The sequence below is a fragment of the Lutra lutra genome, chromosome 6, assembly GCF_902655055.1.
Source record: "Lutra lutra chromosome 6, mLutLut1.2, whole genome shotgun sequence".
Taxonomy (NCBI): domain Eukaryota; kingdom Metazoa; phylum Chordata; class Mammalia; order Carnivora; family Mustelidae; genus Lutra; species Lutra lutra.
Window position 1 is genome coordinate 58,845,834 of NC_062283.1, and position 144,179 is coordinate 58,990,012.

Genomic DNA, 144,179 nt, shown 5'->3' on the forward strand with positions numbered 1-144,179 from the left:
CCCATTTCCAGGTGAGGTGCATATTTCTGGGGAAGCCACTCCTCCTAGTAACAGTCATTCCCCCACTCCCTCAAGCACCCTGTAATCTGAGATCCAACGTCATTTATTGGGATAAAGGCTGCTTATCTCTTGTTCAAGTGCACGATTCCCTTAGGGGTGAGGGCTGTGTCAACACTGGTAATGTATACCTCAGTATGAGTCATTTCCTGAAAGTAGATTATCTGACCTTGAAGGAGTGCGGGGGAAGCAGTGAAAGTATATTGAGGAAGAGCTGGGGGTCACAGCGTTGCCACTTTCAGAAAAGTAGAGGACATGAAGTTGCAGTCGGGTGGGGCCTGGGTGTGCAGGAAACAATACAGTGCAGAGTGAGCATGCCACTGGGGTCCAACCTCCGTGAACTGATCTGGGTTTTAGCAGCTTCCCCATGGATACAAAAACAAGGTCACTTTCTCTTCTCTGTCCCTCTCCCGATGCTTCCCTCTCCATTGTTCAAAAAAACATTTCATTTTTTTTCCAGATGTGGCAAAACTGCCACTGGTGCCACAGGCTTGGTTCTCTGGATTCCCAGACACTACTTTATCAGATGACATCTCTCCTTGTTTCTCCTATGCAATGGTTAGAGATCTTTTATGAAAATGTTGTAGTTATACATGTAGGCACTCCACTTCTCTTCTAAAAACAGGTGATCATTAAGGACAAAATTTATGTCTATGAATCAAGTATGGCTCAATAACAGCTTTCAACGGACCCAAAAATAGTGTCCTCATGACGGCAGTTTCCGTATGGCATGAAACGAATGTAAAATATGCTACATTACGGGCGTCACCCAGCCGTCCACACTGGGATTTCACTCAACAGCAAGTTGCCATGGCAACAGTCAGGTGGGATCCACTGCATTACCCACACTCACCTCTGGGCCACAACATGGAGGAAGAGGCAAAGCCTGGATCTAAAAGTATTTGAGCCGGGGGCTGGCATTTAGCCACATGGTGAGACGGAAGATCTAGCTGCCAATCTGACTGGCTCAGTGGGATCAGTACTGTGGTAATTTTTCCATAATCTTGTGTAAATCAAAGGGGTCTTTCTCTTTTTTTGCAGGTAGAGGAGAGTTAGGAGAAAGAGAAATATATTTGGATAGCAGGAAATTTCAAATACTCCCTAAGCAGAAAACAACTAAGTTGAATTTCATAGGTTTCAGTTGAAAAGCCTGCCAGGAGATATCCACCCCCCGCCAGACTTTTAAGGCCCTTGAACTCCAAGTAGAGAGGGTTGGACCTTTGGCATTTTTATAGACCATTAGAGACATGAGACAATCCCAATAATTCCTGGAGGTAAATCTCACCCTCTCATAACCCAAATCAACTTCACCCAGCAGCATGGATATTCTAAACTCTTCTTCACCCCAGCACTTTATTGTTTCCCTAGCAACCTGACAGCTTGTGAAGCAGGACGGGGAGGCCACAGCAAACAAAGTGAATTACAGCACCAGTGTGTGGCTGGCAGAACGGCACAGAAGGTGGAGGGACTTGATCTCGCAAGCCAATGATAGCATCTACGCTTGAGACACCTCAAAGCCCAACCCTTTGAGTGGGTTTGCAGGAACGAAAGAAGGCAGCCAAGGAGAGGGAGGAAGATCTCAAATTACCCTTCCTCTGAGAAGGGGTCTTGAGCATTTATGGGATTTTAGGGAGAGCATGGGTGAATGGGATTGGAAGCTAGAAAGGGTGATTAAAGGTCAAGGAATTGTTGATCTATGCAGGCGCAGTGCATTGTCATGCTTTTTCATTCGTCCCCTGTTCAGAGATGGTGTATTGACACGATCAGAGGGCGGAGATTTCAGTCTCTTCCACGTGAAAAGGTCACCTGTGGACATTTGCACAGGCCCAGTAAGAAGCTCTTGACAACTGAAGCAACTATTATGTGACTTGTACCTCAGGGAGCTTTCCTCATAGAAGCAGTCCTCCATCCTTACAATGTGTTCCGTGGGCTGCCTGCTGTTTGGAAGCAGGCAGTTAGAAAGTTCATTGTTTGAAAAAATGGGCCTTAGGTGATGGTTTTACTTCCCTTTAGCTACCCTAAACATAAGGCAACAATAATTTAGCTTTGTTTTAAATAGATTTAAAGTAAAACTTTAATTGTAAAGCACTGGTTTCGATCTTACACGGGTTCTTTTTTCTAATTCTCTCTCTCTCTCTCTTTTTTTTTTTTTTTTTTTTGTATTTCTCATCTCTTCCCCTCCTAATAGGCTTGGCTGTGTCCATGCTTATATGTGTGCCGGGCAGACAGCTGAGGGTTGGCCAGTTGCAATTTTTGGAAAGATGGCTCAGGGGTGCCTGGGTGGCACAGTGGGTAAAACCGAGGACTCTTGATTTCGTCTCAGGTCTTGATCTCAGAATCATGGGATGGGCCACGAGCTCAGTGGGGAGTCTGCTTGAGATTCCCTCTCCCTCTGCCCTCAAATAAATAAATAAAAATATTTAAAAAAAAAACAAAAACATAACTTGCAGAGAAGCAAATGGTGAATGAAGAGTCACTTTCCCTAAATCATGAGGTTTGATCATTTTTAAATACTTAGCATTTTTGTTCTGTCATTATTATTTGTTTCCAGTATTCCACTGATCCCTGTGATACCACTGGTAGCAGGCAACACACATAGGAGCACTGTACAGATGTTTTAAAAGGTGAATCTTAATCTATGATAGTGTTGGAGCATCTGGTCCTGCTTTCTACAGTTTCCTCCTTCCACTCCCCCTGTCATACTTTACTTCCGGGACAAGGCCCTTCTTTTCTTGTTGTTATTTCCCCATCAGGAGTGAATAAATTTTAGACACACTCCCCTGCAGTGCCAAGCAGTAATTTTCAACAGTGATGCAAAAATAATTTTCCCTCATCGTTCGATGTTTACTGTGCATGGACTGTGTGATCTAAGCCTTCAAAAAAGAGAACAAACAGATGAAAACCTTTGCATACATTCTTGCTGGAGGAGAAGTGATCACTACTGCACATGATACATTATGAAAGTGACATACTATGTTAGACGGTCCTAAGTGCTGTGAACAAAATAACGAGGTAAGGGCGAGGTAAAGTGAGGCATGGCGCCTTCATTTTAAAATCGGTTTGCAGGGCGTGCCACACTGAGAAGGTGACCATCGACCAAAAGCCTGAGGAAAATAAGGGGCAAAGTCGTTTTGAAATCCAGGCAAAGACCTTCTGAACAGAGGAGGTCAGTTTTGGCAAAGGCCCTTGGTTGGGGCCGTGCGGCTGGTGTGTTTGAAGAATAGGAGTGGGGAGCGGGGGCTCAGGCTGGACCACAGAACGCACTGGAAGAAAGGTCGGAGGTCGGGGCTCAGACCAGGCAGTGGGGCAGGGCTTGTGGGGTGGGATAAGTACATTGACTCTGAGGCAAATGGAACTATTTAGGGGTCCCTGGGTGGCTCATTCATTAGGTGTCTGCCTTTGGCTTAGGTCATGATCCCAGAGTCCTGGGATCGAGCCTCGCATTGGGCTCTCTGCTCGGCAAGAAGCCTGCTTCTCCCTCTCCCAGTCTCCCTGTTTGTGTTCCCTCTCTCGCTGTGTCTTGCTCTGTCAAGTAAATAAATAAAATCTTTTAAAAAAGGAACTGTTTAGAGTACTTAGGCAGAGAAGGAACCGGCATCTCTTTTTTTCTTCTTTCTTCCTTCCTTCCTCCCCCTCTCTCCCTCCCTCCTTCCCTCCCTCCCTTCCTTCCTTCCTTCCTTTCTCTTTAAATCTCCTAAAAAGAACAGGAAGACCACTTAGGAGAGCACTAGGAGAATCCAGGCCAGGCATGAGGCTTTTCAGACCTGGGTGGTCATGGTGGAGGGGGTCAGTGGTCAGATTCTGGATGTATTATTGCTAATAGATAGAATATATACCAAACTGTTAATAATAGTTATCTGGAGGGCTGGCAAAGGAGGTGGGGGTGAAGAGTTTTGGCCTCACAGTTGTACATTTCAGTGTTTGGCCTGTTGCAAATCACACTGCTGCTTTTTGTGGTATGAAATCAAAAATCAGTAACTTCTTTGTAAAAAGATTGATCTCTGATGCCCCTTTGACGTGCCTTCACCTTGTGTTTAAATATCGGTGGGGTTCACGGAGCAGTTTGTCCCTGGCTCATTCCCCAGTCCCCAAAGCAGGGCTTTGGCTGTCCAAATTGGTTTTTTTCACAGTCTGCTGGAGCGCTTGGCATGTCAGGGACAGATGTATACCCTTTGGCCTCACAGATACTAAACACAAAGAGAGAGAAGAGATCATCTCTGAACGCTTTTGCTGTCTATGGCAGCGTGGGATCTATGAAGGAACACCCTGAGCAATTTGGGTGCTTTGTGGCTGTAACGACTCAGCTTTTTCTGAATATCTGGGGTCATTAACACAGGGATAAAAATGAAGCTTGATATGCTCAGCCTCTCCATCAAGAGATTGGGGATGGTGGTGGAAGGAAGATGGCTTACCGGGGTTTCCCCTTGAAACTTCTTTCTTATTTTTCCTTTCCTCTGTCTTTTTTTTTGCAAGTCTGAGGAAATCAAGATGACAATCAGAGGAGACAGCCTAGCTTTGTCCTGGGACCTCCTTCCAGAAACATTCCTTCCTGGTTCACAGAATGATCATCACGGTGAAGGGAAGGAATGCTTTCTAAAGTGCAAGGACTTACGAAGCCTTTTTTAATCCTAGTCCATGGGTTGGGGCACAGTGTCGTCCACATTCTGCGTAAAAGTATGTCCAGTGTGCTTCAAAATATTTGTTACCAACACAGCGAAACCCACAACTCCTCACTGTGCAGCCTTGGGGAGGAGAACAGGGCTGTGTCTGCTGAGGACTTGCCTTCACCTGTGACTCCCAACAGTACATCTGGAGAGCGAAGGTCATTGTCTTCTAGGCCCAGAGCTTGGCTTTCTGCCTTTTTGCATAGGATTTTGCTGTGTTCTGCTTACTCTGCTAAAGGGAAACTTGAGTAAAGCACATGGTCCACTTGCCCATGAACCCGAGGTTCTTTAGGGCATGGGGGGTGGGGCACGTCGTGGCTAGGGGACCGTTCTGAACACTCTGGTCAGGTGTGGCCTGGTCTCCATCATATTTGCCTAAACCTTCCAGCTGGCACTGTTTCGATGTCATTGTTCAGTCTCTGCCCAGGACTTGCGTATAACATCCCGTTTGGCCTGCTGGTATGCACCTCACCTTTTGAAGAAAAGAGGTATGGGCAACTGGGTGGATGGAACTAGAGGGTATTATGTTAAGCAAAATAAGTCAATCAGAGACAGATAATTATCATATGATCTCACTGATATGAGGAATTTGAGAAACAGGATGGAGGATCACAGGGGAAGGGAGAGAAAAATGAAATGAGATAAACCATAAGAGACTCTTAATCTCAGGAAATAAACTGAGGGTTGAGGGGGAGGGATGGGTGCCTGGGTGATGGATATTGGGGAGGGTATGTGCTATGGTGAGTGCTGTGAATTGTGTAAGACTGATGAATCACAGACCTGTACCCCTGAAACAAATAATACATTATATGTTAATAAAAAAAATAAAAAAGAAAAAAAAGATATGGGCAAATTACCCATTATCACTCCCAGCATTAGGTTATTGTCAACTCATTACTCCTTTTTTTTACAATAGTGATAAGGATAGAATTAAGTGATGATATTTATAATCATTTCTGAAAACCATACAAAGTAATTTACATGGGAGAAGATTATTTCTCCAATTTTAGAGACCATGAAAAATCTGAAATAAAAATTCTGAAAATAGTCTGTCTTACCTGAAACTTTTATAAATTCCTAGCAAATGAAAGTCATACGTAAAGTTTTTAAGTGCATGGGCTCTGAAGTCTGGTAATGCCCTTGGGTGACCTTGGAGGAATTGCTTCAGGGCTGTTTTGTCATCTGAAAGTGGAGTATGATAACAATAGGTAACTCACAAGGCAGTTGAGAGGCTTTAACAACAATCCTTGTTTCCTGAGCAGGTCCTGCTTACTGAACACTTTCGGACACCCCAAGAGGCTTACCCATAGAAGTCAATTAAGTCACGTGTGTAGAGTTCTTAAGACTGTCCCTGGCCACAGCAAGGCCCAATCAAGGCCATCTAGCATTTTGTGTCCCCACAGAGGGTGTAAAGTGACATCAGCATAACTTTGAAGCAAAATAAATAATTTCACAGGAGGGAGGATATTTCAATATGAAGCCAACTCCATGAATAATACTTAGGAAGGGAGTTCATTTGAATTTGTTAACAGGCTTCTGCTAAATGAAAACAGCTGGAGAGTTATCACTTAAGCTTATAATTAAAGGGTGAATTAAAAACAGTGCCTGCAGGTTAGGTAGTGCAGAGAGGCCTTGCAGAGTCCCAGGCATACTCACTTTTGCTTCCCATCTTCTCAAGGGGACTTGAGAGCACAGTGGCTTGTGGTGCTGGGAAAGCATTGGATGGGGTGGGAGCTGTGTGATGGGGGGCGGGAGGTGTTGGAGGCCAGCGTGTCCTGCAGGTTGGACGAAAAGCAAAACAATGAAGGGGTGTTAAAATCACTTAGAACAGTAATTTTTAAACTTTTAAGTTTCGGGACCCCTATACACTCTAAAGAAATTACTGAGAATCTCCAAGAGCTTTTGTTTACGTGGGCTGTCTGATTCATATAGCGCTTATTGGATATTAAAGCTGGAAACACTTAAACATACATATGTATTAATTCATGTATGTATTAAAAATTTATTTCTTGATAACATAACATCTTTTCTAATGAAAGATACCTAGATTTTAAAAAAATTATGAAGAAGAATGCTATTGTTTTACATTTCTGCAGATGTTTGGTGTTTTAGTAAATGGCTGAATTTCTTCATTCTTTCTGTTGTGATGCATCATTTTGGTTGAGAATCTCACTTGTCACACTTGTATTAGTTGGAAAAGGGGAGTATCTTAATAGCCTTTCAGGAAATTGTGGCTATTCTTCTTTAATAATATACTAAAATTTGACAGGTGTTTGATTCTTTTTTTTTTAAAGATTTATTTATTTATTTATTTATTTGACAGAGAGAGAGAGAGAGAGAGCACAAGTAGGCAGAGAGGCAGGCAGAGAGAGAGGGGGAAGCATACACCCAGCTGAGCAGAGAGCCCTATGCGGGGCTCGATCCTGGGACCCTGAGACCATGACTTGAGCCAAAGGCAGAGGTTTAAACCACTGAACCACCCAGGCGCTCCAACAGGTGTTTGATTCTTAAAGAAGAGATGTAATGTGAACTTTCAAACTGTATCAGTAAGCTTTTCATACTCTGTACATATGTGTGAAATGTGAGTGGAAAGAGAAAAGGATTCTTCTCTTTCTTCCCATCTCTCTGGTTCCTCTTCTTCTTCCTTTTCCTCTTCTTCCTCTCCTCTCCTTAAAGTAGTTTTGACCTCAAAGACATTCTGAAAAAGTCTTAAGACTTCCTAGGAATTCCTAGAACACACTATGAGAACCATTGTCCTAGGTAAATAATCTCTTCCACCCCACTCCCCCAACTCTTTTTTTTTTTTTTTAATTTATTTATTTTTTTTTTAAGATTTTATTTATTTATTTGACAGAGAGAGATCACAAGTAGACGGAGAGGCAGGCAGAGAGAGAGAGAGAGAGAGAGAGGGAAGCAGGCTCCCTGCTGAGCAGAGAGCCCGATGCGGGACTCGATCCCAGGACCCCGAGATCATGACCTGAGCCGAAGGCAGCGGCTTAACCCACTGAGCCACCCAGGCGCCCTTTTTTTTAAATTTAAATTCAAGTTAGTTAACATATAGTGTATTATTAGTTTCAGGGGTAGATTTTAGTGATTCATCAGTTGCATACAACACCCAGTGCTCATGACATCAAGTGGCCTCCTTAATGCCCCTCACCCAGTTAACCCCCCGACACTTCCCTTACCCTCCTTTCTTTCCCCCCTCAGCTGTGTGGTTGTGGAGAATAAAGACTTCCTCAGGTTATCTCAGAAAAGGCAGCTTTAGTTTATAGCTACAAGTGGCCTGAACTTGACCTGAGTAACTCTCCCTGGCTCAATTTCATGGGCTACATCTCTTCTTTCCCATAATACCTACACATCACCATTCTTTTCCCTCCTTACTCACACTTCTGCTCCCTCAGTTTCAAACTCACTCATGCCTTCTCTATCCTCCCTCTCAAACTCAAGACATTTTAGCTTAAGCTCCTGTGCATAACTACACATTCTTTCGATGTTTTCAAGCTCACGTGTGTAAGAGAAGAGCTCTACTTGGTCGTAGTTTTGTGCCAGTCATGGCATATTCACTGGAGACAATATAGGTCTGCTGCCCTTGGTCCAGGTGCCCCCCGAGACGATCAGCTGGGAGTCGTGGACTGGGTCACCTGGTGCAGAGGGTACTTTTGTGTTCTTTCTAAGGTGGCTGAGAGTTTGCCATACTTTGAATAAACTTGTACTTTCTTTTGAAACTTCTACATATTTGCAGTATTCTTCAGGGGCTTTACCCCTAAGACCCTAATCTACTATGAAGTGTGATGTAGCCATGAAACAAGTAGGCTGAAGAGACACCTGCTTGAATAGGATAAGATTTGAATCTTATCTTGGTCACTGGCTCCCTGTGTGACCTTGAATAAATTATTTAACTTGAGCTCAATGGGAAACATTATTTTAAGAGGGAAATGATATTTTAAATGACTTCTTTTTATTACTCTATTTATGTCAAGCTCTAGGGTGATTCATGTGCCTATGCAACCATAAAATGTCTAGGAATGACATTTAGTGATTGTGATGTCACCACACTGCTGAGGTTTGAGTAGTGACTTCTTCCATCCATTGTCAACATCATTTTATGGATTCTCAACTCTCCTTGGATGCAATCTTTGATCTAGAACTAGAAAGTCATTATATCGTGAACTCAAATGAGAGCCTCAAGTTGAATATATATATATATTTTTTGTATTCCAGTTTAGTAACAGATATGAAGGGGAAACTGGTGAGCACAAGTTAGGTAATAGGTCTCTTAATTTTCCTAGATCATATTGCATTTAGAGACTTTTCTAAAATTCTAGATGCTATATGTTTCAGAGGCACATTGACAAACTAAAATGTATTCAGAGGAGAGTGAGTGTTGAGGGTTCTGGAAATAATCATGTATGAAGAATATTTGTTGGAACTGGAGCTGTCCTGCTAAAAAAATAAAATAGGCTTTTGGGAGATGAGAACTATTCTAGAATACTGAGATTGGCTGAGTATTCAGGGTTGACTTTGGGATGGGAGTATCATTAGCTTCCCCATAATCTCCCCTACAATCTCCCTTTTCCTTGGATGTTGTAGTGGAAATGAAAGGTTTTTATTTTATTATATGTATAAATGTCAAGTAAGTTTGAGTGTTATCTTGCAATATCTCCTGATTCTAGCTACTTCCTGTGACAATATTCGCTTCCATGGCAGAGCAATCCCTCCCACCTCAAGCTTTCAGAAATAGTTTTATTTGCCTAATGAGGTTCATCCTTTCTGGATTCAGAATGAAGGTCAAAATGCCCTCTAAAATGACTCCATGCCAGAGAAACCCACAAATCTGCTCTCTTGTCATCTCCATTCCCTCAACATTCTTGGGCTTCTTGACTTGCTTCTTCTATCAGAGACCATGCCTCAGTCATCCAAGCTCCAAACCACAGTCACCTTTAACTCATCTTCTCCTTCATCCCTGAGATTTCATGAAGCTCCAAGTTCTGAGATGCAACCAGATTTTGTCCATCACACAGTGGCTTGGTCCAACCCAGGGACATTGACCGGAAACCCATGACAATGGTGTGTGCATTATTAGAGTCACCTCTTAAGTGCCAGTCAGAGCTTCTGCACATGGGAGTGGGGCTGGGGAAAAAGTGGGAAGCAACTCCTTCTTTCTGATTCTGCATCAGAATATCCAACCCTGTTATATATGAAATCTTCATTCTGCAAAGGGTCTGGAAGATGTTTAAGGGAAGTCAAAATCATAAAGCCATGAGGGTGTCTCACAGTTTGAGTATAGGTCCTAAGAGGCAGCAAATCATCCCTAGAGTCCTTCCTAGCCTGAGAGATGTGACTGTGTGTCTTGTGAAGCCATGACATGGAGAAAAACTACAGATCTGACAGGAAATTCCTGTAGATGGGAATTCAGCATGGGGCAGAACATCTTGTTTTGCTGTTCTCAGCCTCCGGGGTCTTCAGGGCTCAGGGCTCAAAGGTTGAGGTTAAGAAATGCAGAGGAATGTTATGACATGCGTCTGCAGGTCATTTCTTCAGATCAAGGTTTAAACAATCAGTTTCTAACATCTATATTGTGAAAAATTTTCCTAGACGAATCCTGTGGGTTGAGAGAGTATCCAGAGGTCAACATTTACTTCATTCCTCTCTTTAAAGGCTGAGCTACAGTGCATTTAAAACAGTAGGGATCTGGCCTCAGGGACATCTGGCCTCAAGGTCTCTTCCCTCCCCATTACAGATGGTCTATCTTGAGCATCCCAGCCAAGAAGTCTTCTCAAGGGACCTGGTGAACTTGGAGACAGCCTTTAGACCTCTTTACAGGCCTGCAAAGAGTTCCCAGCCCGTAGGAAGCCTGGCAGGAAACTCTGGGAGCTGGGGACACATGTGACCCCCTGTTCTCTCAGCTTGTGTTTCTAGGACGTAAGGTCAAAGTTGTGGAGTCTGGGGAAATCTGGGTAATGTTATGAAACACAAGCTGTAGCCTGTCCTCCTCATCCTGCCTTAGATTATCCGCTTCTGATAACTGTGTTGTGGGAATCTCTCCCAAACCAATGTGGGGAATCTTCAGGAAAGCTCTTTCACTCAACCTCACTCCAGTGTGGACAGTGTGCTTTTCAGGGATTGTCTGGAAGAGCCGGTGAACTCCAAGGACCCCTTGGCTCTGGGGAGTCTTTTTGGAGCAGAGGCTAGTCACATCTGAAGGTTTAGAAGATCCTTTAGGGAATATTCAGTTGGTCACATCGTCTTGGAGGTCTTTCCCATAGCTTCTGGACACAGGACTAGTTCTTCACTGGTGGGAAATTCTTAGTGGGACTAGAAATGAAGTTTTGCCTCTGTTATGCTGCTGGAGTCTTCTTTCTATCCAAGATTATAGGCTCTGGCTTTTATGAGATTTTTTTGCTTCCTTGTTTGGCTTTTTGGGTTTTGTTTTTGTTTTTTGCCATTTCTACTATTTAATTAGAAATTCTTTTTAAACATTTATTAATAGTGTTATTTAATTTCTAATGGAGACAGATACTATTGGTGCCTCCTTCATATTTCTATGGATGCTAGTCCAACTTTTTTTAGCAGCTTTATTGAAATATAATTGACATTTTACCAACTGTGTATATTCGATGTATCCAGTTTTATGGATTTCAACATAAACACACATCTATGAAACCATCACCACAATCAAGATAAAAAGCATTTCTATCACCTTCAATTTTTTTTTTTCTGTAAGGGCTCTGGTGGAGGAGAACTTTTATAGCAACAACAACAACAACACTACTACTTATTGTGTACTTGCCTGCGTCCAGTGAGTGTTATATCTATTATTCGTCTCATTTTCCTGATAACAAAAACTGAGACTTAGGCAGGGCAAGAGATCTTTCTAGAGCCACACTGCCACAAAATAACAAAGGGAAGATGACTTGGGTTCAGATCATCTTCTCTTTAATAATTACTCTATGTAAAATTGTCCTGTTCTCCTGACCCTGCCTTTGATACTGAGCTATGAATACTCCAACTATGACGAATTCTCCTACACAAGCTCCTGAACATTTTAAGAGGGAGAAGAGTATAATTTTTTCTTAAGTAACTCTTTTATATCCTTCACCTCATAATCTGTTGAAGAAAAGGGAAGAAAGAAAGAAGAAAGAAAAAATTACAAGGAAGAAAGAAAGAAAAGAAAGGAGAGAAAGAGGAAGAAAGAAAGAAAAGAAAGAAGGAAAGAAAAGGAAAGAAAGGGAGGGAGGGAGTCAACACCATACTACTAATATTTTGAGACTTTTTTTGGCGTATTTACCTAAGACATAAGGTTTGAAGCATAAAGACTCAAGTAGAAATGTCAAAACTCGAAACTGTACTTGAAACTCAAGTAGTTTCTCTAACCTGGCTGAGCATGTATAGCTTGTTTAGAAATTCCAGTGGGGGTGAAGGTCGATAGCTTATAGGACTAAGGTTGGAACATGTGTGTGAAATAGAAAGAAAATGAGGTCTTGGAATTTGGAATTCTGCAAGCTGGTCTCATCTGGCTCGGGACTGTGGGAAGTTGAAGGTGCTGAAAACACAAGCGTCGTTCTGGAATGCAGGCAGAGTCCAGAGCTGGAGGGTACATCAGTCTTGGAGTCTCTGCCTAGGATCTTCTCGGTCTGACAGTTCTGATCAAGTCACCTAGGCAAAACCAGTGGATACCGATCATGCTTCCGTCAGTGACAGATAGAAAATTTGAAAGAGTACAGTTAGAAGGAGAAGAGGACAGAACATCTTAACCTACTTGATGATAAGTCTTTAGTATCTAGTCCTTTAGCAATTGTCATTAACAGTATGGTGTGGGGCAGTGGAGGGATAGGAACTAGGAGGACTGGCTGTTTTTTTCTTACATATTTTCCTCAATGTCTCTTCTTTTACATCCTGGTGTAGATCTTTTTAGACAGACAATTTTGGCATCTGATTATCTTCTATGATTTGTGTTAAGAAGAGTCAGTTTCTTAAATTTTCTGCAAATAGAAATTCAATTACACCTAAAAAAAACAATTTTTTTTAAAGATTTTTATTTATTTATTTGACAGAGAGAGAGATCACAAGTAGGCAGAGAGGCAGTCAGAGAGAGAGAGGAGGAAGCAGGCTCCCCGCTGAGCAGAGAGCCCGATTCGGGCCTCGATCCCAGGACCCTGGGACCATGACCTGAGCCGAAGGCAGAGGCTTTAACCCACTGAGCCACCCAGGCGCCCTAAAAAAACAATTTTTGAGAGGTCCTTTGTTTCTACCACCATGATAGAAAGTTGTGCATGATTCTAAGAAAGCATACAACTTTATTTTGACTTCTGAAAGTATATTAAGGATGCAAAAAATAGAAACATAGAACAAATAATAAGGGAAGATGTTATAGGTCTCAAAATTGTAAAGAATGATTGTGTTGGAGATAAGAGACATCTATTCCTCAGGATATTCCATTTCATGGTCCCATGGTGCATGGATTTCAAACTGTAGGTCTCAACTTTTAGTGGGTTGCAAAATTTAATTAAGTTGATTACATCCACCATTTTAAAAATGCAGCAGAAAATATCAAAGTGTCAGCTCAGAAGGTTGAGTATTACTTCATGGACTCCCCCCCCCCCCCAGTTATAAACATACAAATACATGCACAAGTGTATGTCATGGGTTTCTCTATAAAATGTATTTCTTCACATAGATTTAACCAAACAAGGTTCAAATGTGCTCCATGAGCCAAAGTAATCCCCAAACTATATCTTTGTTGCTACCATTTATTAAATGCCTAAAAATTTCCAGGGCCACTAATAATGACGCTTAAAAAAACTTTTTAGGAAATTACAATAACAACATGCCCAGTGCGTGAATCAGCCAGACCTCATAACAGCTAGCATTTCTTGAGGGCTGCTCATGCATTGGACGTTGTGCTGAATATTTTTCACACATTATCTAATCTACTTCTTGTCATAATGTTCTGAGGAGGCTACTATTATTCTTATTTTTCAGATGATAAGCTGAGCTTTCAAAAGGTAGAGTAACTTGTCCCTGGTCACTCAGCTAGAACTCAATCCCACGCCTATCTGGGCTCCAGAGACAAAGCCTGTCATGACCATACTACATTATTTTCCAAGAACAAATCCCTCATGGAAAGCTTTGTGATTTGCAAAACTTCCTTTTGCTGTCTCTTTTGAAAGGTTCTTCAGTTAGCGCTAGGATCATTCAACCCCTTTTGATGGTTACAGAAAGCCGATAAGGGGTGTTTCTATGGTTGTGGGTTTGTAGGGTGAGGTGCTGTTGGGGGAAGTTGATTCCTGCTCTGACTGAACAGAACCTGTTTCCTCCTCCCACAGACTCTGTCCTGACAAGGACCACAGTCTCAGATTCTGAGGTAAGCCTGCCTAGCCCCTCTGAATGAATGAAAGTTAAGCTATATTGCTAAACTGCTCTCCCTCAGGAAGGAAACATGGAGACTCTAGGATCAAGATCTGGGTGTGGAGGGGTTGGTGCCAAGGGATGTGAAGTTGGGCAGAGTGTTGAGAGGGAGGCTGAAGAGTGGAGACACTTTTATCCCCACTGAGTCGGATAAAGATGATGAGACCTGTGGGCGAGCAAGATGAAGAAGGACTCTCTTCCTTCTCCTCTTTGGAATCTTCAGGAACATCCTCAGCCTCATGCATTGTAGGACTGAGTCTCAGTATTCTGAATATACAAAGAAACAAGTTAATACAGTGTGAAAACTGATCTCCTCACCATAAGACAGTCAATACATATTCTCTCCCTTCCTCCTTCTCCCACTTTCCTTCCCTCCTCCCTCCCTTACTCCCTCCTTTCTCTCTCCCTCCCAGCCTTCTTCCTTCTTTCCCCGTCCTCCCTCTCTCCACCTCCCTCCTCTTTCTCTCACCTACTCACAATACATTGTGTATCTATTTATGGAAACATTCCCTTTACATAGATATATAATATATGACAAAACATACCAAAGTCTGAACAGTTTTTAGCTCTTCTTAGTAGGATTGCCAATCATTTTTATTTTTTATTGTTTTTTTTCATATTTTCTAAACTTTGTATAAGGAATACGTATAAGATTCATCTCCAGAAGAAGTGAAATCAAATAGCTCTTTATCAGTCATTTTCCTCTTAGAGTTTTAGAGGGAGAAGGAGGGGAGAAAGACTCATGAGGACAGGGAGTATTTGAGAGCTAACTGGGGGGTGTTAGCTGGGAAACAGGGGCTCCAAAATCTTCCCATAGTCCATTGTCACTGAGGGATGATTGGTTAAGGGCATTAGAAAAGCATAAGTATAGCATTGCATTTCCTTCCCAAAATCCCTCCAGGGAAAGGACAGGGAGTGGGAGTGCAAGTGGTGGGGTGATGAGGCAGTTTCCCACGTTCTGTGTTCAGAAGGAGAGAAGAGGTTGCTTTAAATATTAGAAGGTGGGGAAATGGATATTGAACGCGAGCTGTTTCTGCACTTTTGCTTTACCTTATTTTAAAATACTATCATCATACATATGTGTGCCCCTCACCCCACCGCCTGTGCTGATTTCAGAGGGTCTGATTCTCTAAATCTCAAACTGACCTTTTATAGAGGGCTTGTTTCATGTACGGGATTGTGTTTTTGGTTTGCAGGGGTTACTTTTGAGGAAGGGTGAAGATGTTAAATGCAGAGAAATGAGGAGTAAAGGAGAGGACAGAAAGAGGGTCTGGGGTCCTTCATCCAGTTCAAGGAACATTTAGAAGTGCTCACTCGAGACAAGCTGCTGTTCAGGGTGACTGCAAATCAAAGAAGGCGGACACCCTACCTGCCAGGAGCACAGCCCACCACAGCGGGTAGCACCCCAGCAACACATTAGAACCACCTGGGGCCTTTTGAAAAACACTGATATCAGAGCCGTACCCCAGGCCCCAGGCCCCAGAGATTCTGGGGTAGAGTTTGAGTGTCTGTATTCTTTTAGTAAGTTTTTATTTTTAATTCGAATATAGTTAACAGAAAGTGTGATATTTGTTTCAGTGGACAATATAGTGATTCAACACTTCCATACAACACCCAGTGCTCATCGCAAGTGCTCTCCTTCATCCCCATCATCTGTTTCCCTCGTTTCTTCCATCCCCCCATCCACCTTCCCTCTGTTTATTTTCCCATCAGTTTATTTTCTGTAGTTAAAAGTCTGTTTCTTGATTTCTCTCTCTCTCTCTCTCATTTCCCTTTGCTTATTTATTTTGTTTCTTAAATTCCACATGTAGGTGAAATCATAGGGTTTTATCTTTCTGACTGACCAGTATTTTTTTTTTAAGGAGTTTATTTGACAGAGAAAGAAAGAGAGGAGCACACAAGGAAGGGGAGGGGGAGAGGGAGAAGGAGACTCCCTGCTGAGCAGGGAGTCCTATGTGGGGCTTGATCCCAGGACCCTGGGTTCATGACCTGAGCTGAAGGCAGACGCTTAACAACTAAGCCACCCAGGGACCTCTGACTGACCAGTATTTTTAAGAATCATTCGAAGTGACTGTAGTATGCAGCAAAGATTGAGAACAACAGTCTAAAAGCAAATGGAGAGCTAGCAGGTGGTTGTGGCTCCATGTGCTGTGGGCTGGGAGAGGCACGTGTGAGTCCTGCTTGGTCAGGACCAAGGTGGAGGACATCGGTTTGGGCTTGGGATGAGAAGCCTCATGAAACAGTCACAGAAGAAGGAAGACTTAAGCTAAATCTGGGAGGACTAGGAGTTGACCAAATCAGACAAAGGGGGTTGGGAGCAAAAAACTCAGCCAGGGCCAAGGCCAGGAGGCCCACATTGCCACTGTACACCCTAGAGCTGTGTCAGGAGGGACAGGCAGGGTATGAATTCACTAGGGTTGCTGTAACAAAACACCGTGGATTGGGTGGCTTCAACAAACAGAGATTTATTTTTTCATGTGCAATGAGCACGCAGCACAGAGCATGAAGAGGTGGTGACTTGTCCTTCTAGTGCTGCAGGCCTAAGTTGGGGCAATACAAGAAAGCCTTTCTACAGACACAGGGAGCCTTGCTAAGACTTGGGGGACAACTGATATGCAAGCTGGGAATGGGAAAGGGAGATTGGATCAAAAGAAACTCAGGGGTGTAACTGGGAGGCTGGTAATGTGTTTAGCAGAAACAGAGATGTCCATCTTTCATGGGTGAGAGAGAGTTCAGGGTCAGGTTTGGTGGGAGTGAGGGGTAGAGGACCTCCAACAGAGACCTTCAGCAGACCTGCCGAGACCCAGAACTGCAGCTGGAGACAAGCTGGGGCCGGTGATCTGGAGAGGAGGCCTGCCATGGAGCGGAGTTGAAACTCTGAGCTGTTCCTGGCTCAAAGGCAATAGCAACATCAACAAAAAGGGGCAGCAGGGAGCTCCTCCATCTCCCTCCTTGTGTGCTAATCGTCTCCTGTCCCCCCACCACATCCCCACCCAGAGCACAGGAGCTAGGTCTGGAGGACAAAGTTAAATGGTGTCTTGGCTTCTTCTCTAGGGCCAGCTAGGATGGCTGTGACCATTAAGGCACTGGCTCTCTCAAAGGCTGCCACGGCCTGTGGAAAGTGTTGGAAACCAGCATCTCAGGGCTGGCAGGTGGGTTGTCCTGGGAGGACTGGAAATTTGAACAGCCATCAAATGCATAGCCATGTAGTTTCCCCTAACAGATATTTCAACATTCTGCTGGGCCTCTCAGAGGAGAAAAATACGGCCTCCAGAGGTACTGGAGATTTCCATGGGTACAGAATGACTCTGAGCCTTCCTTCCTTAGGGGGTCCCTCTAAAAGTTGGTTTTCCAACGCTCCCTTCCTTTCCATAAGCAGATCCAGCTAAAGCCTGTGCTCTGCAGTTTGGGCCACTAGGCCAGGAAAATTCCTTGGAAGATACGTGGAAACTGTACTGGATTAACGGTTAGGAGACCTGAGTGCTCAGTTTCTTTCTTTCTTTTTTTTAAAGATTTTTTTTTTTTTTTTCACTTGAGAGGGGGAAGGAGGGGCAGAGAGCGAGAGAGTCTTGAGCAGACTCCGGGCTGAGCACAGAGTCTGATGTGGGGCTGATCCTGAGATCAGTTGATCACAACCTGCGATCGTGACCCTGAGATCATGACTTGAGCTGAAACCAAGAGTCGGATGCTTAATTGGCTGTGCTCCCCAGGGCCCCCATGGTGCTCAGGTTCTAAGACACTCAGCAAACCACTTTGTAGACTCAGGGTCTGTTTCTTCATCTCCAGAATGAGAGAGGTAGGCTAGAAGATCTCAAGGCTCCTTAAAGCTCCAAAGTTCCATACTTTGTATGTCCTCACAGGAGCTCAGACCCAGGATCTACCTGAAATGGACAGGTCAGTCTGAAACGGGTGGATTTGTGAGAATGGACAGGTGCATGGATTCTCTTCATGCTGTTTTGCCTTCTTTGGCCCCACAGGTGGTTTCCTTCCCTATTGTCCTCTGTCCCCTGATGTTTACCCAGAGAACTATAATCAACAAAAATTGCTAAATGCAAACAAGTTTTGGCTAGGTTGACTGCTGGGCAATTAAACCAAACAGTTACTCTAAGAATATATTTGTCCTTTTTCAGCCACGGGGGCACAGAGACAAACCTCTCCCATGGCAGTGGGCCCCATTTGCCAACTCACACAGGTAACAAGCAGGCTCTTTCCTTGGTCGTGGAAGTTTTCCTGCAGTGGCATGAAAGGAAGGCATTGTCAGTTTTATTATTATTTTTGAATGAAAATGTTTTGAACCATTTGTTTGATGACTCTTCCTCTAGAACTGGGTGGAGTGGTGACTAAGTTCAGGGAGAGCCTTACAGGGCAAGTCAGGCCTCCTGGTGGTTACAGGAGGACTTTTTTTCTTGAACAGCTAATACCTTACTTGACCAGTTCCAGGTGACCAAGGGACAGTCATTCCATGATCAACTGCTTAAATTTTGGTTCTTGAGATATGAACATGAAATCAGAGAATAAGAGACCCATGTTTCCTAGGGGGAAGGAAAACACTGTTGCTTCTTCATATGTAGACATACGCATTTGGTGTCTTAAGGAAGATACTGGGTAAGCATTAACCTCTGGTTTTCCACATGGTCTCCTACCAAATACTTCAGATTTCCCCATTTTATAATGAGAGGGCTGTCTCAAATGTTGCTAGAGACTGGTGCTGGGCTGAGTTAGGATGTTTTGGGACACATGTACTTCCAAAGACCAGAAATAATACTATATTTTAAAAATCCTAAATTCTGCTTCTCCTATTTGTTTTTTTTTTCTTTCTTTTTTTGTTTTTCTTTCTTTAGCGGAAGGGAGGGATTTTATTTTATTTTATTTTCTGTAATACTGCAACAAAAACCAAGCTATCAAAGAGATTAGGCACAGTTTTGAACCCATGGACAATATATCTTAAATGGGTATAAAGTCCTAGGAGGACCATGGGGAAATGATGTTTCTAAATTTGAGGTTAGAAAGAAATTGGTGAAATCATAGTGCCCGTCTCCCTCTCCTCCTGCCCCACACACTTTGTTCCTCAGTTTTAAGAAGTAAGAACTATTGTTCCGTATAGTTTTAAGAAGCTGTGCTCGGTGGAGGGACTGCAAGCCAGGCTGATTCTGGAACTCCCTTTGGAAGGACATTTCAAGCATCTTTCCTACTCATTTTCTTTCTTTCTCCATCCTGCCTCCTTTTCTTTAATTAGAGTTGCATATGCTCCAAAAAGTAACAACTGTTTGAGAAGCAAGATCTAATCATTCATCAGACTTATTTTCTAAGTTAAATAGCACCAATTTCTTAATCTTTGCTTCAAATCTTCAAAAATATTTTTAGACGTCTGATGAATTGTCGGTTTATTGCTAATTCCTAGAACTTTCTCATTTCACAACGTCTCTCAAATTGTGAAGATTCCTCTCTGATCAGCTCCCGCATAACCGAGAGCAGAAATAGACATTTGTCTAAAAGCCCCGAGTGACCCCCCACCCTCCCAGAGAGTTCTTTTTTGGCAGCTTCAACTTAGGAGCAGCAGTCCTGACGACAGCAAGCCGTATCCAGCAACGAAGGGGAGAGAAGAGCTGTGGAGAGCAAACAAGAGACCAGCCAAATGCATCAGGCTGGGGCCGGTTCTAAAAAGATCAAGTAGCCCTGTACATCTTCTCGGCTCCTAGGTTGTCAATGGGTTTTAAATATCTTGGAATCAATAATTGATTTTCATCCTAATGACTGTGCGTCATTTCGAAAAGATGCTGCTCACAGAGGGTATAAGCAGTATAATCCATTTCAAGACTTGGAGAAGTGTGTTTCTTACTCCAGAATGCTTTCCAACCAAGTTTATTCAAGCAGATTTAGTCTTGGCATGAAAAGAGGTCAAGTAGCTAGCAATTTTGCTGATACATCTTGTCAGAAAAATGTCAGCCAAGAGATTTTTCTGTTAGTGATGCAAAAAAGATAGGGAAAGTGGCAGAAAAAAAGAGGCGGGGCAAGTCTCCTCAGGTAATTAGAAATAGGTAGAGGACTGGTCGAACGAGGTAAGGGACAGGAAGGATGTACCTGGCTCTGGGTTTTTATTCTGCTCATTTATTTTGAACACTCAATTTGAAAATGACAGCAAGCTCCAGGTTAAAAAAGGCACCACAAGTCCTCTGAACGTGTCAATTAGTGTAGAGTGGGAGAAAGTAAAATTGGGGTTCACCTCAATAGTCCCTCCCCACATAGACAGTAGCTTCCTGGCTTTTAACATAAGCCACCTAGTCTAGTGGAATGTGCATCAGGCTTCCAAGGACAGAGGGGGAAAATTCCAGAAAAGCCACTAGTTTGAAACTATATCTATATGTAGCCACGCACTCAGTTTTGATGACAAGTCCGTCTTTCTTTATCAAGATTGCTTTTTGTTTGGCTCTTTATCAAATATGGAGCTTAGGTCATGTCCCCCCTTGAGGTCATAAACTTGAAATAATCTAAGCCCTGCAGAGTTCTGCAAATATTCTCAATTAATTATTTAACAGTCATGTAACAAATATTTATTGAGTGCCAACTATGTTTCAGCCAGGTTCTAGACCTGAAAGACATTGGCCAAAATGCCCACCCTAACAGAGATCACCTTTCTGGAGGATACACATAATTTCTCTAGGTGTTGTATGTTTTTGTTTGTGTGTTTTGAACCAAAATGAAATCAAAGAGAGTGAAATGTGAAGCAAAAACAAAAAATACTGATGAAGAGAAAGGGTCCAGCTGCACCGAGGGCTGTAGGGGCAAACTCTTCCCAGATCTGGCTATGCAGCAGGATTGGGAGGGGAGCTGCTAGAAATACAGTGTGAGTTCTTATCCCAGCCTCCTCTGAATTAATACTCCAGGTGCAAGGTCCAGGAATCCATGTTCTCAAAAGCTCCCTAAGTGACTCTGATATCGCCAGGCCAGAATGGTGCCCAAATTTGTGTTTGGAAATCACTAAGCTGGTTGTTCTCCTAATGTTTGTATCTGTCAGCATTCTAGCAGGAAACAAAAAACACATCCAGCTGGATAAATAATGTACAAATATGTGGTCAGGCTATTGGGAAACCCCAAATGATGGCATGGAGCCCTGAAGCTGGTCAAGGGGGCAACAATTAACATCTCCAACTGGGAAGAAGTGGGAGGAACAGGGAGGCAAAAACCTGGAGGCAGCGAGGACTGGGTGGAGATGGTCTCTGGACAGGAGCTGTGACCTTCAGTTGCTAAAAGCATTCAGCTGGTTTGAGCCAAGTCCAAGGGCCAGAAGTCCACTGAGGTCGGCCACAGAGGCCAGCCTCCAGAGTGCAAAGAAGGATGGAAAAAAAGGTGGACAGTGGACCTGGATGGGCAAATGAAGGTATTCAGCTCAAGGCTTTTTTCAACTATAGGAATATATGAAAATAGAATACCCAAATTAATCTACACCCATATATTCCCCATACTTCATGACAAAATTGTTTTCATGAACGATCTAATTTTAACCCATTACTAACTTTACGTGGTACCCCAGAGACAATAAAATGGTAGGTCTTTGCTCTTCCTCTTGTTTTTGTTGTTGTTGTTGTTGTTTTTTGAGAGCAGTTAATATTTATTGAGTAATCATTATTTTTCATGTATTACGATCTTTTTAATTTATAAAATGGGACATTGAAATAGGATTATTTTACAGAAAAGGAAAGTAGTGCATAGAGAAGTTCAAAAATTTACCTTGGGTCACCCAGTGTATAGGCATAAAGCCATGATTCAAGGTCAGATTTGTCTTCTAACCATGACAATGCTGTTAACTTGTATGTTAATTTATTAAGCCTCTCCAGGAAAACATAAACCCAGTCTCTCTCAGTGATTTGGAAGGCTATGTTCCAGGCCTTTTTCAAGAATAAGAAGCCACAATTTCTTGCATTTTTTAATATGGTCTCATATTCATTCAGTACGTACCAGTTTTTTTGTTTGTTAAATATTACATATCTCCACGTTCATGCTCAGGAAGCAATTTGGGCCTGTGGATTAACAGTTTATTACTTTATGCATTCGTGGCTCAAGGCTTAAGCACCAGGCTGATACATTTTCTCTCTGCTCTGTGGGTACTTCTGTGTTTGGAACACAATTAGGCTGACCAACTGTTTCCATGTGTCCTGACCGAGGGGTTTCCTAGGACATGGAATTTTCAGTGTGAAAACTGGGACAGTCCCAGAAAAACCAGCATGGTTGGTAAAGGCCAGTGTTCTGTTTGTTTGCTTGTTTTTAAGATGGCTTCAGTTTTGTCATTGAGAGCCTCATAATAAATTCTAAAAACATTAAAACAATTTTAAAGTCTAATTTTCTTCACATTTTCCCTCTATTTAGGCCCTGGTTAGGTCAATCCCTACAGTATTCTAAGTCTAGTTTCTGGTCCTTATTTGAGACAGATGTCACATGATAGGATAGGGACAGAGAACTCAAAGAAGGTTCAGCCCAGACAAGTTATCTTGATGGCCAAAGTTGGGATGGCAAGTGATGAAGGGTGCAGGTCATCCTTAATACAACCCAGATCCCCATCTCCTGCAATGTCAGTCCTAGACATGTGGTACTTGGCTCGAAATGCAGAGCTTATTACACGATGCTGTCATTGTGTGTTTATTGCTTGTCTCCCTTGGTAGACGAAGATCATTGAGACAAAGACCCAACTGTCTCTTGTCCCATGGCAGAAGCCCAGTGACTTGTTGGGTAATATCCAGGACACAAGGGAGGTACATTTACTCAAGATTCATTCCTGTACTTTCTCTACTCAACATGGAACTTGACTTTGGTATCATCTTTGAAATATATAAGGCGCTTGAGGTGGGGAGAGGGGAGCAATGTGCCTCATGTTATAGGAGAATTTTCTGCTAAGTAAATTTCCAATCTTATTCCCCAAAGGTTTGTGTGTCCTGGGGACTCTGCCAGCTTCCCCAACTCCACAAGAGTCAGGGTACAAAAATGAAAACAGCCCCAGGGCTCTAGATTAGCTGGCTTTCTGACTTTCACATGGCCTTCACCCTTCCTTGTTGTTTAGGGGAATACCAGACTAAAGAGAAGAAGTTTCTTCTTGAGGGGGCAATGATTGGGTTCAAGTAAGTGACTGAAGCTTCTGTAGGAAAACTTGCAGGAATCCATCCATCCCGTGCGGTCTTACTAAAGGTAGATAGAAGGATGACGAAGAAAGCACCGAGACTTACCAAGCCCTTATTTTGTGTTAGGTACAGTGCTGGTGTTTTATATGTCCAAGTACATTTATTGCATACCAAACTATTATGAGATTAGTTCTCATTTCTACTTACAAGAAAGACTGAGATGTGGTTTATATAACTTATCCAAAGTCAGATAGCTAGCAAGAGGCAGAGGTAGGATCTGAAGCCACGTCTGTTAAACTCCAAAACCTCCATCTTTGTTTGCTAACACATGGTCGTGAAGCATCACGACCATCATGACAGCATCAGCTGTCTCTTGGTGGCTCTGAAAAATCTCTGGATTTTCTGGAAGAAACCACCAGGTTTCTTCCAATTTCTGATGTCACCCAGATAGGACATGTGACCAAGGAATGTTGACTATTTCCAGAGAAAGCCTACTAGAGGCACAAAACTAATAGTGGGGAGGTGAAGGAACCTCTCTAAAAGAAAGACCTGAAGAGTGGCAAAAACCACAGCTTTGGGACTTCCTCATATTATCAGGGGGAAGAGAGCCCATTTATAAGTGCTAATGAAGCTGAGGTTCAATTTCACCAGTATTAATTATCCACAGAGAATTAACAGCTGCTGAGGATCCCCCCACCCGGTATGGCCAAGAGTTGGCATTCCGTGTGCCCAGCCTTGGTGTTTTGAGTTTTGAGTTTAGTCTTTTGAAGGTCAGTGCCCTCTGGAGGTTGAAGTCAGAGAAGCAAATGCAAGAGAGAAAAGGGACCAAGAGTTTCCTGCCTCTGCTCCTTCTGTAAATCCCTGCCTTGAAGTACCTTAGAACTAAGGTTGGGGGACTTCGTAGGAATGTTTTCTTCTAGTGTGACCTGAGTGTGAAATACTGTGGAACCACTGGGCTAGTTCCTCAAATCTGGGCCCCAGGTGCTGTTTTGTTTCCCATGCTGGATCTTCCCATGCGCTCTATCCTATTTGCCTGTCTCCAGCTAATGAGGCCTCAGGAATAACCCTCCCCCATGGCAAATTCCCAGTGAAAAAGCAGTACCACTACACATGGAAGACTCAGTGCCAGTGTCGGATGTTTTCTTTGTTAAGAGACAAGAAGGTGGGGGGCGCCTGGGTGGCTCAGTCGGTTAAGTATCTGCCTTCCACTCGGGTAATGATTTCAGGGTCCTGGGATTGAGCCCTGCGTTGGGTTCCTTGCTCAGCAAGGAGCCTGCTTCTCCTTCTCTAGCTCCCTCTGTTTGTGCTTGCTCAATCTCTCTATCAAATAAATAAATAAATAAAAATCTTAAGAAAGAAAGAGAGAAAGGAAGGAAGGAAGGAGGGAGGGAGAGAGGGAAGGGAAGGAAGGGAGAAAAGAAGGAAGGAAGAAAGAAAGAGAAAGAGAAGAAAAAAAAGAAGGTCTGGAGAGCAGATATAGATTAGTTCTATGACTCCGTTCCTGCCTGGCAGTCCCAAGGCAGTGGTGGCAGGGGCTGGAGAGAAACCAACTTACCATGTGTGGCCACCTACTGAGTGCCAGGCCCTACTTTAACTCACTGATTTCCTTACGCAAAGGAGTGCTATCCCTTGGTTCTTTTAAAACCCTTGGTTGAATTTATTTCTAAGTGACCAATTTGTCCCTTAAATAGGATGGCCCTTAGTAGGAAGAGGTGAGAGCATAGAGCAAGGAAATGAGTGATAGCACAATCCCAGGGGGGTGAGGCTGACAAATCTTGTGCCTGTGGTTTGGGCGGAGGGGCTTGAGAGGGATTCCCAGTCTCTAAGCCTCCTGCTTTTTCTTCCCAGCAAGAGTGATTCAGGAAGGCCAGACTTACCATCGGGTTTAGGATGCCTTTGCTACTAATCTGGTCCTGACTCGAAGACCCATTTGGATAGCTGGGCTCTGATTGTGCTCCTCAGTCTCAGATCCGTGCCTTTTGCCTGTGGTTGAGACCTTGATGTGGCAACTAAAGCAGACAATTGATGTCCTCACTCATGTCCCCCCAACCCGTGCCATTTCTGAGTTCACTGGTTCAACTTGCAATCACCAGCACCTGTGTCCACTTGCCTGCTGGCTTCCTCCAGAGGAAGGAACTCATTCTGGCCGTGTGCAGAGCAAGCCAGAAGTGCCGGGTGCTTGATGTCTCCCTCCCTGGTAGTCTTCAACCCATAACTGTAGGAAATCCAATACCTCGACAGAATGTAAACACAACGTGAAACCCAGCGTATCTCTAAGGTCATGCTCAGCGACGATGCTTAGAAGGTTTGCTCCCTGAGAATGCCCATGAGTGTCCTCAAGGCAAAGACTGAGCCTTTACTAGTACTGCAAATCCAATGTCAATTTCTAATAACAGTTCTCTGAAAATCGCTGCTGTGGTGTTCAGCAAAATGGCCTAGCAGTCATTGGAATCTGGTTTCAGTGGGTTTAACAGACTGTAGTTTTTTCCCTGCAATCCTGGTCACTCAGAATAGGTTTTGTGTTCGTTATCTCTTGTCATGTAACAAATTACCCCAAATCTAGTGGCTTAGAACGATAATCATTTATTGTCTTTCACAGTTAGTGTGGGTTGGGAACTCAGGAGTGGCTCCTCTGGGTGGTGATCAGGGTCTCTCATTAGGTTTTCCTCAGGCGTTGTCCAGGGCTGCAGTCACTGGAAGGCTTGATTGGGGTTGAAGATCCACTTCCTTAAGATTTTTATTTATTTTTTATTCATGAGAGGCAGAGGGAGAGGGAGAAGCAGGTTCCTGCTGAGCAGGGAGCCCGATGTGGGGCTCAATCCCAGGACCTTGGGATCATGACCTGAGCTGGAGGCAGGCGCTTAACCCACTGAGCCATGCAGGCGCCCCAGAGGATCCACTTCCAAGGCTGCTCACTTCCATGCCTCCTTGTAGGTGAAATGCTCCAGCTATTGTTCCTGTCAACCTCTCTGGAGACTTACTTGAGTGTTCTTATTGCCTGGCGGCTTCCGTGCCCTAGAGTGAGTAATCTAAGAGGCCGAGGTGGGAGTGGCAGTGTCTGTTCTGACCTCGCCCCTGAAATCACATCCTGTCCTTTCTGCTTGATTCCGTTGCCCATGGATTCAATGAAGAGGGAGACTACAGAAGGGCACAGACAGGCTGGCTAGGGGCCACTTTGGAGGCTAGTGAACATGGACTTCTAGGGTGAAGTTCATTCAGCCCAGTGTTTTAGGTGAGAAACATAGGGGACAAGATTCAAATTACATTGGCAAGTGCCTGTTCACCGGACAGCAAGAGACATTTAAAATGATTTTCTTGTTTTATCATTCCCCATAATGCTATCTATGACAACAGAGAATGATGGGTAACCTGTTTGTCGAACATTCTAGAGCCCCCAGTCAAGCTTTGCCCTAACATGGAGGTGAAAACCCCTGAGAAATGGATAAATTGAGTCGCACTTGAGCAAAACAGAGAGTTTTGTTTTTGACGAGGTAGAGTCAGCCCTCAGATGACTGCCTTCCTTATAAAACCCTAAAATCCATAAACGTGCAAAGATATAAGTCAGAACCTTGAGCCCAAGAGTCAGACTAGGGCAGGATCTGGGTACTGTTACCTGCAGGCGTGTTCTGGGCCAGGATGTGGCTGCACAGTGGTGCCCTTTTTTGTGCTCAAGCCAGATGGAGTCCACCGGCCTGACTGCTTCAGGACTCATTTCCTGAATGGGAAGCTTCTACCACCTGGTGGACAGATCTCTCCAAAACAAACAGGCCCCACGCCTCCAAACCTGGAACCCTGTGCTGAGAGGCCGAATGCTGGAGAACAGAGACAAACCATGGACAGACACATCATTAGCGGTAGCAAATACCATTGCTCCAAGACCTTTTTACATCCATTAACTTCTTGCTCCCAGAGATCAAGTTCCCCCTGCAGGAATGGAGGAAAAACCAAAAGGAGCCAAAACCCCCAAACCTAAGGAGGCAGCATTGAAAAGACTCAGGGAAGGAGAAATAACAGGCATGCTGAGCCTGATCTCTCAGACATGGACATGGCCTGAAAACCCCACTTGGACCTTATGGTGGTCCTGTGAGCCATTCAAACGTTCAGTGCTATGTTGTCATCTGTTAAAATACAGTCTCTGTTCCTTCTCCACAATAAGTTTTTTTTTTTTTTGAAGATTTTATTTACTTATTTGAGAGAGATCACAAGTCAGCAGAGAGGCAAGCAGAGGTGGTGGGGGGAAGCAGGCTCCCCACTGAGCAGAGAGCCTGATGTGGGACTTGATTTCAGGACCCTGAGATCATGACCTGAGCCAAAGGCAGAGAATTAACCCACTGAGCCACCCAGGTTCCCCTCCACAATAAGTTTCTGAGGCTGTTAGCATTTGCCTCTGGCAGCTCTAGTTAACATGGCAAGCCCTCCCTATTTCCCTCTCCTGCTTTATTTATTTTTTCCATAGAGCTTATTACTGTCTGGCATTGCATCCTATGTCCACGTATTTGTTTCTTTTCTGATGATCTCTAAAGGTGCATCTCTAAAGATATAAGATCCATGAGAACAGGAATTTGGTCTGTTTTGTTCTTTGCCGTATTCCCAGAGCCCACTAAATGCTGCATAAATAATTGCTGAAAAATAACTTTTGTCTCAAGTCAGCTATGCGAGGTTAAAGGACTTTCCGCAAGGCCATTTGTGTCCAAAGGTGGTGTGCTTTTTATCATGTTGTGTTGCCTGCCTCTGTTTTCTGTGACAGGAGCCCGAAGGCTAGATTTTAGGAGACCGAGGCCCCAACATCACAAAGCTGGAGAATAATGGAGGAGCTCCCACTAGAACCCAGGTCCTCCAGGATTTGGTTACTCAACCTGGATTCTGCTGCCACGGACAAGCTAAGGATTTTTGCCTCAGTATGTAAATGTAATAGGTTCAGAAGCATCCTCTTGCTTTTCGCGCTGTGGCTAATTTGCCCCTCGGTTGGTTCCTGGGTCCCTCAGTGCTCTTCGGGCAGAACTCAGCATTATTATGCTCCACACCAGTGCCCGTATTCTGCCTCCATCACAGACATGGCAAGCAGGGAACGAGCTTGAAAACAGGTACACATGACTACTCAAATGTCTCTCTCTAGGTCTCTACATGGGAGCAGCTTCTGTCTACAGCTCTGAGTGAAACATCTGAATCCGTGCGGGGATCAAGTCTTATGAAAGTTGAGACTAGATCTCGTTTGTCTTGGGTGTGTCTTTTCAGGGTTATTTGACGATTTGTCATCCACTTTGGCTTGACCAAATGTTTTCTTCTTTGCCCACACCTGGTTGTCTTCTTTGCCTCTCTGCCCTTCCCTCTCCTGAGGGCTGAAAGTCGCTGTGAGGATGGAAAACACCCAGTGAACCCCCAGGAGCTTTGGTTGCCAAGTTATGGAAGCCACAGCAATCGCTCCCTGATGGCTGTTTGCTCATAGAGCCAAGAACGACCAAATACATCATCCGGGAGTCGACCCGCACAAGCAGACAGATTGATCCAGCTTCCATCTCTGAAACAGCTTGCTGGGAGCATCTGTTTCTTTCGAGAACAAACCCATGTTTATACCCAAATGATGCAGTCCTACGGGTTCCTCCTGGATGAGGGCCGAAGCCCATGAGCCTTTGGTACTCATTTGGTGGATTTGTTACTCTGGACTCACCTTGCCCATCACTGTTGGGGTGAACTTCTCCCTCTGCTCCGTGCCTTAGGAGTTGACAAAAACAGCATTGTCTGACCAAGTACTTAAGAATTGTACCAATCAGACAGAAAATAAATGGATTTATTATTATTTTTATTTATTTTTTTATTTTTTCGTCCCTGGATCACGTGGCATCAAGTGACAGCACAGTTAAATTTTTCCCAATAATTTGTCACATTTCCACGTTGTTTTTCCCCCTTTGGTAAGACAGTATAAAAGGAGAAGAATCAATGGAAAGAGCTCATGAATCTTGGAATGTGGGTTCAAATCCCAGATCTGCCATTCACTGACTCTGCACCCTTGAGCAAAGTGGCTAACTTTTCAAAAATCTCCTTTTTTGTTTTCATCTGTAAATCGGGCACAGTAACAACTATCTTGCTGAGTCATTGTTAACTGTTTGAATAATGTGAATATAGAAACTGACAGTGCCTGGCAGATACCAAAGTCTTCATATGTGGCAGTGAATATTATTATCATTATCACTATCATTATCATTATTATTTACTTGTTAAGTACCTGTTATGTGGGTCAGGATTAGAGCAGTCACAGTCTGATGGGAAGTGGAGAGAAAGCCAGTGGAAATATTTGTCACTGCCAACTGTCGTGTTCCTCAGACAACTCAACTTGACGGGGCCTACATTTTTAGAAGTGGGGGAAAATGCCATTCTCCTCACTAAAAACTGGAGAGTTGGTATTTTGGAGAGCACACTGGCCCAGATACTGTACTAGGTTTTACTGAAATGTAACCTCACATCTCACAGTCCTTGACTGTCACTCAGAATTTATGTGTAAGGAATCAGAATTCCAGAGACATTGACTGATTTAGGTAAAATCATGACCCTAGTGAGTGGCAGGGTTGGAATCGGAGCCTGGATTTTTTTTTTGACATTTGTTTACGCAGGATTTATAAAATGAGATATTGTATTAGAACTTAATAAACACTAGGCTTATTATTACAAGCATATGTCAAGCTCTCACTGATTATGTTATAAATACAGGGCTAGGTGAGTGGGATACAGAGAAAACAGGAAATAAAACTTGACTTTGAGGGATTGAGACTCTCATAGGGAGCTTGCATTCTTTGGTATGCAAAACTTGCCTTCCTAAAATAGAAATAATGTTCTTGTTAAAAAAAATTTTTTTTAATGCAATTAGTATTTCATTAGGAGAAGGAGAAAGTTTAAGGGAGGTTACCCCAAAGCGCTGTGCAGATCAAATGAAAGAATATTTACAACAGAGCTTGGAAAATAAAACGCATGCTTTAGACACAAGGCATTGTTGTTCTTCTCTATTTTTATTAAACACCACTACTGCATCTATGGTGCTGCAGTCCTTGCAGAGAGAAGACTGAAAGATGGTGCCCCCGGAAGACAAGAAGCACCACAGAGTTCAGAGAAAGACCCACCACGGTAATGTTCACAGACTGAAACTCAGAGGTTCCTAGGCTAAAACCAAGGACCTTGGAGATGATTCATCGTCATGGCATTTGAAGTGTAGACCCAATGTATTTGAAAGGTTCTTAATTCATCCAATTTATCTTGGAAGGGTGAGGGTGAGTACCAAGGGTACAGGTAAGTTCTATCTCTAAAAGAGGAGACTGAAGTCCCCTGATATGCTCAGAGTCAGATAGGAAGGATGAGGTAGAGACCAGACATCTCCCAGTTTGGTTAATGAGAGTGGAAACAAGAGTGCAGAGGCAATCCCTCTGTTTACTAGTGATGCAACTGTAGACAAGTTATGTTGAACCTTTCAGAGCACCATTTTTTTTTCATCTGTAATAGAAGGGTAGAGAAAAAAGCATCAGGGGCATCTTTGGGGTTGGTTGGGGGAAAATGAAATAGCACAGATAAAGATACACCTGATACAGAATTGTGTTTCTTTCTACCATCTCTGTCAGCTGTGATTATGAATTAACCCCATCTTTTCCCAGTGAATGCAATTAAATGGCTCCCATTTTATAGGCTAGGAGGAAAGAAAGATTGTATTTCTTTCTTAACTGGAATAAAAGTGTAACCTGCTTCAAAGGCTGGGCTGGTGGGCTTTATTTATATATTTTCAGTAATGATCACAATGCCTAAAACATAGAAGCAGCTTCAAAAATATTTATGAACCTGAAAATATCAGCAGGTTGTTAATAAAAATTCAAATTATCTCTCCATCTACTCTATGCCAATTTCACATTAGAATTATTAACCTAATATCATTTGAGAGAGTTCTGTTTCTAGTTTGGTTAAGTAGTTTCTATTGAGCCAACTCTCATAAAGATAAAAACTGTGAATTCTGGACAAAAGATTGGAAAAATCCAATTACCTGAAGGCACTAGAGAGTGAATAAAAGTGCACAGATAGTGGAGACAAGTCGATTTATGGACAAAGTGAAGGGCCCTGGGTATTACCCTCCTGTCCTTTTTTTCTAATAGCTGTCAACCTGAGGACAAACCCAAGTCTGTGGCTTGTGGGGTGAATAGAGCAAGTGGTAGATGATATCTTACTGGCTTGACGAAGAGAAAATCCTTAAAAGGAAAGGATCAGAAAGGGAAAGCCCCAGAAACTAGAATAGCCTAGGAAATCTAGGAAAGCCCCAAATTCTAGTTTCCAAACTGCCTAAGTCTCTGACTGATCTCTGAATCATGCACGCACAGGAATCAACTTGACAAAAGTATCAGTACTCTTCAGAGGAACATAACAGACTCCAGATTCTCCATAATATATTTTTTGTAATGTCTGGGATATAATCCACAAATAATTGGATTATGAAAAAATAGAAGAACAACATCTATGTATAAAAAACCCCAAATTATAACATTGTAATATAGAACTTTTAATGTATGTAGATGTAATACATGTTAGAACTACAGCATAAGTGATATGGATTTCTATACCTCATATGAAGTAGTGTGATATTATCTTGAAGTTGGCTTCGACAGATTAAAAATGTATTTTGTAATCTCTACAGCAAACACTAAAAACATAATGTACTAGGTATGGACTAAAAAGGCAATAAGTAAATTAAAATGGAATTACAAATTATCTTCATTTGGTTCAGATATGAATTCTACTGCAGATGTTCAGACCCATCCAACAGCAGTCTCAGATTATAACCACAGAACAAAAGGGTAGCAAAATCCAGCTGTGAGCATCCAAAACAGCTCCCTAGAGACCTGACTCCTTCTAGCCTTAATGAGAACAAGAAGGAAAGAAACAGAATTCAGAAGGGACATCCCAATTTAAGGATGTGAACAAAACTGGGGACACGTAAACAAAAATGGGCAGAGTCACAGGAGTGGAAGTTGGGAAATGCATAGAAGCTCAGTTCTCTAAATGACAAGAGTGGGTCTTAAATGTGTTAAGCCTGATTTCTGCAGCTGATTGCCCTGGGATTGAGAGAAGGCTGGTAAGGCTTTGGGAGGTGAGTGCCAGTCACAGCCAACCACAACCAGCACTTTGGACTAATATGAGTAAACAAATGGCTAAGCATATTGCTGACTACATTTCTAAGATGTTGCTGGAAGAAAGAAAAGGGCAAAACAACATTCTTGACTCTCTTCAACCTGGTAATTTTGCACCTGTGTTGGTGTGTTGCAAAGCAGGGGAAGTTGCACAAACTTCTTGCTTCCAATCCCTCAGCTTATCCAGATCACATACTCAATTAGCATACAATTTCCAAGTCAACATTGGTCCTTTCAAAATCAATAGCTGTGAGGGAATGAAGGTGCCTGGGAAGTCCATACTAAGCCAGCCCCAAATTCCACATTATTTTTGTCTGAACAAGTCATCTTAATGCCTGAAGATGTTTGGGGATACAAATTAAACTGGGAACTTCAAATCATGTGTGAACATATTGGAAACTCCTTCATATAATTCTCTAGGGCGTATACATCTGACTTAGTCCTAAAGGTAAACAAGTCTTGCCTTGGTTCTGATTCAGCACCCATAAGAGGAGATAATGTGAGAATATAACTCTTTACAAAGAGAATTATGATTTGAGGGGTGTCTGGGTGGCTCAGGCAGTTGAGTGACTCTTGGTTTTAGCTCAAGTCATGATCTCAGGGTCTTGAGGGCAAGTTCCTCAGTGGACTCCATGCTCAGTGGGGAGTCTCCTTGGATTTTCTCCCTCTTCTCCTGCTCACACACTCTCTCTTTCTCCAAAGTAAACAAATCTTTTTTAAAAAGAATTATGATTTGAGAGAGAACTCCTTATTGGAGCTGGTGGGAGTGGGTGAAGAGGCTGAGATAAATAGTAAAATAAGAATGTGGGTAGAGAATAAGCTGGTGTTTGCCAGACTGGATGGGCAATGAAGGGATGAGTGGTACAGGTGAAGGGAATTAAGAGGCACTTCCAGTTATAAAGTAAATAAATCACAGAGATGGAAGGCAGAGCATAAGGGAATATAGTCCATAATATTTTTACAATGTACAATGACTACATTGATAATGACAAGCATTTGGTAATGTCTATAACTGTTGAACCCCTATGTTGTACACCTTAAACTAATATAATATTATGTCAACTATACTTCAGTGTTTAAAAACACACACACACACACACTATTCTGGAAGTTTCTACTTAAAAAAGATAATAATGTAGGCCTTCCGATTTTACAGGAGGACACAAGAGACAAAATATGGTCTGGGTATGTGAGCTTTTATATAATTGGGTTCTCTAAATGACAAGAGTCTGGAAGTGCTGGGTGGGAGATGCTGTTGAGACTGTGTGAGCAGGAGCCCTGGGATAGGGTCAGGTGAGTGAGGCATACAGTTTGAGGGAGTGCCAAAAAAACTCAAGAATCAAGAATCAAATAACCAAGAAGTATTTTAATCAAAAATACAAATTGTATCACAATATGCAATCAAATTTCATGAAAAAAAAAAGCAGATTAGTGAAAAGAAAGGGCACCTGCATCTCAGTGTTCATAGCAGCAATGTCCGCAACAGTAGAAGGAGCGAGATGCCCTTCAACAGATGAATGGACAAAGAAGATATGGTCCATAGATATAATGGAATATTACTCAGCCATCAGAAAGGATGAATACCCAGGTTTTGCATCAACATGGATAGAACTGGAGGGGATTATAGCTAAAATGAAATAAGTCAAGCAGAGGAAAACAATTATCATATGGTTTCATTCATATGTGGAACATAAAGAATAGCACGAAGGACATAGGGGAAGAGAGGGAAATCAGAGAAGGAGACAAACCATGAGAGACTCTGGACTCTGGGAACAAACTGAAGGTTACAGAAGGGAGGGGAATGGGGGGATGGGGTAGCTGGGTGATAGGCATTAAGGAGGGCATGTATTGTGATGAGCACTGGGTATTATATGCAACTAATGATTTGTTGAACACTACACCAAAAACTAATACTGTACTATATGTTGGCTAACTGACCATAATTAGAAAAAAGAGAGAAAAAAATCCATGATCAACAAAATCTCAGAATTTAACAGGAAAACAAGCATTGCTATTTGCTTGTTTGACAACCCTGAGTCACTGTGCTATAGGATCAGGCCTGGGGTCCTGGGTCTTTGTGCTATTGCATCACTCCGGTGGGTATATGGCAGTTGATAATGGCGGACCAGCAGATTGGGCTTCACAACAACTTTATGTACAGATCATGTTTTTTAAGTGGAGAGCTTTCACCAATGTTTCCACTGGACTCAAAGTCTGGGAGGATATTTTGGTAAGTGTACATAGGTGTGCACATCTTTCCTTTGTTTCTGGTACCAACAGGGGCCAGGATGTGATGTGAATGCCATAGAGTAGGGAATAGCCTAGAACATTTTTACTAAAAACTTGCTTCACAGAATTCAGGGTGAGCTGATTTACAGTTTAGGGTCTGGGGAATAGCTGGCTGAAAATTCTTAAGAATGAGGACCCAGCACAAACAAACAGGAGGGCTCTGTGTGATAATGGAGCCCAGATAGTGGAAAGAGCTCTGGCTGAGGAGTCAGCCCCTAAGCCCAGTTCGGCCACTGACTTCTCCGGTAATTGGCTGCATCAAACCCTTCCTGAGCCTCAACTTCTACACCAGTAAAATGAAGTGGTTCTCACGCTTGTTTCAGCTGGGAGCCCTTTCTCCAAATAAATATTACAGGGCAGTTACAGGCAGAAGTAGAACTGATCTGGTTGAACTTGGGGTGTGAAACCAAAACTCTCACCTGTTCAGCTTTTCCTGATCTCCCGCAGGGGCTTTATGGAAACCTATTCCACCATCTCAGGGCCTCCCAGGCATCGTGTGAAACACTGTATGAGGAAAACATTGGTGTCAATTCTAGTTCTAACATTCTATTCTAACCCCGAAGAAAGCTCTGCCTGTATTTGCATGTTGACAATTTGACAGTGAAATGTTTACCCATGTTAAGGAACCAGAGGAGCCTCCAGCCTTTGGATTGCACTTTTGGGTGTGCCCTGTTCTGTTTCTGGGCTGCTCTAGCCTGCAGGGCCCATAGAATTAGCAGAAGCATCAAGAGGATTTAGTCAACCTCGCTATGGCCAGTACAATTATACAGTGGAGGAAAGCACACTGCCAGGATTTTTAACTTGAAGCAGGCACCCCTGGGAACATTGACAAATGACCGGGGGTTGTCTACACATGGCCAGGAGCCAGCAACAGCCAGCTGGGCCTTACTTCCTGTTGAATGTGACAGTTCCAGACCTCTGAATGTTCCAGAACTGAAAGTGAATGAATTCTAGTGGTATTCAAAACAACAACGAGGTCTTTGTCATCTTTCTTAAGATTGTTATCCTCTTCATTATGTTGGCTGTTATTCCATTGTTATGGATCTTCAAGGATGTAACAGCTTACTCTTAAAACACAGGTGGCAAGAAAGCAACAGGGACTATAGAAAGGGAAGGAGCCCCAGGGTCTGACAGATCCAAGTTGGAAACCCAGTTCTACCTCTTACTAGCTGTGTGATCTTGGTCTGGTTTTTATTTTTTGTTTTTTGTTTTTTTTAACTTGTCTGAGCTTCAAATTCCTTAGCTATACAATGGAAATAAAGTGCAAATACAACAGTTGTGAGCACTATAAATGGGATTACATGAATAAAGTGCTATTAGTAGCATTTGTTAGCATGTGCTCACTAAATATTCCCTTCCTTTTTTTCCCCCTGCAACTGTCATCTCTTTAAAGAAATAGGTAAAGAAAAGTTTCATGTTTAATTCAACTCTGAGATCTCTTGTGTGGGATTATGCTGATTATTTTTTCCTTTTTCCTTGTTCCCAGTTTTCTATAGTAAATGATGCTTTCTCTAGTAAAGGATGTTGGTGTTTAGAAGCAGGATAGGATTTGTATCCTTGACAAAGTGCTAATTTCATTAACATATAAAGGGCTCCTAGAAACTAACAAAAAGAAGAACAACAATCCAATAGAATTATGAGTAAAGGAGAAGAATGAGTAGTTCAGAAAATAGGAAATGCAAAGGACTCTTAACCATGTAAAATAATGCTTATCATCACTCTAGCTAAGTTAAATATAATTTCAAATTACACAATGATACAATTCTTCACCAATCAGTTCTGTAAAAATACAAGTTTGAAAATATTTTCTGTTAGCAAGATTCTATAGAGGACAATCTAGTATGTTTACACATATCATGATATACCCAGGCCTGTGAACTCATATGAAAAGATCTCCGAGATATAAGTAACCAAGTAAGCTGTGTATGTTAGAGTGTGAAAAATAACCTACTGTTTGTGTGAAAGGGAGACAAAAAGGAAAACCTATTTTTATATTATTTGGTTGATATGCAACAAAATCTGGAAAGATATGCTAAGAAAAGTGGTGGGAACTGAACCAATAACAGGGGTGGAAAGAAGACTTTTCATTGCACACACTTTTATACTCTGTTGATTTTTAATTTTTTGAATGTAGTCTCAACTTAAAAATACTTTCAATTAAGAAAAAGTAGGCTAAAAGGAGAAGATGGAGACTTTTGTATAGGCAATCAATATTAACTGAATTAATTATGTTATGAAGTATGAATTAATTTCTAATCAAACAGGAAAAAAAAACAGTAAAAAATTAAAGATAACTATCTCCCAATGAAGGGAATTTTATTTCTGACAGACAGTGGGTACAGCAATCTTTTAATTTGCTACAATTCTGATTCAGGTGGAAGGTTTACCAATACTTTACCAATGCCACATCCCGTCAGTGCATTATTTTTTTTAACTTTTTCTAAACCTGTGCACTTTATATAACATAACATCTATCTCTAAGAATGCATATTTGTTATTATTATTAAAAATTAATAGTGCAGGGTCGCCTGGGTGGCTCAGCGAATTAAAGCCTCTGCCTTCGGCTCAGGTCATGATCCCAGGATTCTGGGATGGAGCCCCGCGTCGGGCTCTCTCTCAGCAGGGAGCCTGCTTCCTCCTCTCTCTCTGCCTGCCTCTCTGCCTACTTGTGATCTCTGTCTGTCAAATGAATAAATAAAACCTTTAAAAAATAATAATAATAGTGCATCATAACTCCATCACTCAGAATAGTAGTGGCGTCAGAATTTTTGTGTTGGAGGAGCTTAAAAATGATGGATTGGTTGGAACTTGACAACTAGGGAGGTGTGTTAAAGTTTTATTCTTTAAATTGAGTCAGCGTGAGTCTCTTCAGCTGATTCCATCCTCAGGCAAGTCACCCCCCGGTTTTCAAGCTACCCCAGCTGATAGCATGGAGCACAAACTTTCCCAGAAAAACCTTGATCAAATTATAGATTTAAAAGAAATAAATGATTGCTGTTGTTTTCAGTAACTAAGTTTGGGGTGGTTTGCTACACAGGTCTTGGATCCCTTTTACCTAGCCAGTGTATCTATCCTCCAGCTGCTGTGAGTGTGGACTGCTAAGTAGTTCAGATGTAGTTCAGTTTTGATGCAGAGCTTGAGACAAGGATTATAGCCATGCAATACATTGAAGGAGCTCTCAGGAGGAAGAGAGAGAAGAGGACAGGGCAGGGAAAGGAGTTAGACAAGGATGTGGCTTCACTGGGGATCTAACTTTAGTCTCACCCCACAGGAAGTGGGGTTTTTCCAGAGAACTGTCCTGTCCTGGCTGGGGTCACTAGGGAGGTTATGTCTAGCACCTTCATCCCAGGGCCAGCCTGCAGCCAATGACTAATAAGTAAAAAAGGTGGTCCCCTTGCCATAAGGCAGAATTGACTTCTATGGTACAATTCACACTCCAGTGCTTCCTGTGGGGTGAGACTAAAGTTAGATCCCCAGTGAAGCCACATCCTTGTCTAACTCCTTTCCCTGCCCTGTCCTCTTCTCTCTCTTCCTCCTGAGAGCTCCTTCAATGTATTGCATGGCTATAATCCTTGTCTCAAGCTCTGCATCAAAATTCCTGACTTGAAACAGGCACTAATGGAAGTTTTAAGACGTGTAGGGGAGAAATCTTTCTTTTATTTTTTTTTAAGATTTTATTTATTTATATGACAGACAGAGATCACAAGTAGGCAGAGAGGCAGGCAGAGAGAGGGGAAGGGAAGCAGATTCCCCACAGAGCAGAGAACCCGATGTAGGGCTCAATCCCAGGACCCTGGGATCATGACCCAAGCCAAAGGCAGAGGATTTAACCCACTGAGCCATCCAGGCACCCCAGGAGAAATCTTTCTAAGCCATCTCCTGGTGCCTCCACTGCCTAGAGATACCTTTGTTAATATTTTGGTGTACATGAAATTATCTAATAACTTGCAGAGTATTGTAGTACCTTCCCTGGCAAATAGTTAAGAACTAAATAAAAGCTAGCCATTATTATCATATTCCGCCAGTGCTTGTTCTGTATTTAATAATCATATCTATTTATTAAGCACATACCATATATCAGGTACCATTCTAACATAGTTCATGCATAACTCAATTAGTCCTCACAGCAATCCTATCTAGTGAATACTATCATCCTATCTAGTATCCTATCTACTATCATCCTATCATTTCAATTGAGGCCACTGAGCCTCAGAGAGTTCAAATAACAGATCCAAGGTTGTACAGCAAAAAAATTCGCAGAGCTTGATGAGTTACATATGTTTGCATTATATTTTAATTAATTTTAATCATCATTTCACTGATAACCTCTTTGTGGCCAATTGCTTCAGTGTGGGGCTGGATGTTTCGTTGTGTTAAAGAACTGCAAGTGTGCATAGTAATTCACTCCAGCTGTGACTATCTCCACCCTGTCTTGGGAACTGGCTTCCTCATGATCTCAGATGGTCTTTCTTCCTGGAATGACCACCAACCTTAAATAGTTACATTGAACTTTATCTTTTTTTGTAGTTTGCCCTGGTTTCTGTTGTACTTGCTCATCTCTGCTTTAATGACCTTCTGCAGTTTTGCTGGATGCCCAAGTCATTTTGGTCCCTAACAATTTCCAGCCACCACAGGCCTTGACACGTTCCTCTTTAATAGAGGTTATGTTTACTAATGGACCTGTTTCCATTCGCTAGGCTACAAGATTTTTGTTTGTTTGTTTGTTTGTTTGTTTGTTTGAAGATTTATTTATTTATTAGAGAGAGGGACGTGGGAGACATGCAAAGAGAGAGGAAGAGAAGCTCAAACAGACTGAGCATGGAGCCCAACATGGAGCTTGTTCTCATAACCCTGAGATCATGACCTGAACCAAAATCAAGAGTCTGATGCTTAACCAACTGAGGCACCCAGGCACCCCTAGACTGTAAGCTTTTTAAGGACAGGATCAAGACTTATTTATTTGTTCTTTTTCTAATATCTTATACAGTGCTTGGCACAAAGTAGATTCTTATATAAATAAAAGTCTGTTCACTGAGTAAATGAATCAGCAAACTATTTCGTGGGTGTGTGTGTTGCTTGTCTTTTTGTCAAGATTGTAAGACTCCTCAGGCCCAGACCTGTTTTTTAGTTTCTTTTTTGACCTTTTTGTTTAGCAAATGGTAAGTCCAGGGCAGAAATTTCATAAAACTGAATTGGAATTATCTGCTCTAAAGAATGGGTCCCACTTTGGTCTTGGTCTGGGAAAAGGCAGCTCTCTGTCAAAGGGAATCAGCCCCATGTAACATCCTACATGGAATCAGAGAAATATTTAATCTCTGAATTTGTTGCATGGCCAGCCCTATGTGTCCTCTTATTTCCATAACTCTGCATGTGACCAGATGTCCTTGACTTGACCTTGTGGGAAAATGTAAACCATGAGATTCAGAGAGGGAAGTTTGTGGGAGGAGGGGATCATGTGATGTGGAACAATCTTTATTTGCAATTCCCTGACTCAGGAGTGATTTCTGAGAAGTGGCAAGAGGTGACTCTACAGAGAACCTTGCCGGCTTCTACAAACACAGGACTTTTTATGGGGATGGCACTCTGCCAGCCTGACAGGAAATAAAAAAACGGGCACTGACTCCAGGTCCCATCCTGACTAGCACCAGCTTTCTCCAGGCTAGATTTTAGCATAAAACTAAACGAAACTCTTCTTCAAGAGTTGGAAGCTGAGCTAAAGGAATACTGGAATGTCCCTTTGTACTAGAAGACCAAATTCATTTATTTCTATAAGTAAAAACTAATTTTTAAAATGCATCAAAGAGCTTACAATTCAAAGTATCTCAATGCACACTTTTTCATCTGACCGTACCCAAGTTTATCTATTTTATAAGTATACATGATCAATATTTGGATTTATTCAAAGATATATATATATTTATTTTGAAAGAATAGGAAAAAAGCAGTGAGGTACAGGGGGGTAGGAAAGTTCCTTATGCTTTGGAGAATATTTCAACCTTGCTCTTCAAATGAGGTGCCCAGACAGCTTCATGTTCAACCTCAAGGTCATTACGTGTACGCATTGCTTTAAGCTAGAAAAGATGAAGCTTTTTGGGTTGGGGTCAGAGTTGGGATAGGGTAGGAAGAAATTCTGGGCATCCACAGCTGTAGGAAGTGCTTGTTCTCTGTTAATTTTGTTTACTTAAGAGGAGAAAAAGAAGTCCACATATCTCTTTGAAGCCCTGTGGGACTGTTTTCACTGTGAGCATACAGAGAAAGCCCATGATTGTTCCTGGAATGCTGGTCTCACCATTTATTGTCCTTGGATTAAAGCCTGCTTTGCATTTGGGATAAAGATTCATTCATTCCTGTGCCAAGAAATAAAGAATTCTATTGTCTTCTTGCCCAAATTGTTCCAAGACAATCTTTTTTTCTGGGACCGACAAGCTCAGATAGCATCTTGCTTGGCTCCTTGATCTGGTCTCCAAAGGAGATGTTGTGCCCTTTTTTGTCAGAGCTTTTCCACCACAATACCGTTACACAGAGCAGACCTGTTTCCCTCGGTACCAGGAGGTTTGCTCCTTTCATAAGGATCCTTGACAACCTCTGGGGATTGCCAAACCAGACTTAACTATAATGTTCCACCATAAGAACGGTTGTGTCCCTTGAACAGACAGAGTGATGATGAGCCCTTGGTGGCTGCTTACTTGATCCACAGGGAGAAATGAGTGTAACTTTATTGCATGCTGTGACATGTTTCATCCCAGAGTATTACTTGCTTATCCGCAAGAATAAAGGCCGATTTAATTAAAATGAACATAGATGTGTGAAAAATAAAGGGCAAAGAAATTCAAAATAAGTTGGTTATCTCTTCAGAGGAAAACCAACCCCAGGTGGGCCTAAACAAATTCCTTTTTCATGTCTCACAGAATGCTCTTGTTTATTTAGAGGGTTTAATTCCAGTCATTATGACAGTGGTCATTTGTCACTTCCACATCTGCCCTCCTAAACCTTCCTCACCCCCCTGAAGCCTTTCTCTGCCAGCAGGCTTACTGGTCCCTGACCTGTGAGAGAAGGTTGAGGCTGTCCCCCACTGCACGCCTCCTCTTGTGCTTGTCATCCAAACGGTCTCCTCCAGGAGCTTGTTCCAAGTTATTTCTGCTCTGTATTGTCCTGTCCTTTTCTCTATGAACTCGTCCATTCCTGTGACCCATGAAAATGCTCAGGTCTCTCTTATCTTAACCTGTGTCTTTCTCCCCTTCTTACTCGAATCCTTCCCTTTCTCTTCCCTTCCCTAGATGAGATCCTACAAAGGATCCTATATATTTGACATTTGTACTTCTAACTACATTTAGCTACTATACTTTTCATGACTGTGGTTTCCACTTTAAACCCCCAATCTCCCCTATGACAACTTTCCCTGGCCCAGCCCACATTTCCAATAAAATGGTCTAGTATAGAGCACTCGACACTGTCTAGTTGCTGGAGGCTAAGGACTTCTTTAACCTCACCTGTTTGACTTTTATATAACAACTTGTCTCCATTAATCACTCTTTTCCTAAGATTCTGCTCTCGTTATCCATGACACCAGCACCTTCTAATTCTTCTCTCTGTCACTCTGACGATTCTCCTCCACCTCCACCCTCAAAAGCTGATGTCCCTTATGGTCCCAAGAAGGTTTTGCCCCTTCTTAATCTTTTCTGGTAATTTCTTCCATGCCCATGGTTCCACCTTCTCCCTGTGTACTGAATACCCCCATATTTATATCCCCTGATATATTTATACCAGACTTTTCCCCTGTGTTCCAAATGCTTCCTTCAAGATCTCTTCCCCTAGATGTCACTCCCCTAATGACAGCTCAAACTCACCATAGCCAAAATTGCACTTATGTTTCCTATAAAGCTGGTTCTACCTTCTCTACCCCCCACCCAGGAAATGATAGTACCATCCACCTATTTACTCAAGTTAGAATCCTGTGTGTGGGAGAGGTCATCCTAGCTTCCTCTCTTTCTTTCATTCTTATAGGTTAACCAACAAGTTGCCTGTCTTGTAGACTGGATCTCCTCAGCATCTGTGACATATATCTGTTGCTCTCCCTTGTCCCAGCTCCCGACTTCCCTGGATTATCAAAATGCTCTTGATTTCAGTTATGTGCTCTGGAGTTTGTCTCCCACAAAGCACCTGAAGGGAACTTCCTTCAATAGATCCCTATTGTTTGGAGGACGAGGTCTATAATCTTTAGTGGGCCCAATAAAGCCAGATGCCACATCACCCTAGGTTTCTGCTGGTTTGCCTCTCACCTATACCTCTTGTATTCCACTCCCCACACAGACACGTGCTATACCTACACTCTCTTTTCACCTGTCCAATGCTCTTTCTTCTCGAACTTTCCTTACTCATTTCCTTATCTGTCCATCCCGTCTCCCCTCAGCCCACTTCAGTGCCACATTATCTACACAGCTGTTTTAAGACCCCATTCTAGGGTTATTCCACCTCTGAATACTAGGAGGCTTTCCTTGACTCCATACCCATCTCCCACCTCCAGGTACAATAGTTCTTCCTCTGAGTCTCATGGCTCTCTGTACATTTTTCATCTATGGAAATTTTTAAATTTCCTTTATTTATTTCCTTTATTACTTTATTATTTTATTTCCTATATTTACTTTATTTATTATTTTATTTCCTTTATTACCAACTTTGCTTTGGCACTTACTACAGTGCCAGAACTGAATAAAGTTTCTTTGAATGAATGAATGAATGAATGAACTCTTACTATTTCTAGTTGGATAAGTGTAACCTACAAATCTCAAGTATTAACAACTGAGGAGTTTCTCCCTGGAGGAAAGATCTATAATGAGAAAGGAAATAAAGCTCTTTGGTTTACCCAATATCTTTAACAATCGAGAATATGGATTTTCTCTTGGTTAGCATTTCTGAAGTGATTACTGAGTGTTAGGTAGCAAAACATAACCTGTTACCAGTCAAAATTAAAACAGCTCTGTCAGGGTAAGTGCCTTTACTGTCCTTAAATATTTTAAAAATAAAATGAGTTTTTGGTTAGAGAACACTTTAACAATTTGAATATCAAAGTTTTGCAAATGGATTTGTATTTGACTTTTCTGTACTAGCAACACAACTAATTTGAATGTGGACAGTGCTATTTTACTTTCTGCAAGCACAAGTTCACTCACTGATCGCTGTGAGGAACATCTTTGGGTCTACTATGTAGAATATTTGCTTACAGGTGGCAGAGGAAAGACACATCATATCTACTATGATTTACTGAGCATTTACTCTGTAGTCATCACCTTCTACCCATCATTTCATTTGATCTTTACAACAACCTCTGGGTTCATTTATAAAAGAAGAAACTGAGACTCTACATATACCATTTAGTGGAAGGATTCCTGCCCAGCAGTGGATTTTTATCAAAGGGTTTTTGTGATGTCTTTGTATAGACATCTTTGCTAACAGTGGTTAGACATCTTTGTTAACAGACAAGCCCCTATGCTTGTCTGAGAATCCTTGCTAACCACTGGCCTCTAGTACCAGCCAGACATCCTGAGTCTTCCTCTCCCTTGAAACTTTCATCCTTCTACAACCATCCAGCATAAAGACCCGGTTGTATCATTCTGCCGTGATTCTTACATCACTAGTTTTCATTCTCCCTGACTATATAGGTGTCAGTTTGTTTCATTCTCTCAAGTGCATCACCTCTGAAATTCTACTGGAGCCAGATGCTGTTTTCAAGATCAGATACCAATATTCCAATCTTATAAAATAATCTGTGTTAATAAGTAATTGGAGGAGGGTTAGAGAATCTCTGTCTTTCCCATTCATACTGAAAAGTCAAAGTAAGTATGTTCTTGAAACCATGTTATACTGTGCCAGTGTTTTTACCCCAAAGATGGGTCTTAGGTAAATTTCAAGGCATCAGATGGGAAAGGGTCATGTCACAGCTGGCTTGAAGGTATGCAATTTTAGGAAAGTAGGAGGCCTTGAGTTGGGAAAAAGCTTCAAGTTAGCTAGAACAGTGCTTCTAGTAGAAATATAATGTTAGCCCCATAGTTACATATGTAATTTAAAACTTTCTAGGAGTCAAAGAATAAAAAGAAAGAGGTAAACTTAATTTTAATAACATACTTTAGCCCAATTGACTTAAAATACTATCATTTCAATTCAACACATAATCAATATAAAAAGCATGAGATATTTTACAATTATTTAGTACTAAGGCTTTGAAATCTGGGGTGTATTTTACTTTCTGGACTAGCCACATTTCAAGTGCTCTGTAGCTGGAGACTGTCCTATTGGATAACACAGCTCTAGAATCCCTGGATACAAAGAAAACCCCAAGTTATCAAATCCTTCAACTCTTTGAGAGCTGAAATCCAGGGAGAGCATCCAGGCTAAGTGCTGCTCTGCCCATAGGCGAGCACATATAATAACAGAACTGCTTCCTACCATTGGGATGCTCTGACCTCTGGTAAGCTTTTGCACTCCGATCTTCTAAGTTTAGAGAGAACAAACCTAATACCCCTTTCACAGGAGAACCTTTCAACTACCTTTAGGAAAACCAGTGTGACCCCTGAGTTCGTTCTTTTGGGAAGCTTTCCTAATGTTTTCAACTGCTGTCTATGTGAAATGGAGGATTTCCAGAGTCAGATGGCATAGGACATGCTTATCTCATAAGTGCTTTCCAGCTCAAATGTTCTGTGTCTCTAAATATTTAGCTGCCAACCTAAAGAGTCTGTATATAGTAGAAGTGAAAAATTTCAAAGAAAGAAATAGGCCCAGTAAATTGATGAGTCATGTGCTCCTGTCCCCATGTTATGACACCTAGAACCAATTAAAGGGGAAATTGTGATGTTTCTGTGTAAGTCTGTGGCTGCCCCTTGCAATAGTTCTTAACCCTCTGTGTGATGTACTTTTCTCTTTTGGATCACAATAGCCCTTCACCTAGTCTACCATTTAATCTCTCCCTATGCCATCTACATATTAGAGCCCAATTCCAAAAAATATCAGAAAATAATCCGTGAGCCGTGAGTAGTCATTCATTAGTGTGAATTCAAGCTAGTTAGTTTATCTCTTAAGGATAATTGCAATTAAAACCTAATCTTTAACTATAAGTGTTGGAGAGTCAGGAAACTTTCTCGTTCATGAAATCATTGGTAGAGATTCAGCTCTACCTTATTTTAAGCAATAGATCATATTTAGGACTTTGGTTTATCTTGTAGATTGAACAAATTGCATGATTTAAGCAGAACATACTTTCTTCCTTCACTTTATTTAGGATCTTATTTATTTAATCAACAGCTAATAGAATATGAAACGGTCACCACCACCCCACCCCCCACCCCCCGATTATGGTAAACCCAGCAGATAAAACTCAGGGAAGAACTTGGAATGGATTTGCCCAAATTCTTCATTGCCATTGGAAAAACAATTCATATTATTATGGAGAACACAAAGATGGAGGGACCCTTAGAGTTGGAAACAGGAATCACATGGTCCCTTATCCTAAAGAAAGTAGGGGCAAATTTTTGCCAAACACACAAAGGATATACTTTGTTTTTTGTAAAATTGATTAATTCAGGGCAATTTAACACATAAGTTCAGGGAGGATGTATGAAAGCACTTTTTAAAGTTGATTATAAAATCTTTTCGATAATACAGTCTCCTAAAGGACTTTAAGGGATAACTTGATTTACAAAACACAGTTTACCTTTTCAGAAAAACACTTTTTGAGCAAATTTAGACCTACCATTAGTACCTATTTGTATATGTTCTTAAATCCCAGAAGTAACATTCAGAATACTCCAGCCAACCATCTCAACATCAGGAAGTTTTTGAAAAAACAGTCCAAGAAGGTAGAGATGTAAGTAAAGGGAGCTGGAGAACAGTTTTGAAAGAGAAGGGATATAATAAAAATAGGGCAAAAGTATTTGCTCATTTATTCTCCAGCCCTTTTCCAGAGAAAATGGTGGTAAAGAGCATTCTTGGATTGTGTTTTCCAAAGATGGCCTCCCATTCCCTATGCCTTTCTATAATGTGATCTTGTTATGCCCTCATCAGTAGGTGGAGTCTAATTCCCCTGTGCCTGAATGTAGAATGGTGTTATGACTCATTTGGAACCCACAGAACTCAGTTTGTGTGACTTTGATTTGTTTGCTTTCTTAGCAGATTCTCTATTTACTTTGCACTGCTGCATGATGTGTACATTTGATTTTTTTAAATTGACCTTTTTATTTTGATATAATTGTAGAATTACGTAGTACAGGAAACAGTAGAGAGTTCCAGTATACTGTTACTCCTAATGAAAACTGCAAACAAATTGCAAAACTGAAGTTCAGTATCACAGTTCAATATAGATACTGACATTGATACAGTCAAGATACAGGACATTTCTATCACCACAAAGATCACTAATGTTGCCTTTTATAGTCACATCTATTTCCTTCCCATCCACACGCCCTTCTTAAGCCCTGAAAACCACTCATCTGTTCTCCATTTCTATAATTGTGACGTTTCAAGGATGTTATATAAATAGAATTATATGGTATATAATCTTTTAGGATTGGCTTTTTTATTTTTTTTCCTCAGCATAATTCTCTGGAAATTCACTCAGAGGATGTTGCAGGTATTAACATTCTGGCTTATTTCTTTGCTGAGTATTTCATGGTAACATGCAACACAGTTGGTTTAACTATTCAGCTGTTGAAGGACATCTGAGATGTTTCCAGTCTGGGGCTCTTATGAATAAAGCTGCTGTGAACATTAATGTACAGCTTTTTGTGTGAACACAAGTTTCCACAAATGCCCGAGAATGGGATTGCTAGTATATAGAAATACAGTTGATTTTACTTAGGGATTCTGCAAATTTGCAAATTTGTGTGTTTTTGTGTGTATGTGTGTGCTTGTGTGTATTTTAGCTTCCTTGGGCTTTTCTGTGTAGGAAATCATATTATCTACAAATAGGGACAGCTTTGTTTCTTAATTTCTGGTCTGTATACCTTTTATTTACTTTATTGTCTTTTTACATTGGCTAGAACTTCCAGCATCAATGCTAGCAAGAGTGATGAGAGTGGATATCCTTGTCCTGTTTCTGATCTTAGGATGAAAGCACAGTTTTTCCCTATTAAGCCTAATGTTAGCTGTAGGCATTTTGTAGATGTTCTTTACCAAACTGAGGAAATTCCTCTTTATTTCTAATTTTCTAAGATTTTTTTTATCATGAATAGATGTTGAATTTTAATGTTTTTCTGCATCCATTGATATGACCATTTGATTTTTCTTTGTTCACTTGTTAATATAGTAGGTTACATTGATTTTTCAATATTGAACTAGTCTTGCATTTTTGGTATAAGCTTCACTTGATCATGGTATATAACTTATTTTATATACTGTTAATTTTTTTTTAAGATTTTATTTATTTATTTGACAGACATCACAAGTAGGCAGAGAGGCAGGCAGAGAGAGAGAGAGAAGGAAGCAAGCTCCCTGATGAGCAAAGAGCCTGATGTGGGGCTCGATCCCAGGACCCTAGGATTCATGACCTGAGCTGAAGGCAGAGGCTTTAACCCACTGAGCCACTCAGGTGCCCTAAATACTGTTAAATTTTATTTGCTAATATTTTGTTAAGGATTTTTGTCTATATTCATCAGGGATATTGGTCTATACTTATTTTTTAAATTCTGTGTTTGTCTGGTTGTGCTATCTGTGTAATGCTATCTCTATTAAACAAATTAAGAAGTGTTCACTCCTCTTCCATTTCTTGGAAGAGACTGTGTAGAATTTATCTTAATTCTTCTTTAAATATTTAGCAGAATTCTCCAGTGAGATAATCTAGATCTGGAGACATTTTTTGGTGGTAGTGGGGGATAGTTTATAGTTTTTTCCAATTCTCTTAATAGTTATTTGAATTGTCTGTTTCAAACTGGGTGAGTACTGATGATTTTTGAGAAATGGTCCATTTCTTCTAAGTTGTCAACTTTATGTGTATAGTGTTGTTTGTAGTGTTATATCATTATTCTTTTATTACTTTTATTATTCTTTTAATATCTGCAATGATATCCCCTGCTTCATTCCTAGTAATTTGTGGTGATTTCCTGGTAATTTGTGTCTTCTTTTATTTTTTAAATCAGTCTTCCTGCAGGTGTGCTTGTTTTCTAAATCTTATCAGAGAACCAGATTTTTATTTCATTGACATTATTATTTTTCTGTTTCTAGTTCCATTGACTTATGCTCTTATCTTTATTATTTCCCTCCTTACAATTGCTTTGGTTTGTTTTGCTTTTCTTTTCCTAGATTGTTGAGATGGGAGCTTAGAATATCCATTTGTGATTTTTCCACTTTTCTGAGGTATGCATTTACTCCTCTAAAAATCTCCGCACTGCTTTCACTCTGTCCCACAAGTTTTGACATGTTATTCAGTTTAATGTATTCTTTTCATTCAGTTTAATATATTCTTTTATTCCCCTAATAACTCCCTCTTTGAACCATGGATTGTTTCAAGATATATTGTTGGGTTACCAGAAGTTTGGAGATTTTCTTATAATTTTTCTGTTATTGGTTTCTAGTTTGATTACACTCTGGTTGGAGACCATTTTTTGTATGATTTCCATTATTCTGAATTTTTTGAGGTTTGCCCTATTGTTCAGGATATGGGTTACTTTTGTGTATGCTCTATGGGCATCTAAAAATATATATCTTACTGTTGTGGAATGGAGTGCTCTATAAATTTTGATTACATCCTGTTGGTTGATAGTGTTGAGTTCTGTATCCCTGTTGTTTTTTTAACCAGTTGTCTTATCAGTTGCTAAGCAAAAGATGTTGAAATCTCCAATTAATTGTGGATTTGTCCATTTCTCCCTTCAGTTCTTGCTTCACCTACTTTGCAGTTCTGTTCTTTGGTTCCTATGCATTTGAGATTGCTGTTTTCTGGGCGGATTAACCTTTTATCATCTTGTAATGCTCTCCTCTGCCCCTGATAATTTATTTTCTCTGAATTTTACTTTATCTAATATTAATGTAGACACTCCTGCTTTTTTTTTGCTTAATATTTCTATAATATACATTCTTTTACTTTCAACCTGCCTATACAATTATATTTTGAAGTCAGTTTTCTATAGATAGCACATAGTTGGGTCCTGATTGTTACTACATTCTACCAATCTCTGTTTTTTATTTGCTGTTTTCAGACCATTTTTATTTAAGTTAATATATTGATATGTTAGGGTTCAAACCTACCATTTTATTTTTGGTTTTATGTGTTTTCTCTGCCTCATCATTTCTCTGTTTTCTTTTTTTTTTTGTCTTCCTTTGTGTTACTTGAATATTTTTATAATTCTATTTTTAATTTTTTATGGTGTTTCTTTGTAGAGCTTTTTTAGTGATTGTGTTAGGTGTACAACATATCTACTGCTGTAATTATTTCACCAGTTAAAGTGTGGATCTACTGCCTTTTTTTTTTTTTTTAAGATTTTATTTATTTGTCAGAGAGAGAGAGAATGAGCACAGGCAGACAGAATGGCAGGCAGAGGCTGAGGGAGAAGCAGGCTCCCCGCTGAGCAAGGAGCCCGATGTGGGACTCGATCCCAGGGCGCCGGGATCATGACCTGAGCTGAAGGCAGTTGCTTAACCAACTGAGCCACCCAGGCATCCCGATCTACTGCTTTTTATGTCTCTTTACCCGTTGCCATTTATAATTATCTCAAATATTTCCTCTATATACATTTAGAAATGCATTAAATAACAGTATAATTTTTGTTTCAACATTAAAATACAGTTTAGAAAACTCAAAAGAAGAAAAGTCTATTGTATTTATGCATATTTTTGCTTACCATACTTTTTCTTCCCCTTTAATGCTTCAAAGTTCCTTCTTTGATTGTTTTCTTTCTCTTTAGAGAATTTCTTTTAGCCATTCTTTTAGGGTAGACTGCTATTGATAAATTTTCTTAGTTTTCTTTCATCTGAGAATGTCTCGATTTACTCTTCATTCTTGAAGGATAATTTTCTTGGATATAGAATTCTTTTCTTTCAATACTTAAAAAATGTTTCCTTCTACTCTCATGGTCTCTGATGAGAAGTCAATTGTCATTTAATTGTTTTTCACTACAGGTAAAATATTTTTCTCTAACTGCTTTTAAGATTTTTCCTATGTCTTTAATTTTCAGATATTTGAAATTGATGTGCCTTGGTGTGGACTTCTCTGGACTTACCCTGTTTAAGATTTGCTCAGCTTCTTTTATTTTTTTTTTTAAGATTTTATTTATTTGACAGAGAGAGATACAGTGACAGAGGGAACACAAGCAGGGGGAGTGGGTGAGGAAGCAGCAGGCTTCCCACCTAGCAGGGAGCCCGCTGAGGGGCTCAATCCCTGGACCCTGGGATCATGACTGAGCTGAAGGCAGACGTTTAACTGACTGAGCCACCCAGGTGCCCCTCAACTTCTTTAAATTATAAATTTATATGATTTGTCAAATTTGGAAAGTTTTCTGTCATTAATTAAGTACTTTTTCAGTCCTGCCTGCTTTCTCCTCTCCTTCTGGGACTTCGACAACTTCAGTAAATATTAAATCTTTTGTTATAATCCCGCAGGTTCCTGAGGCTCTGTTCATTGTTTTTCAAGTCAATTTTCTCTCTGCTGTTCAGATCAGAAAATTTCTATTGTTCTATTTTCAAATTCATTGATTCTTTCCTCTGTGCCTTCTATTTTACTGTCAAACTCATACCTGGAGTTTTTCCCCCCAGTCTTATTAAAAATAATGGATATACATCACTGTATAAGTTTAAGGCATACAGCATGATAGTTTGGTTTACATGTATTGTGAAACAATTACCTCAAAAAATTCACCTGGCATCCATTTTCTTATATAGGTACAATAAAAAGAAAAAAGAGAAAAAGGAAAAAAAATTTATTCATGATGAGAACTCTTAGGGTTTATTCTCTTAACAACTTTTCCTGTATTTCATACAGTAGTGTTATGTAGTCCCTCCCTAGTAATTATTTATCTTATACATTGGGTTTTTATTTTGGTTATTTGACTTTTCCATTCTAAGATTTCCATTTGCTCCTTCTTTATATCTTCTAGTATTTTGCTGAGACTTTTAACTTTTTCATTTATTTTAAGCATGTTTATAATTGCTCATGGAAACATTATTATAGCTCCTCTAAAATATTTGTCAGATAATTCTAACATTTCTGTCATCTCAATGTTGGCATCTTTTGATTGGTTTTTTAAATTTACTTTGTGATCTCCCCAATTCCTGGTATGACAAATAATTTACTACTGAAACCTGAACATTTTGAGCATTATATTAAGAGACAACAGAACTTATTTAAACCTTCTGTTTTAACTGCCCTTTTCTGACACTATTCTAGCAGAAAAGAAGAGCTTGTCATTATTGCCCTGGAGTAGAAGTCCAGGTTCCCCACTTGGTTCTTGCTGACACTCAAGTAGGGGGTTCCTGTTATTCCGGCTCCACATTAAGCTACCACTGAAACCTCCATTGCTGACAAGGGTAGGATTGCCTTGTTCCTGCTTCCAATGTGGCCTCTACCAACACCATGGAGCGGGGTGGTCTCATTACAGTGGGGCACTGGTGGAATGTCCCGACTCTACATTATACTTCCTCTGACATCCCCCTACAAGAGAAGGTAAACAATGCCTCATTACTGCCACACTACCTATGTGTCTCTACTGACACTAGTGGGAGAGGGAACAGGACTTATACTACCTGGCAGGAATGTCCCAGTTCCCTACTGTCAGCTTTCTCGGACACTACCTTGACAGGAGGTCTTCGGTGCCTCATTCCAGCCTGGTGACAGTGGAAGACTAGGCTCCCCATTCTGTCTTTGCTGACATGGATTTGAGGTAAGACCAGATTTTCTGTTGTATTTGCCTGCAACAGAATGATTATTGTTTAAAGGTTTTCTGCCTTGCTAGTTTGCCCTTTTCCTGGGGCTTTCCTTGGGGCTTTTTGTGATTGCATCTGTTATCATTCCTGGATTGTCAGCTTCTTTAGCTCCATGTCTGGGATATATGAAACAAAAAGAAAGCACAAGAGACTCACCAACATGTCATGTTTTGGGTCCGGAAGTCCCTAGTGTGTCTGCCTTCTTCTCTTTACCTGTCAGGGCCTATTTATGTTTGTGTTATGTATATCATCCAGAATTTTTAGCTGTGTAATGCTATAGACTGAATGTTGTATCCCTCCCCATCCATATGTTAAAACTCTAAGCCCCAATGAGATGGTACTTGAAGATGGAGCCTTTAGAGGTAATTAGGTCATGAAGGTGAAGCTCTCATGAGCTTCACTTGAAGAGACACTGGAGATGCTTGCTTCCTTTCTCTTTCTACCAGGTGAGGATACAGTGGGAAAAAAAGTATCCATCTGCAAACCAGGAAGTGTGTTCTCACCAAGAACCAGATTGGGCAACACCTTGATCTTGGACTTCCCAGATCATAGAACTCTAAGAAATAAACTTCTGTGTTTAAGCCATCAAGTCTATGGTACTTTTTTTTTTTTTTTAAGTCTATGGTACTTTTTTAATAGAAGCCCAAGCTGACTAAGACACATGACTTTTGAGGCAAAGTCTGAAAAGGCTGTGAATCTTCTGCCTGTCTATCTTAGGATGCTTGCTCCATCTACTCTGAGTCCACCATACTGGGAAGCCACAAGTAGACACTCCAGTCAACCATCATAGCCAGGTTCCCAGCCAACAGCCAGTATTAAATGTGAGCCAGGGAAGTCAGCATTTTTGGTTATCCAGTCCAGACAAGCCTTCTGATAGAACTTTCAGCCCTAGATAATAATATCTAATTGCAAGTGACTGAGAAATTACTCAGAATTACTCGGCTGCACTATTTCTGAAATACTTGCTCACAAATGCATGAGTAAAATAATTGCTTGTTTTTTTTTTAATGCCTTGAAGTTTTGGGGTAATTGGATGAACAGCAATAATAACCAGAATACTATTTTCTAGAAGAAAAAAATTGAAGTAATGGAGATTATTTGACTTTCTCAAAGGTCTTTGGCAGTTTTTTTCTATTGCTGCTAAAACAAATTACCACAGATCTAATGATTTAACACTCATTATCTCACAATTCTATAGGTTAAAGTCTGATATGGGTCTTACTGGGTTAAATACAAGGTGTTGACAGGGCCATATTCCTTAATGGAGGCTTTGGGTAAGAATTTACTTCCAAACTCGTTTAGGTTGTTGCCAGAATTGAGTTCCTCGTGGTTGTAGGACTGAGGTTTACATTTCCTTGCTGGCTGTCAGCCAGGGGATGGTCTTTGTTCCTAATGGCTGCACAATCCCTTCTCATGCTTTCCACCATCTCCTAGAGGCCCCCTATAGTCCTTACATTTGAGTCCCCACATCTCAGATTTAACAGTGTTGTTTCAGCCCCTTTCCCTTCAAATCTCTCCCTCTTGCCCTTCTCCTGCATCTGTCTTGCTTTCTCTTCTGTTACATATCTCTTCTGCTTCTAGCTGGAGAAAATTCTCTGCTTTTAAGGGTTTATGCGATTTGATTGGACCCACCTTCATAATCCAGGATGCTTTCCCTATTTTAAGGTCAACTGCAAAGTTATGTTTGCAGAGTTTCTTTGGTCACCTAAGGTAGTCTATTTACAGGTTCTGGGGATTAGGGCATGGATATGTCCAGAGTGAAAGAAGGACATTATTCTGCTTACCATAGCACAACTAGAAAGGAAAATAGAAATCAGGTATACTAGCTCTTCCCATTTGTGTCTGCCAATTTCTGTAGGGCAGAGCTAAATAACCTCCTTAAGTTCCTTCTGGTCAACTTTCTTAAATCTACCCTCCTGATATTTTTTGCCATCTCCCAGAACGATCTGTGATTAAGCCCAAGGCCATAAATTAAAAAGAAACAAGGTTGTGTTCTGAATACAAAGACTTTCATTCCTGTGGCTCTGTTTCAGTCATACCTGTCTCCCTCCTTCCAGAGTGTTTCTGAGTATTTATAAAGGATCTGGTCGTTCAGCATGTGACAATAGATTGGTAACAAGGAGAAGGAGAACTGGAGAGAGTAAAAAGGAAGGGATGGGGAGGACGAAAAGGAAAATGACTGGAGAAGAGGGAGGGAATGGAGGAAAAAGAAGAAGAAGGGGGAGAAGGAGAAAGAGGAGAAGAAGAGAAGGAGGAGGAGGAGGAAGTGGGGAGAAGAAGAAAAAGGAAGAGGAAGAGGAGGTGGAGGAGGAAGAAGAGAAGGGAGGAGGAGGAAGAGGAGAAGAAGAAGGGAAGAAGAAGAGGAGAAGGAGGAGGAGAGGGGAAAGAGGAGAAGGAGGAGAGGGAGGAGGAAGAAAAGGAAGAAGACAAAGACAAGGAAGAAGAAGGAGGAGAGGAGGAGGAGAGAGTGGGACAGGTAGGAGGAGGAGAGGGAGAAGAAAGTCATAGTATAGGGAGACAGGGAGATGAGAGAACAGTCAGCTGATAAGATGCTATGGATCTTCTATCCACACCTCTACCCAGCTTGTCTGATGAGAGGCACAGACACACTGAGTGGACATAAGACCAATGCTAGCCTTTACAGAGTCTGTGTGACAATCAGAAAAGGCAGCCTGCGGGCGCCTGGGTGGCTCAGTGGGTTAAGCCGCTGCCTTCGGCTCAGGTCATGATCTCAGGGTCCTGGGATCGAGTCCCGCATCGGGTTCTCTGCTCGGCAGAGATCCTGCTTCCCTCTCTCTCTCTGCCTGCCTCTCCATCTACTTGTGATCTCTCTCTGTCAAATAAATAAATAAATAATCTTAAAAAAAAAAAAAGAAAAAGAAAAGGCAGCCTGTCTGGGCAGATGTAGCACATGATTTGGCAAGTGAAGACAAGGCTGAGTTTCAGCCCTGACTGTGCCAGGTGCCCTTGGGAAGACACAATCTACATAGCTGTATGCAGTGCTCTGATAATGGCCTCCACAGACAGCAGCCTGCCCACTGTGTGTGTGAGGTACAACATTGGCATTGGGCTCCTGGCCACTCTCACCAGGGACCTTCTCCTGCAATGTCTAAGGAAGATCTAAAGGCAGATAGGTCTTGCCTGGTTACAGAATGGATCAGAACTCTTCGATCATAAATCACCTCCTTCTCCAGCCAAAAGAAGTCCCCAGTCCCCTCTTCTGTTTGTCATTCTTCCTTGAGGTTAGTCACCAGATCAGTATTAAAGAAAGAGAATTAGAGAAGCTAGCTTTCTCTCCAGAATCCACCCCATTTACAAGAGGCTAAATGGCAGGGACTGTCCGGTCCTTGTTGGTTATTTCCTTTGAGACAGCAGCCAGGAGGAGGGGTGGCCGTTGAGGCAGGAAGGAAGAATAATGTTTTTGTTTAATACTGCCCAGCTCAGCAGATGAAAGCCTGCAGGCCTTTGGCTGAAGATAGAACAGAAAGGGACAAGCAGAGCCAAACTTCAATCATTTCTCATCAGTGTTTACATCAGTGAGCCCTGGGCATGGCCCTGCTGGCAGCCTGGGTTCTAGTAGCTGTTGGCTCATGGCCTGACTGAAGAGAGATTCCAGGTTTTGGAGGGAGTGGAGGGAAGTAAGAACAACATGTCCTGTTCACTCAGAGGGTATGGAGGCCTCTAGAGAGGCCAGAGGTACAGGTCACCTGGCTTTGGGTTGATGTACCCTCCCAGATCCAGTGCACATGTGCCAGGACAATCTCAGATCAGAGGTGAAAGAGGCCTTACAATTAGGATATGGTTCAGCTTTCTGATTTCAGCTAGGGGAAATGAGATCCTGTCCATTTTATAGGTAAGCGACCAAACCTGGCCTTACTTTGGGATATATGGCTAGCAAGTAGATTGAAGGAAAAGGAGGGTAAGGTAGAAATGCAGTCTTTTGTCTCCACTGGTCCCCTCTTGGGAATGCTCTGGCAACCTGGCCAACCTGAACCAACATGAGCAGCACTCTGGAAATAATGCTTGTCTGTTTGCCCCTCATGCATCCCAACTCCTTTGTGGGAATTGCCAGAATCTAATAAGCCTATTACCCAAGGCTTAAGTGTGTGGTGTTGATTATTTAAGGGAAGTCATTCCCATTAAGAGCCAGAATAGCCAGGGGAGAAAGTAGACATGGAAAAGAGATTTAATTATCTGTAGGACTTGATGATATGGAGAAGGAGGAAATGGACATTCATTTGAGGAAGCCTCATTTTTTTTTAAAGCATTTATTCCATTTATTAAAGCATTTATTCCATTTATTCCAGTATAAATGCATACAGTACATACAATGTATGTATGCACTCTACATACATTGTCCCATTTAATCTGCACAATAACCCTCAGGGAGGCATGAATTGAGGTAGCTTTATGGATGAGTTTAGGGCATAAGCCTTATTTAGCATTGTTAGCCAATGAGGTGGAATTGGCTTCAAAACCAGCAGTTGTCCCCCTGAGCCCCTATTCTTAACCCCTGCACTATCTGCTTCTCATGGCAGAATAGGAGAGACAAGAGTTCTGGGAAGAAATGTGGAGAGGATTTGATTGGCAGAATGGGTGAAATCTAAATGTATTTTCTGTGCTCAGACATGGGTTGGGTGCTCAGTACTTCTTTGGGCACCTGCTGATCTAACACTTAGATATTATACTAATTTTATGGAAAACCCAGCTGTAACAACATAAATGAGATCCCCCAAATTCAGTTTTGTATGATCTAGGGTGAGCTCATTGTGAGGTTAATGAAATGACCTGGATGAGTCTGCTCATCACCCATCAGCCCTATTACACCCAAATTCCTATTATGATGGGTGTGATGGTTACAATATTATTGTTTATTTGTCCATGTCCTTTATTAATTTGTATGTCCCCTGAGGGTAGGAATTGCTAGTATGTAACTCCATAAAGTTCCTCAGTAATTAAACCGAGTAAACTTTCTCCAGTTCCCTCAGTCCTCTCAAAAAGTTCTCAAGTTGAGTTAGTTAAATCAAATTATTTTGTGGTGATCATTTCACAATATACATATATATCAAGTCATCACACTGTACACTTTAATCTGACACAACGATATTTGTCAATAAAGCTGGAGAAGAGGAAAAAGAAAAAACTTCATCCAAAAGCGTTTTTTTTAAATATATTTTTATTAACATATAATGTATTATTTGCCCCAGGGGTACAGGTCTGTGAATCATCAGGCTTACACACTTCATAGCACTCACCATATCACATACCCTCCTCAATGTCCATAACCCAACCACACCACCCCTTTCCTCAGCAATCCTGTTTGTTTTGTGAGATTATGAGTCTCTTATGGTTTGTCTCCCTCCCAGTCCCATCTTGTTTCATTTTTTCCTTCCCTACTTCTCAAACCCCCTGCTCTGCCTCTCAAATTCCTCATATCAGGGAGATCATATGACAATTGTCTTTCTCTGATTGACTTATTTTGCTCAGCATATGTTCCATCCACATTGTTGCAATGGCATGATTTCATTTCTTTTGATGGCTGCATAGTATTCCGTCATATATATATATATATATATATATATATATATATATATATGACATCTTCTTTATCCACTCATCAGTTCATGGACATCTGGGTTCTTTCCATAGTTTGGCTATTGTGGACATTGCTGCTATAAACATTCGGGTGCATGTGCCCCTTCGGATCACTACGTTTGTATATTTAGGGTAAATACCCAGTAGTGCGACTGGTGGGTTGTAGGGTAGCTCTATCTTCAACTTTCTGAGGAAACTCCATGCTGTTTTCCAGAGTGGCTGCACCCAACTTTTATTCCCACCAGCAGTGTAGAAGGGTTCCCCTTTCTCTGCATCTTCTCTAACATCTGTCATTTCCTGATTTGTTAATTTTAGGCATTCTGACTTGTGTGAGGTGGTATCTCATTGTGGTTTTGATTTGTATTTCCCTGACACTGAGTGATATTGAGCACTCTTTCATGTGTCTGTTGGCCATCTGGATGTCTTCTTTGTAGAAATGTCTGTTCGTGTCCTCTGCCCATTTCTTGATTGGATTATTTGTTCTTTGGGTGTTGAGTTTGATAAGTTCTTTATAGATTTTGGATGCTAACCCTTTATCTGATATGTCATTTGTGAATATCTTCTCCCATTCTGTCAGTTGTCTTTTGGTTTTGCGAATGTTTCCTTTCCTGTGCAAAAGCTTTTGATCTTGATGAAGTCCCAAGAGTTCATTTTTGCCCTTGCTTCCCTTGCCTTTGGTGATGTTTCTAGGAAGAAGTTGCTGCAGCTGAGGTTGAAGAGGTTGCTGCCTGTGTTCTCCTCAAGGATTTTGATGGATTCCTGTCTTACATTGAGGTCTTTCATCCATACATTGAGTCTATTTTTGTGTGTGGTGTAAGGAAATGGTCCAGTTGCATTCTTCTGCATGTGGCTGTCCAATTTTCCCAACACTGTGTGTTGAAGAGACTGTTTTTTTTTCCACTAGACATTCTTTCCTGCTTTGTTGAAGATTAGTTGACCATAGAGTTGGGGGTCTATTCCTGGGCTCTCTATTCTGTTCCATCGATCTATGTGTCTGTTTCTGTGCCAGTACCATACTGTCTTGATGATGACAGCTTTATAATAGAGCTTGAAGTCTGGAATTGTGATGCCACCAACTTTGGCTTTCTTTTTTCAACATTCCTCTGGCTACTTGGGGTCTTTTCTGGTTCCATATAAATTTTAGGATTATTTGTTCCATTTCTTTGGAAAAAATTGATGATAGTTTGATAGGGATTGCATTAAATGTGTAGATTGCTTTAGATAGCATAGACATTTTCACAATATTTGTTCTTCCAATCCATGAGCATGGGACATTTTTCCACTTCTTTGTGTCTTCCTCAATTTCTTTCATGAGTACTTTATAGTTTTCTGAGTATAGATTCTTTGCCCCTTTGGTTTGGTTTATTCCTAGGTATCTTATGGTTTTGGGTGCAATTGTAAATGGGATCAACTCCTTAATTTCTCTTTCTTCTGTCTTGCTGTTGGTGTATAGAAATGCAACTGATTTCTGTGCATTGATATTATCCTGACACTTTACTGAATTCCTATAAGTTCTAGCAGTTTTGGAGTGGAGTCTTTTGGGTTTTCCACATTAAGTATCATATCTTCTGCAAAGAGGGAGAATTTGACTTCTTCTTTGCTGATTTGGATGCCTTTTATTTCTTTTTGTTGTCTGATTGCTGAGGCTAGGATTCTAGCACTATGTTGAATAGCAGTGGTGAATGGACATTCCTGCAGTGTTCCTGATTATAGCGGAAAAGCTCTCAGTTTTTCCTCCATCGAGAATGATATTCGCTCTGGGCTTTTCATAGATGGCTTTGATGATATTGAGGTATGTACCCTCTATCCCTATACTTTGAAGAGTTTTGATCAAGAAAGGATGCTGTACTTTGTCAAATGCTTTTTCAGCATCTATTGAGAGTATCATATGGTTCTTGTTCTTTCTTTTATTAATGTGTTGTATCACATTGATTGATTTGTGGATGTTGAACCAACCTTGCAGCCCTGGAATAAATCCCACTTTGTCGTGGTGAATAATCCTTTTAATGTGCTATTGGATCCTATTGGCTAGTATTTTGGTGAGAATTTTCGCATCTGTGTTCATCAAGGATATTGGTCTATAATTCTCCTTTTTGGTGGGGTCTTTGTCTGGTTTTGGCATCAAGGTAATGCTGGCCTCATCAGCCAAAAGAGTTTGAGTAAAGTTACAAAACATCTAGGCTCAAGGCTCCTATTGTCCCCTCAAATGGTCAAACTCCTTTTAAGAGTTTAAAGCGGTAATTTGAATTCATGTTCTGGGACCCAGAGAAAATCTCTGAAGTGGCATTTCTTTCAACCAGTAGGTCCAGAAACATTTATGCATTGCAAAGATGGTAAAACTTCATCCTTTGAAATATCCCAAGACTGGTAAAGTTTGCTTTAAACCATATACTTAAAGTCTCGTGATTTCTAAATTTGGCCAGAGAAGCATTAAGGCATGATTTAAAGATAAAAAAGGAAAAGCTCAGAAACCCAAGGTGGACAGACCTACTTTCCAGGGTCAGCTTTTCCACCAATTCTGTGACTTTGAATGAGCTGACTAACCTTTCAAAGTCTTAGTTTCATCATTATAAAATAGAAGAAAAAAGTAGAACACATCACAGGTGGTTGTTGTGAAATTTAATTGAGAAAATACAGGCAAAGTATTTCCTGGAACAAGTGTGTTCCATAAACGTGAAATTAGGAGGTAAAATAAGCAGGATTGCTTTGGGTTTTTCCATTCAAAGGCTATTTGTGTGTCCTAGGAAGAAGTTGGTGGCACAGTGGGTGGGTGATCGGAGGAAGCACTGTGGTCTGTTTGCTGTGGGGCAACCATAGGGAGAAGCTGTTTCAACAGGTTGCATGAGTCAGTGGGGGGAATTGCATAGGTATTGCTGTGCCTGAATGAAATTCACTGCTCCCCCTCCCACACCATTAAGGTGGAGCCTCACATTTTCTCTGATTAGCAGTTTTCCTTGTTTCTTATTATAGAAACCTGTTCTCTGAATCATTACACCACTTTATGAAAGACCTGAAATAGTCTACTCTCAGAAAAAAGCTTCTTTTCTTCCCCTTAGATTTTGCTTCTTGTATCTAGTAGGCAAGCCAATACTTTAAAGTGCTTTAATGTAGGGAAGGACTGACATGAATAATTCTCAGTGCATCCCCCCTTCCCAAGTATTCACTCTGAAAAGATGTTGCCCTTGGAGACCTCTTGAAGTATTGGGTCATGGTAAACATAGGTTTGATGCTTGTTGAATGAACCTGAAGACTCCAGATGTTGTTCTAGCTAGTCAGTTGTTGGGGACATTTGGATTTAATATAGAGCTCTTCATGTATGGTGTATCCAATTACCTGACATCTATCAAGGTCAAAGGAGTTATCTGTGGGATCAGGGTGGCTAAGGTGATCTTGATGAAGTGCCAGAAAGTTTCCATACCCTTGACAAAGGATGGCAGCTCTTGAGGTACTGATGGCTTTTGCGTAAGGCCCAATATCTCATTGACTTTTATCTATTTGTGGTTGGTTAAGTAGATGAGTCTCAACAAAAAGTTACAATATTATAACTTTCAAAGAATGTGGTGGAAATCATGTAGAGGCCAATAAGAGTAGCATGAAAAATCCAGAACATGGGTTGGACCACCTATGTCTATCGGTAGTTAGCTTGTAGTGAGGATGAAAGTGTTTTTGGATGAGATTAACATTTGAACTGATAGACTGAGTAGAGCAAATTGCCTTCCATCATGAGAGTAGCCCTTATCCAATCAGTTGAAGGCCTGATTAGAACAAAAGTACTGGCTTCCCTGTGAAGAGAGAGAAAGTTGCCACTTGATTGATTTAGTAGGGATATTGGTTTTTCCCAGCCCACAGACTTAGATTCTTCCTGGATCTTGGATCTTGAATTTGTTAGCTTTCACACTTGAACCCACACAATTGGCTCTCCTGGTTCTTAGGGCTTTGGTTTTGGACTGAAACTGCGCACAGCTTGCTTGAGTCTCCAGCCTGCCCATGGCAAAACTTGGACTTCTCAGCCTCCATAATCATGTGAGCCAATCCCTTACAATAAATCTCTTTTGATCTATGTAGGTATATAGAGATAGCCTATTGGTCCTATTTCTGTGGAGAGCCCCGACTAATAATACACTAGGTAAATTAAACATGATTTTGTTTTTATTTATTCTGTTCAGGCATTTAATAAGCCATTTAAATTTGCTTTCCCACTTAAGTAACTGCATCCCAAACTCTGGCCTACTGCCTAACTGTGAGTTGCTATTACAAGAGGGAACTAGGAAAAAGAATATAGGTTTATAAAGATAAATTTATATGACCCCCTAAAATCCTCTATTTGAGGATTTATATGGATTTTTCTTTAAAAGTTTTTGTTAAAAAGTTTTGTATATGACAAATTATGAAGTAGGTCTCCAGCTTGCAAAGCGTGAGTGTGAGAATGTGTTTGATCAAGTTTATGAATAAAGGCTTAGAGAGTACGAGAAAGAAGCATTAAATTTGAGAATTTGCCACATAAGAGTCTGCTTTGAGGTCTGAAAATTAGAGTTAAGTCAAGTTAAAAGAAGTCTTTTAAGAGAGGTTGTCACTAATCAGTACCAATGCTTGCCTGGGCACCAAACACATATCTCAAAAGAAAGGTTTTGGATTTCCTCTTCATCATCTGTAATACCCTCCCCCACCATGCCTTGAGAGGCAGAGGGACTGCCAACATGAGGAAGAGATGGAAGGGAGAGGAGCAAAACAGGGAGGTAACAAAGAGAGACTGATAATTAAGCATGCTTTGACCATGCTTACATTTCATCTGTGTACAGAAAAATAGAAGCTGTCTGCAAATGCACATCACATCCCAAGGGCAAAAAGAAGGAGCAGCAACAACCATAAATACCCAGAGCAGTAAAAGTGAGTGTATTTTTTTTTTTTGTCACCCTGTCTTCTTTCCTCTCCCCAGCCACCCTTTCTTTATGAAAGAAATTTCTTTCTAAAGGTGTATCTTTTTTTTTTTTTCACCCGTTTCTCCCAGTAGCTCCTCTTTGCACTTTCATAGTAAGCTGGCAATGGAACATTATCCTGAGTGAAACTATTTCTCAACATCAGGTTAATTTTGTTTTGTATTTTAATGATACATGTGAGCATGTGCACATAACTCACAAGCCTTGGATGTAGCTAAAAAATGTTCTCTTGTGTTCCTTAGTAAATTTGGAAAATTTCTTCATATTGATCTTGTATATTTGTTGGAATCATTCCTTACTATTTTATTTGAACAAGTAGAAAATCAAGCAATATTCTTAATTATGAGAGTTTGACATTCAAAAGATATTAATTATGCTCAAGTTTATCTATACATTTAACATGATCTCAATAAATATATTAATAGATTTTGGGGGCACCTGGGTATCTCAGTCAGTTAAGCATCTGCCTTTGGCTCAAGTCAGGATCTCAGGGTCCTGGAATAGAGCGCTGCATCAGGCTCCCTGCTGAGAGGGGAGTCTGCATCTCCCTCTGCCCCTCCCCCTGCTCATGATCAATCTCTCTCAAATAAATAAATATCTAAAATCTTTAAAATAAATAGATTTTGAAGGAGGTAGCATCTGTTGAAGGGAGGAACCCACAAGCTGATTTTAAAGCCTAAATGGAAAATTATTCCAAAATTTCTATAAAAATTATTAAACAATACAAAGAAAAAATTTGAAAAGGAAGAATGATAAGGGAGATTGGATACAAAAATGTATCATAAAGCTACAGGAATGTTGAGCTTGCTCTTGAGTAAACACAGATGAATGAAAAGAACAACAAAGTCCAAAAATAAACCCAAGAGGGGCGCCTGGGTGGCTCAGTGGGTTAAAGCCTCTGCCTTCGGCTCAGGTCATGATCCCAGGGTCCTGGGATCGAGCCCCACATCAGGTTCTCTGCTCAGTGGGGAGCCTGCTTCCTCCTCTCTCTCCCTGCCTGCCTCTCTGCTTGCTTGTGATCTCTCCCTGTCAAATAAATAAATAAATAAATAAATAAATAAATAAATAGACCCAAGACACATAAGAATTTCATATTTAATGAAACTGACATCTCAAGACAATGAGGAAAAGATGGATTTTTCAAACCAGTGGTGTTGGAACAAGTAGCTAGATAACTGAAAAAAAAACAGTTATTAGCATGATTTAGCTGCTACTGGCCCACTTAGACTACATAGTCCAAGAAAACAATGATGGGTTCTCAGGCAGGAATAAAACGGAGAAAAAATAAAAACAAAAATTCCAGACAGAAGGTGCAACTAATTCCCACCTCTAACTAGTAAAATATACAACTGAGATGGACTTTTAGCGATTAGGACCAATTACAGCTAAACCTCCTGACAAGGAGCAAGTCAGGATATGGCCATCAAACCTGGTGGCTTAAACAACTATTTAAGGTTTTAAGTAAATCCTTTCAGTTATAAAAATTGCTCAAGGAAAAGAGACCAAAGGTGCGGCTGTCCCCATGGAGCCTGAGTCCCTCAAGGTATCTGTCTGGAGAAGAATGGGGGCCATAGCTATTGACACTAAGAGTTCTGTATCCAGTTCCAATGGTTGGGATGGGTTTCCCCCACATGTCCAAGCAGTTTTTGGACACTAGCTGGGTGACCTACAATTTAACTCAGTTCTGACATTGTCTATCTGGAGACAGCATCAGATTCCATAGGTTAAGGGCTAGTCCCACAAGACTGCCCCCGACACCCCTCACTTCAGATGCCAGTTGTATAACTCCAGGTTGTTACCTGTACTTATAAAAGACTGGCTATAAATCAGAGGTTCCCATCACGACCTTCTTGGGGTTGTGCAATTTGCTAGAGTGGCTCATAGAACTCAGAGAAACATTTTATTTACTAGATTACCAATTTATTATAAAAGGATATTACTCCGGAACTGCCAGCTGGAACTGATGTACAAAGCAAGGTTGGGGAGAGAGATGGAGCCTTCTCCTGGTGTGCCACTGTCCCCAAATCGCCACATGTTTGCCAACCTGGAAGCTCTCTGAAACCTGTCTTTTTGGATTTTTATGTAGGTTTCATTACACAGGCATGGTTGATAAAATCATTGCCATTGGCCACTGATTCAACCTCCTGCACCTTACCCCTTCCAAGGAGGGGTGGGGTAAAACCTTCTAATCTTTCAATCACTCAGTTAGTTCTCCTGGCACCCAGTGCTCCCATCCTTGGGTGCTAAACAAAAATTATCTCCTTAACATAAGACAGTTTTACTGCATTCATCACTTAGGAAATTCAAAGGGTTTTAGGAGCTCTGTGCCAGAAACAGGGACAATGTTTCTTATTAGTCACAGTATCAGAGGCACATAGAGCTAATTGGAATAAAACAGATTAAAAGCCAACTATGTTTTTAAGAGAGCTGTACTGTCAGGAGAGCCTCTGTTATACTAAAAGAGATTCTAAGCTTCTTTGCCTAAAGACACAAGCTTGGTTAGCACCTCATGGGCCATCCAACTTCACACAAATGTTTCACTATATCCTGTCAAACACCTCTGTTCTTTTCCAATAAGTTTCCTTGCTTCCCATCTTCCAGACCGGAAGTAAATGCTACAGACTTTCAGATTTCTCTTAAGAAAGACTTTGTCCCACTCTTGGTACCTCTTTCTGTATTAACTTAAGCTAATTTACACTGTAGTAACAATTTCAGGATTTCAATTACTTAAAACAAAGAAAAAAGTTTATATTTTGGACACATAGCATATTTTAAGCAAATATTATCCACCACATCTATCAATGGACTTTTTTTTTAAGATTTTATTTATTTATTTATTTGAGAGAGAGAGAGAGAGGTTACAAGGAGGCAGAGAGACAGGCAGAGAGAGAGAGGGGGATGCAGGCTCCCCGCCAAGGAGAGAGCCCACATGGGGCTCTATCCCAGGACCCTGTGACCAGGACCTGAGCAGAAGAGAGAGGCTTAACCCATAAGCCATCCAGGCACCCCTATTGATGGACTTTTTCACAAATTTCAAATAATTCTTCCTTGGATATATTTGTGTAGATATTGTACTTGAAAAATATATTTGTATCACTTGGCACACCAGCAAGCATATTTGTAGGTTATATTTCTAGAAAGACAGGCATACGTTGGAGACACTGACAGTTTGGTTCCTTCCCACCACAATAAGGTGAATAGAGCAATAAAGCAAGTCAAATGAAATGAAATGAAAATTTTGGTTTCCCAGTGCATGTAAATTTATGTTTACACTAGTCTATTAAGCACGCAATAACATTATGTCTAAAAATACAAGGTACATACCTTAATTAAAAGTACTTTATTGCTAAACATTGCTAACCATCATCTGAGTTTTCAGCCAGTTGTAATTACTGATCACACATCACCATAACAAACAAATACAATGAAAAAGTCTGAAATACTGTGAGAATTACCAAAATGTGACACAGAGACAAGAAATGAGCAAATGTTGCTGGAAAAATTGGCATTGATAGATTTCCTTGATTCCTTGATTCAGAGTTGCCCCAAACCTTCAACTTGTAAAACATGCATTATCTGTGGAGCACAACAAAGGGAAGTGCAATAGAAGAATGGATACCTGTACAATGGCTTGGCCAAAGGTTACGTGTGTTTTAAAATTTGCTACAGAATTACTAGATTATAGGGGCGCCTGGGTGGCTCAGTGGATTAAAGCCTCTGCCTTCGGCTCAGGTCATGATCCCAGGGTCCTGGGTTCGAGCCCCACGTGGGGTTCTCTGCTCAGCGGGGAGCCTGCTTCCCTTCCTCTCTCTTTGTCTGACTCTCTGCCTACTTGTGATCTCTGTCGGTCAAATAAATAAATAAAACCTTAAAAAAATACTAGATTAAAAAAAAATAATAATAATAATAATAAAAAATACTAGATTATACACCCACTAGCTGTAGAGGAGACTCTCTGTTTCCCCCTACCTACAAAAATATTATCAATTCTTTTGATTTTTTTTTTCTCATCTGAGGGGTAAAAACTAACTTTTCATCATTTTTATATATCTTAGAACTATTTGTATCCTTTTTTGGTTTATTCCTGTTTGCCCATTTGATTCTCTGGTTGCGTTCTCTTTCTTACTGATTTATAAGGACTAATTACATACTCAAGAAAAGAGTCATTTATGATATAAATCAAGAATATTTTTCCTATTACTTACTTATATTTGGATGCTGTTCACTGTATGTTTTGCCATGAAGAATTTTCCCTCCTTTTCAGGTAGTCAAATACCAACCTGTGTGTGATGTCTGAGTGATGGTCTTTCTTTACAAAAGGTCTTTTTCATAAATGAACATATTATTTAAAGTATACAGTGGAAACAACTTTTTTTCTTCTAGTATTTGTAGTTTCATATGTTGTTTTAAAATTTGTTTTAAAATTTGTAATACAGATAAAATTAATTTTGGTGTAAGGGGTAAGGGAGGGATACATTCCATCTCTAACTGGTAATAATATTGAGGGTCTTTGTAGGTGATGATTTGGTTGTGGTGCAGCAAGTCATAGTGGAACCCAATTTTCCAATGAATATATTCTTGTTAATACTAATTTTCCAATGAATATATTCTTGTAATACTAATTTTCCAATGAATATATTCTTGTAATTCTGACTTTTGCGTCCCCGTTTATATGAAATCTACTAGAATTTCACTGAAATAAGTAAATTCTTTGTTGTTAGGAAAAAAGGAACAGGGAAGTAAAGAGCCCCTACTCCAGCTTCAAGAGCTCCAGTTAAATATCACCCTAGAGGGATATGGAAACAATGTTGTCAGATCTTCTAATTTTTCAAAAGAAGCTGAAATCTGGATTTTCCTGTGAAATCCCCTGATGTTTAAATGTTAGCAAACAATTCAGAGTTTTAAAAACACTGCATGGGCCAAGCAAAACACATCTGCAGGCCAGATGGGACGCACAGGGTGCCAGTTTGAGACCTGTGGTTTAGAGATTCTCACCCTTGGGGATACATTTAAGTGCCTTTTCTATGGGCCACTACAACGTAGAGTGGTCAGCTCTTATCACATGTATTTTAACTGATTTTTGCTAGCCTAGTCTTTCTAGTAAGCTACAAGATCCTTAAAGGTACTATATACAAATTTTGAGGTCCCCATCCCTAGGAGCGTCTTGTACCTAGTTGATATTTAACACGGGTTGTTTGTTGAATGAATAAATGGAGAAATGTATGAACTCCACTGCACGCGGACGCCCTGCCAAGCTCTAAACAAAGTGGCTCAGGGTCTCAGAGGTTACCTGATTCAGACCATTCCTTCTTTTTCCTCCCTTCGCACCTAGTTCACCCTCATGGCAACTAAACCTCTGTACCCTACAGGGCTTTTGTAAACAGGTGGCCTCGTCCATGGATGCGAGTCTTGGCCACTAGGTGTCTCCCTTTGCCTAAAGCACGTTCGGAAGCCCTGGGGTCAATTGGCGGTTTGCTAAACAGAAACACTTACGCAAAAAAGAATGTCTTAATCTCAGGCCACATCTTCAGATGTTTGTCCTCAGGAGGAAGTTGAGCACAGCCACAATGTCAAAGCAAAAATGCCCAGGCATAGGATCAGATTTATTTTGTTCTGAGAGAGCTTCTCACTCACAGGAATTCTCTCCTGGAGGACTGAGTGACAATCTGTTGGGTTTCAGCCTCTAATCCTGCAGACCCTATACTGGTCTTCTGGAGCCCCCTTTGGATTCCTTTCTTCTGCTGTTATCGGCCAACGGAGAAGTGCGTCTTACTGTTAAGGGCCTGGGGTTCTAGAACTTGCATTGTAAAAGCAGGATTCTTCTAAACTGTGTCAGATGGAGCTTCGCTGAGGCTGCCCTGATGCGCATGCGCATTTCCCCACATCACCTGGCTGCAGGGGCACGTGTTCCCTTGCCTGCAGCAGTGCCTTCCTTGCCGCCCCAGGAAGGCACCCCCAGCTTAGACAGGAGGATGCTTGATACTGTGTAATTTTCGTCTCAAAGACAGGTAGACAGAAGAAAAAAAAAAAAAAAAAAAGCAAAATTCATTGCTTTCATTGTCCATAGCTTTCTCGGTGTTAGCTCTGGCATTCAGATACCCTACGCTCTGAACTGATGAAAGGCAATGCTGGAATTTTGCCAGGTGCTGCTAAATTTGCCAGGCCTTGGATTTTAGTGACACTGGAAGCTTCCTTGTTGGACGAAATGGAGAGGTGGAATCTCTAGGGCTTTGGTGGCTCTGCAATTTACTATGCAAGGTTCAGATAAAAATGCTTGTCTCATTAGCACCTAAGACATAATGTCACTTTTGCTTTTTCTTTGGTTATTTTGCATGGGTTGGATACTCCTGTTTGCATTTCTCATCTGTATTTGAGAAGTAGCAGAGTACAGGTTAATATATCACAGACTTTGAAGGTGGGCTGGCTTGGTACCCTGGCCCATCATTTGCTTAGCCTCTCTTATACCTCCATTTCCTCACCTGTGAAATGCGATGATCGTCGTAATGCCTCACAGGTTGCTGGGAGTATAAAAGCACATGGACACTGCTCAGAACAGTTCTTGGAACATAGTAAGTGCTTAGTAAATGAGAGCTGTTACTAGGGGCTTGATCATTGATCTCTTCTCTGGTGTTCTGTCCAGGCCAGAGTTCACGTCTATAGATTGTTACACTCATCTCTGATACCAAGGGAAAAGTTTTGTGAATTTTTCCTCTGTTTATTTGAATGTACTTTATTTTAAAGCTAAGTAGCATTACAATTATTATTAAATACCACCTCCCCCAGTTTCTCATAAGTCCCTTCGACTAAGCTTTATCCTCAAATAGCTTAATAATTCCCTGCCCACCTCTTTTTATTTTAGTCCTAGTTCTGAGTGTTAAAAGGCTATATCTTGGGGTGCCTGGGTGGCTCAGTCGTTAAGCGTCTGCCTTCAGCTCAGGTCATGATCCCAGGGTCCTGGGATTGAGCCCCGCATTGGGCTCCCTTCTCCACAGGAGACCTACTTCTTCCTCTCCCACTCCTTCTGGTGTCTTCCTTCTCTGGCTGTGTCTCTCTCTGTCAAATAAATAAATAAAATCTTAAAAAAAAAACCAAACCCTAAATCTATTATGATAAAATCTTATCATATTAGTTAAGAAAACTTTCTTGCTATAATTTACATTTTATACCTTTCTTCTTTCTACTGTTCCTTTTAGGGTTTAAAAAAATATATACCTGAAATATTTTCCTTTCCTTTCCTTTCCCTTCCCCTTCCTTCCTTCCTTCCTTCCTTCCTTCCTTCCTTCCTTCCTTTCTTTCTCTCTCTCTGTCTCTCCTTCTTTCTTTCTTTCTCTCTCTCTCTTTTAGAGAAAGAGAGAGCAAGAATGAGTGGGGGAAGGAGCAGAGGGAGAGGGAGAGAGACTCTTAAGCAGGCTCCACACCCAGTGTGGAGCCCAATGCAGGACTTGACTTCACAACACTGGGATCATGACCTGAACCAAAATCAGGAGCTGGATGCTTAACAGACTGAGCCACCTGGGCGCTCCATACCTGAAATATATTTTTTAAGATTTTATTTATTGATTTGAGAGGGAGCACCAGAGAGAGAACAAGCACAGGTGGAGGAAGAGCAGAGGGAGAGGGAGAAGCAGGCTCTCTGAGGAACAGGGAGCCCAATGCAGGGCTTAATCCCAGGGACCCCTGAGCTAAAGACAGACACTGAGAGCTGAGAGCCACTCAGGGGTCCCTAAATTTTTTTTTAAGATTTTTATCTATTTAATTACATATTTGAGACAGAGAGAGTGAATGTGAGCGGGGGGGGGGGGGGGGGGGGGAGGAGAGCAGAAGGAAAGGGACAAGCAGACTTGGCACTGAGCACAGAGCCTGATGTGGGGCTCGTGATCTCCTGACCCTGAGATCCTGACCTGAGCCAAAATCAAGAATCGGATGCTCAACCAACTGAGCCACCCAGGCACCCCTCAGATACTTCTTACTGCACTCAATCATTTCATAATATGGAATGAAACCACCTGAAACAGCTCAGGGCCTGTCTCACTCTTGAGTCACCATATCATTCAAGGTGACCAATTGTGTCTGCAGCCCCGGATTAGACTGAGGCAGATAGAGGGATGGAGACTCCCTGGCTCCCCTTTGCTCCTGCTAAGGCCAAGAAAAGACCCAATGCCTTCCCATTTGGTTAAGATAAGATAACAAGTGATTGCTCCTGCTGAGACAGAAGAAAAAGACCAGAAGCCTGTCCTGTTTGAATAAGAAAAGAAAAAGGAACGGTCCCCCGGGGTGATTTAGCACTCTCCTGAGACCCCTCCGCATAGATTATACTTCCACAGGAAGGGGCCATTTGGCCTTGAGAGACCCTGAAAACGCCCCGTTACCATCCCCCATCACCCGTAACTATAAAAACTCACTCCTAACCCTGTCGGGTGCTCAGCCTTTGGGAAGGGATCCTGCTGAGCCCGCTGGTGATAATAAAGCTAAGTTTTCCCTGCTTTCCTGGGTGCCGCTTGAGTTTCTTCAGTCGCTTCAGATTTTCCGCAACAAGATCTTCTCTGAGACCAAGGGCACAGAATGCCTAGCATCTCCGATGGATATATACTGTTGTCCAGAATCCTCTCCAGGTTCACCTGCTGACCTCATTCAGACAGCACCTCCACCCAGTGATAAGATGAGATGAAATTTAGGAAATGAGTTCTAATACCATGATTCTGTTTGCCAGTTCCTTTCTTCAGGGTCTCAGGTTTGTTGCAGTTTATTCCTGTAACTCTTCTCTTTTGCTGGGAAACCAAGCCGTTGGACTGTTCAGGAAACCAACAGAAACAAACAGATGACATAGCAGGTCTTAACATGCTCCCGCAGCCTCTGGTTTTCCTCCTCGTTCTCTTGGGCATCTACAGGATGCCAGGCCCTGCCTAGTCAAGGAAGCTCTGTGGTCAGGGTTACCAGGGAAGAGATGTAAAGTAGACCAGATGGACCAAAACACATTTATTTAGCTGCCTTTTTATGCTCAGGTTAATACCTTGTTCCTACTTCACAGGTGAGTGTGTGTGAGATTTCTTAGCAGAATTATACCAGAGGAGCAAGCCTTCCTCAACTCTGCCGTCACGGAAGGTCAGTTCTTCTTGGGCGCAGAACAATGATACGTCACAATGCCCCACAGTGCTCAAAATCCATGCTGCTTTCTTTTGGGCTCTGTCTTTTGCAGGGACGGGAAAGCCCCATAATCTGACCAGGAAGTATTGAGGAATTCAGCATCTCATATGTTAGTAGATCATTAGGAGGAAACTAGAAGGGGTAAGTGGCTTACTGGTGAGTCATCAGTAACTCAAAAGCACACCTTGTTTGTGAAACAACTTAAACATTGGGCATACACTACGATCTTCTTCCATTAAATATGGAATCAACAAGCAATTAAATATATTCATTTCTTTGGATTCAGATTTTTCCCCCAAATCAATGTGCTCAAGAAATTACTAATGTCTATTGGTTGCCTAATTTTCTACTATCTGCTAAAATGTTTTTGGTCTAATAAGACACTGTAGGGATCCCTTTGTTTCCTTGGGCCATAGACCAGCCCTTAGGAAGTTACTGGGCTTTAGAATACAATGAACTGGAGGTCAGTAACAGACCTGCTACGTGAGGTTCAAGGTTTCCCCATTTGAAACTCCACAGTGACTGGCCATTTTGTCTGCATTACTCCTTCCCTTTATCCCTGTCCAGTTCCACAGCCACTTTCCTCCCTAAGTCATTGGTAGATTATTAGTCCCATTTTATAAACACATTCCCACTAAGGTATCAGTCAGTGACTTCTGTGCTCCTACAAGCACTTACAATTTAATATAGATAATAGAAAAAGGACAGCACTGAACTGAAAAGACGGCATCTAATCCTAGGACTTCAGACACTGGATCAACTGAGCGAAGTTCTCCCGGAAGCTCTCCATTCTCTGTGTTCGGTCTCCACATACAACTGGTGGATCAGGAAAGAGGCAAAATCCTGTAGAAAGAGCACAGAGGAGAAAGGAATTAACTTGATTAAATTATGAGATCAGCTCTATTCTGCCCAGGTTGGTGGGAGACAAAGGCTGGTTGATGCCTTTGAACAGTTAGGGATGGTCATGTACCCCTTGTTCCTTGATAGCTTTTCCCTGGACCAGATTCCAACATGAGCATGAAAAACTGTGCTAAAAACCAAGTTGCTCAGCTGGTGCTGGAAACAAGAGGGTCACGTTGTGTTTGGGCCCTCTTAGCACAAAAGGTCTTCAACATGAAATTATGGGCTCCAATCTTATTTGGAGTATTGTTCACTCTATAAAAGATTTCTATTCGAGTTTAGTGCTCTGAAGATCATTTTCTCCTTCCTAAGAAGATGAATGTTTCCTCTTTTGTGATAAGAACAATATACCTGATTAGCTTCCCCTTTTCTTTGAATGCCAGGAAGCTCTGCCCCTGAAGGGAAGTTTCACATTTATAAAATAGTGTAGATACCTCATAGGTTTTTATTTGCATTATTTTTCTTAATTGAAAATTAATTGAAAATTAATTGAAAATTTCTTAATTGCTCTACTTTTATAGACTCCTTTTAATAGTTTGTGTAGTTTATACAGAAATTTTGTAGTTTGGGTTTCCTTATTTCTATTCTTTTTATTAAGGATTTTATTCTTTTATTTGACAAAGAGAGAAAAGGAGAGAGAAAAGCGGGAGGAGGGACAGAGACAAAGGGAGAAGCAGGCTCCCGAATGAGCAGGGGGTGGGTGGGGGACTATATCCCAGTACTCTGGGATCTTGACCTGAGCCTAAGGCAGACTCTTAAAGGACTGAGCCCCCCAAGTGCCCTCCCTATTTCTATTCTAATATAGTTTTTTTTAGTGCACCGGCATTGTGAGCCATCCCAAATCATTTGCAAAACAGGGAGTGGCTTAAGGCCCCTTCAAGTTATTTGTAATACAGTGTTAGTTTTCATACCAGATGGGTACTTAGGTAGGAAAGAAACATTTATTGAAAAGTTAAAAAGGTTCAGTTCTAAGTTTTCTAAGGACAAAGAATATACAGAAAGCATTCACCTTCAGCATCTACACTGTTACTCTGTTTCGACAGTCCCCGGGCCATGTTATCCCACCAGCGGGTCTGAGCTTCCTTTGTCTGGGAAAGAACCAAGTTGGGGTTCTTCAGCTTTGAGAGCGAAAGTCAGAAAAGGAAAAATAATATGGACCTCTCCTTTCACTCCACTGGTATTGCCCACCTCCCCCAACTGGAATGATACACGAAGGTCACATTTCTTCCGCTTTATGCAGGTGACCGGGGTGGGGTGGAGGGTGGGGGAGTTTGGGGGGTGTCCTGAGGCTGGACCCGAAAGCTTGACAGAGCAGCATTTTGCAGCAGACAGATTTAGGACAGAAGTGTTCCGCATTCCCCTAGAGCATTTTTCTCCCATTTTCCTTTTGTGGTTTCTGAAATCTGTTTGTGTCAGCGGCAAGAATCATTAGGTCGTGAGCTCAGAGCTCCTTCCTCTTACCCGCCTGGTATTGACTCTGCTTGGGAGGGAGAGTCAGCAGAAAGGTATTTCTCTTTTCCTTCTGGAAGGGGGTGTGTCCTAAGCTTGTCTGCCTTCAAGGGCAGCCCCAGGAACCGAGAGTGGCTTAGGTGTCAGTGGATCTGCAGGAGAGCCCAGGAGCAGCTGTTCAGATGTTAATTAGCGATGTCTTTCCGAACAGCATTAAGAAGTGATTGAACCCCAAGTACAGTGGAGGAAGGGCTTCCAGATGCTGTGAAGAGAGGAATCACCAGGTAAGCCCGACAGCTGTGATTTGATGCCTTAGAATGTGTATGACTATCACCAGTATTATCTGTTAATTTGAGATAGCCCCCCCCCGCCCCCGCCCTAGGTAAAACTCTGATTTCAAGATCCCTTTCCTGAAGAAGGTTATATAAAGGAATAGGGAACGGAAAAAGCAATGAGAAGAGAGACAAAAGAGTTCATCCTCTTGGTGACTTATTAACTGAGGTGATTTGCTGGTTCTCAGACTGCAGGTTTTCTGACTCAAAGCACACAGTTCTCTCTATGCATTAGAACCCAGGACCTCCTGTTCCTCAGGTGTGTGAGGTAGATCTACTGGAATAAAGAAGGAGCCACCAAGGATACTTGTTCAAAACATCAATTCACGACTGCTGCTGGTCAGTAATACATTAGCTTTAGCAAACTCTTAAAATAAAAATATGCTGGAGCAGGTTCAGTTTATTTTCACTTTAGATGAATTCATAAAGCTTTGCCTGAACCAGTATAAATTTGAGAAGTACTTCCCAACTTAGCTCCTATCCTGGACTCAGAAAAATCCCCAAATCGGCCCTTATAATCATTTCTCCGTTCCTTCCCCGTAATAAATACAAAGTGATACACTGTATTTTCTGACAGGCCTTGAAAATTGGCAACTTTTCCTTTTCCTTTTCTTTCCTTTTTTAAAGAAAAATCCATTTGTGTAAACCCAATATCCTAGATGTTGGGAAATTACTGAAGAAAGTACAGAAAGAAGATCAAAGTGGAAGAGATGCGGAGAAATGATGCCTGTGGCTTTTCCACGATGATATCCGTTAAATGAATTCTGATAATAACACACATAGGTGGGAAATACAGATAGAAAAGAAATAATAAAAATAGATAAACACATATTTTATAATTTATTCAAATATTAGCACAGCCTTTTATGATTTTTCCCTGTAATAGAAGCACCGCTAATTATCCAATCATAACCAAAATTCAAAACAGTATTACAAAAATGGCTACAAAAATAACACTTTATTCAACTATTAGCAAGTATTATAACTTTGAGCACATTTTTTAGCTTTTTGTGCCCTGCTTACTTCATTTGTAGAATGGTGGCAATAAGCATCGAGATTTAAAGTAAGATCTAAATTAAGATTTGAAATGCGTGTATGCATATTGAAGCTTCTCTGGCTGACTTGCAGACCCTTCTATTTTGTGCACAGCCACACATTGATGAGAATTGTTGTTGACATGCCTCATAGGTGTGCATGTCCTACTTCTCTAAAAAGAGAGTAAATTTAATTTCTTTCTCAAGTAGGGATAGGGTTCCCATTATAGGATTTATCTCTTGTTGTGCTGAAGGTAAGGGGAACACCAGACTTGCATCCATATGCCCTCTGATGTCATTCATTCCACAATTAAAGGAATGCAACCTTCCTCCTAGAAAAAAATAAATGAGCGCATTCATTTAAACTAGGGTATAAGTGACTAATTTTAGTACTTTGGTTGGGAGTGAGGGCAAGCTGGAAGCAGCAAGAGGGTCCAGGTTATTGAAGGGTGTCACCAGTGATAAGGGTGTGTCATGAGGGTGAAGAGCTCAGAAGATGGACAAGTGGCATCCTTGGGATGGGTTCGCTAAATTCTCAGTTTTGCTGAATGCCACTCCTTATGAAACCATGTTCCACCCAATCTAAACACGTATTTGCAACTTTAACAATGTTCTACCTTGTTCTCTTTCTAAAGTTCTTTGGCAGGAAATACCCATAGCTCCAGAAAAGGGGAAACCCTGTTCCCAAACATCACGGAGTTTGAGTTGTGTGTGAGTAGGGAAGTGCTCACAGGATGTCCAGGTCTCCATGTCCAGTCCGAGACAAGCTAGAAACCTGATCTTAATAGTTATGAAAATAATATAGAAACTTGGGGGGATAGTGCAAAAGGTCTATAGCATCATGGACTGACACATCATCTCTCACACGCCCCGCTGGTTCCAGCCTTGCTGAAATCTACAACCACAGTGTCCAAACCCATGGGGAAGGGAAGGTTTCCTCCCACCCCACCCCCTGCCCCCCAGCAAGCCACAGAGAGTCTCAGAGGCTCCTGTCTGATGGCAGGTGGAAACCTGGAATTCTGCAATGTTGAGAATGAAAATCCATGAGAATTAACAAGTGGGAAAGTGCCCTGGTATTTCATGGAGTTGTAGTAAATTCCCCGTGCACAGTTGGTTGGATAAATGGTATGTAAGGAGGAGAACAGTGGTGAGGTATGTAGCCCTCAAACTGTGCACACTGGAATTAAATCTTGTTGATGGGGCTTCTCAGGACCCTGTGAGGTCTCCAGATCCTCAGTGCTAATGTCCATTTTTGATCTCTGAGGCCCACACACCTTGGAAACTCTAGTTTTTTCATTTTGTTTTAAATAAAGCCCTTTCAAATGAAGACTTTAAAGTCCAAGATAATTTCCTTGTTTGCTTTTTTTATTATAAGATAACATTTAAAAAAGCTGATTGTAGAAGTTCCTTTATTGTTTAGGGATAAGCAGGCATTTACTATAAATTAGTGGTATTAGGTAACTTGTCACAATGGAACAGATCCACACCTGCAAATTTTGGGTAAAGAGACTTTGTATTAAGCAGATTATATTTTCCATGAAAACCCTGCATACTTGTGTTTGTAGTTTTGCTCAATTTTGCTTGAAGATTTCCCTAGCTTAATGTCTTAGAGAATCAGGCTAATTGTTTCTCATAAGAAATTTAATGATATATTTCTTAATCATATAACACTGTATGATGTTGTTGACCAAGGTACCAATTAAGTAAATAGGAGAAGAAAAGACACAGCGGTAGAATTTATACATATTGAAGTCAGAATTTTATTATACAATGAAGGTAGCCTTTAAAACTGATAAAGAATTATCAAGTTGTCTTGTTAAAGAATGGTTTAGTCAAGAAACGTAGTTAGGATAATTGGTTGTTCATTTGAAGGAAAATCAAAGTAAACACTTATTTCATACCAAAACCTAAAGTAACTCCAGGAGGATTAAAAGTTTAAATGTATTTTAAAATTAAAGAAGGTTTAGAAGAAAATATATGTATATTTTTACAGTCCTTTTATAAAAAAGATTTTTGAGCATGATCCCTAGTTTAAAATACATAATGGAAAGGAGTGACGGATGTGATTTCATGAGCTCTTGTACAGAACACAGGAAGTTAAAAAAATTTTAACAGAATTTATAATGGAAGTGACAAAGAGCTAATATCCATGTTATATAAAAGTTCCAAAGAAGCAGTTCTTAAGAAAAAGTAAACATTCCAATAGAAAAACTTAGAACAGTGACTTAAAAAGTCAAGCCAGAAAAAAAAAAAATACAAATGACTAATAAACATCTGAAAAAAAAGAAGGCATACTCTTCGGGATAATCAGACATGGAAATTAAAACAATTAGACAAAAAGTTTGCCTTTTTGTCGGCAAACATTAAAAAAGGTACTGGGGACAGTGTGATGACATTGGCATTTCTACGCCTCCCTGGAGTGTGTAGATGGGTACAAATGGGGAGGGCATTTTGGCCATGCTGATCAAAATTTTAAAATGTGTAGACCTTTTGAAGCAGCACTTTACTCAAACCTGGAAAAATCCCAGGTTGCCCAGAATTAAGAACCCACAAGAAGAAGCTTAACAGGAGGAACATTTGAGGGCAGATTGTAGGAGTCCAAATAACGAATTTGCCACCATGATGTGTGTGCTCTTTATCTGAACATAGTGTGGGGCCTGGGAGGCTTTGGAGTATGGACTGACATAATATTTGCAGGATAGGTGGAATGCCAGGAAACTGGTTTTTTGTCTAGTAGAATAATTTGGGGAATATGATTGGGAATCTTGCTTTTATTCATTAGGAAGCTATGATGAAAATACTGTTAATAGGCATAGGGAAACAAAGAATGAATGTCTTTTAGTATACTTGAAATAGTTGAGATTTATCAGTCTAAGACTTGAATGAAAGTTGGATATCAGTTTTACTCTTGTTTAGAAAGGAACCCAAGAACAGCCTGTAGCATCTTCAATCTGAAAATTAGCATAGAAGATGCCACAAACCAGTTCTCTGGTTCTTTCCAATAGGCCTGATAAAGTGTGTTTTCATCCTTAGACACTGACGACACTCACATTTGCTAGGAGGATAGATTTGAAATGTATATTCTTCTTTTTCCTGAACAAAGAAGTTTTGTAAGGAACTCAGATGGGCATTAGATGAACAATCAGGACCTTATTAAAATCATATCCCAAGCAACAAAAGGCACTGGCTCAGAGTCCAAGAGAAATATTAGATTCTTTGGGGAGAGAAATTTAAAGAAATAGTTGATAAATTCTTTTTATTTAAAATTTAAAGTGACCCTTCTCATTTTTGGCAAGCGTGAAATGGAAATAATCCCCACTTTCTTTACAAGATTGCCAAAACAACCAAATGGATACATATGCGAACATTTAGTGAATTACAACGAATTTTTCTTGTTTCTTATTATGTAACCTAACCATCACCTCCTTCAAGTGCGATTCAAGTACTTTTTCAAGGGAACAATCTAAGAGGAAGTTCAAATTCCATGGGTTTTTACCTGCTCTAAGTAAGCAGAGTCATGTGGGGAAGATGGGAAAGAAACCTGACCTGGGGATTCCCGGAAGGCTGGGTCCCCACTGCTGAGCGGAAGGTTTGGCTGGAAGAAACAACTGGCATCTTCTCTGGAATGCCATTAATCGTCCTTTAAGAGCTTGGTACTAATGTTGGCTCTACTGAACCATGAATGACAGGAGAAGATCTTCAGTTACAAGGGGTTGGAAAAGAGCCAACCCCTGAGGCTGGCAGTCAGGTTCTTACAATGGGACTGAGCTGAACTTGTCTGTGGGAAACGAACTCTACCAGCGCGTGGGAAGAAGGGTTGGGTGATGAGCTAAGAACAATAGATCATCCTGTATCTTTGCTGAGATATAAAGTACAGAACCTTTGTTAGTGGGGAGCACACAGCCATGCCAGGCTGACAGCACCAGCAATACGAGAAAGTTCTGCAGCCAAAGTTCCCATGAGTGAGAAAGGACACACAGACTTGTAAAAAATATTTCTCAATTTGGGGATCGAAGGGGATCCAGTGAAGAGGTAGGTCACACAATGACTCTGAAGGGAGATCCATTCAAGGAAATACTGCAGGGTTTAAAATAGGGAACAGGGGTGCCTGGGTGGCTCAGTGGGTTAAGCCTCTGCTTTTGGCTCAGGTCATGATCTCGGAGTTTTGGGATCAAGCCCCCCATCCGGCACTCTGCTCAGCGGGGAGCCTGTTTCCTCCTCTCTCTCTGCCTGCCTACTTGTGATCTCTCTCTCTCTCTCTTTATGAAATAAATAAAATATTTTAAAAATAAAATAAAATAGGGAACAAAGAGACCCCAGCCACCCAGCAGTTGTCTTCAGAAGTGGGTCTGGAGAACTGCTTTTGGAGTTTCCCTTAATGGGCGGAGCTAGCGTGTGTGAACTGCCCGTGCTGTGAACTCCCCCATGTCTGGCACTGTGCCTGGGAAATTGGAGGCGCTCAATATCCAGTGGTTGAACAAATTAGAGTTTAGCTGATTGGTAAAATTAGAATTTAGCATCCTGGAGAACGAATGACAAGCTAGGTCATTCCTTTTGTCTCTTTCAGCCTTATGATTCTAAGATTCTTCTCAACTCAAGGACTTTATTCTTAGTAGGTGCTCAGCCCATCTCACCAGATATTGCAGAATTGTAATAACCAGTTTGAGGAGGAAACAGGTATAAGCCCCAGGAAAACATGTTACTCTTTCCCAGCTTAGATTTAATGGCTGACAGACACTAAAGAAAAGAATAATTAAATAAATTATACCCGAAGAGAAACTGGGAAACGGGCATCTAACATGTGGGAAATGGGCATAGAATCTGAATGTGAGTAGATCTGAGCTCAGCTTATACTATTGCTTATTTTATAGAAGAGGAAACTGAGTTCCAACTTTTTTTTTCCCTTTAACTTTCATAAGTTCTGACGGATGGGAGACAAACCTGGGGCTAGGTTCTAATTCATCTAGCTCTTTTCCGTTATGTTGCTACAACATGCTAAAATATAAAATATGTGCTTAAAATTGTACTATACACACATATTTATATAGATACTCACAGATTTTAGGTAACTAAATTGTAGTTCTTCCAGAAGAAGGGTGCCTAGCTGAAGATTCATCAAACCTCCCAGTATTTTTCCAGATGTGAATTGGTTGTCTTTTCTGTCCCCACCTACCTTTTCACCTGACTTCTACTAGATCTGTCCACTTAAAGGAGCATAAAGAAACTTGTCTCAAAGGCAAAAGGCCCAAGGATTTCTCCACAAAGACAGAATCCAATGAAAGTGTTACCAAAACGTTATAAAATAAAACGTGAAATAAAACCAAGCTTTTACAGGTCCTTTGCTGGTAAAAACGATCGGTTCTATTTGAGTCATTATGTCCTTCAGATCCTAATTGGAGATCTGCTGTTTCATGCAGATGCGCACACGTGTGTGTGTGTTATGCCCCTGTGAGTCCAAAACAGAGAGGAGGGAGACAACTCTACTGGGAATTCTATTTATAGAGGAAGAAACAGTCCCATAAACATTAGTGCCAGGAAAGCGGCCCAAGTGTGCAACAGGGTCTAAGATTAGAATGTTGCTGCAAATGCTGGGAAGTGTAGGTGTGAGCAGTTCCAACTCAGCACCACTGTTGATAAGGTGACAACTGTTGACATGAATAAATAATATTTGGAGCCCAAAAATACGTAACTGGAAGAATGGAGAGACAATGGACAGCCTTCTCTAGAGGCGTAGTAGCAAATCCTAATGATTGTTCTCTGCAAACTGAAGGACAGGGATTATCAAGAATGAATTCACTTGAATGAATTCAAGGAAGTGAGGGGGGTTCTACTGTGGCCAAGCCTTCCCACTGCAGCTGGTGCCAACACAGCTGTGGGTCAGGCATCATCGGCCCCCAGCTGCCGCAGGGGGAGTGATATAAACACAGGTACTCTGATGTCAACAACAAATCCTCGTCTGCAGCAGGGGCACACAGATTCTGAGAAGGTTTTTAATAATCAGGACACTTTCAGCTTTGAAGGGAAGTGCTGAAAATACCATGAGGATTGCCTCTAATAAAGTCAAAGTTAGGTGGGATTTAAGATTACCCTAGACACAGACACACACAGGCACACATAGACACACACACATTTCTTGACATCCACACTGTCCAGGACTCTCTTTTGAGTCAGATAATTCAGTTACTATAACAATGTATTTTTATTACCTTGAAACTGGGGTCCATCCTTCCATTTATATCGTGATGGCCATTGACCTGGAAGCACCTTTTATTTGGTGAGTTAATTTGATTCACAACTGAAGTCAAATTTGCACAATTCAACAAGTAATTATAAATAATGGTGATGAATTTAAAATTTAGTAATGCTAGTATGAATCGCTAACCGTAATTGAGGCTTACACCTGCCGGACATTGTTTTAGGTACTATACATGCAATAATGCATTCAAATCTTTGAATTAATACCATTTCCTCCATAAGACAGATTAGGAAACTGAGGTATGGAAAGCCTGAGAAAATGTCAGGGGACACCCACTTGATCAATGTCAAAGCTGGTACCTGAGCCCTGGGCAATCCAGCCACAGTGCTTGGGTCCCATTCATCTTGAAACATTATTTTCCCACCTTTGACTAGTTGTCAAATAAAGGATGCCCGTTTACAAGTTAAATTTGAACTTCAGAAATACAACAAATAATTCTGAACAATGAATATTGTCTCAAATATTGTGTGGCACATACTGAACACTAAACAAAATTAGTCATTTACCTGAAATTGAGTCTTCCCACCTTACCCCAGAAGGAGATGTATGTACCAAGGAAGCAAAGAAAACATTTTGATTAGTTTGAGCTTTGGTTCCAAACGCCACAGTAGAATCCAAATCACAGGCTTGGCCTCAGAGCTGAACTCCTGTTTTCTATCCCAGAACCAGTCTAGAATAACAATTCTTAAACTTGCCTAGAGGTCAGCATCCCTCGGTTGCTTTAATTATGCACACGGCTGGGCCTGGCCTGTCTAAGGTTTAGTAGGATTTAGGGTGGAATGGGGGCACCTCTATTTTCTTATGAGCTTCCAAATATTTTCTTTTCTCTCCCTCCTCTTTCTTCCCCACACTCTCCCCACCCCCCCCTTCCTCCTCCTCCTTTTTTTATAGTCCAACTATTCATGATTGGCCTATAGAGCAGTGACTGGGAATCACTGGTCTGAAACCCTTACCGTAAGTAACAATTTGTCATTTCTAGCAAGTCCAAGGAGACAGCCCAGAATACACCCTCCACATGGGAGGCAGAGGGGATAAACAAACCAAGAGTATGAGAGAGTGTTTCCTCACAATGCCCAGGCCGTCATCTAGGCCTCCTTGAGTTGGGTTTACTGTCTCAAGCCTAGACAAAATGAGGGAGAAAGAAGATTTTTCAGAGAGAGAGAGAGATTGAGAGAAATGATTGAGAGGAAGAACCATAAAAGGGCCATGCCTCCCATTTGGAAGCAGGCCCTGGCATGAGGAGAAGATAGGTCATACCCACATGCATGGGTGGGCTCCAGCACTAAAGACCATAGTCTAAACAGTGCTCAGTGTCAGGAACTGACATTAAAATGTTTTCCCTGGAAGTAGAGAAAAAGTGAGAATGATATTTTTTAATTAATTAATTAATTAATTTTTTAAAAAAGATTTTTATTTATTTATTTATTTGTTTATTTATTTGACAGAGGGAGAGAGATCACAAGTAGGCAGAGCAGCAGGCAGAGAGAGGAAAGGAAGCAGGCTTCCCAGTGAGCAGAGAGCCTGATGCAGGGCTGGATCCCAGGACCCTGAGATCATGACCTGAGCTGAAGGCAGAGCCTTAAACCACTGAGCCACACAGGCACCCCTAAATTTATTTATTTTTATTATCTATGTTAGTCACTGTATACTACATCATTAATTTTTGATGTAGCGTTCCGTGATTCATTGTTTGCATTTAACACCCAGTGCTCCATACAATCCGTGCTCTCCTTAATACACATCACCAGGCTAATACATCCCCCCACTCCTCTCCCTCTAAAACCCTCAGGTTGTTTCTCAGAGTCTGTAATCTCTCATGGTTCCTCTCCCCCTCTGATTACCCCCCCTTCATTTTTCCCTTCCTTCTCCTAATGTCTTCCGTGCTATTCCTTACACAAATAAGTGAAACCATATGATAATTGATTTTCTCTGTTTGACTTATTCCACTCAGCATAATCTCTCCAGTCCTATCCATGTTGATGTAAAAGCTGGGTATTCATCCTTTCTGATGGCTGAGTAATATTCCATTGTATATATGGATCATATGTTATCCATTCTTCTTATGGATAAGATGAATGAATAAGAAGGGAACATTCTTCAATTTCATAAAATCCATACATAAATTTCATAAAATTCATTTGCTGAAGGGCATCTTGGCTCCTACCACAGTTTGGCTATTGTGGATATTGATGTTATGAACACTGGGGTACATATGACCCTTTTTCTCACTACATCTGTATCTTTGTAGTAAATATCTAGTAGTGCAACTGCTGGGTCATAGGGAAGCTCTATTTTTAATTTTTTGAGACACCTTCACACTGTTTTCTAAAGTGGCTGCACCAACTTGCATTCCCACCAACAGTGCAAGAGGGTTCCCCTTTCTCCACATCCTCTCCAACATTTGCTGTTTCTTGCCTTGTCAATTTTTGCCATTCTAACTGGTGTAAGGTGGTATCTCAATGTGGTTTTGATTTGAATTTCCCTGATGGCTAATGATGATGAACATTTTCTCATGTGTCTGTTAGCCATTTGTATGTCTTCTTTGGAGAAGTGTCTGCTCATGTCTTTTTCCCATTTTTTGACTTGATTATTTGTTTTTTGGGTGTTGAGTTTGAGAAATTCTTTATAGATCTTGAATATCAGCCCTTTGTCTATAGTGTCATTTGTAAATATCTTCTCCCATTCCATGGGTTGCCTCTTTGTTTTGTTGACTTGTTTCCTTCGCTGTGCAGAAGCTTTTTAACTTTAAGTTGATTTAAGTTCATTTTAAATGAACTTTAAGTTCATTTTTGCTTTTGTTTCCCTTGCCTTTGGAGACATGTCTTGAAAGAAGTTGCTGTGGCCGATGTTGAAGAGGTTATTGCCTATGTTCTCCTCTAGGTTTTTGATGGATTCCTGTCTCACATTGAGGTCTTTCATCCATTTTGAGTTCATATTTGTGTATGATCCAGTTTCATTCTTCTGAGTATAGCTGTCCAATTTTCCCAGCACCATTTATTAAAGAGATTGTCTTTTTTCCACTGGATATTTTTTCCCGCTTTGTCGAAGATTATCTGACCATAGAGTTGAGTGTCCATATCTGGGTTCACTATTCTGTTCCATTGGTCTATGTGTCTGTTTTTGTGCCCGTACCATGCTGTCTTGGTGATCGCAGCTTTGTAATATAGCTTGAAATCAGGTAACATGATACCCCCAGCTTTGTTTTCTTTTTCAACATTTCCTTGGTGATTTGGGATCTTTTCTGGTTCCATACAAATTTTAGGATTGTTTGTTCCAAAACTTTGAAAAATGCTGATGGTATTTTGATTGGGATGGCATTGAAAGTATAGATTGCTCTAGGCAGCGTAGACATTTTAACAATGTTTATTCTTCCAGTCAAAGAGCATTGAAGGTTTTTCCATCTTTGTGTCTTCTTTGACTTCTTTCATGAGTGTTCTGTAGTTTCTAGAGTTTAGATCCTTTACCTCTTTGGTTAGGTTTATTTCAAGATCTTATGGCTTTTGGTGTTATTGTAAGTGGAATCGATTCTCTGATTTTTCTTTCTATAGCTACATTGTTAGTATATAAGAAAGCAACTGATTTCTGTGTATTGATTTTGTATCCTGCCACATTACTGAATTGCTGTATGAGTTCTAGTACTTTGGGGGTGGAGGCATTTGGGTTTTCCACATAAAGGATCATGTCATCTGCGAAGAGAGAGAGTTTGACTTCTTTGACAATTTGAATATATTTTATTTCTTTTTGTTGACTGATTGCTGTTGTTGGGACTTCTAGTACTATGTTGAACAATAGTGGTGAGGGTGGGCATCCTTGTCGTGTTCCTGATCTTAAGGGAAAGGCTCTCAGCTTTTCCCCATTGAGAATGATATTTGCTGTGGGTTTTTCATAGATGGATTTTATGAAATTGAAGAATGTTCCCTCTATCCCTATACTCTGAAGAGTTTTAATCAGTAAAAGAGGCTGTATTTTGTCAAATGCTTTTTCTGCATCAATTGAGAGAACCATGTGGTTCTTGTCTCTTCTCTTACTTATGTGTTCAATCACATTGATTGATTTGCAAATGTTGAACCACCGTTGCATCCCAGGGATAAATCCCACCTGGTTGTGGTGGATAATTCTTTTAGTGTACTGTTGGATCCTATTAGCTAGGATCTTATTGGGAATTTTGGCATCCATGTTCACCAAGGATATTGGTCTAAATTCTCATTTTTGATGGGATCTTTGCCTAGTTTGGGGATCAAGGTAATGCTAGCCTCATAGTCTGGAAGTTTTCCTTCTGTTTCGATTTTTTTGAGAATAGGAGAATAGGTATTATTTCTCTTTTGAATGTTTGGTAGAATTACCCAGGAAATCAATTAGGTCTTAGATTCTGTTTTTGAGAGGTTTTTGATCACTGTTTCTATCTCATTACTGGTTATTGGTCTATTCAGGTTGTCAATGTCTTCCTGTTTCAGTCTTGGTAGTTTATAGGTTTCCAGGAATGCATCCATTTCTTCTAGGTTGCTTAACTTATTGGCAATAGCTGTTGATAATAATTTCTGGTAATTGGTGTTAGTCATGATCTCTCCCTTTTCATTCATAATTTTATTAATTTGGGTCCTTTCTCTTTTCTTTTGGGTAAGTCTCACAATGGTTTATTGATCTTATTAATTCTTTCAAAGAAGCAGCTTCTAGTTTTGTTGATGTGTTCTACTGTATGTCTGGTTTCTAATTCATTGGTCACTGCTCTGATCTTAATTATTTCCCTTCTTGTGCATGAGTTAGACTTAATTTGTTGTTGATTCCCTAGTTCTTGAAGTTGTAAAAATAGTTTGTGTATTTGGGATTTTTCTATTTTTTTGAATGAGGCTTGGATGACCATGTATTTCTCCCTTAGGACCGCCTTTGCCATATCCAATAGGTTTCAGACTGATGTGTTTTCATTCTCATTGGTTTCCGTGAATTGTTTAAGTTCTTCTTTGATTTCCTAGTTAACCCAAACATTCTTGAGCAGCATGGTCTTTAGCTTCCAAGTGTTTGAATTTCTTTGAAACTTTTTCTTGTTTCGAAAAACAAAACAAAATAAAACAAAAACAAAACCGCTTCTTGAGTTCCAGTTTCAAAACATTATGGTCTGAGGATATGTAGGGAATAATCTCAGTATTTTGGTATGGGTTGAGACTGATTTGTGACCCAGATGTGGTCTATTGAGGAGAAAGTTCCATGTGTGTTCAAGAAAAATGAGTATTCTGTTGTTTTAGGGTGGAATGCTCTGTATATATATATATATGAGGTCCATCTGGTCCAGTGTGTCATTCAAAGTTCTGTTTCTTTGTTGATTTTCTGCTTAGATGATCTGTCTATTGCTGAGAATAGAGTGTTAAGGTTTCCTACAATTAATGTGTTATTATCAATGTGTTTCTTTATTTTGGTTAACAGTTGTCTTCTGTGGTTGGCTGCTCCCATGCTGGGGGCATAGATATGTACAATTGTTGGATCTAGATGTTGGATATACCTTTAAGAATGATATAGTGTCCTTCTGTATCTCTAACTACAGTCTTTAGCTTAAAATCTAATTTATCTGATATGCAAATTGCTACCACAGCTTTCTTTTGAGGTCTGTAGGCATGAAAGATAGCTCTCCATCCCTTCAATCTCAGTCTGGGTATATCTTTAGGTTCAAAATGAGTCTCTTGTAGACAGAATATGGATGGGTCCTGTTTTTTATCTGATCTGCAACCCTGTGATGTTTTATGGGAGCACTTAGGCTATTCATGTTGAGAGTGATTATTGAAAGATATGATTTTATGGTCATCATGTTGCCTGTGGGGTCCTTGTTTCTATAGATTGTCTCTGTAAATTTCTGTTCTATATCACTCTTGGGGTCTTTCTCCTTTTATAGAACCTCCCTTAATATTTCTTGTGGGGCTGACTTAGTGGTCATATATTCTTTAAGTTTTTGCCAGGCTTGGAAGCTCTTTATCTCTTCATCCATTCTAAATGACAGCCTAAGTCAGACAAAGTATTCTTGGCTGAATGTTCTTCTCATTTAATACCCTGAATATGTCTTGCCAGTCCTTTCTGGCTTGCCAGTTCTTTATGGACAGGTCTGACATTACCTGATGTTCCTCCCTCTGTACATAGGAATCTCTTCCCCCAACTGCCCTTAAGATGGTTTCCTTGGTTTTAAGATTTGTGAGTTTTACTATTACATGTTGGGGCTTTCGTTTATTCTCCTTGATCTTGGGAGGGGTTCTCTCTGCCTCTAGGACACGAATTCTTGTTTCATTCCCCAGATTAGGGAAGTTTTCAGCTCGGATTTACTCAAATATATCTTCTAGTCCTCTCTTTCTCTCTCTTTTTCTCTTTCCACCCCTTCAGGGATCCCAATAATTCTGACACTGGAACATTTCATAGCGTCATTTATTTCTCTAATTCTGTTTTCATGAATTCTAAACTGTTTGTTGCAGGCTTCTTCCTGTTCCTTTTCTTTCCTTTCCTTTCTGTTTGTTTTGTTCCTTCTTTTCTATCAGTTTGTCTTCTATATCACTAATTCATTCTTCTGCTTCATTTACCCTAGATTTTTGAGTACCTAGATTGGATCTCATTGATAGCATTTTTTTAAAAGATTTTCTATTTATTTACTTGACAGAGATCACAAGTAGGCAGAGAGGCAGGCAGAGAGAGAGGGAGAAGCAGGGTCCCTGCTGAGCAGAGAGCCCAATGTGGGGCTCGATCCCAGGACCCTGGGATCATGACCTGAGCTGAAGGCAGAGGCTTTAACCCACTGAGCCACCCAGGTGCCCCTCATTGATAGCATTTTTAAGTTCTGCCAGATAAGCTCTCATTTCTGACCTTAGAGAATCTATTTTGCCATTAGTGGATTTCTCCAACCTAGCCATTATCTGCATAACTGTTACCCTGAAGTCTATTTCCACCATCTTGCTTATATCCATATCCATTAGTTCTGTGACAGAAGTCAGAGTCTCTGAATTTTTCCTGTTTTGAGGGTTCCTCTTCTTAGCCATTCTGTTGAGGGGTGGTTGAGGGAATGTATAGAGTCCAAGTTATTGACCACAAACCAAGCAAGATGTACCTGTTTTAAAGGGATCTTAGGATTGTTCTTGTTCTTCTAGCTTGTCTTCTCGGGGAGAGGCCTGCTGCGCTGTTACTCAGGCAATGCTATTTTGGCAGAGGTGACCTGCCCCCTTTTGGGGTGGGGGGATGGGCTCAGTGAAAACTGGTTTGCGGGGGCTTTTGTTCTCTGGCGGCTTTCTTTGGTGGCTTTCTGACTCTCTTCCAAGAGTCAGAGCAGAAGTTACTGAGAAATCGCAGCCTGTTCTTCAGTAAGCACTGTAGGCCACACTGACTTCATTTTTGTCTGTACTGCTAAAAACCACAGCGTCCTGGCTTCTGTGCCCTACAGCCACACTCCCAACCTTCATTTCCAGGTTCAGGCACTTCTCTGCCCTTTGTGCTTCTAAAACTGCCAGCCACCCCCAGTTCACATGTGTGCCCCCACAGCTCTAGGTTTCAGTCTGGGGGGTTGCCCTAAAGTCTGCAAGCAGTTCCCAGCATGAGAGGATTTTGCGCTCTGGTGCAAGATCCCAGAGGATCCCTCCCCCTTCCCTTTATCTTCTGATATCTGCCTGCAGAATCATCCCTCAATAGAATGATTTCACAGTAACAGTTATGCAGACAATGGCTAGGTTGGAGAAAACCACTAATGGAAGAATAGATTCTCTAAGGGCAGAAAAGAGAACTTATCTGGCAGAACTTAAAAATGCTATCAGTGAGATCCAATCTAATCTAGATACTCTAACAGCTAGGGTAAACGAAGCAGAAGAATGAATTAGTGATCTAGAAGTTACTGTACCCAAACCTCTGTCTCAGAACAGAGAGCAGTGTTCACCTAAGGGGAGATGGGAAACACAAAAGTTGTATGTGTTTCATTGCTTACTTTTCATGCTTCCCTAGAGAGCCCTGGAAAGGGTCTCTGCTGACATGTATGCCATGTCTATGGTACTCTTTATCCTGTCTCTATCATCTTTTTTATTTTCTTGTAGATCAGAGAGCAAAGTGTGGGGCAGTGCTGTCAGGCATGGCAGGGTTTTATGAGGGTTAAGGTATACCTGAGAAACAAGGGAAAGGCTGGAATGGAGGGTCCACCTTTTCATTTTCTGTGCTGCTAATCAAGGACACTTAATCTAGTGGTGGGTTAGTGATTTTGGGAATTAGAGGTTTTCATTGTTTCCCCTGAGATGTAAAAGAACATGGAGAGGCCATTAGGATGCACTCCTTCATTTCTGTCAGTGCTGTCCAGTACGACTTTTCAAAATGGTATTAAAATGCCACATAACACAAATGTACCTTCTTAACCATTTTTAAGTGTGCAGTGTCAGTAGTGTGAAGTATATTCATGTTGGGCATGATATCTCTGGAACTTTTTGACCTGATAACATTAAATAACAAGTCCGTCCCTGTTTTCCCCTCCTCCAAGCCCTTGGCAACAACCATTCTACTTTCTATTTCTATGAGCTTGACTTCTTTAGATACTTCAAAGAAGTGGAATCATACAAGATTTGTCTTTTTCTGACTGGTTTCTTTTTAAAATCTAATGCCCTTGAGGTTTATCCATGTTGTATCATGTGACAGGATTTCCTTCTATTTTAAGGCTAAATACTATTCCATGACTAATACAACTTTTGGCAATAATGGAAGTGTTCTGGGGCACCTGGGTGGTTCAGTCAGTTGACCTCTTGATTTCAGCTCAAGTCATGATCTCAGGGTCATGGGATCAATCCCTGTGTCCAGGTCTCCACTTAGTGTGGAGTTTGCTTGAGATTCTCTCCTCTCCCTCTGCCCCTCCCTTTGCCCCTCCCCCTGTGCATGTCTTTCTCTCTCTCTAAATAGTCTCTAAATAATCAATCTTTAAAAAATAAAAATAATAAAAATATAAAATATTTAAAAATTTAAAAATAAAAAAAATCTTAAAAAATAGTGGAAGTGTTATGTGTCTACACTGCCTGACATTGGTAGCCACTAGCTACATGTGGCTATTGAGCCCTTGAAATGTGGACAGTGTGACTGAGAAATTTCATTTCATTTTGTTGTAGTTAAAATTAAAATTTAGATTGCCATATGTAACTATAGGCTAGCATATTGGACAGAATAGTTCTAACTTACCATGATTTTTATTTTTTGTTGACACCAAATAACCTGGGTATATGCAGTTAATTTTGTGACCATAACTATGTGTTGAATTTTGTCCAAATTATTCTGATAGAAGCATAAACAAGGATAATATGTTGATAATTACATCAACTATAAAGAAAGAAATTTGCTGGATTTGTTCATTATTATCTTTATGCTTAAGCACTCTGATTCTATCCTTATATTCATGGTTCTAGGGATCTTTGGTTATTTTAATGCTTGTTTTTCCTGAGATGAGAAGAAAACCTTGAAATATAAAAAGGCTGGATGTCAAATGCATTTGGTTGCAAAGTTAAGCAAGTCATGATTTTAAAATAGCCTGTGTTTAGTCAAATGTGATCTTCGAGAAGAGAGCTCTTGAGCAATTTTCTAGGCAGTTTGTAAAGATGGAAATTTACTACTTCCGCTACTGGAGTGGAAGTAATGGTCTCTCAGGCTACATACTTGAAGTAGAAAAATCATCAAGCACTCAGGGCTTCTGATACACTCAGTTAGGCCCTACCACTGTACATTTTTAAGTTTTGGCTTGAATTTCTTGTTTTTGTGCCTCAGCCTTGCATGGTGCATCCGTTGTCTAGCCACAGACTGTGGCCCCAGTTGTTTATGTTGAGTCCAGGAGAAGGAGGGAGGCCAACTGAAGATGCAAGTCCACGTGCTCTGGTTCATCTCTTTCTTCACCCTCATTGAAAGCCAAGATGGCTTCCTGGGGGTGAGTTGGCATATGCCCTGTTTTCCCTCTCTACCACCTCTCTTCTCCCCCTCTGTACTTTGAAAACCCATCACTCTCTAGGCCACTGGAACTACATAATTTAATAGACTTGGCATCAGAAGCCTGGGTTCTTGTCTCAATGTGATCCACATTAGCTGTGTGTAACCTTGGATAAGCAGTTTCATCTCTCAGAATTTAGAGGACCTAACTGCAAAATAAGGCACTCAGACTGAGCCATCTGGAGAGCTCCACTAGCTCAGCACATTTCTTCCTATCGTTTATTTGACCAAGGAAAGACATAGATTGGCACAGCCAATCCTTGGACTCTCTTTCCTAACTACACTCACTTTCTTGACACTTTTATCTAGGATCATGGTTTTAATGTTCTCTATACCCTGATGGCTCCCAAATTTACATCTGCTTCTCAACCTTCTCCCCGGAACTCTACACCCATGTATCTACTATCTCTGTGGTATCTCTAATTGGGTGTCCAATAGGCCCCTTAACTGAAGATGTCCAAAATTAAATTCTTGATTTTTTTTTTTCTCCACCAAACCTGCTTCTCCTTTCCCATCTCAGCAAGTGGTATCATTGTCCTTCTGGATGGTTGGGCAAAAAAAAAGATTTTCATGTTTGACTCTTTCCATAATTCATACCTAAACCATTGGCTCTTGTTTGGTTTTGCTTTGCTTTATCTTTAAAATACACCCATAATTCAAACATTTCTCACTCCCTCTATGGCTACCACCTTGATCCACACTTTCAGTATCTCTCACCTGTGTTTTTCAATTACTCCTGAGATGCTCTCATTGCTTCTGTGCTTGTCTATTCTTAACATGGCTACAGGATTGAGCCTTCCAAAAAGTAAAGTAGAACACTCTCACCTGTGTTCAGAACTTTCTGGTGGGTTCCTATCTCATTCAAATAAAAGCTAAACCATTGCCCTATAAAGATCTACACAGCCTACCTCCTTGGAAGATACTCTCTGACCTCACTTCCTGCCCTTCTCCTCTTACCCACTCCACTGAGCTACTCTGACCTCCTCAGTCTTCACATGCTAGGAATATTCTTACCCCAAGGCCATTGCTATTGCCTCTTCCAGGAAAGTTCTTTTTCTAGGGCTCCTCAATTCCCCACCTCCTTGAGCATTGTGCTCAAAAGTTGCCTCAGGGAGGCCTTTCCTAGCCACCTCCCCATCATCCCTACCTTGGATTTTAGATCCATAATTTCAATTCATCCAGGAGATCCAACAAGGCCTTAGGAAGCCCTACCATAATTTCTCTTTTCTTTTAAACAGAGAAATGGAGGCATCAACACAAGAAGAGGACTCATTGTTAATAAGAAAAAGCATCCAGGTGAGCCTCCCTTAGAGAGTGTGGTACAGTAGACCCTGATGCCAAGGGACCAGGGTTTCAACCTTAGTGGTGTTTCTGACTGGTTGTATGATTTTTTTTTAATTTTATTTAATTATTTGACAGAGGGAGAGAGAGATCACAAGTAGGCAGAGAGGCAGACAGAGAGAGAAGGGGAAGCAGGCTCCCTGCTGAGCAGAGAGCCTGATGTGGGGCTTGATCCCATGACCCTGAGATCACAACCTGAGTCAAAAGCAGAGGCTTAACCCACTGAGCCACCGAGATCCCCTGGTCGTATGATCTTTGACACACTATGAAACACCTCAAATCTGGGAAATGAGACTAACAGCAATCCCTACTAGCAAAATATTTGTGAAGATTAAATAATACATAAAGGAATGGTATCCTGCTCCATACCTGGCAAGTAACTATTCTGTACCCTTCTTTTCCTTCCTTATTTCAATCCTAACCATGCGATTAGTGGGTACAACACTCAGTGTACTAATAGGTTGTGTTCCTAATTTAATTTGTTGTTCTGATGTTTCAAGCACTGAATGTATTTCTTCATGGAAAGAATGATGCAGACAGATGGTTGTTAGATTCCTGGGTCAGTCCACAAAAGCCTTTCTCCAGGGCAGGGATCTACAATAGTGTGCAAATAGTGTCATTGAACTTATCACCACACAAGGCTGCAGTTCTCCAGAAAATGAAATAAAAATTCAAATTGGAATGCCATGAAAACATTTTCCCTGACAGTAAAAATATAGTTGGCATTTAGTGAGCTCTTCCTAGGTGCCAGGCACTATTTTAAGTGCATTGGATGGATTAAGCCCTTACAATGACCCTCTGATTTAGGCGCAATGGTCATTTTTATTTTACAGATGGTGAAATTAAGACACAGAGCTAGGGAATTGGAGGAATGATTCAATTCTAGTCAGTGTGGCTCCAGGACCAGGGCCATGTGCCTCTGACACCTACCATTCCCCCACTTCTTACCTGCTTAGGCAGTGGGAGCAGGAGTCCCATTAGCTTTCTCTACTTGGTGTGGCTCCCAAGACCTAGGACAGGTTCCAGCCTGCAAGGAGAGGGGAGAGTAAGAGAGGGACTGAGACTCCATGAAGTGAGATGGTGGAAGTTGTGGCAGACAGGAAGCTCTTGTCCATGTTATGAGACATGTCAGACTTAACCAACTTCCTGCGGCCCTCTTAACTGCCTTCTAAAAAGTCTAGGGACTGATCCACTGATTTCCTTCTCTATAAATTTCCCTTCTGCCTGGCTCCCTGGGTCCCTAAGAAAAGGGATGGTCTCAGAGAAGCTCCTCATCTCATTTGTCCCTGCAGAAAGCTTGGATGTCTTGAGAAGTCTGAGACTTCTAAGAGATTTCACCAGTGGCAGTCAAAGGAGACCCAGAATAAAAGGATGTTCACCTTTTCCCTCTTTTTCTCTGAAGTCCTTACATTCCTAATCTGGAGTGCATAGATATGTTTGGGATGATCTGGAAATGCCATGAAATCTCACATTGTGTTTCATGCAAATGTGCCTAAATGAGTTCTGGGAGGGAGAATACTACTAGAATTCATAGTCTCCTGAGCCTAGAACACATAACAGCCTCTCCTTAGGGAAACAAAAGGTGCTGTTCAGGAGTGATAAGACTGAGATGAGGGTGCATAAAGTCTCAAGTAAGGTTTGGTTTGGTTTTGCTTTTGCATTTCATGAAAGGTACACAAAGTTGGCTAATTACTGAAACCTCTTTACAGTAGAAAAAAGTGGCTTTTTGGAGAGGAAATTGTGAGACTGGAGGTGGTTTTTTTTGTTTTTTGTTTTTTGTTTTTTAACCTTCAAGGAGGCTAGAGCTGGGAGAGCAAGAGGCAAGAGTGACTAGGATTTTCTCACCTCTTCTCCCTTGGGTCTTGATGCCTGAATCTTGACCTTGGATACATCCTGAGGAGCCGTGTAATGTCAGGAGGGTGATTGATGCCAGGATGGGTCAGGGAGAGTGGGAGCCCCTGGCCTGGCAAATTGGGAGAATAAACATAGATCAGACACATATGGGGTATCTGCAAGTGTTCCTCCAGATGCTCATTTTTACTTAATGATTGGAGGAGCAGAAGTCAGTAACAAGCACCATGGCAAAACCCGTGACCTCCAGATGACATGTGATGAACACTTCCTGGTGGCTTCCTTGGCAATATTTCTCTTCCAGACTGAAAAAGGAGGCTCCTGACTATCTTCCTCTCTTTAGGCCCAGTCCAGGAGTATGAGCTGTTGCTTCAGGTGGCCTATAGAGATTCCAAGGAGAAGAGAGACGTGAAGAATTTTCTGAAGCTTCTGAAACCTCCATCATTATGGTTACAGAAACCAGTGAAGATTATTAGAGCAAAGGCCACTACATGTAAATCTGCCCTCTGGGGACTGGGAGTGGAAGGGGGAAGGTGGGTAGCAGTCAGGATAGGTTAGGTTATGCTATGGAGACAGTCATCCCTAGAATATCTGTGACTTGAAAGAACACATGTTTTATTTCTTCTTCATGCTATATCTCTATTAAACTTTGGCAGTGGGGTTGTGTTGGTGTGGTCACTTGGGAATCCAGGCTAATGAATCACACGCTATCTCATATACCCAGTTGGAGCCAAGAAGGAATAGAACACTCAAGGGTTTCACACTAGCAGTTGAATTCTCTAACTCAGAAGTGACGCACGTTAATTCTGCTCACAACTTATTGACCCATGTTGGTTTCATGGCCCCATTCAACATCAGAGGGCCAGGATATGTAATACTACTATGTGCCCAGAAAAGAGCAAGAAGTAATTGACAAATAGCACTAATAATCAGAATGCTGGGTTTCAGAGATGTTAAAAGATTTGTCTAAAGCAGTAGTTCTCAATGTGTGGTGCCCTGATTAACAGCAGCAGTATCAGGGATCTTAATGGAAATGCAAATCCTTAGCCCCATCTCAGACTTACTGAATTAGAAACTTTGGGATGAGACCCTCCAGGTGATTCCGATATATGACAAAGCGTGAGAATCATTCACTATATATCATAATGCATATTTTTGCAAAGATGTCTGATGGCTTTGTCCCAATTTTTTTTTCTATTATAAAGGAAAGCCTTTTGATGGGTGTTTTAGGTCATTCAGTAGGGAATGAGCATACAGATTTGACTGATGGAATTTTTCATCATCTCCTCAATTTTGCCATCTTGCTTATGGAATCTACCTGAGAATGGTAGTAGGTGGGTAGGAGGAGCCTCCAATAAAATAGTGGAAAAATACTTTCTAGATCTCTCTTAAATAACTTTTAGGTTAGCACACCCTCTTCTGCTTCTCTTTCCCATTCCAAGGACTATCTACTGGTCATCCATCCTTCTTTTGGACACTAGACCCAGCCACTTAATTTTACGTTTGCTAGGTGTCTGGTATCAGGCTCAGAATCTATTGGGTTGGACATATCCTTACCTTAAACATACTGTCATCCTAGTTTTATCCTTCTAGCTCTTGGTGAGATACACTTGGTCCAGATTCTAAGTCAAAGCCAAGGATGAGAACTCAGCATGGGTCAATTTATAAACAAGATCCTGTGAGACCAAGCTCCGTTTTTTTTTGGTACAGACTGTGGCAACCAGAATGGGGTTTTGCAGTGTGCCTGTGAGGATGGCTACACCTGGTTTCCTCCCTCATGCCTTGATCCCCAGAAATGCTACCTTCACACAGCTGGAGGGCTCCAGAGCTGTCACTGTCATCTCAACAACCTCACCCACAGCATCAATTTCTGTGAAAGAACAAGTAAGGATGGAAGGGTGCCAGGAAGAGAGGTCTGGTGTGGGGGAAGGAGGGGGGGTTCTTGAGCCCAACATGCCACAGGGAGGGAACTCTAGCTTCTCACCCACATGTTAACTCTTTGTCTCCCTGAGCAGAGCTAGTATTTGCAGGGTCATCAAAGAGCAATAACAATATACCCCACTAGGCTTAGCTGGACACAGCAAGAAGTTCACAAGTATAGAAAATTCAGAAATGTGAATTGACATTTGGGCATCAGTTCAAACTTCATCCAGGTCAGCTCTGCAATTCTATGATTTTATTGAGATGGAGGGGGATTCACAGAAATCTCAAGTAGGGGAACTGCTTGAATAAATACAATTTTTTCCCTGCCTTCTTTCCATTGCTTTTGCCAACATCGATTTCTAGAAAAGGGAAGTCTAGAGGTGTGAGAGCAGAAAGGAGCACATAATTATTATACTGAAATATATGTTCTAGATGGACAACAAGTATGTGTACTGAATGCATTACCAAAACAAAACAGAAGGTAAAGGTCTAGCTTAGGAAACCAGTGGAAGCTGAGAGAGCTAAGTCTCCTTTGGTTTATGTTCAGTGGATGAAGAAGTGAGCCAAATGACATGGGCTCCAGGGCTTGAAGGACTTCAGGAAGTTTCCTCAAAGACTACATCAGTTCTCTTGAAACTCTGAAATTCGGTAGAGCTGTGCAAAGAGAGGGAGAATGTGAAATAACTCAGCTTTCCTGGGCATTCCTGGTTCCCCTTCCCAGGACCATGCCAATTCATGAAGGCCACACATATTTATTAGACACCATCTTTACACCCAGATCTGAGGCAAATTATGGGAGGACACAATGAAGCATTTCTCTCTCTCTCTCTCTCTGAATTAGCAGCCCAGCTGGGGAGGATAGGCTATAATACAAGAAAGAAGACAGGGCAATTTCTTCAATAAATTTGAATGAAAGCCTACCTTTTGAAAGGAGGTCTGTGTCTGATGCACCTTGAAGAGATAAAAAGATGGATCAGACAGGGATTACACTCACAAGTGTCTCCCCAAAGTGGAGTGGGTTCTTATAAACATGAGAAATGCTCATAAACAGATATGTTGGTACAAGGGGTTGTAAAGAGGATATGAAAAGAGTACTGTAGGAATTTAGAGGTGGGAAAGAATCTTTGCATTTGGGGAGCAGGAGAAGTCTTGCAGAGGAGATCCATTTGCCTAGATCCTGAATGCAGGATAAACAGGGTTTGTCCATATGAAAATGAGCTACAACCAGTCCCAGCACAGAAAAACACCAGCAATGGGAAAGCAAGGGGTATATTGGAGTTAGCAAGTAGTGTTTATTGTTTTTTTCTTTTATTTTCAAACTTTTCATAGGGACAGTGTGTGAGTTCAATGCCTAGATGGGCGCACATTTCAGTGTTAACTGCCTTTCTTAACCACATGTGGTTGACCACACATTTACCTACTTAAAAGGTTGCCTTGATCACCAGCACCTTCTCATTATATTCCAAATCCACAATTTAAAAGTCTAGTTTTGTGTATACTTCCTATACTATTTTAGGTGAACATTCATTACAAGAAGAAATTGAAATACTGCTGTTGAATAGATGGGCTTCAAATGTACTGCTGTAATTTTATGCTGTAATAAATTCAAGTGAATAATTTTTATATCTGTAAACCTTTTTTATTTCCCATAGAGGTTTGGGGCACTTTCAAAATTAATGAAAGATTTGCCAAAGACCTTTTGAATTCATCTTCTCCTTTATACTCCAAATATGCCACTGGAATTGAAATTCAAGTAAGCACTTTCTACTTTCTACATAGGAAATTGTTGGCTAAACATAAGTTCAGATGTTTTCAATTCAGCATGTTTATTTAATACATATTCTTAATTATTCATGTTCAATGAGTTATTACAGAGCAGTTAATCACATTGCCCACAACTTACGTATGTTGAACATTTTCTTTCTGGGAGAGTTTTAGCCATTGAGTTATTTCCATTTCTCTTGTGTTCACTTTTGCTCATTTATGTGAGTCATATTCTAGCAAGACTTCTTGGTTATTTTCTGTTTTTTATTTGTCAAAAGGAAATTTTTCATGCTCTAGGCTCAATTGTCAGCATTTTGGATTTGCTCCATAAAGCAGCCTTGCTTGTTAGGGGCTAAACAGAGTTACTGAGAAAAATTCTGGACTATGTAATGAAGTCAAAGAAAAACTAAATTAGTGTCTGTCAATAATTCTGATTCAGGTGTCATTTTCACTGAAGATATACACAAATACTTTCCAGATATTCAGTTTAAATTCATATGGAAATGTAGGGCTTATGTTTTTCAAGGAGAAAAGAGATTTTGGAAAAATTTATATTATCTGGCACCCAATCCCTTATTCTAAGCAATTGGTTCTTCAATTCTAAGCAATTGGTTCTTCCATCTTTTTTAGTCAACTCAAAAATAAATGACATGTGTGTGTATGTATACAACTGTCAATTGTCATTTGAACTGTATTTGTATAATATGCCTTCACCTCCTGTGGTATCTCTTTTCCTTTCTTCAGTGGTTCTGTTGGTTTATTTATTATCTGCATCAATTTTTTTGCTAAAATATCTTCCTTGTATGGGGACAAAAATCAACACATTGCCCCTTTTTCTCTTTATAAGCTTAAAGAAATATTCAAAAGAATTCAAGAGTTTGAGTCAGTTCGTGTCACCCAATTTCGGTAAGTAACACAATGGCCTTAGAAGGACATCCCCAGAGGGGTGCCTGAGTGGCTTAGTCAGTTGAACACCTGCTTCTTGATTTCAGCTCAGGTCATGATCTCAGGGTCCTGAAATGGAGCCCTGCTCCGAGCTCAGCAGGGAGTCTGCTTGAGATTCTCTCTCCCTCTCCTTCTGCCCTTCTCCTTGTGCAGTCTCTCTCTCTCTCTCTCTCTCTCTCTCTTTCAAATAAACAAATAAATCTTAAAAAAAGAGAAGGGTTCTCCAGAATTGTGCAGCCATCCTACAGAATGCCAGTGCTATTCCCAAATGACCTTGACAAACAAAAAAACAGGGAAGAACAGGTCTTTCTAGTAGGATTCTTACTAAAATTGGACAAACTCTGTGATGCTTCTTAAAGTCAGAAGAGGAAACTTAAATACTGAATGGCATTCTCCAAAGTATAGATCAGAGATTGGAACTGCAACCCCATCGTTGCAGAACTTGGGATGAAGCAGATCATGGTATGCGTATATGGGAATGGATGAGGGCTGGAGGTGAGGGCTGTGGCTGCAGAGGGGTGGTTCTGATCTGTCCACAAGCACAGAGGGGTATGATACAAAGATACAAAGTTGTATAATTGGGATCCATGAGGGAAGCCTGGGGTAAACTATCATATTTTTGTATACATACCATGTATGCACCATAGCTCAAAACCCAGTAGGCATTGTCTACAGCAAATAAAGAGATATTTAGTAAATTATCCTTTTGTTTATGCTTTCGTTCCAAAAGTTATTTGGTTAGTTAGCCATGTGTGCATTGAGTACTATGAATAGTCTGCTTGATAGAGGAAGTGGCTTAGAGGTCAGAGAACTTGACTTCTTGTGTATATGTATTTTTTCACGGTTAACTTACAGAACAGCTATAGGAACTTTTCAGCAGCATTGCTATAAATATACTGTCCTGGATATTATCCTTCTGGTTATCTCATGTTCTTATATAAAGGCCCATGTGTATAATTTTCTTTATATTTCAATGCTAGGAAAGACACTGCTGCTTTTTTCTTATACCAAGTTCTATTTAATGAATTATATTTTCCTTTCTGACCTTGCAGTCACTGAATGCATAGACAAACTTGAAACTCACAGTAATTTTTCATTCAATATTCATATTTTTCTTTACATTGGCCCTGGCTTTCTACTTATATTTCTAACACATATTTCATTTCCTATATCTTACGAGCTGGCTCCAATATTTGTAAATAAAATTATAAAGGAGGCATAAATGTATGAAATGCAATTATTTAGGTTTTATTCTTTATGTTTCTGATTTAAAGTAAATCTTAACCTCTTAGTGTCTCAATTTGCTTCTCTGACCCAAATATCCAACTGCCTATTAACATCTCAACCAGATTTTCTGGTAGGCATGTCAAACATAATGTGTCCAAAACAGAGGTCATCCCACTTTTCTCCTCAAAACCTTTATTTTCCCCCTCAAAACCATCAAGCTACTTCTCCCACTGCTTCATCCATCCCAGTTACAGCGACACCCAGTCTTCCAGTTGCACATACTCAAACCTGGAGTCATCCTCTGTAATCATTTTTTTATTGAGGTATAATTGACATACAGCGATAGCTCAGGCCTTATGCATACAGTTTCATAAGCTGTGACAAATGCTTTTACTAGCCGCCTTTTAAGGATACAGAACATTTTCATCACCCCAAAAGTTCCCTTGTGCTCCTCTCCAGCCAATTCTATGCCCACCCCTACCTCCCACCAGAAAACATCACTGCTTTTATTTGTATCATCATAGGTTAGTTTTGTCTATCTAGAACTTCATATAAATGGAATTGCCCAGTGTGTAGTTTCTGTGTATGTCTGGCTTCTTTCCCTCAGCATGTCTCTGAGAGAGTCATCCTTGTTTTTCTGAGTGTCAGGGTTCTTTCCTTTTGCTATGGCTGTTTTTTAAGATTTATTTATTTTAGAGATGGAGAAGGAGAGAGAAAGAGGGGAGGGAGAGAGAGCAGGGGGCAGGGGGAGAAGGGTGCAGGGAGAGGGAGAGGCAGACTGCACAGTGAATGGGGAGCCCATCCTGGGACTCAGTCTCATAATCCTGAGATCACGACCTGAGCTGAAACCAAGAGTCAACACTCAACCACCTGAACCACCCAGGTGCCCCTGGGGAGGGGGACAGGTGTTCCTTCTTTTTTATTGCCCGGTGCTATTCCTTTGTATGAATACACTGCAATTTGTTTTTCTATCCCTTACAGTCTTTTCTTGACTGGTTATTTTCTCCATTCCCAGCATCCTTCACAATTCCTGTGGCTCAGTCTTCAAGTACAACTTGACCACTTCTCCTCATGGGTACTGCCCCCAAATTCAGGCCACCATCACCTCTTTCCTGATGGGTCCTCCTATTTCCCTGCTTGCCCCCTTCAGCCCATTCTATGCAGCAGCCAGAGTGACACTCTTAAGCAGTAAACATGAGCATGCCTCTGACTTTTACTAAAGAAAGAAACCTTTTAATAAAAATAAAATTCAAACTCTAAGGCCTTACCTGATCCACGTCCTGGCCACTTACCTAATATCATATCCTACCATTTCTCTCCTGCTCACTGAAACTTAGTTATGCTAAAATGAGTTAATCAATTTTTGTCTTCTAACTAAATCTGATTTTATTTAATTCAATTTATTCTCCTAGAGAAATTCAAACCCACACTGAAGCCTTTCTGCATTGAGAAACTCTGGTTCTTGACCTGGCAGCTAGTCTTCAAATTTGTTTAACTCATAGGCATTTTCCTGCCTCAGGACCTTCACACATGCTGGCACACTACATCGATGTTCTTTGTAACTGTAGCCTTTTCTTCGCATTGTTTAGGCCTCAGCTTTCACCTTCTGACCAGCTTTATTTAAAGCGGGCCTCATCGGGACACCTGGGTTTCTCAGTTGGTTATGCATCAGACTCTTGCTATTGGCTCAGGACATGAGCTCATGCATCTTGAGACGGAGCCCTGCCTCAGTTTTCACACTCATCTGGGAGTCTGCCAGAGATTCTCTCCCACTGCCCCCCTCCCACTCATGCATGTGCATGCTCTCTCTTTCTCTCTCTCTCAAATAAATAAATAATCTTAAAAAAAAAAGTGGGCCCCATTTCCACCTGCTATTCTATTCTTATCACCATATCTGTCTCTTGTAATACTTCACTAAACATATATATATATATATATATATATATATATATATATATTTATATGCAATTATATAATTACTTACATATGATAGTTACTGGTTTCTTATTTGCCTCGTCTTCTCTGCTAGAATGTAAGCTCTATGAAGGCAAGGACAATACCAGTTTGATGTCTTCCTATGGCCCCAGTGACATACATACACACGGCAGGCCCCGAGTGACTGACTGAATGAATCTCATTTTTCTTTTCGCACAGTCATTCCAATGATGGAAGCATCATTGCCGGGTTTGAAGTTGTGGGTTCCAGCAGCACATCTGAGCTGCTGTCAGCCATTGAACTGGTGGCCGAGAAGGTGAAGGCAGGACTTCACAAGCTGTTCCTGCTTGAAGATGGCTCTTTCAGAGTATTTGGAAAAGGTAATTCTGAATTCCCATCCCCCGCTTAGGTTACAGGAGTCCTCTACTTAGTAGCTCATTTATGTCTTCAGGAAGTAGACTGGAAATCTTTGTGATACAGAATTGTTCTAAGACTGACTTTTGGGAGACACAGGCAGTGATTTTCTCCCCCCACCATGATGAACCCCATTTCAGTCTCCGATTTCCGATCCTTGCTGACCAGCGATATGGTCTCCAGCTCCCGGGGTAACGTTGTGGAGCACTGAGCTCTCTGCAGGTCCTGATGGAAATCACTCAGCAATAGTCTACTGTGACACATGCTCCAAGAGCCCTGGGGCTGACATATTCCTAAATCATAATCCAGGGAACCAAGGAAAGAATGCATTTGTCTAGATCTTTAACACACACACACACACACACACACACACACACTCTCTCTCTCTCTCTCCACAGACACACACAGACACATGACACTCTACTACTTTTCTTCAGATTTTTCCCTCTTTCTTTTTTACATTCAATCTTAAGCCTCTTGCACCTGGATATGAGCCACTTTCAATAACATTTATTCAACAGTATTTACAAACTGTCTAGGCACTTAGGACACAGTACTGGGAAAAACAAGCAAACCTCAGAATCCTGGAGGATCTTTCTTGCACAGTTTCCTTCTCCTGGTCCCGATCACGGTCAGAATATACTACTGAGGGCCAGCTGCGAGCATAACTAGTGGCTGGTCACAACGTGAAAAGCTTTAACAAAGGGCAAAAAGTTGGATATGTCACTCTAAAATGGCAACTGTCCAATTTATAACCGTATTATTACTGCTATGTTCCATAGCTTCTTGCAGATTTTCTGATTTTCTGACATTTCCTTACAGAATGAAACTCTTTCCCAAGAGTGATCATACCCTGGCTTTTTTTCACCTGGTGCTTATTAGTTTATGGCTCACTAAAAGCAAGACTGTTGACACAGTTCAGACAACTGGAGGGCAAGGGGCCGGCCTTGGGGAGGGCATCAGAAAGGAGAAAGGGTACTGAGAGGGATGAAGCTGAGCATCAAGGACCAATTTCTACTACTGAATTTTGCATGGGTTTTGTTTCTGGAAACATGAATCCTACAGCACTGCCATATGCTTTGTACAAAGTGCCAGGATATTGACACATTTTTCCTTTTTGTTTCCATTTTTCCTCCCAGCCCAGTGTAACAGCATTGTCTTTGGATTTGGGTCCATGAATGACGAGTATATTCTTCCCTGTAGCAGCGGCTACACTGGGAACATTACAGCCAGGTGCCAGCCTTCTGGGTGGCGGATCCTTAGGGAGACCTGTGTGCATTCTCAGCTGGAGGAACTGAAGAAGGTAAAGCATCTGTGTCTTGTGTTCTGAGTTTCACCGTGGGCATCTCCCAGTGAGCGTGGCTAGGTGGAGAATAATATATCAATTTGTCTCATTGGTCAGTGCACAGAAGTCAAGGCTATTATCAGACCTGGTAAACATAGGCACTGTTGGCATGAGTAGCAGGGTCTAGGTAGAAGCCAAGAGAGACAGAAAGTCATAGTTGATGGTTCCATTGGGGAGGGAGCTATAGAGGAATGAATCAGTGCCGAAGACGTCTATGATAGATGGTAAGACAGCAATTAAGGTGGTCTTAGAAGTCCAGAAAGCCTGGAAAACAAAGATCCAAGTAGAGGTGTGAGTCAGCTCAGTATGAGTGAGGATGTACATATGTCAGAAATCTGGGCCGGGAGTGGCTCAGACAGAGGTGCACCAAATACAATGACAGAACTACAATGGATTTTAAGGGTCATCTGGCTTATCAACCTGTTTTTATAGATCAGGAAATGAAAGGCTCTATAAGAGGCTGATGGTCCCTCTGGTAGCAATAGTGTTGAACTAGAAACATGGTCACTTGATTTCCAGTCCAGAACTATGACTTCCACGTGATGTTTTTCTTAGGAAGGTTCAAGTTCTTAAGGCAAGGCAGATATAAGGAAGGAAGGAAATGGTGAGGAATTTGAACTCAAGTCATGGAAAAGAGGGACTCTGAGACTGTTTTGCAAATAGATGTCCATATTGAGCAGAACTCCTCTCCCAGCCAGGGACCCCACTATTGCAATGAAACTCAGAATGGTATTTCCCAAGGGACTATAGAATGTTTACTGCTTCATTCTGAAGTTTTTCCTCTGTAAACTGGGTGGGCAGATTGGACCAGATGGCTTCTGGAGTCTATCCTTGTTCTTGCTTTCTTTGCCACAGTTCTGGACATGGACAATAGCTGGGACTGGTCCAACCCAGGGTGTGAAGGCAGGCAAGTCCCAGCTCAAAGCAGAGAACACTACTGTCAGCTGAGAAGAGCAAAAAGAAATACAGATGAGGGTTGCCTGTTTGGCTCAGTTGGTTAAGTGTTCAACTCTTGATTTTGGTTCAGGTCATGATCTCAGGGGCGTGAGTCTGAGCTCCTGTCAGGCTCTGCACTGAGCCTGGAGCTTGCTTTAGACCCTCCCTCTCCCTCTCTCTCTGCCCCTCCCTGTCCCACTCATGCTCACACTCTCTCTCTCAAAAACAAACAAACAAACAAACAAAACCCCCCAAAAACAAAAAACAAAAAACCAGATGGGATCTGGTTCCTGGGTTGACTTGTTTTGAATGGAAAAGATTGTCCTTTTTTTGGCTGTCTTCCAAGATAACTCAGTATAGTGGAAACAGAGAGGAGCCTCAGAGAAGAAGCAAAACTCCAAGCCAATGACAAAGTGTAGTCAGATTTCCATGCATGTCCCTCTATCTTCTCATCCTACAAGGATTTCTCAGCATAGCATAGTTGATAAAACAGAATTTAGTACCAGGAGACACTAACTTTCCACTTCCTAGCTGGGTAGTGTTTGGAAAGTCACTGAATCTCACTGAATATATATTTCTGTATAATTAGGATAATAATTTATATGAAACACAAACATTCCATTGTTCTCTAGAACTTAACCATTTTTATTCCTAGAATTTCAGTGTGATTGCAGGCAATGCTACCGAGACAGCCGTGTCATCCTTGGTGCGAAATCTTTCTGTTGTGATTCGGCAAAACCCGTCAACCACAGCCGGCAATCTGGCTTCAGTGGTGTCAATTCTGGACAACGTCTTGTCTCTGTCACTGGCGAGCCATTTCAAAGTGTCTAGTTCAACAATGGAGGTATGGTCTGTCTGCCTGTGTTTATAGGACTTGCTTTAGAGGCTCAGTCTTTCAGGAGGAATGACAAAAACCCAAGCTGAAATCTCACTAATGGAAAAGAGGCAAGGGGTCATGGGTCAGTTGTTGTATGAGACTTCTTGTGTCCTCCACAGTGTACCAAAAACTCTTGGGATCAGTTATGTGAGTTCAAAGCAAGAGAGGCTACCTCTAGGCAGGCTTAGAGGAAGGGGTGAGAAACTGCACCATATGCACTGTGTGACACCGTATGACACCATATGACAATGTATGACACGTGTCCACTGTTTAATGTCTTTGCAGTTGTCTTTCTTGTGGCTAAGAGCTCTTACTTCAGTAGTGTGTATTTTAAGAACATCCTCTTTTTGACTGGGGTATTCATGATTTAGTCTGGTATTTAAAAATTAGCTTAAATTTTATGCAAATAAAACTTGCTTACTAAGAAATGCAAATAGACAAAAAAAAAAAAAAAAAGGATATGTAATCTGGTCACCCTAGAATAGCCACTGCTTGCATTTTAGGTATCACCTCCAGTGCCTAGAAAATGAAAAGTAGTACCTAGCAGGTACTCAATAAATATTGTTAAATGAATGTCCTTCCAAACATTTTGGATGTGTGCATTTTATATGTTAAAGTATATTATATTTTTGAAAAATTATATTATAGAATTGTATGGCTACATATCACAGGGTTATACTTTAGCTATACAGGGTGACATTATGTCAGAGATGACATTAAATATAAATAAGTTAAAACTCTGTGAACCAAAGAGAAGATGATCAAGTTTATTTTTAAGCCTGACTTTGTGTTGTTTACAAGAGACCAACTAAAACAAAATGACACAGAAAGTCTAAAAATAAAATGAAGGGCACAAACAGAGCAGGCAAACAGAAACTAAAAGAAGACAGAGGTTAAAGGGCAGTAAAAGAAGCATACTATGGGACTTGTGGCCAGAAGCCACAGAGGGCTCATTTAGGGTAAGACTCTGTCAGAGTGATGATGACTCTGAGGAAGAATGCCTGGGAACAAGAGCCATAAGCCAAAGACAGGGTCCTGCTGGGGAAAGTGGCAGCTTTCAAGGACTTGTTTGGAAAAGGAATCTCTTCAGCTGAGACTGACCCTTAAAACCCACAATAGTTTGATGCTTCTCAGTCACTCGTCCAGTGTTTGAGAATTTTTGCTTTATATTCTCTTTTGCTTTATATTCTCTCCTATTAATTCATAAATTCACATGAATTACAACTTGGATGTCCATGACATGAATTTAGAACTTCTGATGTTAGCAAAACAAACATAATGTTGGAAAGGAGTTCAATTTAATGTCTCACTCTCTGAGCCTCAGCCTGAACAGTAAGGCAGCCATGTTTGTCATCGCTGTGGAAGGAAGTGGGCCTGATACAGCACACACCACAGGATTCTTTCTCAGCCTTGCTGGAACCCCAGTGTGCATACAAATGTCCTGGGGAGATCACTCTGGAACTTATATGATTCTGCTGACCCAAGTTTCTTAACCCAAAACTTTCACTGCGCAGTGAATAAACTGATTTTCACTGGTACATTTGCTGTGGTCTTCAACTGGGCCAACTCTTTGGGCAATTGTGCTATCCTTAATACTAATGACTATCCCCTCCTAGTCCTCTGAGCTGCTTATTCAAAACACAAACTGACTTTCATCCTTGTATTTCAGGATGTCATCAGTATAGCTGACCACATCCTGAATTCATCATCAGTAACCAACTGGACGGTGTTACTACAGGAAGAACAGCATGCCAGCTCGCAGTTACTGAAGACACTGGAAAACATCAGTAGCCTTGTACCTCCAACAGCTCTGCCTCTGAATTTTTCTCGGGAATTCATTAACTGGAAAGGGAGTCCAGTGTCCCAAAGCCAACTCAAGATGGGTTACAACTATCAGACTGAAATGTTCCCTCCAAATGCCTCCATTCCCATAAGAGGCCATGTGTTAATTGAGTCAGACCAATTCCAGCGGTCCCTTCCAGAAACCATCATCAGCATGGCCTCGTTGACCCTGGGGACTATCCTATCTGTTACCAAAAATGGAAATGCTCAGGTCAATGGCCCCGTGATATCCACGATTATTCAAAACTATTCTATAAATGAGGTTTTCCTGATTTTTTCCAAGATAGAGTCGAATCTGAGCCAACCTCATTGTGTGTTTTGGGATTTCAGTCTTTTGCAATGGAACAATGAGGGCTGCCACCTGGTGAACGAAACTCCAGACATGGTGATGTGCCGATGTACTCACCTGACCTCCTTCTCGGTACTGATGTCTCCCTTTGTCCCCCCTGCCATCATCCCCGTGGTGAAATGGATCACCTTTGTGGGACTGGGCATCTCCATCGGAAGTCTCACCTTATGCCTGATCATTGAAGCTCTGTTTTGGAAGCAGGTCAAGAAAAACCAGACCTCCTACACACGTCATGTTTGCATGGTGAACATAGCCCTGTGCCTCCTGATTGCTGATGTTTGGTTCCTTGTCGCTGCCACTGGAGACTCCCCCATAAACCTTTCCGGAGTCTGTATAGCTGCTGTGTTCTTCATGCACTTTTTCTATCTCTCCTTGTTCTTTTGGATGCTCACACTTGGCATCCTGCTGGCCTATCGGATCCTCCTTGTGTTCCATCACATGGCCATGCCTTCGATGATAGCCATCGGCTTCTGCCTGGGCTACGGGTGCCCTCTCATCATATGTGCCATCACGATTGCTGTCACGCAGCCAAGCAATGGCTACACAAGGAAAGACGTGTGTTGGCTTAACTGGTCTGATAGGAGCAAACCCCTCTTAGCCTTTGCTGTTCCTGCTCTGACTATTGTGGCTGTGAATTTGGTGGTGGTGCTACTGGTTCTCAGGAAGCTCTGGAGGCCCACTGTTGGAGAAAGACCCGGTCAGGAAAACAAGGCCACTATTGTCCGCATGGGGAAGAGCCTTCTCATCCTGACCCCTCTGCTGGGGCTCACCTGGGGCTTTGGCATAGGAACAATAGTAGACAACCGGAATCTGGCTTGGCATGTTGTTTTTGCATTACTCAATGCATTCCAGGTGAGAACAATAAGAATAACAACTTCTTCTTCTTCTTCTTCTTCTTCTTCTTCTTCTTCTTCTTCTTCTTCTTCTTCTTCTTCTTTCTTCTTCTTCTTCTTCTTCTTCTTCTTCCTCTTCTTCTTCTTTTTTTTTAAGAATAACTTCTTACATCATCAGGTGACCGGGGGTAATTATAGAGAACTGAGGTTGGTAACACCACTCTGGATGCTAACTCATCTCCCATTGCCTGCAGCAGGTCTGTGAGCAACACTGCCAGGCAGCAGTGAATCCAAAAGAAACAAACAAATAACAGAATCTGTATTTTCCAGCAGGTATTACTGAAGCAGAGTATTAGACTCGTTCAGGAATCCATCCCAGGATTTTAGATGTTTGAGTTTATAAACCTAATGTTAACCCCTTTTGCTGCCAGCTCAGCCCTCTTTCTCCTGGGCAGACCTCTGCAAAAGCACACAGGGAAAAGGAAAGGATTCAAAAGCACTTGTTGACTCTGAATGGTGCATAGGATGTCTCCAGAGCACAACAGAGCAGGAGCTGGCAAACTGTAACCAGTGCTGTTTTTGTCAATAAAGTTTTATTGGAGCACCGCCATGCCCATTTGTGTAGATATGGTCTGCAGCTGCTTTCTTTACCTTGACAAAGTTGAACACTTGCAACTGTACCTTCTGTGAAGCCTAAAACATGTCCTATCTGGCTCTTTGCAGAAGTTTGCCTACACCTGCTGAAGAGCATGGGTTTTACATTTCACAATCGAAGAGTGTTCAGAGAGTAGGCAGAAAAAGTAATCTTTTGGTTTCTGTGAGTCTGGAAGAGAACCTCTGATCTTGGTTCAATGAATGTTTGCTGGTCACCTCTGCATGATGTCTCAAGGAAGGGGTGGTTAAAGGTTTGAGCTGTGGGGTTAAATAGGTCTGGGCTCAAATATGGCACATTGTCTATTGTGACCTCTAAGAAATATTTAATCTCTCTTTCAGTTCTCTCGTCTGTTAGAGAGGGATAATTTATTACTATATCATAAAATAAATTACATGACATAATTTAGCTCTCAGCACTGTGCCTGGCATGTAGGAAGTGCTAATCCATCTTCTAAAAGCAACTGGTTCTCCACCTACTTTAGCACACCAGCGAATGTTTCATTGGTAAGTGCAAATGGCGAACCTTGAGAGCATATGCCTAATGGTGACAGGTGTAGGGAGTTTCTGCTGAGAGCAGCTCCATAGAGAGATGCTGTGGGAACAGGCACCCACTGGGGGTGCTTTGACTGGGAGAAGGATCTTATAGTCCAAGAAAGCCTCGGCCAAGGGTTCCACAAGGACTGGACTTGATAGCAAGGGTGCAGATAGAACAACCCTCTGCTTAGGGTTGGACCTCAGTGCCTGCGGTTGTCACGGATTCATGTGCACTCCATCAATGTTGATTTAATTCCCACTCTAAAGGAAGACTAAGCTATAGAATATATTTGTTTGGTGTTTAGGATGACACAAAAGGGAAAAGAATGTTCCATATACATTTAAAACCTTATTCACTCATTTATTTGTTTGTACCTTCAAGAAAAACTTTTTTTTTTTTTTTGAGTGCTTTGTGTTATACCAGGCATGGTGGAATCAGCCAGTGTCCTTGCCTTTGAGGAGTCCACAGACTAGGAGAGAGACCAGCAAGAAAATAATGTTGGGTGATAGAATAGAATTACACAGCCATGTTTTCTTCTCTGGTGGAGAAAAGACCATACAGGTGATTTCTTTCTTTTTTTTTTTTTAAGGGTTTTTTCATCTTATGTTTTGGAATGCTCTTGGACAGTAAGGTAGGTGTATTCATTTCTCTCTTCATCTCTTTATTCTAATGCAGGCATCCAGGCCTTCCCATTCAGTTCTAGTCTCTTATTCACATATAATAGGTGAGACCTTGAGTACTCTTGTCATCAAATTCTATAATTTTATAAAAGTCAGACTCAGTGAAAAGACTCACTGTTGATAAGAAAACTATATAGAACTAATCACCACATATAGAATGTGCTGATAAAACAATATAGAACCAATCACAAAGTATAATGTGAACATTATAGAAAAAAAGGGAAATTGTTCTTACTTTTCATTTTGCTACTTTAATCTATGGTTTGGCAATCATCAAAGAGCAAAAAGTACATCCTGGTGGGGTGATTCCCTTTTCCTTCTTTATTAAATGTAGCATTTACATAGAATATGCTGAAGGATGTATCTACTTCTACATTCCTAGAGTTTAATATGGTAAATATAAATAACTTTTAACATTAAATAAAATCTCTAAGGAAGGATGGCCAATGTAGGGGAAAAATTATGGAAAAAAAAGTCTATATAAACTTGTTTCATTATTTTTCCCAAGGGTTGAGCAACTCTATTGAGAGAAGCAAAGAAAGAAAGTAAGCTAAGCAACAGAGACTTTGTTTTTAGTAAGAAGATAAGAAGATTTTATAATTAGCACAATTGTAGCACGTACACAAAATCCCTGTTTACAAAGAAGCAATTTGCTGTTCTTGGTTGGACTAAATAATTCTCTCAATGGCCCCATTCACATGGTTAGGAAACTCTTTACTTCAGAGATAAATTTTAATTTAGCAATTTTCGCCAATTACTATTGTCTAGAATCTGAATTATTATGGCTTTTGGTATTGTTGTTCTTTGTTTAATCCTAGGTCTGTTTATAGGTAAAGCAAACAAATAAAAGAAATCTTTTCATCAGATAGCCATGCTGATGGTCTATTAAGGGCTTCCAGGAAATACCTCTATGAAGTAACAGTTCCAGTCTGCAATTTTGTTCTACATTTGTCTATTATGATTGTGTATGTGCCTCATCTCAATATTTCTTTGTTGCCTTCTAGCTACGACAATTGCTGTTCAGCAAATTGTCTCCTTTAAGCTCTTGGAAGCAAGCATCCAAGGTAATTATCTCCTGTTGCCACAGGTCCAACGCATGAAGTTCCAGTTTCACACTTTTCTCTGTGTGCAGTCTCACGGCGAGCCCACTTTTGTGTCATTCCCCTGAGCCTCTGTCGCCATTTTATTTCTGCTCCGTGGCATGGTGCCCAGCAGAGGGTCACTACTCATAACTTTGAATGAGTGAGAAAATTAACAAGGGAATGAGTGAACGAGAAGCCACAGAAAAGTACAAAGATGCTCAGGCACTGAGGTCTGTGGGTGCTGTGGTGGGCAAACAACCTTTGGACAGTCTCCTCTTCTTTAGTCAGACTTGCCTTCCGACATCTAGAGTCAGTGAGACCCTTTTCTCTGGCTGACTTTTGGGACCTCCTGTAGATCATTTTGCCTTTGTAAAAGGAAAGTATGAAATCTTGGTCAACTTTTTTTTTTTTTAAGATTTTATTTATTTATTTGAGAGAGAGAGAATAAGAGAGAGTGAGCATGAGAGGGGGAAGGTGAGAGGGAGAAGCAGACCCCCTGCTGAGTAGGGGACCCTTTCACCCCCACCCCCCAATGTTGGACTCAATCCTGGGACTCCAGGATCATGACCTGAGCTGAAGGCAGTCGCTCAAGCAACTGAGCTACCCAGGTGCTTGGAATCCTGGTCGACTTCTAATCTGTGAGATGTTCTCTGAGTTTTCCCTCTTCAGCTGGCATAACTGACTCAGACTCTTGCGACTTGAGCATTTAAATCTACCAACCGAGACATTTGGATGGAGGCAGAGGATTCCTGGTTTGTTCTTTGCCATGAAAGTGCAGTCCATAGAAAGAGAGTAGAGTTAACAACAGAAGCCCTCATGTTCAGATTTTGTATTTTTAAAGTTGATTTAGACTTCTGCCCTTCAGCAAAACACTGAAGGCCTTTCAGAAGGAGCTCTAAGGCAGAGATTTCTGTGTCTGATAAAAAATCAGCTGACTTAAGTGCCTGAAGAGCTACGTGGGTGTTTAGAGATTTTTACAAGGGGCACTATAATCTTTTGAAATAGTAATTTTTAAAAAGTGAGGAAATTAACCTTTGACCTTAAAAAATTTTCCAGGGTCTGCGTTTCCTCATATGGGGCTGTGCTGTGAATTAGGCAGCAGGGACCCCCTCGCCAGCAGACCTGCCCTGTTATATTTCTGACTCAGTCACTGATTGGCTGAGTGATCTTAGGGAAGTCACATGGTACTGTTCGGTTTGGGGTTTTTTCCCAACTGTGGACATTAACTGTTGGACTCGTTAACTCAGAGCAGAGGTTCTGACTTTCTGTAATTTTGAATTTTGAATGTCTTGAAGAACTAAAATCTCTTGAACAGAGAATATGAAACTAATAAATCAGTCACTGTGCTTAAGAAAAGAAGGGAGCTACAGCCTATGTGTCTGCAGTATAGAAAAACCTGTCCTTAATGGTGAGACAGGACACCCCCCGCCCTGCCAGGAAGTGAGCATTTTTCTCCTTTGAAAACCAAAGAAAGAAAAACACCCCAAAGTAAATTAAAATGAGAACAAAAGTAAGGACGCCCAGCAGTGTTTTTTCTCCCTGTTTCTAATGTCAAGTGTTGACACATTCCTTTGCATCTTCTGGATTTGTACTCCCTTCCCCATGTCATTTTTAAATCAGATGATAAAAGTGGAACTTTGTTTTCAGGTTAGGTGGCTCATTTGGGTTAAAATAAATGCATATTTGGCAAGAGAGAAGATGGGTATTTGTAATTTTCTGAGGGAGTTTGAGTGTAAAACAGGAACCCAGATTATAGCAATTGAGGAGAGAGAAGGCAAAGAAAAGATACCTAAGTAGGAATGTTCCTATCAAGAGACTCGTGAGAGAAAAGAGAATGAGGGTGGAAACTAGACACAGACTCGGGACCAGCAGCGACGGTAGAGCTGAGTCACGAGGATGTGCGAAAATCCATATGGTGGGAGGGATGAGCCAGCAAAGAGAGTCTTAGAGAGTCTGAAGACAACTGGGGGTGGGGGTGTCTGAAGGAAGAGGATTCCTGGAAAGGCAGATGAAGTGAGTGAACTGAAGATGGAGGGATCAGACTCTTCCCCGGACACAGGAAGCTTCAGTCTGATGCAGATGGAGCAACATGGGCAGATTGGGTCACGGTGTGAGAGAATTCAGACCTGGACACCTTTTTTTGTTTTGTTTTTAAAGTAGAGGAGAAAAGGCTATGCACTAAGAGATGGGAAATGGATGGTAAAACAGGAGTCTTAAAAGCAGTGAAAATTTGAGTTATTGGCTGAAAGGAATGAAAGAAGCCAATGATGTTCTCAGTAAGGACCATCCCTCAAGGCACCATGACACTGTGTGAACCCACAATGTGGTTTCTCTCAAAATCCTCTCCCTGTTGGGGGCTCCGGGCCCCTTCCTAGTCCTTCCATTGTCCCCAGCTAAGTTCTCTGTGACTCTTCCCTGAAAGACAGACACTGGTGACCTCTACAGATTCTCTCTCCAGAGAGAAGAGGTTTATTTATTAATGGTTCCAATGACTCAGGTTCTGTTATTTGACCAACAGCTTAGCCCCATATCTGAAGAGGCTGCTTTTCCCCAGACTGTGTATAGTCCCTGGGTGTGTTGTAATCTAAGATTCTTCTCTCTAAATGGGACGAGATTCAGTTTTAAATGCAATGATGATGACTATAGAATTTGTCTTTAGGGGGGCGCCTGGGTGGCTCAGTGGGTTAAGCCGCTGCCTTCAGCTCAGGTCATGATCTCAGGGTCCTGGGATCGAGCCCCGCATCGGGCTCTCTGCTCAACAGGGAGCATGCTTCCTCCTCTCTCTCTGCCTGCCTCTCTGCCTGCTTGTGATCTCTGTCTGTCAAATAAATAAATAAAATCTTTAAAAAAAAAAAAAAAGAATTTGTCTTTAGGACTATAGTATTATATGTTTACTGAGTCCAGACTTCTAGAAAATCAATTATTTTGCTTTGGAATTTTTAGACATTTCTCATTCCTGTCTCTATGGTAATTCCCCCCACCACCCCTAGGGCTCAATGTGGGGTAACCATTTATATATTTCAGTGAAAATTAGGAGCTATCATCAGGCTGTCCACTGCATATAACAAGAACTTATTTCTCCCATCTTGATTTAGCTTTCTTATGACATGGACTGTGGCAGGAAATGGAAGCTCATTCTTTCCAATATTCCTAGTGTCTAGCACACGGTGGTATTCAATAGGAGACATTAAATTAATGAATAAATCAATTATCGAATAGACAAAGACACAATGTATCTTAAACTTCTACCTTTCCCCAAAAGTACAGTTTTTATTTAAATATTTTATTTCCATTAGAAAATTCAGTTTTCAAAATTTTGAACTCCGTTTAGCCTCTGCTCTAGTTACTAAAAGATTATTCACAAAGGGATTTGAATGCTAAGATGAGTGAGAATAAGGCAAAGTTTTATTTGAGACCATTTTTATAGAACTATTGTTTTTTCTCCAGGGGTTCCTCTTCTAGAGATAAATGTGTGAACCAAAGAAATTTAAGCATGGACGTGCCAAAAGATAATGCCTTCCTTAAAACTATTTTCTAGTTTGTTGTTAAAATTTGTGAGAATTAACAGGAACAAAAGATTCTCTTAGAAATATGTTCTTAGGCATTTTAAATAGATTAAAGCCAGAGAAGGGGTAAGAAAGGAGTACTCTAATTTCTCAAAAAGAGAACAGGGCACCACATAAGTGAAGTAAAGAATTGCTAATGACATTAAGATGTCAGGAAATGCAGAGCGTGACTCAAAGAATACTATTAATGTACAAATGACTTGTTTTTCTTTGATGCAGCAAGACTCATCAGATGTGCCTGCCAAACCCAAATTCCCAAAAACTTTCAACCCATTGCAGCACAAAGGTGAGTTAACAGTAAGCCAAAGGTTAACAAAAAATAGAAGAATGTGAATATATCATAGGAGGAAAACTGAAGGGCTACTTTTAAATTTATTTTTATTTATTTTTTTATTATTTGAGAGAGACTGTGTGAGAGAGAGAACAATGGGGGGAAGTAGGGGCAGAAGGAGAGGGAGAGGCAGACTCCTCGCTGAGCAGGGAGCCCAATATGGGGCTCAACCCCAGGACTCTGGGATCATAACCTGAGCTGAAGGCAGACACTTAACCAACTGAGCCACCCAGGCACCCCTGAAGGGCTACTTTTAACAACATGTGAAAAGTGCAGGTGTATCTGCTGGTCACGTTTCCGGAGCTCATCTGGTTGGTGCTCAGGGCTGACAGAACATGGTGGGGAAGTTGATGCTCATGGAGACCACTATTGTCCCTTTTAATTTCATCACAAATGACAGCCATTCCATCACTTAGACATTCTATAAATCAGTGACATTGATCATCGAGGTCATGGGGTGCAGGAGTGTGGTCAAATACCAATTGTGTCACTGGAGAGTGACCCTTCTTGCGCCACCTGCTGAGCAGTGGGCATGGGCTATGTGTTCGTGCTCCATCAGATGTACTCTCCTCCCTAAAATGTCCCCACCAAGGTGAAGCCATCACCTGCTATGGGTGAGAAAGCACTGTCCCCTCCACCTGGGACATGCATTGCTTTTGTGCTCACATATTGGATATTGCTAAAGTCAATGATATTCAGCTCCTGGAAGACTGTTATGTCTGTAAGCATTGCAGATTGTTGCCCTATGCCTGGAGGAGAAGAGTGGAGCATGGGGGTGAGGAAAAGTCACTGCATGACAAGTCAAGGTGAAGTCATCTTTTAGTGCCTGAGTTCCATTTCCTGTTAAATTATGTTAATATCTTTATTAAAGTAGGGAAATGGGCCATTCATTTTAGATTGTGAGCAAAATTATTTGACTTCCAAAATAAAGTTCAAGGTTCTGAACTTGAAAACAGCACTTCCCTCCCAAAATGTTCAGCATGCTCACCCAGAAGCCTTGGGTCCCATTATCACTGTCACCAACCAGTCTGAGTGCTTTTTATAAACCTCTTAACCTTTTGGATGCTTGTCCCTCATCAGTAAAATGAAAAACAAAGAGATCATGAAGTTTCCTTCTCGCAATAACATTTTATGATCTCACATCTACTTTATCTCATTTTCCACAGCATCTGAAAGATGTGATGCTTCTCTTCTCAAATGAGAGATGTCTGACAAATGCCGGTCTCTTTGGCATTAATGAAATACTGCCTGTCAACCAATTGCCTTCTGTAGATTTCCCTGCCGTCTTCCTGGAACTGGCCAGACTTGCAAGGATTTGCATAGGATTATTTTCATTTTGGTCTCATGCTTGATTCCGACATAGAAACATAACTCTTATCCTCTTTTTCTTCTCATAGGCATTTATGCACTTTCTCATGCTGGAGAATCCTCAAACGACATCATGCTAACTCAGTTTTTATCAACTGAATAAGGCTGCGAACCATAAACTCAAGAAAAATTTTTTGGTGCAACTTGACATTTAGAGCTAAATGTCAGTGAAAAAATTAGCTCAATCTTAAATGGAATTTTTTGGTTTAGGAGTCTGGAATAAAATAAGAAGCTTTCAGCAGCTTCATCACTGCTCTTTGTATCTTCAGTTAAATGGAACGATTTATTTCCATGTGGTTTGATTCAAAGGAATTGCATCATAAATGTAAAAAAGTAGGTTTTATTGGAAATCACGTCAGTGGTACCAACTTTTCACTGCTACAAACTATGATTTCCTTTCTTATAAAATATCATTATTCAAGTGATCTTTCCAGTTATCTGAATTGGAGTAAGAAAACTTCATGAAATCACCTTAGATAAACTGATGGACCATGTGCACTTTCTATCAAAAAGTCATTGATGCAAATTTCCTAGAGAAAGGGCATTTACCTCCCCAATTTTTCAGTTGAATTATATGCTTATTTTTGCCTTTTAGGTTTAGCTACTTAATTTTGAAATTTAATCAGAAATCCAATGAAATATTCCATTTCAGATGGCTTTGTAGGTGTTAGTTGGGAAGTAAAATAATATTTCATAGGTAATACAACCTTTTTCAGTCTACAAGGTGCTTTCATCTGGTCCCCAGTCCAGTGAAGTGAGGTGTCCAGGCTGATCTAGAGCAGGGATGAGGAAACAGATGTTCAGACAGGCAGAGTGACAGGTGAAGATTGGGAAGCCAGTAAAGGGGCCCTGGGACTTTTAAGACCTGGGGTCCCTAGTCCAGTTCTATAGCCCATAACAGCTTTTGGAAATCACTTGCAACACTAACAAAATTTGTAAGGTCAGATATTAGATTCAATACTGCCATAATTCTCTCTGTGTAAGAGGAAAACTGAAGGAGATTTTGGTTGTCTATGGAGCTACCCTAACACATCCCGGTTTTCATTGCATTTTGGGGATTCCTTGAATCTATAGCCAATGCCACTGTTGAATGAAATATAGTACAGCAGGTAGATAGACACTACATGAAACAACATTTCCTTTCCACACTTTCACCCCTTGGGCTCACATGAGTTTCAACCCTGATTGCTGGATCCAGAAGAATGGAGCCTTTTAATTCAATCCTGTTTCCAGAAATCTTAGAAATCCTAGAAATCTGCACAGGTAGTGTTTCAAGCAAGTGTCCACTATTCTAAGTGTCTTGCCTATAGTAATTCATTTAATCTTTATAATAAGTTTGTGAATAGGGAACATGAGTGTCCCTGTTTGACAGCTGCAGAAAAAGAAGCCACGAAGAGGTTAAAGACTGTGAGCAGGGCAACATGGATGGTGAATGGGCAATGCCAGCACAGTAGCTGTGGATGTTGAATTATAATGGGAAGCAGGTTGTTTAAGTCAGACTAGAAGGAAATGGCATTGTTTATGTACTTGTAATTTGGATCCTACACTCTTTGGTCTGTAGAATCCTCTAGTGGTCTTGCATCATCTAGTTACTATTTTATGTGTAACCCTGATGGGTTGAGTCTCAGCAGCCTGTGATTACAAGATGAAGTCATGTCCACTTTTAATAACTCTCTACAGTAGTATATTAACTCAGACTGCCATAACAAAATACCACCAACTGGGTGATTTAATCAACAGAAATTCTTTTTCTCACAGTTCTGGAGGTTAGGACATCCAAGATCAAGCTGTCTTTAGGGTTATTTTCTGATGAGACCACTCTTCCTCATAGACTGCCACCTTCTTGGTGGGTCATCACATGGTCTCTGTCCTCATGTAAATAGAGGTTTCTGGTGTCTCTTCTTATAAGAGCACCAATCTTATCAGATGAGGACCCCACCCTGATCACCTCGTTGAACCTTAAATGCCTCCTAAATGGCCTTATCTCCAAATACAGGCACATTGGAGATTAGGGCTTCAACTTGCGAACTTAGCAGAAACACAGTTTGGTCCACAACAATATCTAGAGTTCTTATTTTTCTGTTTAATTGAAATTAGGATTTTTCAACATGTCCTCCTAGTCATTTCTTGAAGTCTCCAAGGGAATGATGAAGGACAGCCTGACAGTTTCACCACACATGACTTCACAGACTGTGTAGTGAAGAGGGTGCCCCTCTCCTGCCTGCACTATTAATGGTGCTACCGTAAGTGGTCTAGGCCACAATCTGCACAATCATTTGTGGTAACCCTGACTAGGTCCACCCACCTTTGCCTCCCTTTCTTGTTCTGCCTCTCATACATTCACAGTTGCTGCTTATAGAATCTCTTTGGTGAAACCTCAGCCCACATCTCTCTCTCTCATGGACATTCCAATGTCCCTGCCAAGAGTTCTGATCCTAGATGTCTCTAAGGCTCCTGATGCTCATGGTGTCAGAGTGACTCGGGGTAGCTTCCTCCCCATATCTGCCTCGGTTTGCCTGGGTATATTCACAGGCAGCTGTTCTGTCTTTCAGGCTAGAGAGGTCAGATGTGAGTGCCAGCACTTAGTCAAGAGCAAACCCATAAAGGTCAAACTCCAGACTGGACAGTCCCTCCGCACATTCTTCCACTCTTCTCCTCCTGACAAAAGAGGAGATGTGGATGCATTTTCATGGTGCCCATTTGGGGTCACTGTTGGAGGACAGCAACAGAGTATGTGAATTTGTGCCAAACATTTGGTACTCAGGCCAGGCTCTTTATCAAAACATGTCCTACTCAGGGCAGTGCATCTGAATTCAGTCCCATGGACACATTGAACTTTCAGTAGGCATGTTCAAGTAGGGCAGAGAACAGATTTCTGAGTGGGTCATTTTAAGAGTTATAAAGTCTGAAGTATCTGTTAGTCTCCCGACATGAGTAGCCTTCATAATATTCAAATAGAGAGCAAGGGGGGATTTCTAGTTAATGGTGGTGGATGAAATAGGCATACATACAGCAAGCGAAAATGTAAGGTTCCCCGTGGCACCAAGATGCAGCACACATGAAATGCTAAAATGAGATAGTCAAAGGAAATGATGGAGGAACAAGTAGATGGTTTCATACTCTACAGAGATGAATAAATCAAAAGAAAAAAATTTTTTTGAGAATTTCCTTGGAGAAAGCTGCTCTACGAACCTTCTCATCTACTCCAAAAGGTGAGAGAAGAAGAGATGCTTGTCCCTTGACAAACTTAATGAAAGATTTCTCTGCCCTCCCTTAGATCACATGGCTGACGGGGAGGAGGAAAGGAGGGTTCTGATGCTTGCCTGGAACTGTGGCCACAGCTCTAGCAGTGGGATCCTGAATGGTCTCTGCATTGAGACCAGCCTCCATGCCTAGGCTTTGGCAGGTGAGGCGTGTCTGTGTGCTTCCCATACATGTGGTGCATGGTGAGACCAGCAAGTAAGAGAGAGACAGTATGGGTTTGTCTTGAGTACCGTGTGACATAGGGCCACCCAAAGTGGTGGAGCAGCAAGAAGGTAGAGATGAAGCCAGATTAGGGGACGAGGAAGGAGTCCCAAGTGAGCACATAGAATACAGATGAATTTGCATGAGTTGAAGGAATTACATGTGAGAGAGGTCAGGGATCTGGAATTTCTGAAGAGCTCCCAAATGCACCTTCCCTTATTATCCAGAGAAACCTGACACTGTGTGAAGGCAACCCAGTCTTGTAATACAAACCTCTCTTTCCTGAACTTGAGAGGAAGGGGGTCAGAAACCTCAGTACCCAAGATGGGGTAGAAGGAGCATAAGAATATCTAAGCAAAAATGTCCATCAGCAAAGCTGTGCCAGTGCAAACAGTCAACCCAAAGCAGGACTCTGTTGGGGGAGAAGAGAAATTTAACACAACATTATTTGTACTTATTACTATTACATGAGATTGGACATCCTCATCACCAAACTGAGAGCATGTTAGCTATTGAAAGTGACCACAGTGCTGCGTTGGGTGGAACACGTTGGAGTGATAAATGGAACGTACCAGGTGGGAAGCAAAAGCTTTACCCACTCAATTAATTTTATAAGGACGATTTTAAAAAAAAAAGTGTATTTGATCACATCATATGTCGTGTTTCTCTAACCCATTGATTACACACAATATTCACCTCAGCTCCTTCCCCAAATGCTACTAAAAACAATGAAAGAGTCGGAAAGAGTAAGACATTGCAATCATTGCTATTATGGAATTTAAAAATTGCTACAAGCTTACAGGCTTGAAACAACACACGTTTATTATTTCACAGGTTCAATGGACCAGGAGTCCAGGCGCAGCTAACTGGGTCCTCTGCTAAGGGTCTCACAGGACTGTAATCAGGGCTGCATTATCAGCTGGAGGTTTGACTGGGGAACTCCAGCTCCATCAAGTTGTTGACAGAATTCATTTCCTTGTAGTTGTGGGGATGAGAACCTTGAATTTTTGCTGACTGTTGCCCTGAGGACACCCTGAGACCCTAGAGGGCTTCTCTACTTCCCTGCCACATGGGATTCTCCCACATGGCTACTTATACCCTTACGCCTGCAAGAAGAGTCTCTTACTCCTGTCTGCTTTTAAAACAGAATATGGCATGAGGTAATCAAGGGAGTGACAGCACATACTTTCACCGCATTCTATTGCTCAAAGTAAGTCACAGTTCCGCCACACTCAAGGAGGTGATAGGTGAAAAGAGACCCAGTTATGTTTGTGTCCCTCCAAATTCATGTATTAATACCTAACCCCCCAGCTGATAGTAGTAGGAAGTGGGGCCTTTGGGAAGAATTTGGGTCATAATGGTGGAAACTTTGAAATGGGATTAGCACTCTTTTTTAAAAATATCTTATTTATTTGAGAGAGAGAGAGAAGGAGAGAGCACAAGCAGGGGGAGGGGTAGAGGGAGAAGCAGACTTCCCACTGAACAGGGAGCCTGACACGGGGTTTGATCCCAGGACCCTGGGATCATGACCTGAGCTGAAGGCAGACGCTTAACCAACTGAGCCACCCAGGTGCCCTGGGACTAGTGCTCTTATAAAAGACTCCACAGAGAACCCTAGCCCCTTCCATCAAATGTGGACAAAGCCCAAAGTTGGCAGTCTGCATCTCAGAACAGCGCCTTTGTTAGACCTGACAATACTGGCATCCTGATCCTGGACATAAAGCCTTCAGAACTATGGGGAATAAATATTGTTTATGAGGCACTCATCTACGGTATTTGGTTATATCAGCCTGAACCAACTAAGACAACACCACTGTGAAATTTCAGGTCACAGAAGAGAAAAAGAAGATCCAAAGATTTTCATTGGGAAAAAAAAAAAGGTTTTGTGTGAAAGATCAAAATCAGAATATTATCAAACTCTTCACAGTTCTATTGTGAGCTAAATAACAATGGAGAATGGTTTCAAAATATTGAGAAAAAAATTATTGCAACCCAGAAGCAATTAAGTGCAAGGAAGAAATAAGATCTCTTCAGACACAGAAATTCTCCCTAAATTTTCCTGCAATTCTTCCTTTCCCAAAAGCTGTTGGGAAATAGACTATACCAAATGTGGCAATAAACCCAGAAAGAAAAAGATTGGGACTGCAGAAATGAAAGATGCAAAGATGTGTTAGAAGAGAGAGCAGAGAGCCTCCCGGGTGAGGATAAAATGACTTGCTACCCGGACAACAGCCTGGGGCAGATCCAGGTTGGATCTGCAGGAAGATCACTCAAGAAGATGAAAATAATAGGACACCTAATAGATCCAAGTGTTATTTAGAAGAGATTTACATACCTGGGTGTGTGTTGGGATGAATTTTTGATGAGAATACAGAAATCCAAACAAATGAAACAAAAAGTGTTACATCTTACAGAATCAAAATGTGCAGAAAAAAATAATTAAACATATAATCTAGCTCAGCTATGAATAGAATATACAGAATACCAATCACGCAAAGTGATTTTGTTTTAACCAACATAATAACAATATAAGTATTTGGGAATAGGATGTCTAGCTGGGAGGATGGCAGAAGAGATCTAAATCTTTCTTTGTGTTTGGAAATCAATAAAACTGAGAAACCAAGATGTAACACTATAATCATGAAACTTAGAAATATGGAAATAACTATCACAAGAATAAGCTAAAATAATTAACAGATTTTCCCCGAGAAGCAGGAAATGATAGTTTTTTGAGTCCTGAAACCATATCCATGTAGCCGTGGTTAAATATAAATAAGTGTGTGTGTGTGTGTGTGTGTGTGTGTGTGTGTAAATTGGAGAAGGCATGGATATCTTAATGTTGGAAGTCCCCTTGATTCATTTCCTTGAACTCAGAGGCCCCAGGGCTGTCCAAGCTCATGCTGGCCAGCTGCTTCAGGTCTTTGAGATGCCTACAAGACCTCCAATTTGAGATGTCAAGTTGGCCGCTGGGTACACTAGTCTATTGGGCTAAAGATGGTGCTTAAAGCTATGGGACCCAATGAAATCACCTAGTGAGTACAGGACAGAAGTGAGGAGGTTCAAGAACTGAGCCTGGGCATCATCATCTAGATGTAAAGAGAGGAGGAAAATCCAGGAAAGGCGAATGAGAAGGAGCAGCTTGTGAAGTAGAAGGGAAATCTGGAGAACGGGGCTTCCCGTTCTCAAAACAATTTGAGAGAGATTTCAAGGATGCAAAGAGTCAAGGAAGATAAAGACCTCGACTTGCTCATTCCCATCTTGTGTCAGGATATAAGAATATAACAGGCATGCAGAATAAGAAATCCCACTGTTGGAAGGTTTCACACTGAATAAATAGAATGGAATCGTGTTTAGACTTTGCCTGGCCTTACATTGGATTAACTCTTCCAGATCCGTAACTAGCAATTTTGTAAAGATTAATTTTCTCCAAGTTGCTCTGTCTCTTTCAGAACAAATAAAGGGGCTGAGGAAGCACCTAGAAGGTCTCTCAGACTGATGCAGATTTTGGCAAGATTCCTAAATCTGTGTCCTTTCAAGTGATTCCATAGTGGAAAGACGGTTCGTCTTTTATTGAGAAGGTAGCGGGCTGTGCTGTACTTACCTTTCTCAAACTTCAGGGGGCGGACTCTGACCAAGAAATATCCTGGACAAGTTGCTCAAAGCTTCCGTACCCCAGACATGCACTCTGGAATTTAGGGGAATAAAAGGCGTTTTAATCCAACTACTCTAATTAGGAACAATTTGCAGTGTTTCTGCTGTGCTTTGTACAGTAAAAGAGATTAGGGAGCTAAGAACATAATAGCTCTGTTTCTTGGGTTTATGCCCAAGGGTGCTGGTGAGGAGTGAAGGCTGCCTGTTTCTAAGCCAAGCAAGAATTAGCCACGGTTGGCCCAAGACTCCCACCTGCTAGAAAGGCAGTATTTTATTTAAATTTGAGCCACATCGACGGGATATCCTTGGGTGCTTTGGGCAAATTCAGAGTTAATTCAAGCACGTGGTACAAAATAGATTGAGAATGTTCTGGGGTTTTTGGATGCATCTCTTCCTTCAGAAGGAAGTCGCTTAGCAAATCTTATAGTTTTGTCAGAGACAAGCAACACACTCCATGACTGAGCTATCACTCTTTACAGATTCCATTTTGTACCTAACGTCTTAGGGGCAGAGGGAACAAAACAACACGAACAAACATCAAACTGGCTGTATTCAGAGCAGGGATTTACTCGGCCCTCAGAGCTTCCTCAGGAAGGATCAGGTGGCTTGCAGGGCACTCCTCAGCCCTCACTTTAGCACCACCGCTCACCTTAGCACTCAGTGTGATATGAAGAAAGGGCAGAAGAGGAAGCAGAAACTAACGAGCCTTCTATATTCTACTTTCTGCGCTAGACTCAGCATAGATGACCTCCTTTGTTCCTCAAAACAACACAGCAAATTGTACATCATTTTCCCCTCTTTAGAAGGAAGTGGGGGCTCAGGGTTTGGGTAAACTGCTTGTGGTGAGAACCAACACGGAGGGAGGAGAATCTTTTCCAAGGTGCCCTACTCTGCCTCACTTCCCTTGGTCAGAAAGCCTCCCGGCCTCCATCCACACAAGGAACAATGGCGCATGATGTTTTACAAACAGATTTACCCCTTTGGGATCATTATTGGGCCCCTGAGGCTGTCTTTTAAAAATGTACCATGGCTGGGACACCTGGGTGGTTCAGACGGTTAAGTGTCTGCTGTCGGCTCAGGGCATGATCCCAAGATCCTGGGACCAAGTCCCACATCAGGCTCCCTGCTCAGCGGAGAGTCTATTTCTCCCTCTCCCTCTGCTTCTCCTTCTGCTTGTGCTCTCTCTCTCTCTCTCAAATGAATAAATAAAATATCTAAAAAAGTTTTAAAAAAATAAATAAAAGAGTACCATGGTACCAAGATATCATGATGTTACTTTTCCAGACACTTTATTCCAGATTCAGCAAGGTTGGGGGGAAGGGCTGGGGCTTGAGAAATAACCCAAACCATAAGCGATGGGGAAGAGTGCCCTGTTCATAGATGACAATGAGTTTCCCCAGAGTGGGTCTACATTTCACCTGGCTTGATCCCAACCAACCGTGCTAGTTACGTTTCCTTGATGGCATCCTTGGGCGGATGTAGAGGGTTGTCTTTGGGAAGGAGACTTCCTGAGGCCAAGTCTTCAGTTGCCTAGGGCATTTCTCCGAGCTTCAGTTTCCTTTCAGTAAAGCTACAGAGCTGCATTCATTAGATAAGCTCAGAGAACCCAGCCAGTCCTGCCTTTCTCAGATCCTGTGTCTCCTCTAGGTCACATGCTGAGAGAAGAGAAATTTATCACCAAAGAGTACCAGCCCAAGTGGGTTTGGCAGGACCTTATCTTGCTGGGTAGGAATCATAGATAAAGCATTGCCAACAGCTACATTTATGCCAACCAGATGGGAGGCAACACCCCTTTGGAATTCTGACCTGATGCTTGAAACCAGAGCAGAGGAGCGCCCCAGTATGATGTGTTGCCAAGGGACACATTGCCTTTGTGGATAAGATTTCCTGGTTCTTAGATGTCAGCCATGTTCCCCAACTGGGCAGGAGCAAGGCAGCTGTGAATTCCATGACAATGTGCTGCTGGGCACCGCCAAGGACAACTCTTAGAGGCATGAGAGCTTTGCTGGCTCTGGCGATAATGTAGCTGCTGGGTCCAGGAGCTAGTTCCACCTGTCCTCTGCCTCACCTGATTGTGGGGACCGCTATACGACCTCCCTCCCCATCGATTTTGAAAAGGAAAAAAAACAAAGTCACATTTACGGAATCATTTCCAGAATTTACCTTGACAGTTGTTTACACATGGAAGTCTGCCACGACATGAAGTGCCCAAGCCCTGCTCTCTCTCAGACCAGAGTGATGATTCTCCAAGTGTGTTCCCAACCAGCAGCACCAGCCTGACCAGGAGCTTGTGAGAAAAGGCACCCCCAACCTTAGGACAGGCTACCTTATCTTCCTTTGTTTGTAAAATGGGAAGGATCCAGGGGTCACTGGAAAGCTCAGATCAAGTCTGTAAAGCAGTTTGTTTAGTGCCTATGTACTATAGGTGTTAAATTTTCTTTTTCCTTCCTTCCCCAAATTTTAAGAGTATGAAGGTAGGTGTGCCAGGGATTTAATCAAGCAAAATATTCATATTGGGACACTCTATCTGGATGGCTTAGAAAATACTTGTTTAGGGAGGGTGCCCGGGTGATCAGTCAGTTAAGTGTCTGCCTTCGGCTCAGGTCATGATCTCAGGATCCTGGGATTGAGCGTCAGGCTGCGTCAGCATCATCCTGCGTCAGGCTCCTTGCTTAGCAGGGAGTTTGCTTCTCCCTCTCCCTCTCCCTCTGTTTGCTGCTCCCCCTGCTTGTGCTCTCTCTCTCTCTCTGTGTCAAATAAATCAAGTCTTAAAAAAATAAATAAATAAAAGGGAAAGGAAAGACCAGAGGAGGCCATGAAGGAGAGGGACCCTTTATGTATATTTCTTTTTCTTATTCATTATCCTATAGAAAAATTTAACGACTCTTGATTTGTCAAAAGAAAAAAAATCCCCAGGCAAAAGAAAGCTTTTAGAAAGAATACTGAAGAGTTACAAATCAGAAGAAAGTTCGAATGATTTTATTTTGTTAATATAAAACAGACTTCAAAAGTGTATCAAAGGGCATTACTATAACTTCTAGTTAGGATTCCAAATGTGCAGTGCTCTCAGTTTCCTAAATTACAAGATCTTTCTAGCTCATCTCTCTCTCCTTGCCTTTTGTTTTCTACTTTAAGGAAGACCAATCAGCAGCCTCAGATATCTTTTTCTGGGCTCTCTTGTTTTCTAACCGCACCCCCAACAGGTACGCATTGTCCTTACCCTGGCATGGCAGGTGTTGGGAAGGGTTTTGTAGCCCAGTAATACACATTTGATTGAGTGTTGAAATAAACCAAACTTTACATTCCACGTATAAGCATGAGAAGGATTGGAGATGTGACTATGAGGTAGCGAGATTGACTCTTTGTTCCTCAGAAAGGAATTTTAACTTGTATTTATTTGCTCAGTTGAGGGCATTTAGTATGGTGGCCAGAAGGACAGACTCTGAACTCTACATTTGCACTCACTCTCTTCTACTCAGCCATGTGTGCCTGGCAAGTGATTCAGCTCCTGCAAGGCCTCATTTTCCTCGATGGTAAAATTGAGGCGGTGATGGTACCCGCTCACAGGGTAATTAAAAGAATTAAATAAAATAGTGCGTGTAGCAAAATTCCTGGAACATAATATGCATAATATAATTCAGTATATGTTGGCTCTTCTTACTTTTAGCTTTTATTTTATTATAAATATAAAAAGTATATAAGATAGAAAGTAAAAAATCCTTTCCTTATTATACCCCCCCCAACCAGTACCCCATCCTTCCAAGAAATAATCATTGTTAAACATTTGGGATGTATTTTTAAAAACTATCCTTGCCCACAAAGGATGTATGTATGTATTCTCCCTTGTAAGCTTACATTTGATGTAAGCTTTCATAAAGGAAGTTTAGAAATTTTCTATGAGATTGAAATAGATATGAAATACAGAGGGAATAGATCTTGTAAGTTTAGAACTTTAGAGTTATACCTAATTTTCAAAATAAAGACTGCCTTGTTTTACATGGCTACTTATATCCATAAAAGTGGTCTGGATGAATTTCATTTTCTCAAAACCTCCCCGCCCCTATCAAAGCTGCTGATTTTGTCATCATAGCAGATATTCAGAAGATTGGGATGCTGACCTTGACGCTAACTCCAACAGAAGTGTTAACGCCCCACCGCCTCACACACACACAGAAACACACACCCTGCCTCCTCCCATCTCCATGCCAGGCCCAGCAGAGCAATGAAGTCCCCATTCCATGTATTAACTCTGGGACTCCCCCTCCAGTGCAGCTGATAAATCAGTTCACAAGCAAAAATACATAGTGAACAAAGATGTAGGCAATGAGCAGCTTTGATCAAGACCTGACATTCTCCGCACCTTGGCAGGAGCCAGCAACTTCCACCGTCAAGAGGTCAGACTTCATTACTGCATCCCAACATTTTCTTTGCAAACGCTTCTTCTTGATGAACTAATGTATAGTATATGTGGCTCAGTTATCTTATGACATTTCCAGGAGGAAGAGGATTAAGTAACAGGGAGACCAGAATAAGGCATCAGACACACACACACACACACACACACACACACACACCCCATTCTAAGATATAGCTGTGCCTCCTGGTTGGACATGTGCCTAGGTACAGGTATATATTCCTTGTGCTACCAATGACTGAATGTTCATGGTGATCATCTCTATCTTGTCCAGAAAGAGTCCACTCAAGTTGACTTATTAAAGATCATCACCACATAGACTCAGTAAGTGTTCTATTACAAATCTTCTGAGTCCCATTTACATGACTTTACACAGAGAATGCCACTTAATCCTCATTATAATTATCCTCTCAGTTCTATAGATGAGGGAACAGAGACAGAGTTTACCTAAAAAGTAACAACAGTGAGTTTTAAACTCAGAAACTCTTGCTCCAAAACCGTTTTTCTTTCTGCTCCCAAACTACTCAAGATCCGAGAATCGCTAAAACACTGGTAGGACAGAGATTACCGAAATGCCTTATGATAGTTATCACATTATTCTACTTTGATTAATGTCTTTCTGTCAACTGTTGATTTAGCCCCAGTCAGAAATATCATCATTTTAACCACGAAAACACTGACCACAGAATTCGTAGTTGGTGGTCTTCTGCTGGGTCTACCTACATCCTTCATGGGATGTGTACCTACGCCAGATAGCACAGGCTCCAATCTTTGCTTCCCCAACCTTACCTTCCACAGTCCATGGACAGACAAGAATATGAAGAAGGTTGAATGTCGTCTGAGGAGCGTGAGGGCACACTCAAAGGCACCCAGGCTTCTAGGCTGAATATCCTGAATGGGAAGGTAATGTGGTTCTTCTTGCCCCGGGGAGGAGTCAAAATGTGGGTCACCCAAGCATCGGAAATACTCCATGTTCATTCTCTGCCCTTTTCCCCAGATCCTGGGCACAGGGGCGACCTGCCAGCAAACAAAGGAAAAACAAATACATAAGTAAAAATCCTCCATTGGGTGTTGGAAAGCGTGAAGGCATGAGCGGGAGAAAAAAAGCAAAAAAAGAGGACAATGATTTATATTCTTACTGCTGCTGAGAGTATGTTGTGGAGAAATCACAAAGGGTTTCACATTCCTAGAAGAAAAACAAAGTGCAGACATTGAAGGTTACTGTATGGAGGGCATGAGCGTTTCCTGAAGGGCTTGGGAGACCACACAAGAAGAAAGAGGTCTGTACTTGGGAGAATCTCTTTATTTCCTCCTATGTGTCAGAAGTTAAAGGTCTGGGTGGAAGAAGTGGAGAGCACGAGAAGATGAGGACAGCGTCATTTTCCAGAAAACACAAATATCACAGTTACCCTTAGTTTTAGGATAAAGAATAAAACATGGTCTCTTTTTAATTTTCATCTTATGAATTGACACATCAACTCATTTCATGTTTTCTTGGGGCATTTCCTCCTCCTGAATATATCCTGTAAATCTTGGGACAGATCCTTTCTTTGCATTTAGTTGCAGCTAAATTCGGGGATTCGACTAGATTTGAAGCCATTATACACAACAAACTCTACTGCATATTCTCAATCCTCAGAGTGAACACGTGACACAGGAAAAATAAATAACCGGCTCGTTTGTAAAGGGCTGAACACTTTTGTGACCTTTATTAACACTGGTAGTCATGAGAACTTTGGAATGAGCAATCAAACTTCATTCTTCTGGGCCTGAGTGGGGAGTAGGACAGCTTAGCAAAGGACATTTACCTTCATGCACTTCTGAAGGGAAGAGAAAGAACACTCCTTGAGGGTTTTTTTTTTTTTTTTCACCTTTACTCTAATGGAGAAGTGGTCTGTGTTTTCAGCAAACACGACTGAGACTAGTCCATTCAGGAAAACAAACATAACACTCACTCTGCAGGTTTCTAAACATGGTTCTGCTTGGAAGTACATAAACCTGAGACTCACTTTGAGCCTTTCCAAGATTCATTCATTCACCACAAAAATCTGCTGGTCTCATAGTATGGGTCAAGCACTGTGGTAGGTATTAGGGATCCAGTAGGGAGCAAGATGAACGTGGCAGGTGAGGTTCCTGTCCATATGACATCTATGTGTTGCTCACCCTTCCTGCATTTCCACGGACTATCAGCCCATCACAAGCCTACAGCTTTGCAGCTTGCCTGGTTAATTTCTTGCTGTTTCCTAACCTCTGCCATCTTGCAAGGTGTTATTTGTATGGATTTGGAACACATAGTCCCCATCAATAAATAACGTAACCACTCACCATGTAATTTCACCCACCTAAAAAGCCCACCCACTCTCTTCCACCGTAGCAAATCTCCCTGGCTCTTCAGGGTACACATGACACCCACATCCAGTTTGAAGACATTCCTTCTGCTCCTGCCTCTGTCAGTTCCCCTCTCCTCTGAAACCTTGTAACACTCAAGTAGCCACCAAGATGTTCCGGGGTGGGGGGGTATTTACTGCATCCCTTTCCTATCATTGGCTGTTCTTCATCTCCTTTAATGTCGTTTCACCGGCTAGATGACTCAGTCCTTCACAACAAGGACTGTGCTTTATTCTTTGATGGTAGCTAGCTCATTGTATCAGATTTGCATATGAATTCTATACACTTGAAATATACCTTTTCATTTGCTCATTAAAATCTTTTAATAATTGAGTTATGTTCTGAATCATTCGCATATATATCCGTTTAACATAGTCTGAGTTCCTATTATGTCCCAAATGATGTGGCGCTGTGGGGGCTAGGAAGGAAATTGACAACACAATGTATGCCCTTGAGGAGTTCGTATTTTCCAAAATGAGTCAAGAAAGGCCAAGGAACGATTCAATGACTTTGAGATTAAAAATAATCCTGTGTCGTAATTCTTGATTCTGGTTATCAGAAGTTGTGTGTGTGTGTGTACGTGTGCGAGTGTGCCTTCATGAGTGGGTGTGGTGTGCATTACACTTAGTTTATAAGAGGAAAGGCTAGCTTTAGCCCTATTTTGGTCAATTTTTATATTATGCTAAAATTGTCTACCAGAAAACCAGGCCATTGGATAAAAGCTAAAAATGATTCAGTTGATCATTAGATGTTGGAAATGTAGACAAAAATCCACTAGAAGACGGCCATGTATTTTCTCAACACTGACCAATTAACCTGTGAGCTGGTCCTAAGTAATTAGTCATTCACAGATATTTCCCTCTTCATGCAACTTGAAAAATGGGCACCACTCTGATCAAAATGATTTTTCTTTCTCTATTGTTTATTTGTAAATCTGGTATAGGAAAAAAGTAGCTCTGTGTGTGGCAGACAAAAATATGGTCAAGAAGATGAGGAAAGTGAGGCCCTTTCATTTAATGTGACTCTGTATCCACCTTAACACACCATGATCCAGAGCCCCTCACACCTCTCTGTTTTCCTTCTAAAACAGATGAAGGCTTCAAGCAGCTTTTTGGTTATTTTCCCATCATGATTCTCTCCACTGTTTGCCAAGCCCTCTGGACAAGCCAAAATGAAAAGCATTTCCTTCTTGGTGGTTGGTTGGTGTGTGGACCTGTATTTGTGTGCACTTGTGTGTACACTGCCTGGTTTGTAGTAGGGATCTCAAAGCCCCTGGGCTTTGAATGGAGCAGAAAGGAACTTGTTTTTGAACTTAGCAATAACAATGTTGACTTTTGGAGTGCTTAAGAAAACCCCCAACACTGCATGGAAACAGCTGACTTAGGTACTATACACAGCAGCTGTGACAGTCACTAAGAATGTTGCCACAGACAACTTTGAAGAGTCCTAGAACCAAATCATATTTGGTTTTATTTCCTCAAATAGGATATGCTGATTATTTCTATTGTCTTTTTTCTGATGTTATGGTGTTTTCCACTTTGTGTCTCTGTGTTACACTTGTATTTATTAAAGAATATTTATCATTTACTCCTCAGTCAATCACTTTGGTCAATGAAAAGAAACATGTATTTTTATTTTGTTCTATTTTGTCATTATTGTGTTTTGCTTGTTTTCCTCCAAAACAAATCTCAAAGCCAGAAATAAGGGTAAAGTACCATGAAATCACTGAGGATGAAGTATGGAAACCCTGCCATCAATTAAGTGTCTCCTGAAGATGTCTGTCTTGCCTTTCTCATGTCTTGGATAGCAATGTAATGTGCCTTTTGAACATGAGGATTGAAAGGAGATCATGTGGTCAAACTCCAAAGTAAATAGAAGTCGGATTCAGATTCTGTGTCCATAGGGTAACAGACGCTTGAGTCCCCATCCTACAGTTACATCCTGGGATCCGGGTGTGGCCTGGAAGTTACAGGATAGGATCCATGGAAGAAGGACGGTTCTATCATAAACGCCTTACCTCGTGGCTCAGCTAGATAACCTCGCACCGATTTTCTGAGTTTCTGGATTGGAACATGCTAGAGAAATTGGTTTTTTGTAGGGTGAGAAGACACCTTTGTCATTATGCAGTAGCTTCTCCTTTATATGTTTCTTTCGGGCACCAGATTCCCAGCCCATTGGATGTAGGTTGTATATATGGCTCACTCACCTGTAAGCCCCTGGTCCTAACAAATTCTACTAGATTTGTTCTGTGAATGAAGGAATGAAAGATTAAATTTAATAGGCAGATAAACAGCATTCTTACCAAGAAACTCTCTTCTCCGTACGAGTGACTTTCCAAGGTAAATTTCCATCCTTTGACTTTAAACATTGACACAAGGCCGGGTATGGGGATAAAGGTAATAGGAAGGAAGGACACATCTCTGTTTTCCTGTAAGGAAATGCAGAACTTGAATGGGAGAATAAAAAATATGTTTCTTGGAAACTGAAGGTGACTGAAAAAAAAATCATTAATGCAGAAGAATGTAAATATATCACAGCTGAGCTGAAAGACATCACACAAACACATGCACGCACACCCACAATTTAGAAGACATACACAAGACTACGCTCTGCAAATTTCCCCATGTCGTAAGTTTCAAAACACAATTTTAATGAGCTGCATGCTCTCCCATCACGTTGTTGTGCTGGATTTAATACTTTAACCAACCCCTCATTTTCAGGGCTCTGGAGTAAAGAATTAATCTTACCCAAAAAGAGGTTTGGCCTTTACTTTGGCTACTGGGAAATATTCTTTTGGCCTCTGGAATGTCCTGCCTGATAAGGGTGTCTTTGTTTACCTTAGGTATTTGTGCCACACTGCGCAGTCTAACAATGTGATTTATGACGGAGGTTTTATGGCCATGTGGCCTCGGTTTTCCCTCCGGAGGGGCTGAACACGAAGTGGGACATGCCACACTGTCACACAGGCAATCAATCTTGTATTCGTGCCTGAGCCCCAATAAAAACTCTGGACATCCAAGAATCATTTGGCCTTCTCAAGTTGGCAATACTTTGTCATATTGTCACACGTTGTTGCCAGGGGATTTCACGCTGACCATGATTCTACTGGAAGGAGACAAATAGAAGCTCCACATTTGGAATTTTCTGGAACTCTGCCCTAGGCATATCTTCCCTTGGCTGACTTTCACCTGTACTCTTTCATTATAATAAACCATTACGATAAGTATAACAGTTTTTGGTGAATTCTGTGAATCCTGGTTTTGAATTTTCAAACCTGAAGGTGGCCTTAAGAATCCCCAGACTCTGCAGTTGGCATCAGAAGCGAGGGTGATTTTGTGGACTGTGCTCCCTAATTCCACAGGAACATTCCTAATTCCCTTTAAGTTGTCCATGATTTTTAAATGAAAGATGGTTTTAAAAGAGCATTTTGTAGAATAAAGGAAAAATTACACTAGGTATGTATCATTTTTAATATGTATTAGAGAAGTGAAAAAAGCACAGCTCTTAGAATTAGGAAAATAAAACAAATTGTTTCAACTTTTATAATGTAAATAATATAGTAATACATAGTATGCACATATGTTTGTATCTTTCACCTTTTCCTTTCCTTAGATTCATAAAAGTAGAATTAATGAAATAAAATACCTGGGCATCAAACTTGGAAAAGTGGAAGCATTTGAATGTGTAGCATGAGAAGGGGGAAAGAGAAAAGGCAAATGCATGGAGGCAGGGAGGCATAAGATTGTTTTGAAAGTCAGTGAGGGAATGATCTCAGCTGCACAGATGAAAGCTTGTACAGGTGAGTATTTGAGGAAAGGGATTAAGAAGGTGACTCCATGATGACAGGCCTTCCAAGAGTCTAGCTGCCATGGAACCTCATCGCACAAAGGATTTGAGGGAGCTGAAACCCTATAAAAGGTTAAGTTTTAAAAAGTTGATTATTCCAGAACAACCAGAGGAGGTTGATAGCAAGCAGATTATACGTCATATGGGTAGAATCCAGACTCAGAGCCTAGCCTTTAAAGATTTTATTTATTTATTTGTTTATTTTAGAGAGAGAGAGAGAAAAAAAATGTGAGTGAGTGTAGGGGGGAGCAAAGGAAGAGGGAGACAAAGATAGAGAGTCTGTCTCAGAATCTCAAGCAGACTCCTCACTGAGCACAGAGCCCAACACGGAGTTTGATCCCAGACCCTGACATCATGACCTGAGCCGAAATCTAGAGTTGGACGCTCAACTGACTGAGTCACGCAGGTACCCCAGAGCCTTCTGAAGTATTTGATAGTATAAGGGTAACTACTAAGACCTCAAAATTCTTATAGTCCTTATGCACAATTTGAAACAATGCCAGTCTTTCTTCTGAAAATTAATTGTAAGAAAATCTAAGCTTTCCCATGAGAATGTATTAACACTTTTTTGTTGTTGTTGTTGTTTATTTAGAGAGAGAGAGAGAGAGAGTGACCAAGGGCATGGGGTGGTGGTGGTGCAGAGGGAGAAAGAGAGAATTTTTAAATATTTATTTATTTATTTATTTAGATGGAGAGGGAGAGAGATAATCTCAAGCTGACTCCCCACTGAGCATGGAGCTCAACCCAGGACTTGATCTCACAACCCTGAGATCATGACCTGAGCCAAAAATCAGGGGTCAGATGCTTAACCAACTGAGCCACCCAGATGCCCTATACTAACACTTTTAATGAAAGCTTCCAACTAGTTCCCCAGCTCCCAGGATAGACTCTTGCTCATAGCAGGTACTTGATAAATGTTATGTCAAGAAATTAATGGATGGACAGGTGGATGGATGGATAGAAGGATGGATGGACGTCATTATCCAAATTGTAAACCTAGGATTAGGGAGGATATACTTACTTTCCAAAAGTATGGTGTTCAAATATTGCGAGATTTCCAAAGATTCTTTTCCAGACAATTTGAGAAGATTGACGGAAATTACTAAATTTAAGAGAAAATGCTCAATGGGTCTAGAAAGTGATGGGAAAAGATGTGTGGCTTCCCTGTGATTTCACTCATTTCTAAGGTTCACTACCAATGTAGCCCAGGAAACAGTTCTCCTCTCTAGATACTCGCATCAGGGCCAGCTTCACTGGTGTGTGAACTGTGAGTTGCACAGAGTCCTACATTATGAACGCCCATGAATGGATTAATGTTCTGATATCACTGTCTTAAAATTCTCTGAACCGGGAGCCCACATTTTCACTTTGCACTGGACTATGCAAATGATGCACCAGGGCCTGGCTCCTATTGCCAGGTGATTTCCCAAAGAGGAACTGAAAAGCTGTCAACAGTGGCTAATTGCTTAAAAACACCTCAAAGTTGGTGTAACCACCTGAAGAAACAAATAGCATCTTAACAAAACAGTTTTCTTTACTCACACTAACACTTCAAAATTTACTAAAAAGGTTATTTTAGTAGTGTCCTCCCTCTCTTATCTCTTCGTTTCTGAATGACTTTCATTCTGTGTTTCTCTAGTCTACCTTCTCAGATCATTAAGCCAGGCTTTTAAGCATGGTGCAGTGATTAGAGCTTCTGAGAAGTCCTTAAGGTCAAACCTATTATCAACATAGCATTAAAATATAATTTGCCTTTTTTACTCTCATTTTCTTGTATTCAACAATGAGGCTTTCCAAAGACTGCATGACACAGTTGAATACAGAAATAAGTATGAGGATCCAGCTTTCTTCTGTTAAACACAAAGAGATTTGCAAAAATGTAAATCAATGCCACTCTTGTCACTCAATTTGTTCTTGCTTTGGAAAACATAATTATTTTTCATAAAAATGTTGTTTTTGTTAACATGTGATGCGTTGATTATTGCCATTTTAAATCATTTACCAAAAATGAAGAACAAAACTGGAGGTATCACAATCCTAGATTTCAAGATATGCTACAAAACTGTAGTATTCAAAACAGTATGATACTGATACAAAAACAGACACATAGATCAATGGAACAGAATGAAAGCCCAGAAATAAACCCATGATTATATGGCTAACTAGTGTACAACAAAGGAGGCAAGAATATGCAATTAGAAAAAGACAGTCTCTTCAACAAGTGATGTTGGGAAAAACTAGACAGCTACATGCAAAAGAATGAAATTGGACCACTCTCTTTAAATCATACACAAAAGTAAACTTAAAATAGATTAAAGACCTAAATGTACTACTTGAAGCCATAAAAATCCCAGAAGAGAGCACAGACAGTAATTTCTCTAACATTGGATGTAGCAACATTTTTCTAGATAGGAATCCCCAGGCAAAGGAAACAAAAGCAAAAGTAAAACTTTGGGACTGTATCAAAATAAAAATCTTCTGCACAGCAAATATAATAATCAACAAAACGAGAAAACCATCTATTGAATGGGAGAAGATATTTGCAAATGACATACCCAATAAGGGATTAGTATCCAAAGCATATAAAGAACTTATATAACTTAATACCAAAAAATAATCCAATTTACAATCCAAAGTACAATGGGCAGAAGACATGAACAGATATTTTTCCAAGGAAGAAAACAGATGACCAATAGACATATTAAAAGATGCTCACATCACCATTCATCAGGGAAATGCAAATAAAAACCATAGTGAGATATCACCTCACACCTATCAAACAGGTATTGACAAGGATAAGGAGAAAAGGGACCCTCGTGCACACTAGCGAAGCTACTATGGAATACAGTTTGGAGCTTGCTCAAAAAATTAAAAATACAGTTACCATATGATCCAGTAATACTATTGCTGGGTATTTGCTTATTCAAAAAGGTACATGCATCCCTATGTTTATTGCAACACTGTTTACAATAGCCAAATTATGGAAGCAGCCCAAGTGTTCACCCATGAATGAATGGGTAAAGAATATGTGGCACACACACATACACGGGATTACATATAATGTAATATTACTCAGCCACAAAAGAGAATGAAATTTTACCATTTGCAACATGGATGTATCCAGAAAGTATGATGTGAAGTGAAGTAAGTCAGTCAGAGAAAGACAAATACTGTATGATTTCACCCATATGTGGAATTTAACAAACTAAACAAATGAACAAAGAAAAAAGAAATAAAAAACCGATTTGTAAATGAAGAGAATAAACTTGTGGTTACCAGAGGGGAGGTGGTTTGGGGGATGGGGGAACAGATGAAGGAGATTAAGAGCACACTTATGATGAGCCCTGAGTAATGTATAGAACTGTGGAATCAGTATATTGTACACCTGGAGCTAAGATAATACTGCACATTAATTATACTGGAATTAAAAAAAAAATACAAAAATAAAACAAGATGAATTACCAAATATTTTTTACATTTCTGATTTAATTCCTAATATGGTAAATATTGATAAACATTAAGAGTACAAAAACATCAGCACAAACAAAGGCTCTAATTTTTAATGTCAGGAGTTCCCGACACTAGTGTGAGTAGCACTAGTTTCGACAAAAGAAAATGTTTCCAGAAAAACTTGCTAGAAGAAAATGTATGTCATCACAATGCTTCATTTGGACTGATAGACTTTTTTTTTTTTTTTTTGCACTGTTAGCGTTATGGGGGGGGGACTCATTCAATTGAGCTCTCCATATGAGTGACTTATTAAATACTTCCTCACTTCATAGGCTAGAGAATAAAAATGTCATCAGCAGACTGTACTTTTCCTGGAAGGTGGAACCCTGAGAGCCAGGAAGAGCCAGTCAGAACCACATTTGGAACCCAGGTCAAGTTTAAAATGCTCCTACTTTGTGCTCCTAAGTACCAGAGAGAAAATTCTCTTCTCATGAATTCGAGCCCCTTAACCCTAGACCTCCGTCTCAAGGGAAAGCTGTGTCTCCTCTTTTGTTTTCAGGCTCAGCTCTCTCTTGCTTTCTGTATACATTTCGAAGGGTTTGAGAAGTGACGGGTGTAAGGACTGCGTGCAGAATAGGACTGCTTTGTATAAGAAAGTGATACAGCCTTGAGTTTCCCAATTTACATAAGAGCGACAGCATGTCCAAATGCCGGCTACATCACTTACTGGGATGGGAGACTGACTTTGGGCAAGCGTTCAATTTTTTAGAGCCTCACTGAAAATGCACATATCCACACCCATCTTGAAAAGTGGTAATGAGCATTAAGTAAGAAAATATGGTATACATGAAGTGCTTACCAGTGTCTGCTTTGCGATATATTATAACCATTCTAATTGTAATCATTTATATTAAAAGAATATATAAAACATTGTTCTTCATTTTATATCCAAAAACATGCTATTGCATGTTAAATAGACTTAGAGACTATGTCTCTAAGTCTATTTAAAAAGTAAGTAGGGGCACCTGGGTGGCTCAGTTGGTTAAGTGTCTGACTCTTGATTTTGGCTCAGGTCATGATCTCAGGGTTATAGGATCAAGCCCCGAATCAGGCTCTGTGCTTAGTGTGGAGTCTGCTTCAGATCCTCTCTCCCTCTTCCTCTCATTCACTCTCTCTCTCTCTTTCTCAAATAAATAAATAAAATCTTTTTAAAAAGTAAATGATAATTATAATGATAATTACAGTCAAAAGTATTGAGCACATGGGGCACCTGGGTGGCTCAGTGGGTTAAAGCCTCTGCCTTCGGCTCAGGTCATGATCCCAGGGTTCTGGGATCGAGCCCCGCATCGGGCTCTCTGCTCAGCGGGGAGCCTGCTTCCTCCTCTCTCTCTGCCTGTCTCTCTACCTACTTGTGATCTCTCTCTGTCAAATGAATAAATTAAAAAAATCTTAAAAAAAAAAGTATTGAGCACCTACTACGTGCTAGAAACTGATATAAGTACTTTTACATATATTAACTCATTTAATCTTCACAACAATTCCATTGAGAGGTTTGCAGCGCTTATCCTCATTTTATGGATGAGGAAGCTGAGGCACAGAGCCCCTTAGAAACTTCCCCAATATCACACGTGCAGTAAATGGTAGAGGTGGGCTCCCCTGATGGGCAGCCCTCTCCCTGCTGTGTACACAATTCAGTCCAAGGTCTAGTTTTTCATTCTTCCTAGGGGAAAAAAAAAAAAAAACACCTTCCGAAGTCAGGACCTATGCCTTACATGTCTCTTACCTCTTACAAAACTGAAGGCGCTGTACAGAATAACTGTTCTTGAATAATGGATTCTATCTTGATGTTATATTCAAATTTTAACTTGGGAGAAAAATCTGATTTTCAAAGAAATATGTTTAGTAGCCTTAATAAGCCATTATCAAACCTAAACTTGGGAATCTTTAAGCTTCCCCCCGCCCCATACTTTGTCCATATATTTCTCACTCCTAACAGCCCTGGTTTATTCCACCTCTGAATTTTGCTCACCATCGTGATGCACATTCCTCTCTTTAAACATTTTTTTTTGTGTGGTCTCATTTCTTGCTAACTTTGTATTCTCTATACCTCTAGAACCAGATAATCAACAGCTCCCAAATAATAGCTGACATTTCTTCTGAAATAAAAGCATCAGAACCATCTTTCAGACAGAATAAAAACAGCCTTTATGTTTTCAGCCACAGACACCTACTTCTTTGAAAGCCTAGTTCTCTTTGAGTGTTTACCATCCTATCTTTTCAAACCTCCTTAGAAGAACTCAATTATTGGCCGTGTTGTCCTTCTTAAAGCAATGTTGCTTTTCCCAGTCCGTGAAAATCAGCCCTTACAGATTCAGTAATACTATCTTTCTCTTCAACAGCTTGTTCCCAGGGGGCCTTGCTTCAAAGTGTCAGGATGAACCAGTTTCATCAGAAAGTGGCATGGCCTTCTCCTGAATTTCAAGGTACAGAAGCTGTAGTGCTGGGCTTAAGGTTAGTGCAATGTCTCTTTTGTGACTTTTTATGGAACAACAGAGGATCCAATCCTCATAACAGGATTTTAGAACTTGAGTTTTTATTATATTTTCTTACCCCTCTTTATAAATAAAATTATGCATCCTATCCACAAAGCACCTGCTTGTCTGCTCCATCGATTCATCAATTTTAAAGTGGGTAAGTGAGAGGGTTGACGTCGGTTGCCTTGGTCATTCTCAGTTGTCTTCGGGCTGGGAAAAGAATAAAATATCTAAATTATCCCACCCATTTTTTAAAAATTTTTCTTCCAGTTAAAACCATCCCCAATTCATCGTACTTACAGTTTTTCCCTTCACCATCCAATGATTAGCCAAAGGGCTACTACCCTCAGCAAAATGCCTGGTGCTCATTCAGTCAGCATGTACATGTGAATAGAGTAAAATTTAAATACAGTCAAAATTAACTTTGAAAAATACCTTCATGAGACATAGACAGCTATCTAAAAGCCCATATTTAAAAAAAAATAAATAAATAAAATAAAAGCCCATATTGACAGACAGGTCAGACTGGGACAAACATAACACAGTGTCACAGTGAGTCCATCATGGCCTGTGATTTCTCAGGGTTAGAAATGATGGCTGTGTCCTACCTCGTATCGGGAGCAGTAGCTGACTTGCATTCAAGGACTTTGTGATACGAGTAATATGTATCTCTTAATCCTAAAAACACAGACAGTGTGGCAAGAGTCACACTCACTGTCAGAGGAACATGGGCACTGAGCAACAGAGGAAGTGACCAGCTCAAATCTTCTTTCTCCAGACCCTCTCCTTGCTTTTTATGACAACTGGGACAAGAATATAAATAGACGTTCACAGAACATATGTCCCTATATTTTTTGAAGTTATAAACCAAGCAAATAAACTGTCAAATAAAATGTATTTCATCTTTCTTCTTTGACCAGATGATTTTCATAATAATGGCATAGATGGAGGGAGGGGCGCCTGGGTGGCTCAGTTGATAACCGTCCCACTCTTGACTCTTGATTTTGGCTCAGATCATGATCTCAGGGTCTTGAGATCAAACCCTGTGTTCGGTTCCACACCTGGTATAGAGTTTGCTTGGGATTCCCCCTCTTCTCCTCCTTCTGCCCCTCCTCCACCCTGCTCACACACACACTGTCTGTCTGTCTGTCTCTCTCTCTAAAAAAAAAAAAAAAAAGAAAAGAAAAAAAAGTGGCCTGCATGGACAGGTTCAAATTGAGAATTTTTCAGACTCCTTAAAGTTTTGTGCCAATGTGAGGCAGTGAAGGGAGAGGTCATCCTCCAACCACACCTCTCCTTATAGGGCCAAAGGGACAAGCCTATCCAGAGCCCATGACCCATACTCTTTAGACTTCACCACCGCAATCCAGGACCCTGGAACTCCCTGCCAAACACCTCAGCCTGGTTTTCTGGGCTTGTGTAGCCTTTGTTTCCAGAATGGATTGTAAAACTGGTGTGCAGTAACCCCACAGGGTGACCAAGCATGTGTGCTTAGAGTCTAGATGTGCTAACCTGGATATTCATACCCATTTGTGTGAGGTCCCTTGTAGAGCAGGAGGGGGACAGGAGTGCGCAGTGGAGGAGGACACTCCTGCTCAGATCTGGGGGGTCCTGTGCCCTTCTGACTTATTAGGAAGCCTCTGTCAATTGAGCGGGGTGGCAGTTAGAATCCCCTCAACTATTTAAATTATTTCTTTTTTTTTTATTCCTCTGTGGATGGTGTGTATTTGAATCAGCCTAACTTTAATAGTTAGATGTGCTACAGATCCCCATGAGACTGGGTTGAGGGGACAAAAGTGGTGCCAGTGGAATCTGAGGTGTAGGGAACTTCCCACAGTCTGACTGGGACGGTTGAGGTGTCTCCTTAGATTCAGACTCTACATGAATGGCTTCTACTGCCATAGCTTAGGGAGGAAGCTGTGATTCTTTCCTGATCTCAAACACCAAACTGCATCTTCCTTTCATATTCTCCTTCTCAGGAAATGTCTCCATCACTGGTCTGTCTCCTCAGTCCCTCTAGCCACCTCTAGCCACCTTCAGCATCTTTCACTTCCTCACCACACTCTCTCCCCACCAGTCTACTACCAAATCCTTCTTGCCACCCAAATTTTTCTCACATCCTGTCCCCTTCTCTTTAGTTCAAAGAAGGGCCCTGGAGATAAATGTACAAAGCCTGGCACGGTGTAAGCCCCAAGTGCTCCAAGTGAGCTCTGGGTCTTCCTGGCAGTCCCCAGTGTAGTCAAGGATTGAAGAACAGTTCAAGGTTGTAATGTTCTTGCTTTATTCCATTGTTTTTTACAGGTGTGTTGTACTGTTATTTCTGTAAATATTTTGTATTGTGTCAGAACTGTGTGATAGGGTCCTGTGTAACTCACACAGATAATAACTGACTCTAGACAGTTAAGATTTTTCATTTTATATTTAACATTACAGGTCGTGCTATCT

General features: G+C 41.1%; 1 protein-coding gene across 4 annotated transcripts; it reads left to right on the top strand.

Moving 5' to 3' along the window:
* The first annotated feature begins 8,931 nt into the window (after nucleotides 1–8,931).
* ADGRF1 (adhesion G protein-coupled receptor F1) lies at nucleotides 8,932–118,233 on the top strand. Of its 4 annotated transcripts, XM_047735078.1 has the most exons (22): nucleotides 14,048–14,085; nucleotides 17,916–18,023; nucleotides 27,987–28,137; nucleotides 52,482–52,538; nucleotides 62,976–63,063; nucleotides 72,310–72,398; nucleotides 74,818–74,890; nucleotides 83,120–83,182; nucleotides 91,973–92,129; nucleotides 93,427–93,484; nucleotides 95,724–95,873; nucleotides 97,091–97,264; nucleotides 98,956–99,056; nucleotides 99,915–99,973; nucleotides 103,394–103,554; nucleotides 104,728–104,891; nucleotides 106,525–106,713; nucleotides 108,416–109,789; nucleotides 111,549–111,590; nucleotides 112,644–112,703; nucleotides 116,507–116,573; nucleotides 118,016–118,233. In XM_047735078.1, the coding sequence occupies exons 9-22, from the start codon at nucleotides 92,061–92,063 to the stop codon at nucleotides 118,087–118,089; spliced, it is 2,742 nt and encodes a 913-aa protein (XP_047591034.1). In that variant the 5' UTR covers nucleotides 14,048–14,085; nucleotides 17,916–18,023; nucleotides 27,987–28,137; nucleotides 52,482–52,538; nucleotides 62,976–63,063; nucleotides 72,310–72,398; nucleotides 74,818–74,890; nucleotides 83,120–83,182; nucleotides 91,973–92,060; the 3' UTR covers nucleotides 118,090–118,233. The 4 variants fall into 4 exon arrangements, with proteins under 4 accessions (XP_047591036.1, XP_047591034.1, XP_047591033.1 ...); XM_047735080.1 differs by lacking the exons at nucleotides 17,916–18,023; nucleotides 52,482–52,538; nucleotides 62,976–63,063; nucleotides 72,310–72,398; nucleotides 74,818–74,890 and adding an exon at nucleotides 8,932–8,970; XM_047735077.1 differs by lacking the exons at nucleotides 14,048–14,085; nucleotides 17,916–18,023; nucleotides 27,987–28,137; ... (1 more) ...; nucleotides 62,976–63,063; nucleotides 72,310–72,398 and adding an exon at nucleotides 74,556–74,662.
* Nucleotides 118,234–144,179: the final 25,946 nt, after the last annotated feature.

Excerpts from the sequence above, each read along its gene's own strand:
- ADGRF1 (XM_047735080.1), top strand. The coding sequence starts at position 92,061 with ATGCAAGTCCACGTGCTCTGGTTCATCTCTTTCTTCACCCTCATTGAA. Across the intron at positions 104,892-106,524 it reads AGCTGGAGGAACTGAAGAAG|AATTTCAGTGTGATTGCAGG; the intron begins GTAAAGCATCTG and ends TTTTATTCCTAG. Across the intron at positions 106,714-108,415 it reads TGTCTAGTTCAACAATGGAG|GATGTCATCAGTATAGCTGA; the intron begins GTATGGTCTGTC and ends CTTGTATTTCAG.